The sequence below is a fragment of the Trematomus bernacchii genome, unplaced genomic scaffold, assembly GCF_902827165.1.
Source record: "Trematomus bernacchii unplaced genomic scaffold, fTreBer1.1, whole genome shotgun sequence".
NCBI classification, from domain to species: domain Eukaryota; kingdom Metazoa; phylum Chordata; class Actinopteri; order Perciformes; family Nototheniidae; genus Trematomus; species Trematomus bernacchii.
Window position 1 is genome coordinate 289,833 of NW_022987869.1, and position 121,896 is coordinate 411,728.

Genomic DNA, 121,896 nt, shown 5'->3' on the forward strand with positions numbered 1-121,896 from the left:
CACTATGTTACCAGTACCACTTGTATCTATGTGTATGCACTATCCTTACCTTAGAGGATCAGCAAGGCCAACACAGCAGTATTGCATCAATGTGAGAGTCTAGGCTAGAGATATCCAACTAACTAACTAAGTAAAGTGTTATGAGAGTGAAATGTTGCTTTACAAATTTCAACACTTGATGCTGTCACCTTGATTCCAATTTCAGATACCTGTATTTGCCTAACTGAATTGGTTTAAAGAGAGAAAACATTTTGACTAAAAGTTGACTAAAATGTAATTTTTCATCGACTAAAACTGGACTAAAAGTAGACTAAAACGTTTTGAGTTTTCATCGACTAAAACTAGACTAAAACTATGAAGGATAGAAATGACTAAAATGTGACTAAAACTAATAACCATTTTCGTCTAAAGACTAAGACTAACTCAAAAATAGCTGCCAAAATTAACACTGCTTTGAAATGATTACTGATAATCTATCATCATATTTATGTCAATAACGGAGATTTCATATTAGCTGCTACGAGAGTGTATGACAGCTTCCGGTTTTGGGCATTCTGGCTACGCATCACTCATTCACCAATGGGTAATGTTTAGATGGATTTTAGGAACTCCCCTCGATTCTATTGGCTCTAACGGTTAAAAAGAGGTGTCAATCATCAAAATCGACCGATGGGTTCCAGAGATATGGAAAATCCACCCAAATGACCCCAGAAGTGTTTTGTTTTTTTTAAATCTCTCTAAAAAGGTCATTGTTTTGCATCAATCTTGATACAGGGTACTTATTATATGTTATAGTTTTGATTCCTAAAGCTTTTAATCTACTATCCCTTCATTCAAGGGTGGTTTTCACTATAAGTAATGTTTTTTTTTTACTATGTTCAATCTATATTGATTCTGATTTTTCTACATCCAACTCACAGGTTTATCAATGCTTTGAGAAAAAAGATTATTAATTTAACCCTTTTAGAAGTGAAGATATAGTCATTTGTTCTGGGAATGTCATTTTCGAGCCTGAGACCTGAAAAACAGGCTCAGGGTTTAACAGCTTAACCTGTTTCACGCCTTCCCCCCGGTACCGGGCGGATAAACGCGTCATTTGCAGGAAACAACGTCTAAGGAATCTTAATATTGAATAAAACTATGAATGTGTTATATCCATGTAACGGGAAGAAACTCAGCTAACTGATCTTTTTAATTTTTTTTTTCAAAAAAAACCCACAATGCTAGCACTCAGCCTCTGAATTAGCCTCGATCGAAAAAACGGGACCGACAAAGGCACATAAACTCACTCAGAACTCCCTTATTACTTATCCTAGATGCACAACCAAACACTATTTTTTGGTGTCCTGGAGACACTGAATCTAACGGTGCCCACCTCAACACTCAGTGATAAACATTCGCGACGCTATCAACGAAAGCGTACATCATCACATGTGGAGCCAAGAAGCTAAACATGTAAATATGGCTTACCTTGGTCAAAAGTGGTCTTCAATGGCATTAAAACGATAAAAAAACGATGCTGCAGTTAATCCATAGGTTCATCCTATGTGTCTGTGCCTTCTTTGAAATTATTTCTGATAATCCATAAGCAATACAACTGCGTTTTAGTTTCCAAACTCCAGAAGGAGACATTCCTCCAGTTTAGTTTCGCTTTCCACACGCGAAGCGGCAACATTTTTTCTTTACAATGTGTGTCTATGTGAGTCGCCTCCTTCGATTCTATTGGCTCTAACGGTCACAAGGGTATGTCAACCAACCAGATCGAGCAAGGGGGGCCAGAGATAGGTCAAATCCACCCAAATGACCCCAGATGGCCCAGTTTTTGGCTAAATCTCTCTAAAAAGGTCAAATTTCACTTGTTTTGCATCAATCTTGATACAGGGTATCTATATTATATGTAAAATCTGAATTTTCTTTAAAATAAAAAACATTTATATTGATTCTGACACTTCTACATCCAACTCACAGGTTTATCATTACTTTGAGAAAAGATTATTAATTTAACCCTTTTAGAAGGGAAGATATGGTCATTTGTTCTGGGAATGTCATTTTCGAGCCTGAGACCTGAAAAACAGGCTCAGAGTGGAACAGGTTAAGGACCTTTGCGAATTACAGGTTGTCATCTCATTTACATAACATACCTCCTTATTGTTCACCCACAAAAATAAAGTTTGATATGGTAATATCCAGGGAATATTAATCAAACTTGTGGTGGCTTACACATGTTAAGAATATTTTTCATTTGTTTTTGCAAATAAACTCTTAATTAATGGACTTTTATTTCAGTCTGCAACTAATGACAGAAAAGTTAATGGGTGTTTCTCAATCGCGAGTACGCTTGCTTGGTAGCACATGTCTGCCGAGCATCTTGCTTCAGAAGCGAGGCAAGAATACTTCCTGCCATTCGGAAAACAAAGAGTGGAACAGGCTAGCAAGTGTGCGTCATATGAGAGGCCCCGCCTTACATCTTCCGCCACAGATTTGGGGAAATTGGTCCGTGCGCAAAGCATTGTGGGGATTTTAAGACCGCGGAGTCTACTCATGTGCAGCCTCGATATTTCTCCAAACGGAGTACGCCGGGCTCGGTAGATTTCCAAGTATGCTGGAGATTGGAACAGTACTTCGGCGGCACTCGATGACGTAGTATGCTTGAAATAGTGGCTCTGGAGCAGCTTTACTCGCGATTGAGAAACACCCAATGTGTACCAGTGGCGTAGCCAGGAATTATTGTGTGGGTGGGCCTGGAGAAATGTAGGTGGGCCAGGGGGAGACTTATTAAGCGTGGGGTCTGAGCTGAAACTTCATTAATGATTTTAATGATTTTTTAATGCACTAATTGAACATAAGCATAAACTAGCAGTGAAAACAAAAACATAGGCCCGGTGGCCTCAGAATGTGTGTAAAACTGACATCCACTTGACTAGGGATGGGTATCGTTAAGGTTTTAACGGTAGGCCTACTACTACTTTTATCGATACCACTTATCGATCCGGTGCTTTAACGGTACTTTTATCGTTTTTTTTTGAGAAAAAAAGAAGGTACAGTAAACTAACTAAACAAATTGAGAACAAAACTAACATTGCTTTTTATTTTAATTAAATACATAATATTTCACATCAAAAGAAACAACAATGTTTTAACACATCGTATTAAATAATGTGATGACAGAACTGTAAACAGAATAGCTGAAACTTTAACAAAATAAATAACTCAGTTACCTCTAATCATTAGCCCATGTTTTTATAATTGAGTTAACTCCGTGTGTTGCTGCTAGCATACATAATACCTGACGTGGAAACGTTACTCGTGGATGTGGCTAGCTACTAGAAAGACAGTCGAAAACGGTGCATTTCTCCATCTGAATGTGGTGCACTTTTGCTAAATGTTTAGACAAATTGCTCGTGTTACCGCCCTTACCGCTAAACTCTTATTGCACTTTTGGCAACGAGCATTGTCCACATCGAGACGGGTAAAGTTTAACCACACCTCGGAGCGAGTTCTCTCCGCCATCTCCTCCGTGTGTGTGTGTGTGTGTGTGTGTTGCTGCATGTAGCAGCCGCATGTGTGTAAACTGCCCCGCCCCCTCGCACACAGACGTGGGAGAGAGATCTCTCGTCTGGATTGGAAAGATCGAAAATACTAAAAATAATCATAGACGCATTTTGCAGTCTTATTGCATATTAGAAACGGAGTTGGTGACACTAAAACTGCAATATAATGTTTGTGTAGCAATAATACATATGAGATATATTTTTTACATGTCTCTCTCCAGTACCGACCGATAACGTTGGAGCTTAATGGTAATTGTCTTTAATAATTCAGCCCTGGGGCCCGTTTAATACCGGGGCTCGGTACCCATCCCTCCACATGACTGGCTCGGCGGCCACAGGTTGTTTATCCTTGACAGTCGCACAGTGAGCACACACTGAGAGTCTTTTCATATTCAGCACATGTGTACATGCTTCACTGCAGACCTCAAGAAGAAATAAGACTTTCATTCACTCACGGCAAAACTTACTTTACTTACTAATTTACTCACGTTAAAAAAAAATGCACTCCCTGTCATGAAGGTGGAATGTAACTATATCCAGAATAAGTTTGATTGAATAATCCAGGCTAGAAACATGTTTATTTCTGCTGTAAAGTTGGGGGTCTATGGAAATTGCTCCTTTCTGCATCCCTGTTGGCCACTAGAGGAACTGCAGTTTGTGGCACTTCCTTCTGGGCTTCCCGGCTCTGCGCTTATAGAGAGGCGAAGTCCCTCCCCTTCCGGGTTCCTCCATGGGACCTTATTTCGGAAAAGTTATGCATTGAAGTCAATGGAGAGAGAAAGATTATCTTTCGATCCCGTTTGAATTGTGCCACGAATTACACATATGATGTTTGTCAATTTAAAAGATAATTTTACAAGTCAAAATGTTTTAAATGTGTCACTTTTTTTGTGTGAAACCGCTCAATGAACTACATCTCCCGTCTCGCACCACACACCAAGACGGCCGTCACGTTGGCACATTTCACTTCTTTCTTTCAGAATGAGGCGAAAAGTATTAAAAGAGGTGAAAATCACTACAAGTCTGGGCATGTTGAGAGCTGTACAGACACAAAAGGGGAGTTAGTCGGTTCCGTAAGAGCCAGCATGCAGGACCGGAATTCTGGGATTTGTAGTCTTTCTAGTTGCCTATTTTTCATAGTCTTATATTTCAAACTGTGACTTTTTTGACATGGAAATTATTATTTAAGATTGACAAACATCATATGTGTAATTCGTGGCACAATTCAAACGGGATCGAAAGATAATCTTTCTCTCTCCATTGACTTCAATACAAACTTTTTCCGAAATAAGGTCCCATGAGTCCCACCGGAAGGGGAGGGACTTCGCCTCTATAGAGATGCGAAGTCCCTCCCCTTCCATACACATATGATGTTTGTCAATCTTAACCTGTTAAGCACTGAGCCTGTTTTTCAGGCATTCCCAGAACAAATGACCATATCTTCCCTTCTAAAAGGGTTAAATTAATAATCTGTATTCTCAAAGTAATGATAAACCTGTGAGTTGGATGTAGAAAAGTCAGAATCAATATTTTTTTTTTTTTTTTTTAAAGAAAATTCAGATTTTACATAGTAAAAAACTGTAAATTATAGTGTCCGTCCAAAACTACCCTTGGATGATGGGTTAGTAGACTAAAAGCTTTAGGAATCCAAAGTACAACATATAATTAGTACCCTGTATCAAGATTGATGCAAAACAAGTGAAATTTGACCTTTTTAGAGAGATTTAGCCAAAAAAAACACACTTCTGGGGTCATTTGGGTGGATTTGACCAATCTCTGCCCCCCTTGGTCGATTTTGATGAATGAAATCTCTTTATAACCGCTAGAGCCAATGGAATCGAGGGAAAGTTCTATACACACCAACACGTTAACAAATAAGGAGTGAGAGTGACGCGTGACCAAAACCGGAAGCTGCATGGTGGCTACCATTAGCAGCTAACTTTTTCTCTCCGATTTTTACATAAAAATGGAATTATGGATTATAAATATTTTTTTCAAAGGCACAGATACATTATTAACCTATGGATCAACAGTTGTAGCCGCGTCTTTTTTTGTTTTAATGCCATTGAACACGTCTTTTGATCAGATTGACAGCTACGGTGAGACGATCTCCCGTAAAAGCTCCGTAAAGGTACGTGTTGTGATGTCTGTGTTTGCTTCCCCTGTCGCAAGTTCGGATCGCTCAGTGATGATACTATACCTATATAATCTGTGGAGTCTCAGCTTTAATCGGATATATTGTATGTGCAGCTACGATAAGTATAAGGGTATCTTTATCTTGAGTTGTGTGCTAAAGTGCGTTAGCATCTTTTCGCTTAGTGCTAATTCAGAGGCTTGCTATTACCCTTGTGTTTTGTTTTGGTAAAAATGGTTCATATCTTCAGTTAGCTGAGATTCTTCCCGTTAATCTGGTGCTACACATTAATAGTTTCATAAATGTTAAGAAGCCCTGAGACACAGTCTCGAAAAAAAACGGTGGGGGGGGGGGGGTTCACTGGGGGGACCGTCGTCCTTAAGAGGTTAAAATGTATTTGGTTAATAAAGGTTTTGCCATCTGTTGTTACTGCATCAGCAATTGCCTGGATAACATTATCAAGACTAAAGAGCGGGAAAAGGAAAGGAAAATACTTTTTAAGTGTTAGTCATATCTCTCATTCAATGCTCAAGTCAATGATGAGTTAAAGATGCTCTGACCCACACTTGGGTACAAACAGTAAGGCTGGGTACGGTGCAGGATATCACTTTTAGGGCCAAAATTAACTCATTTTTGATTTAATGTGATATAATTGAGGTGGCTAGTGATACAACCACATCTAGATATATTGGTAATTATATACAGTACATTATAGAAATAGTTAAAAACTGTTCAGTGCATCTTATTTTTCCAAATATACTGCATGCATTTCTAAAATATTTCAGTCCAATTCATAAATGACATCAATATTGTACATGTACATGTACCCCTTTTAGAAGTGTAGTTATGGTCATTTGTTCTGGAAATGTCATTTTCGAGCCTGAGACCGGAAAAACAGGCTTGGGGCTTAACAGGTTAAGATATTCATTGCTATCGGGATGTTAAGAGCATTCCATGGAATATAACAAAAAGTGTATCTCGAGCCGGTTTCTCAAACTTACCTACCCCACCTTTAACAGTAAAAGTGTAATAACAACTTAAAATACATGAATATAGGTAGATACAAGCTATGTATTTGTTTTTGATGATGCCTGGAGTAGCAGTGATTTTTTTTTCATTGAATCAGAAAATGTTAAGTTATTCAAAATGTAATGTAGAGTGAAAACATACTTTTCAATTTCATCTTCAGTTGATTTAAAGGCATCTTGCATCCTGGAGGGCGTTTCCTCCACACTGTCAAGTAAAACATGATTACACAAGGATTACAAATGACCATTATGTACATTTAAAATTGCAAAGAGTTTCCATTAAAGCCTTTATGTTGCTGTAGAAGTATACAGTAGAAGGGAACACAATGAACATTACCGGGGAGTCTCTGTATTGTTGAATTTCTAAATGCATCCCAGAATTTGTACTTTTTATTCAGATTCTAATGAGATCAAAATAACCAGTCAGAACAGTGCTTAAGTTATGTTATATATACTAATTGCACACAATTTTCTCCATTGAGTACTTTAACTTGTAATGATCCTGTCCTTTATTCCAAATTGTACACATTCCAAATAGACATTTTCTGTTTATCTCTTACAGAGAAAAAATGATGTATTTATTTTCACCTGTCTCCACATGAGCTGGCATGGACTTGTAAATAATCCAGTGGGTATTCAATCAGACATACTGGACAGGCAGCCTAAATGCAAACGCAGTAATGTGGAAAGACAAGAAAACCACTTACATTAATTAAATAATTACTATTGGTTGCATGACAATTTTATCTTTATAGGCTGGTATTAAATGTTTTTGTATTTCCAAATTTGGTCTCATGGTATTACTGGTCCCTGGTGTAGATTCTGGTGGAATGGACTCGGCAACAATTGTCACTTCAGGGGAAGACTAAACAAAGGTATTTTACACTTATATATTATATATAAATTATGAGAACAATCAAAAGCTGTTCAAATTTTGAATTACCCCTCCATGAAGATCAAAGTCATCTCCTGATGATGGCTGTTCCACACAGGATTTCACATGCGCAGCCAATACTTGTAATGGCATGCAAGATCCACAGACTCTACAAGACGACTTAGGCATCTTTTGAAACTCATTTGCATCTGGAGGAAGAGGGGATGTATCCAATTAATTCTGGAGTGGAAGAATGTAGATTGTGTTCTTTCCTCCTCCGGTCACAGTTTTGAGAAAGTGGCCATTATAACCTTCAGTTTCTGGGGGGATAACTGAGAGTTTGCGTTGTCCCGATCCACCTGAAACGAGCAATAACTGAATAAATGAAGACTAAAAACATAAATAAATGATTCAGTACAACGCTTTTGTAGATCTACAATACCGAGGGCTTTATACAGCAGCCAGCCTCCTGATATAGTCTCAAGTTTCGGGTACTGACTGGTCAGGAGTCTTGAAATCTGTACAAAACACAATAAACCCATCATATGAAAGAAGTACACTTTTCATCCATATTCTATGTTTGAAAGCTTTGCATTTCATTTCATTTCATTTCAAACCTTTATTTATTCAGGTTGTATCCCATTGAGATCATTGACCACATGAAACATTAAAAACATAAACAGAACAACAAAAGGACATCATACAGTAGCATTACAGGGATTACAAATGACATACTATCCACATGCACAGGTACCAACAGCTTCCGATTCAGTAGCATCCAACCGAGCTTTAAAAACATTTAGTGGCAACAGATTGCTCAGTTTCCATTTTAATTGCAGACTATTCCAGGACAGTGGAGCTGCGCATCTAAATGCTATTTTCCCTAAGACAGTCCTAGCAGTTGGCACATTTAATAAAACCACAGCATGCGATCTCAGGCAGTAGCCACTTACAATTCGCCGTGAGATCAGGGAGCAGATGTAGGATGGAAGTTTCCCTAACATGGCTTTATATATAAAAATGTACCAGTGACTGAGCCTCCGTACAGTTAGTGAAGGCAGACCAGCCCTTGCATACAGGGTACAGTGATGAGTTAATGCTTTACAGTTTGTCACAAATCTCAGTGCAATGTGATACGCAGCATCTAACTTGACCAGGCAATTGGCAGGTGCATTCATATAAATCAGATCACCATAGTCCAGCACAGGTAAAAAGGTCACAGTGACTAGCCTTTTTCTGGCCTCGAGCGAGAAACAGGACTTGTTCCTGTAGAAGAAACCTAGTCTAACCCTCAGTTTTTTAAGCAGGTTATTGACATGACGTTTAAAAGTGAGACAATCATCAAGCCAGATACCAAGGTATTTGTAACAGGCAACCACTTCAAGTTTTATTCCTTGCGTAGTTAAAATATCTAAAACAGGCTCTGGTGTCTTTTTGGCTTTTGAAAAGAGCATTACCTTGGTTTTATCCACATTTAAAATAAGCTTTAGTTCAGAGAGCTGAGTCTGAATAATGTTAAAAGCAGTTTGCAATTCAACAACATCCTCCTTAATGGAGGGACATGCACAGTACATAACGGTATCGTCCGCATAAAAATGTAAGGTTGCTCCATCGATATTTTCACCTAAACTATTGATGTAGATGGAGAATAAAAGTGGACCTAAAACAGAACCTTGAGGAACACCATTAGTAATGTTTAACCACTCAGAAGACAGCCCATCAAAATGAACACATTGGGACCTTTCAGAGAGGTAGTTCACAAACCACCCCACTGCATGGCTGGATAAGCCAATACTGAGTAGCCTCTGCTTTAAGATGCGATGATCGACGGTATCAAATGCTTTGGAAAGGTCAATAAATAGAGCTGCACAGCTCTGCTTATTATCTAAAAAACTCGCCACATCATTCACCACTTTCATTGTGGCAGTGATGGTGCTATGTTGTTTTCTGAAGCCTGACTGATGTTTAGACAGGATGTCATTTGTACATAAAAACACCTTTACCTGTTCACTCACTAGGCGTTCAAGAACCTTAGCCAGAACTGACAATTTAGAGATGGGCCTATAATTATTTAAAACAGTTGCCTCCCCTCCTTTCAGCAAAGGCAGGACATACGCTGACTTCCACAGTTTTGGAATTGTGTTTGTGCTGAGGGAGAGGTTAAAAAGAGTAGTGAGAGGTGGAGCAATAAGGTGCATGAGGGTATACACCACATTTTAGGTAGACATGTTCAAATATTAAGGATACATTGTACATTTTCGATTCTTAAAGTTTGTTTTGTACAAAAACACACTAGTTAATGAATCCAGGTTGGCTTAATTTACCTCAAAGTGGTCAGCAGACTCGGGTAGTGTGATGGTGCGACTCCCCATCCCAGCAAGGAGGAGTGTTAATTCGCTGCTTGCTGTTGGTGTCCTGTCTGTGTTTCCTTTCAACATATAGAACTGCAGGGTTACAGTCTTCCCACTGCTAGCGACCACCCTGCAGGGAGACCGGAATCTTTTTCTTCCCCTTGCAGGCGCTTTTGAGAAGTAGCCTGGAAATGACCTGTGGATTTACATAGTTATATTCATTGGGCCCAATCTTAATTTTAAGACATGATTTATTCAAAGATACATATTGGTTGTCTTAACCATATAATGCACCGAGTAGGTGCATGCTACATGTACAGAACCTGGCCATTTAATGTTGAATTCTAGACTGTGGCGGTGCTGACTACTGTTGCTGCGCTGACTGCTGTTGCGGTGCTGACTGCTGTTGACTGCCATCTTGTAGCTGGCTGCCCAGCAGAGAAACCAGGCTTCTTGCCACCTCTTCGATGGTGCTTCTCTGTAGGTGTAGGATTGTGCATTATTAATAGGGATGCTCCGATCAGGGTTTTTGGGGCCGATCACCGCAATCAGTATCGGCCATACCGATCGCCGATCCGATCATAGGGTGGGTGGGGGCTATGGGGATCTTCCATTTAACCTGTTAAGCCCTGAGCCTGTTTTTCAGGTCTCAGGCTCGAAAATGACATTCCCAGAACAAATGACCATATCTTCCCTTCTAAAAGGGTTAAATTAATAATCTTTTTTCTCAAAGTAGGTAGACTAAAAGCTTTAGGAATCCAAAGTACAACATATAAGTACCCTGTATCAAGATTGATGCAAATCAAGTGACATTTGACCTTTTTAGAGAGATTTAGCAAAAAGAAACCACTTCTGGGGTCATTTGGGTGGATTTTCCATATCTCTGGCCAACCTTGCTCGTTGTTGGAAACAGCCGTTTTTTTTCTGAGTGCACCCAAAAACTGGGTTTCCGATTTCGTGCAGATGGTAGTCTGAAAAGTATGGATGAATCTTTTTGACAGGGAAGGGAAAATGATGCCCTGGGACCTTTTCCCCTTCCCCGTTGCACCAAACAACGGATGAGGGAATGCTCTGGTTTTTGGACAAAATTAACATGGGATCACTCCCGTCACCGGACGTACTTCGTCTCACTGGAATATTAACGGCCATAGTGAATATAAAATCGTCCCCATGTATCCGGCCAATGGCGGGAGAGTTTTGAAAGAGACAAAACACTGTTCCATACATTTAAAAACACTTAAACAATTAAACAATGTTTACCCCAGGATTCAGGCACCTTCCCTGGCTTGTAAAGTGCGGTTATGCGCCCTGGAGGTATTGCACTATTTACAAAATGTATACCCAGGATTGAGGCACCTTCCCTGGCTTGTAAAGTGCAGTTATGCGCCCTGGAGGTATTGCACTATTTACAAAATGTATACCCAGGATTGAAGCACCTTCCCTGGCTTGTAAAGTGCAGTTATGCGCCATGGAGGTATTCTGCTATTTACAAAATGTAGCACTCTGTTTATTTCACACCTCCAGGGCGGAGACCAGGAAAATCACCTCTCTTTGCCCGCTCACAGAGCCCCGAAGGACGGACTAGAGACCTCCAGCAGCAGTCCCTAACAGTGGGACTCTGGTTATTTCACACCTCCAGGAGAGACCAGGGGGAAATCACCTCTCTCTGCCCGCTCACAGAGCCCCGAAGGACGGACTAGAGACCTCCAGCAGCAGTCCCTAACAGTGGGACTCTGGTTATTTCACACCTCCAGGAGAGACCAGGGGGAAATCACCTCTCTCTGCCCGCTCACAGAGCCCCGAAGGACGGACTAGAGACCTCCAGCAGCAGTCCCTAACAGTGGGACTCTGGTTATTTCACACCTCCAGGAGAGACCAGGGGGAAATCACCTCTCTCTGCCCGCTCACAGAGCCCCGAAGGACGGACTAGAGACCTCCAGCAGCAGTCCCTAACAGTGGGACTCTGGTTATTTCACACCTCCAGGAGAGACCAGGGGGAAATCACCTCTCTCTGCCCGCTCACAGACCCCCAAAGTACGGACTAGAGACCTCCAGCATGGCCCCCTAACAGTGGGACTCTGGTTATTTCACAGCTCCAGGAGAGACCAGGGGAAAATCACCTCTCTCTGCCCGCTCACAGACCCCCAAAGTACGGACTAGAGACCTCCAGCATGGCCCCCTAACAGTGGGACTCTGGTTATTTCACAGCTCCAGGAGAGACCAGGGGAAAATCACCTCTCTTTGCCCGCTCACAGACCCCCAAACGACGGACTAATGACCTTCAGCAACCCGGAGAGCTCCATTGTGAAATATTGCTACTAATCCATAACTTTTGATAACAAGCTCTGTTCGGTTCAGGCTTTTTCTCTACCCCCCCAATTTACACATACCCCGCATCCAACGGTACCATCGCCGAATCTCTAGGACCTTGGGGAGCGGAGTTACGGCAGAGGGTCAGATTCTGAAAATACGATTTGAGAACAGGGCTCTGATCAGGGCTAAAGTAACATTATAAACTGGTGAATCTGTTTAAATGCAGGCAGCAGACTCACTGCTTTTAGCAGGGTCTCAGAGAGCCAGGGTACAGCACATCGCTGTCTTACCCATAAAACAGGCCTCTGATCAGGGCTAAAGTAACATTATAAACTGGTGAATCTGTTTAAATTCAGGCAGCAGACTCACTGCTTTTAGCAGGGTCTCAGAGAGCCAGGGTACAGCACATCGCTGTCTTACCCATAAAACAGGGCTCTGATCAGGGCTAAAGTAATGTTATAAACTGGTGAATCTGTTTAAATGCAGGCAGCAGACTCACTGCTTTTAGCAGGGTCTCAGAGAGCCAGAGAGCCAGGGTACAGCACATCGCTGTCTTACCCATAAAACAGGGCTCTGATCAGGGCTAAAGTAACATTATAAACTGGTGAATCTGTTTAAATGCAGGCAGCAGACTCACTGCTTTTAGCAGGGTGTCAGAGAGCCAGAGAGCCAGGGTACAGCACATCGCTGTCTTACCCATAAAACAGGGCTCTGATCAGGGCTAAAGTAACGTTATAAACTGGTGAATCTGTTTAAATGCAGGCAGCAGACTCACTGCTTTTAGCAGGGTCTCAGAGAGCCAGAGAGCCAGGGTACAGCACATCGCTGTCTTACCCATAAAACAGGGCTCTGATCAGGGCTAAAGTAACATTATAAACTGGTGAATCTGTTTAAATGCAGGCAGCAGACTCACTGCTTTTAGCAGGGTCTCAGAGAGCCAGAGAGCCAGGGTACAGCACATCGCTGTCTTACCCATAAAACAGGGCTCTGATCAGGGCTAAAGTAATGTTATAAACTGGTGAATCTGTTTAAATGCAGGAGACCTCCAGCAGCAGTCCCTAACAGTGGGACTCTGGTTATTTCACACCTCCAGGGCGGAGACCGGGAAATGTACCTCTCTTTGCCCGCTCACAGAGCCCCGAAGGACGGACTAGAGACCTCCAGCAGCAGTCCCTAACAGTGGGACTCAGTTTATTTCACACCTCCAGGAGAGACCAGGGGGAAATCACCTCTCTCTGCCCGCTCACAGAGCCCCGAAGGACGGACTAGAGACCTCCAGCAGCAGTCCCTAACAGTGGGACTCTGGTTATTTCACACCTCCAGGAGAGACCAGGGGGAAATCACCTCTCTCTGCCCGCTCACAGAGCCCCGAAGGACGGACTAGAGACCTCCAGCAGCAGTCCCTAACAGTGGGACTCTGGTTATTTCACAGCTCCAGGAGAGACCAGGGGAAAATCACCTCTCTTTGCCCGCTCACAGACCCCCAAACGACGGACTAATGACCTTCAGCAACCCGGAGAGCTCCATTGTGAAATATTGCTACTAATCCATAACTTTTGATAACAAGCTCTGTTCGGTTCAGGCTTTTTCTCTACCCCCCCAATTTACACGTACCCCGCATCCAACGGTACCATCGCCGAATCTCTAGGACCTTGGGGAGCGGAGTTACGGCAGAGGGTCAGATTCTGAAAATACGATTTGAGAACAGGGCATTTTCAGGGCACCTCTCTTTGCCCGCTCACAGACCCCCAAAGTACGGACTAATGACTTCCAGCATGGCCCCCTAACAGTGGGACTCTGTTTATTTCACACCTCCAGGAGAGAGTCCGGGAAAATCACCTCTCTTTGCCCGCTCACAGAGCCCCGAAGGACGGACTAGAGACCTCCAGCACCAGTCCCTAACAGTGGGACTATAATAATAATAATAATTATATACACGGTATACATATTCACAATGTTTAGCGGGGTTCTGGGGACCAAATTAGGCGTCTAATTCGTACGGTGCACCAGGGCAAACAGGTTGAGTCCACGGCCCCTGCCCCATCATCAGGAGTGTCAACCAGCCCCGGTCCCGACTTCATTGGCCTCTCCCTCCCGCTTCCGCTTCCGCTGCTGCTGCCGCTCCAATGACCCATCAGGTGAAGAAGAAGAAGCAGTACTGTTATAGCAGCCCTCTTCGGAGGTCTCCCCATCTGACAGCGGTAGACATCCTTCTGATGATGATGCAGCTGCTGCCGCATCTGATGACGCCCTGAACATGGAGCGGATTCTCAATGCCTCCTTTATTCCTGGCGCATTCACGTAGAACCGGTCCGCCGTGGTTACGTCGTGACACATAAACCTGGCGAGAATCGACCGGCTTTCTGGATCTTGGTGATGCTTGATATTGTCAGCCAGGGCAGTGCGCAGGATTGTGAAGGTGACGGCTGTTTCTAGCCCAGCATCAGCCCATGCCCTCTTCAAGTGAGCGTTCAGGTTCTTGGAGGCCCGATTCCCCCTTGTGAAAAGGAAGAATTCATTCTGAGGACCCAGCAATGCCTCTTTAATCGACATCCACCGCATGACCCAGCGAAATTCCTCTACTGTAAGCGCCAGCTGTGCTTCGCCATATGTCTTGGCCGTCTTGTGATCCTGCACATGGATGATGTAGCCCTCAGCAGTTCCCCTTATGGCTGCCTCTAAGACCTCACTGTTTTTGATGTTTGCGTACACGCCCGTACGGTGGCCATACAGGAGGCTCCAATGGAGGGTGAGATAGCCATAGAGAAGCTTCTGGGTGGTTGAGGTCGGCGTGCCGGCCATCAGGTCGAGGAGCTCCGGGATGCGCTTCTCAGCGGCCGCCATGGCGGCGAGAAGCTCCGCCTGGCTCGGCAGACGATCCAGTTTGTTCCTCTTCACCTTAAACTGGTGTAGAGTGACTGCCTTATTCAAGTGTTTCATGTTGGCTTTCACCTCTCTCATTATGTGGGTCATATCAGACTGGGTGAGCCTGCACCCCCGGGGCTTTGACTCCGACATGTACCCCATGAACTGGTTCACATTCTTCAGAAGAACTCTGATGTTGTGACTGCCCGGCCCGGCTTTACAATATACTTGCTCCAGCCACGGATCATCTTCATGTTTCTTAGGAACAGCCAGTCTGACAGGCGGTTAACACCATGGGCCATGTATACTATGAAGTTCTTTATCCGGCTGATCTTCGACAGAACATTGTCTTTCTGTTTTACTGTCGGAGCGACACCCAAACAATGATCCCAGTATGTCTGAAGGTACGCCTCCATGCTTCTAGGCAACGTGATTTCACGCATGGTATTCCCCCGTCCATACCCAGTGGACCAGTAATTTGAGGGAGAGGGCAAGTCCTTAGCCAGCTTAGACGCACGGGTCGTCCGGCATACAGGGTTCTCGCTACCGGAGGCTACTGCAAACATGACAGTTTCCACCGGGCTCTTCACAGGGGTCTCGCTACCGGAGGCTACTGCAAACATGACAGTTTCCACCGGGCTCTTCACAGGGGTCTCGCTACCGGAGGCTACTGCAAACATGACAGTTTCCACCGGGCTCTTCACAGGGGTCTCGCTACCGGAGGCTACTGCAAACATGACAGTTTCCACCGGGCTCTTCACAGGGGTCTCGCTACCGGAGGCTACTGCAAACATGACAGTCTTCACCGGGCTCTTCACAGGGGTCTCGCTACCGGAGGAAACTGGTAATATGACAGTCTTCACTGGGCTCTTCACAGGGTTCTTTACCGGTCTCTTCCCACCGGAGGCTACTGCAAGCATGACAGTCTTCACTGGGCTCTTCACAGGGTTCTTTACCGGTCTCTTCCCACCAGAGGCTACTGCAAGCATGACAGTCTTCACTGGGCTCTTCACAGGGTTCTTTACCGGTCTCTTCCCACCGGAGGCTACTGCAAGCATGACAGTCTTCACTGGGCTCTTCACAGGGTTATTTACCGGTCTCTTCCCACCGGAGGCTACTGCAAGCATGACAGTCTTCACCGGGCTCTTCACAGGGGTCTCGCTACCGGAGGTTACTGGGGACTGCATGACAGTCTTCACCGGGCTCTTCACATGGGTCCCGCTACCGGAGGTTACTGGGGACTGCATGACAGTCTTCACCGGGCTCTTCACAGGGGTATTGCTGCCTGAGGCTACTGTGTTTATGCCAGAGGTACTTGGGATTGCCAGGCCCTTAAATCGTATACATTCGTCCTCTTCCTCAAGCACAGCAGCACTCTGCTTCCTGGGTTTTAGCTCCTTTTTCAGCCTGGAGCGCAGGGTCTTCACCTCATCATTGAGGGCATCCTTCTGAGCCCTCAATGCCACATTTTCCAGCATCACCTGCCTGCAGTCCTCGTTGTCACACTCGGTATGTGGGGAGAAGGGTGGAGGGTGCCCGGGGTATTCCTCCTCATTGTCTATATCCAATGATGTAGCCATTCCAATGATGGGGTTAGTCTCACGGAGGTCATGGAGCAACTGCAGTGCCACACTATGCTTCAGCCTTGCCATGACCTGCTGTGCCTCATGTCGGGACAACTCAGGGTGGTCATGTTTTACATGACGGTCCAGTCTCTTCCCAGCGTACGAACACCCAGCGATGGGACAGGGTTTGGTCCGAACATTTATCCTTCCACTGGCTATTTTCAGGAGGATTCCCCTCTCCTCCAAGTTCCGCACTGCATGCTTGTGCTTAAGGTGTTTGTTCAATGCCAGATAGAAGAGTCTGCACACCGGGCATTCAGATGACATCCTTACTGAAACACACATAATGAATTTGATCAAAATTATGTTATAGTTCTCCGTTTATATGCGTTAGCGTGATCGGTGGTTGCGACACTGGGTCCGATGCATCAATTCATGGTGCATGGACCAAGGGAGGTATTGGGTTACCACCGGGTCAGATGGTCCCACCTCCGCACCAACGCGGGGCTGGTGATGGCAACATTGAGTCCGATGCATCAATACATGGTGCCCCGTTTATATGCGTTAGCGTGATCGGTGGTTGCGACACTGGGTCCGATGCATCAATTAATGGTGCATGGACCAAGGGAGGTATTGGGTTACCACCGGGTCAGATGGTCCCACCTCCGCACCAACGCGGGGCTGGTGATGGCAACATTGGGTCCGATGCATCAATACATGGTGCCCCGACCATGAGAGGGTTTGGGGTACCCCGGAACCAGGCACCACCCCAGCAGGAAACGGGTTGTATGGTCAAAGGAGGAAAGAGTGATAGAACCGGGGTAAAGCAAAGAAAGTGTCCGACAATAGTGACTTGTGAGGCGGCCAGAGAGTCTGTCATATCTCGGTCCTATCCTCCAGGCAACGCTGTGGCCAAAACTGGGCTAAAAACAAAAAAAACAAAAAGATATTTCATCCAGGGAAATTTGGGTGAAAATGAAAAAAAAGTACCCGGAAATAGTGCCTCATGACCCAGTAGGAGTCCCCCGCGGACTCCCCTGACATTCTGACATGGGCAAAATCAACAAACTCAACTTTTGTGAGAGCCGGCCAAAAGGGGTCAAAATGGAAAAATTGTACCCCAAAATAGTGCCTCATGACCCCGCAAGAGTCCCCCGCGGACTCCCCTGACATTCTGACATGGGCAAAATCACCAAACTCAACTTTTGTGAGAGCCGGCCAAAAGGGGTCAAAATGTAAAAATTATACCCCAAAATAGTGCCTCAAAATCGGGTAGAGTCACCTGCCAAGTGACCTACATTCCTCCAGGGCTCAAAATGACGAACTTAAACTATTTGGAGAACCAGGAAAATGTAAAATTTATGTCCCAAAATAGTGCCTCCAAATCAGGTAGAGTCACCTGCCAAGTGACCTACATTCCTCCAGGGCTCAAAATGACGAACTTAAACTATTTGGAGAACCAGGAAAATGTAAAAATTATGTCCCAAAATAGTGCCTCCAAATCGGGTAGAGTCACCTGCCAAGTGACCTATATTCCTCCATGTCGAACTTAAAGTATTCGGAGAACCAGGCTGGGGGGTCTTGAGGCACAAAATTAGGCCCACTCAGAGTGCTTGGTGAGCGGATACATTCTTCCATGATTTCCAACAGCCGTTTTTTTTCTGAGTGCACCCAAAAACTGGGTTTCCGATTTCGTGCGGACGGTAGTCTGAAAAGTATGGATGAATCTTTTTGACAGAGAAGTGGAAGGGACTTTTTTCCCCTTCTCCGTTGTACCAACCATCGGAGAAGGGGAAAAATCGGCCTGAAGCGCCAATAGTCTGGCCCCTTCTCCCGTTGGCACTCTGTCATTTTTTTGACAATTTTTCAAAACTTCATTTTTGATTATTTTAAGTTATAATTAAGCGTTTTCTTCAATTCTTTTTGCTTTCCCACGGGTGGGGGCGCCTGGCAGGCCGCCTATGAGCACCCAAATTCGGCCTGGATCATCCAGGATTTGTGGGCTAAGCTCCATAAACTGACTAAATCACCCAGAGAGGTCACCTTTCTAGCCCAAATATATATAATACAAATACATTTAAATAGTAAAAGGTGCACTTGTGCTCTGCATTACCCGGAATTTTATTTTCATAGCCCCATGAAAATGATTTAAAAATCATTTTCATGGGAAAAAGTGTTTACAAACGCCTGATTAAATTATATTGCAGGACCCCAGTGAGCTCCAGACTATGTGCATTGTGTTGTGGGAACCATATAAATGATAGAATAAATGCATTTAAATGCAAAAATAATGATTTTAAATCATTTTAGGGGGACAATTGTGGAGAGGAGCCTGAAAATGACTCTGCAGCAGGCTGCCTATGAGCACCCAAATTCGGCCTTCTTCACGGAACCACGACCCCTTCTGTGGAGGGTATTCTCGTGCCCCTGGTGAGCACACAATGACCCAGGAAAGAGTCTTCAAAACACAGGTAAAACTGTGTTAAACAGTGGGGTAACATGTTTGAAATGACAGCACACTGCTGCTTGTTGGCAGCCTGACTCACTTGACTTGTCTCACACACACCCAGGGGGGGAGAAAGAGGACACATTGACCCAGGAAAGAGTCTTCAAAACACAGGTAAAACTGTGTTAAACAGTGGGGTAACATGTTTGAAATGACAGCACACTGCTGCTTGTTGGCAGCCTGACTCACTTGACTTGTCTCACACACACCCAGGGGGGGAGAAAGAGGACACATTGACCCAGGAAAGAGTCTTCAAAACACAGGTAAAACTGTGTTAAACAGTGGGGTAACATGTTTGAAATGACAGCACACTGCTGCTTGTTGGCAGCCTGACTCACTTGACTTGTCTCACACACACCCAGGGGGGGAGAAAGAGGACACATTGACCCAGGAAAGAGTCTTCAAAACACAGGTAAAACTGTGTTAAACAGTGGGGGTAACATGTTTGAAATGACAGCACACTGCTGCTGGTTGGCAGGCTGACTCACTTGACTTGTCTCACACACACCCAGGGGGGGGAGAAAGAGGACACATTGACCCAGGAAAGAGTCTTCAAAACACAGGTAAAACTGTGTTAAACAGTGGGGTAACATGTTTGAAATGACAGCACACTGCTGCTTGTTGGCAGGTAAACATTGTTTAATTGTTTAAGTGTTTTTAAATGTATGGAACAGTGTTTTGTCTCTTTCAAAACTCTCCCGTCATTGGCCGGATACATGGGGACGATTTTATATTCACTATGACCGTTACTATTCCAGTGAGACGAAGTACGTCCGGTGACAGGAGTGATCCCATGTTAATTTTGTCCAAAAACCAGAGCATTCCCTTATCCGTTGCACCAACCATCGGAGAAGGGGAAAAATCGGCCCGAAGCGCCAAACACCTGGCCCCTTCTCCCGTGGGCACTCTGTCATTTTTTTGACAATTTTTCAAAACTTTTTTGATTAATTTAAGATATAATTAAGCGTTTTTTTTGCTTTCCACGGGTGGGGGCGCCTGGCAGGCCGCCTATGAGCACCCAAATTCGGCCTTCTTCACGGCACCACCACCCCTTCTGTGGAGGGTATTCTCGTGCCCCTGGTGACTCTACAAGGGGGGTGGTTTTTATGGTGCTTCTATGTCCGCCCATCAGCATCCATATTCGGCCTTCTTCACGGCACCACCACCCCTTCTGTGGAGGGTATTCTCGTGCCCCTGGTGACTCTACAAGGGGGGTGGTTTTTATGGTGCTTCTATGTCCGCCCATCAGCATCCATATTCGGCCTTCTTCACGGCACCACCACCCCTTCTGTGGAGGGTATTCTCGTGCCCCTGGTGACTCTACAAGGGGGGTGGTTTTTATGGTGCTTCTATGTCCGCCTATGAGCACCCAAATTCGGCCTGGATCATCCAGGATTTGTGGGCTAAGCTCCATAAACTGACTAAATCACCCAGAGAGGTCACCTTTCTAGCCCAAATATATATAATACAAATACATTTAAATAGTAAAAGGTGCACTTGTGCTCTGCATTACCCGGAATTTTATTTTCATAGCCCCATGATAGTGATTAAAAATCATTTTCATGGGAAAAAGTGTTAAAACGCTTGATTAAATTATATGCAGGACCCCAGTGAGCTCCAGACTATGTGCATTGTGTTGGGGAACCATATAAATGATAGAATAAATGCATTTAAATGCACAATTGTGGAGAGGAGCCTGAAAATGACTCTGCAGCACCCCGGATAACTACCACTTCATCTGGTTTAAATGTGGTGGTGATAGTGGCATTAACTAGTACCCAGTACTGGGAGAGAACCAGGCTACAGCACATGTCTTTTCAACCCAGGAAAGAGTGCTCAAAACGTGGGTAAAGGTGTGTTAACATGTGTGTTTCAGACCTCCAGGAGAGACCAGGGGGAAATCACCTCCCTCTGCCCGCTCACAGACCCCCAAAGTACGGACTAATTACCTCCAGCATGTTCCCCTAACAGTGGGACTCTGTGTATTTCAGACCTCCAGGAGAGACCAGGGGGAAATCACCTCCCTCTGCCCGCTCACAGACCCCCAAAGTACGGACTAATTACCTCCAGCATGTTCCCCTAACAGTGGGACTCTGTGTATTTCAGACCTCCAGGAGAGACCAGGGGGAAATCACCTCCCTCTGCCCGCTCACAGACCCCCAAAGTACGGACTAATTACCTCCAGCATGTTCCCCTAACAGTGGGACTCTGTGTATTTCAGACCTCCAGGGCGGAGACCGTGAAAATCACCTCCCTCTGCCCGCTCACAGAGCCCCCAAGGACGGACTAGAGACCTCCAGCAGCAGTCCCCAACAGTGGGACTCTGCACCTCCAGGAGAGACCAGGGGGAAATCACCTCTCTCTGCCCTCTCACAGACCCCCAAAGTACGGACTAATTACCTCCAGCATGTTCCCCTAACAGTGGGACTCTGTGTATTTCAGACCTCCAGGAGAGACCAGGGGGAAATCACCTCCCTCTGCCCGCTCACAGACCCCCAAAGTACGGACTAATTACCTCCAGCATGTTCCCCTAACAGTGGGACTCTGTGTATTTCAGACCTCCAGGGCGGAGACCGTGAAAATCACCTCCCTCTGCCCGCTCACAGAGCCCCCAAGGACGGACTAGAGACCTCCAGCAGCAGTCCCCAACAGTGGGACTCTGCACCTCCAGGAGAGACCAGGGGGAAATCACCTCTCTCTGCCCGCTCACAGACCCCCAAAGTACGGACTAATTACCTCCAGCATGTTCCCCTAACAGTGGGACTCTGTGTATTTCAGACCTCCAGGAGAGACCAGGGGGAAATCACCTCCCTCTGCCCGCTCACAGACCCCCAAAGTACGGACTAATTACCTCCAGCATGTTCCCCTAACAGTGGGACTCTGTGTATTTCAGACCTCCAGGAGAGACCAGGGGGAAATCACCTCCCTCTGCCCGCTCACAGACCCCCAAAGTACGGACTAATTACCTCCAGCATGTTCCCCTAACAGTGGGACTCTGTGTATTTCAGACCTCCAGGAGAGACCAGGGGGAAATCACCTCCCTCTGCCCGCTCACAGACCCCCAAAGTACGGACTAATTACCTCCAGCATGTTCCCCTAACAGTGGGACTCTGTGTATTTCAGACCTCCAGGGCGGAGACCGTGAAAATCACCTCCCTCTGCCCGCTCACAGAGCCCCCAAGGACGGACTAGAGACCTCCAGCAGCAGTCCCCAACAGTGGGACTCTGCACCTCCAGGAGAGACCAGGGGGAAATCACCTCTCTCTGCCCTCTCACAGACCCCCAAAGTACGGACTAATTACCTCCAGCATGTTCCCCTAACAGTGGGACTCTGTGTATTTCAGACCTCCAGGAGAGACCAGGGGGAAATCACCTCCCTCTGCCCGCTCACAGACCCCCCAAGGACGGACTAATTACCTCCAGCATGTTCCCCTAACAGTGGGACTCTGTGTATTTCAGACCTCCAGGGCGGAGACCGTGAAAATCACCTCCCTCTGCCCGCTCACAGAGCCCCCAAGGACGGACTAGAGACCTCCAGCAGCAGTCCCCAACAGTGGGACTCTGCACCTCCAGGAGAGACCAGGGGGAAATCACCTCTCTCTGCCCGCTCACAGACCCCCAAAGTACGGACTAATTACCTCCAGCATGTTCCCCTAACAGTGGGACTCTGTGTATTTCAGACCTCCAGGAGAGACCAGGGGGAAATCACCTCCCTCTGCCCGCTCACAGACCCCCAAAGTACGGACTAATTACCTCCAGCATGTTCCCCTAACAGTGGGACTCTGTGTATTTCAGACCTCCAGGAGAGACCAGGGGGAAATCACCTCCCTCTGCCCGCTCACAGACCCCCAAAGTACGGACTAATTACCTCCAGCATGTTCCCCTAACAGTGGGACTCTGTGTATTTCAGACCTCCAGGGCGGAGACCGTGAAAATCACCTCCCTCTGCCCGCTCACAGAGCCCCCAAGGACGGACTAGAGACCTCCAGCAGCAGTCCCCAACAGTGGGACTCTGCACCTCCAGGAGAGACCAGGGGGAAATCACCTCTCTCTGCCCGCTCACAGACCCCCAAAGTACGGACTAATTACCTCCAGCATGTTCCCCTAACAGTGGGACTCTGTGTATTTCAGACCTCCAGGAGAGACCAGGGGGAAATCACCTCCCTCTGCCCGCTCACAGACCCCCAAAGTACGGACTAATTACCTCCAGCATGTTCCCCTAACAGTGGGACTCTGTGTATTTCAGACCTCCAGGGCGGAGACCGTGAAAATCACCTCCCTCTGCCCGCTCACAGAGCCCCCAAGGACGGACTAGAGACCTCCAGCAGCAGTCCCCAACAGTGGGACTCTGCACCTCCAGGAGAGACCAGGGGGAAATCACCTCTCTCTGCCCGCTCACAGAGCCCCCAAGGACGGACTAGGGACCTCCAGCAGCAGTCCCCAACAGTGGGACTCTGCACCTCCAGGAGAGACCAGGGGGAAATCACCTCTCTCTGCCCGCACACAGAGCCCCGAAGGACGGACTCATGACCACCAGCATGTCCCCATAACAGTGGCACCTCCATAACCTTGCACTCACTTCACTTGTCTCACACACACCCAGGGGGGTGAAAGAGGACACATTGGAGCACACATTGACCCAGCAGTAAGTGCTTGAAACGTGGGTAAAGGTGTGTTAAACTGTGGGGTAACATGTTTCAAATGACAGCACGGTGCTGCTTGTTGGCAGGCTGACTCAGTTCACTTGTCTCACACACACCCAGGGGGGGAAAGATAACACTTGTACCCAGGAATAAGTGTTTGAAAGGCGGGGAAAAGTTGTTTGAAATAGTATAATACCTCCAGGCCGCATAACTGCACTTTACAAGCCAGAAATAATGTTTAAATGGTCGGGGAAATTATTTTTAAATGTCTGGAAGAGAGTTTTAGCCAGTCATTTTGCACGAAATCATTTAACATTGACGCTCTCCTGAAAATGCACAGAATATGTGCTTTTTCAGGAGAGCGTCAATGTTAAATGATATCTTGCAAAATGACTGACTAAAACCCCGGAATAAGTGTTTGAAAGGCGGGGAAAAGTTGTTTAAAATAGGCTGATACCTCCAGGACGCATAACATGGGTAAAAAGTGTGTTAAAAGGTCGGGGAACATGTTTCAAATGACAGCACGGTGCTGCTTGTTGGCAGGCTGACTCAGTTCACTTGTCTCACACACACCCAGGGGGGGAAAGATAACACTTGTACCCAGGAATAAGTGTTTGAAAGGCGGGGAAAAGTTGTTTGAAATAGTATAATACCTCCAGGCCGCATAACTGCACTTTACAAGCCAGAAATAATGTTTAAATGGTCGGGGAAAGTATTTTTAAATGTCTGGAAGAGAGTTTTAGCCAGTCATTTTGCACGAAATCATTTAACATTGACGCTCTCCTGAAAATGCACAGAATATGTGCTTTTTCAGGAGAGCGTCAATGTTAAATGATATCTTGCAAAATGACTGACTAAAACCCCGGAATAAGTGTTTGAAAGGCAGGGGAAAAGTTGTTTAAAATAGGCTGATACCTCCAGGACGCATAACATGGGTAAAAAGTGTGTTAAAAGGTCGGGGAACATGTTTCAAATGACAGCAGACTGGTGGTTGTTAGCAGGCTGGCTCAGTTCACTTGTCTCACACACACCCAGGGGGAAGAAAGAGGACACATTGGAGCACACATTGACCCAGCAGTAAGTGCTTGAAACGTGGGTAAAGGTGTGTTAAACTGTGGGGTAACATGTTTCAAATGACAGCACACTGCTGCTTGTTGGCAGGCTGACTCACTTCACTTGTCTCACACACACCCAGGGGGAAGAAAGAGGACACATTGGTGCACACATTGACCCAGCAGTAAGTCCTCAAAACGTGGGTAAAGTTGTGTTAAACTGTGGGGTAACATGTTTCAAATGACAGGACACTGCTGCTTGTTGGCAGGCTGACTCAGTTCACTTGTCTCACACACACCCAGGGGGGGAAAGATAACACTTGTACCCAGGAATAAGTGTTTGAAAGGCGGGGAAAAGTTGTTTGAAATAGTATAATACCTCCAGGCCGCATAACTGCACTTTACAAGCCAGAAATAATGTTTAAATGGTCGGGGAAAGTATTTTTAAATGTCTGGAAGAGAGTTTTAGCCAGTCATTTTGCACGAAATCATTTAACATTGACGCTCTCCTGAAAATGCACAGAATATGTGCTTTTTCAGGAGAGCGTCAATGTTAAATGATATCTTGCAAAATGACTGACTAAAACCCCGGAATAAGTGTTTGAAAGGCGGGGAAAAGTTGTTTAAAATAGGCTGATATCTCCAGGGCGCATCACCAAAAATGTACAAGCCAGGGAAGATGCCTGAATCCCGGATACTTTAGGTCTGTCACTTAGGGTGACCGCACCACTCCGACACTCCCGAGAGCGGACGTCCATTGTTTGTAAGGCACCTAAGAGGGAGAAGGGGAAAAGGTTCCGGGGCTTAATTTCCCCTTCTCCGTCAAATATTTCTAAAAATTCACTTTAGACTACCGTCTGCACGAAATCGGAAACCCGGTTTTTGGGGGCACTCAGAAAAAAAACGGCTGTCTGAAATCGTGGAGGAATGTATCCGCTCCATGTGCACTCTGGCTCGGATAGATTTGATGCCTTAACCCTTTGGAGTCCTGGGCTAATTTGGCCGTTTTCGCATACTTTTGATTTGTCTTACTAAACCCCATTAAGAAATGTTTGGCATGTCAGTGTTTGGTATCTTTTTTTTAAGGACAACCTCACCTATATAACCTGACAGTTATTCTTTTCATTTTGAGATACTATATGAACATTTTGGACCCAAAATCACAAAGAAATGTAAAAACGGATTTTTTAAATTATATTATTTTTTATATAGGTAACACAAACATGCACAACGAAACAATTTGAAAGCTGGAAATATATACATGGGATGTCACTATGATAATGTCAAAGTTTGATTGAGGTAGCATGAACCTATATACAAATGTTATGAACAAATAACAGGTGTATCCATAGGCATCTTTTCCTCATTTCTCAAGTTCTGTCAACAGTGACACAGTAGGCACAACAAAACATTTAAAAGCTTAAATAATATACATGGGATTTCATTCTGATAAGGCAAAAGTGTTATTATAAATATAATACAAATATATATATATATATATACACCAGGCTTGGATTTTCGTCATTTTAGGGGCAAGGCCATTTGGCCTTTGGCGTCACAAATCTTTTCAGGGCGCAAAGGCCACATGCCAGGGCACAAAGGCCATTGAGGGAAACATTTGGATTTGGAGCTTACAAATAAATAATTTCACTTTCTGATAAGAAAAACACACGAATGACATGGAAAACAAATCATGGCCTATGCCTCCTTAGTATTACCGTATATAAAATGAAATACTTTACTTTGAGTTTGGTATTTTTTCCATCTCCCATTCACAAATCCAAAATCAAATCAAAAAATCTAAAATTCTATTAATATGTAACAAATATATTCCATTTCAGAGCAGAAGAAACAGGGTCAAACTCTGCACATACATCATTCAGCAGTGCACAGTGAAGCCCAAACATTCAACTGTATGAACAAGCAATACTTTGAAATGCAAAAGTGTGTGTGTGTGTGTGTGTGTGTGTGTGTGTGTGTGTGTGTGTGTGTGTGTGTGTGTGTGTGTGTGTGTGTGTGTGTGTGTGTGTGTGTGTGTGTGTGTGTGTGTGTGTGTGTGTGAGAGAGTCTCTTTAATCAACTCCTCACAGCTCCTCATATCTGTTCAGAAACTAGACAAAAGTTAAACATGTACAAACCACAGACTGTCTGTGTCATGGCGAATACAGTCGCTGCTTTAATTCTGTCTTCAGATACAGGTTAGTTTAGCCTGATCTGATCGAATGGAGATCGCTCCATTCAGAGAACACGCATTTTAAAAGTTTTTCGCCTGCCGTCTTGTCTGCACACTTGTCAAAGCATGGTTTTTACTAACCGTTATCAGTATTTAGTTACTTCGGCATCATTTTGAAACGTGTATTACAATTAAATCATGGTAAAATAGGTTCATTTTGTCGTAGTTAGTATCTCCCATAGGATTTACATGGATATAAGCCCCACCCCCTCTCCAGCACGTCCTGTTTGAATGACAGGAGTAAACACAGCTGAAAGCCGCGGTGAAACTCCAGCGGAGCGATGAGAATATTCGCATCGCGTCCGTTGTGAACGCAGCATAATGCCGTTCAGAAACCACTGTTCTGACGCTTTTAAAGCAACTTCGAGATTGTAACAGTATCAGGGGCACACAGGCCATGGTGGCCGTAGGACATACAATTATTTTCGGGGCTTCACGGCCAGACCAAGGGGCAATGACGGCATGGCCGTCGGTGAAAATCCTACCCTGATATACAGATATATTTTATTATGTACAAAAATAATTTTTTTCTGTCTTTATCTGTGCCACGCTTCAAAGCAGTTTCTGTCAACTACGACACAGAGGGCAACATCACAGGCTCCTCCTCCTCCTCCATGTCAAAAAACAAGCTTATAGCTTGACTCACGTTCAGAGTTCTCTTCATCATAGTTGAATCTTCAAAACTCTAAATCTATCTAACTATATCTAAATTCTCAATGTTTGTCTGTTACTTTACTTCAATCGCCGTCTCGCTTCGTCTCCCGCCGTCTCTCTTCGTCTCCCGCCGCCTGTCTTCAGATATCTTCGTCTCTCTCCATTTCCCGCCGTCTCTCTTCAGTTCCCGCCGTCCCTCTTCGTCTCTTTTCGTCTCGCTTCGTATCACTCCGTTTACCTGATCACCTCACCCCCTCCCTGGTAAATACATCCTGTTGAGCAGGATCTACAGTTTCCAGTATTTTCCGTTTCGTAAAATGATCAAATACGGCGAAGATATTAAAATATGTGCTTCCATTATTCATTCTTTTGAAATATATTTGTATTAACTTTATATCATCGTATCTCCGTGTTTACTGAGTCTTTATGCATGAAACAAAGACTGGCATATAGTTTCAAGCCAGTACTTTCGACGGAAACACACGGCAATGTTGTCCGGACTGTTTTTATGCGGCACCAGCTTGAACAGGTCATGTGATCTGATCACGCCGGCGTGACGGTCGACTCCAAAGGGTTAAGAGCTCAAATAAAGCTGACTGACTAATGTGCCTCTGGACGAATGTAAGGGAAGTGTACACGGAACTCTGCAAAATCATGCACCTAACACGGACTGAAGTTGATGGCTTGAGACCCCCCACCCTGGTTCCAATAAAAGTGATTTTGCCAATTATGAGCCACAGAGTGAATGTATATGGACTATATGTACACCTGGAGGATAGGACCGAGAGATGACAGGGGTCTCTTGCGGCCTCACAAGACACTATTTTCGGATACATTTTTTCATTTTCATGCCTTTTTCATGGATGAATTTTAACTTATTCATTTTACTTTTTGTTCTATTTGACCCAGTTCTGGCCACCGCGTTGCCTGGAGGATAGGACCAAGAGATGACAGACTCTCTGGCCGCCTCACAAGTCACTATTGTCAGACACTTTCTTTGCTTTACCCCGGTTCTTCCTGAAGAATGTGAGCCATTTCATGAGGTACATGTCTGAGTCAAAGCCCCGGGGGTGCAGGCTCACCCAGTCTGATATGACCAACATAATCAGAGAGGTGAAAGCCAACATGAAAAACATGAAGAAGGCAGTCACTGTCCACCAGTGTAATGTGAAGAGGGACAAACTGGATCGTCTGCCGAGCCAGGCGGAACTTCTCGCCGCCATGGCGGCCGCTGAGAAGCGCATCCCCGAGCTCCTCGACCTGATGGCCTCCTGTATGGCCACCGTCCGGGCGTGTATGCCAACATGACCAACACTGAGATCAGAGAGGCGGATAAAAAGGGAACTGCTGAGGGCTACATCATCCACGTGCAGGATCACAAGATGGCCAAGACATTTGGCGAAGCACAGCTGGCGCTTACAGTAAAGGAGTTTGGCTGGGTCATGCAGTGGATGGAGATAAAAGAGGGATTGCTGGGTCCTCAGAACGAATTCTTCCTTTTCACAACAGGGATGGGTGCCTCCAGGAACCTGAACGCTCACTTGAAGAGGGCACAATCCTGCGCACTGCCCTGGCTGACAATGTGAGTTGAATACACACTATTGTCTGTTGTGGGGGGGGGTTGCATGTGAACATTTATCTGTAACTAATTGGGCTTGTTCTTTACAGATCAAGCATCACCAAGATCCAGAAAGCCGGTCGATTCTCGCCAGGTTTATGTGCCACGACATTACCACGGCTGACCGGTTCTACGCGAATGCGCCTGGAATAAAGGAGGCATTGTGCATCCGCTCAATGTTCAGGGCGTCAGTGGTTGCGGCACACAAGGTGGAATTACAGGAAGAAGCAGCAGAAGGAGCGGAAGCCACAGGTCTACCGCCGTCAGATGGGGATACCTCCGAAGAGGGCTCAGGGGCTGAGAGCAGCAGCATCAGCAGCAGCCGTGCACCCATCCCCTACGACCCCAGCGATACCTCTTCTTCAGAGGATGAGCAACCTGATGGGTCGTTGGAGCGGGAGCAGGAGCGGAAGCGGGAGGTAAAGAGGCCACGGTAGTCGGGACCGGTTGACGGCTCTGATTCAGAGGAGGGGACTGAAGACAGTGAGCCTGACAGTGACAGTTCTGAGGAGGGGGCAGGGGCCACGGACTCAACCTGTTTGGCCAAGTGCACGGCAAAAATGTGTCCCCTAAGTAAGTCCCCGGGCCCCCCTTAAACATTGGGAGTATGTATACCATGTATACCATTTTTGTTCAAATAAATATATTGTTATAATTAAATACTTGGTCCTTCTTGTAAAAAAAAAACACCAACACTTGCATTACATTTCAGGTGGTACCGGATTATGAGAGTGGAGACTCTGGGAAAACACTCTGTTTTCCCCCCCCTTGAAGGTTCCCAGGGGCAGATAAAGTGCCACTTTCCATCAGCACCGGGGAGGCACTCTCCTTGGTGCTGAACCCTATGAGGAGCGCTCAAGTGTTCGCGGAGGAGGTGTAAGCCAGAGGAGGGTGAAAAAAAGTTAAAGTGTTTGAACCTCCAGCCCAGAAGGGGGGTGGTGGTGCCAATAAGAAGGCCGAATTTAGATGCTGAGGGGCGGGCAGCATTAAGGTTACCAGGGGCATGAGAACATCCTCCACAGAAGGGGTGGTGGTCCCTTGAAGAAGGACGAATATGGATGCTGATTGGCGGACAGTAAAGCACCACAAAATCCACCCCCCTTTTAGGGTACCAGGGGCACGAGGTTCTAGCGGGTGTGAATATCTGGGTTTAGTCCGTGGAGGAGTGCTTAAGTGCGGGTCCCCGGGCACTCATGGTGCGCATGGTTATGGATTTGTGGTGGTGGTGGTGCCAATAAGAAGGCCGAATTTGGATGCTGAGGGGCAGCCAGTAAAGCACCACAAAATCCACCCCCCTTTTAGGCTTACCAGGGGCACGAGGTTCTGGCGGGTGTGAATATCTGGGTTTAGTCAGTGGGGAGTGCTTAAGTGCGGGTACCCGGGCACTCACGGTGTGCAAGGTTAACCCTAGGGTCACATGCTGGAGGTCAGGGTTAGGGTTAGGGACACATGCTGGAGGTCTTTAGTCCGTCCTTTAGGGGTCTTGGAGCCGCCAAAGAGAGGTGCATTTCCCGGTCTCTTTCCTGGAGGATGGAAATAACCTAAGTGCCCATGTTAGGGAGACATGCTGGAGGTCTTTAGTCCGTCCTTTGGGGGTCTTGGAGCAGCCAAAGAGAGGTGTATTTCCCGGTCTCTTTCCTGGAGGATGGAAATAACCTAAGTGCCCATGTTAGGGAGACATGCTGGAGGTCTTTAGTCCGTCCTTTGATGCACTATTCCCCGCATTTTAAACACTATTTCTTCATTGTCAAGTGATGTGATTAACATTGAACCTCTCCTGAAAATGTACAGAATCTGTACAATTCAATGTTAAAAAGACTCCAAAGGACGGGCTAAAACACTCTTCCAGACGTTTAAAAACACTTTTCCCGACCTTTTAAACATTATTTCTGCCTTGTAAAGTGCTGCGATGAGCCCTGGTAGTATCAGACTATTTTAAACAACTTTTCCCCGCCTTTCAAACCCTTTTCCTGGGTTGAAAAGTCAGGTGCTGCATCCTGCTCTCTGGGTACACTCTGTCTCTATTTACACCACTTTTCCCGACGTTTCAAACTCTTATTCCTGGGTTGAAAAGTCAGGTGCTGCATCCTGCTCTCTGGGTACACTCTGTCTCTATTTACACCACTGTTCCCCGCCTTTCAAACACTTATTCCTGGGTTGAAAAGTGCTGTGATGTGCCCTGGAAGTATCAGACTATTTAATACACCTATTCCGACATGTGAAACACTATTTCTTCCTTGTCAAGTACTGTAATGCGCCCTGGAAGTATCCGAGTATTTAAACAATGTTAACCCAGGATTCAATCACTTTTCCTGGCTTGTGAAGTGCTGTGATGCGCCCTGGAAGTATCAGACTATTTAATACACCTATTCCGACACGTGAAACACTATTTCTTCCTTGTCAAGTGCTGTAATGCGCCCTGGAAGTACCAGAGTATTTAACCTGTTTAGCCCTGAGCCTGTTTTTCAGGTCTCAGGCTCGAAAATGACATTCCCAGAACAAATGACCATATCTTCCCATCGAAAAGTGTTAAATTAATAATCTTTTTTCTCAAAGTAATGATAAACCTGTGAGTTGGATGTAGAAAAGTCAAAATCAATATAGATGTTTTTTATTTTAAAGAAAATTCAGATTGAACATAGTAAAAAACTGTAAATGATAGTGTCCGTCCAACAATTCTTTTTTACTTATAGTGAAAACTACCCTTGGATGATGGTAAGGTAGACTAAAAGCTTTAGGAATCCAAATACAACATATAATAAGTACCCTGTATCAAGATTGATGCAAAACAAGTGACATTTGACCTTTTTAGAGAGGTTTAGCAAAAAAAATCCACCTCTGAGGTGATTTGGGTATACTCAAAAAACTGATTCTTGGTCCACATAAATATGAAGCAATATTTTCAGATATAATATAACTGAAATCTGTCAAATATAAAGTGGATTTGTTCAAGCAATTGAACACAACGTGAATATGTTGAATATAAACTGAATGTAAGACAATTAGTACAGTTTATTCTATTAAATCCCATAAAGGGAAGGCAGACCCTGAAAGGAGGTAACGCGCATGCGCAAAGCATGACGTTACTGACGTTGACTAGTGTTCACACTGGACGTAGACTTGGCGTTTCAACCTACACCGTAGATCGACGGACTTTAGGTAAGTCTAATTGTTTAATATTCCGCTGCTTAACCATACGTTATTGAAGATGAAAAGTTATTTTAACGTGTTTATGCTATACATAGACGAATATAATTGTCTGCATGTGTATATTCTTCATGCAGTTAGGTACGCGCTTCACAATGCTGGCTGGCTAGCTAGCGAAACGAGGCCAGCTAGCGAAACGAGGCCTAGCTAGTTGGGTGCTGCTTGTACTAAGCATGATCCAGAGCCGGCAGCAGCACCTTTTGTGCTTTGTTGCCCTCGTGAGAGTTAGTAATTCAAGTTACATTGGAGTTCCTTTCGTGCCGTATTTTTAGCTAACACTATCTAATATCGGCATGAAGGTGTTCTTTTCCCCATAATGACCAAGTCGCTGCACATTATCCCGCTTATTACATGGCCACATTCTCAACAAAGTAACGATATGACTCCCAATATTAATTGAAATGCTTTTATGGATTTAGAAAATGATTTTATTGATTTAAAAAATAGTTGTATGTATTGATTTAAATTGACATCCATCCGCTAAGGAAAATAGTCCGTTGTTACCGTTTGAAAAACGTAGCAACGGCAGGAAGGCGGAGCTTTTTGATTACAGATTTGAAAACATCGTTGCTTGATTTAAAAGTAGCACAATTCATTAGGTCAAACCTTGGAAAGTATCTAGATATCCCTGCCCTAATGCCAAAGGAACTGCACACTGAATATGTTTTGCCGTTTGATGTCTATGTCTGGACCGCTGCGTAAAAAAGAGGTTTTCTGCCCGTTACTCCTCCGCTGTTTTCTTGTCGCTCTTGTCAATCGACAGTTCGAAAAGCATGCTTTTCGAACTGACAAGACAAGAGCTTAAAAGCAAACTGCAGTTTGCTTTTCAGCCAAACGGTATACAGAGAAATCGACCGGACTTCTTTGTGCAGATGTGAGCGTCCTTAACAACGGTCAATAAATCCTTGACAGTCTGTTCTGGATTAACAACGTGTCACGTGTTCTGAATTGACCAATCAGAATCGAGTATTCAACTAAGCCATGTAATAAGACATAATACTAATTAGTGATTAAAAACCGACATTTTCTACCAAGTAGCATCATTTTTAAATCAAGCTGCTGCTCTGCATCACAGAAATCCAGCAGAGGCCTTATTTATTTACATAATATTTCAATATCTGGCTAGTTTGCTGCATTGTTCTACAATGCCAAGGAATAGCTTATTCCTCACCTTTGGAAACTAACCTTGTGCTATTTTTGTTATAGATCTAGGAGCTAAATCAACATTGTGGATGGGCAACCTCTCTATATAGGTAAGTAATTTGAACGTGATGCAATCATTTCATTTCTTATACTTTATAGCGTTGAGAAGTTTTTGAAACTTGTCTTTTTTAATTTATTTTTAGGTGTAATATGTGAATGGGCGTGTGGCAATGTAAGGTGTGTGGAAAGTCTGTAGCAAGTAGATACGAGCTGCTTAAACATGGCAAATTAAAACATCATGGGAACAGGTTCCGGCATCCTTGCCCATACACTAATTGCCCCTGCACATTTAGATTGTGGAACAGTCTTCTGAGTCATATATACCGTAGTCATAAAACCCAAACATCCCCAAAGCCATCTGAGTTGTCTACATTTTCATGTCAGTTGTGTGCTTGTCCTGAGCTTTCAAATGAACAAGCTTATTTCAGTCATGTAAATGAACATCTACGGAGAAATGAAACTGTAACATGCATGTTTAAAGATTGTGTTTTTAAAACTAACATCTACAATACATTTCATACTCATAAATACAGGAAACATAATCCCCATATTTTAAGTGATTTCAAAGCTGAGGTTGTTACTGTAGTTGTTGGATTAATTGAATCTGACAATTCTGTTATTGATGGTGATGCAGATGTAGAATCTGATACTTGTATAGATGCACATGGTTGTTTTGATACTGAAGATCTACCCAAGGTTATTGAGCAGAAAATTGCCTCTGTTTTACTGAAATTAGAACACATTTTGTTTGTACCGGCAACAGCAATTGACGAATTACTGCAGGAATTACACTTTTTGTTAAGCTTCTCATCTGTTCCGATAACCTTTAACGGCCTATCGGACATTTTTAAAAACCACTGTGTTGAAATTGATGAGTCCATTGTCAAAGAGCTTGCTCAAGAAGTGTGTAAATCTAATCCCTTGACCAAAGCCTTTGCAAAAGACGGCCCCCTCGCTACATCTTTCAAAAGAAAAAAGTATTACAAAGAATATTTCAGTGTGGTAAATCCAGTTGAGTACATCCTTGATCCTAAGAGTAAAAGAACATATCAGTATATTCCTATATTGCGTTCTTTGCAGCATCTGTTAAGTAACAGTGACATACTAAAAAGTGTAATTCACACACACGAGACACAGAAAAGTACACAGTGTTTAGGGCAGTATAAGTCGATAAGGGATGGAAGTTACTCAAAAGAAAATGGCCTTTTTACTGGGGAGGATTTGAAATTATCATTATCACTATATGTTGATGACTTTGAGGTGTGCAACCCCATAGGTACGTCCAGAAAAACTCATAAACTTTGTGGTGTGTATTGGATTTTGAATAATTTACCACCTGGATCTCACTCAGCTCTTTCTTCCATCTACTTAGCTGTATTATGCAAGACTATTGATGTGAAAGAGTACGGATATGAACACATTTTAGCCACACACCACACACTTGTAAAAAAAAAACACGCTTTATAAAGTCAGGCAACACTAACCAGGCTTCGTGTGATTCTGTTTATTTGTACCTTACTTTGACCATCCGTTCGCTGTTATTGATCATTGTGGAGAGCAGGCAGACGTTTTGTTTATTATTATAGCAGCTATCGGATGGAATCAATACATGGGCTGCACAGGTTGTCATGTCCGACTATCACAAGTAGAATCATAATGAAAAATACGCCGGTAAAAAGTGCCTGTAGAAAACGGCTTAGCAAGTAGTCAGTTTAGCTTCGGTTGCTATGCTAACATCACCCATGTTATACCAGAGAAACTTTCATAACAGCGTTGTGATGCCAAACAGCGTCAATTCAGACTGACACCAAACAGCGTCAATTCAGACTGACACACATTCACTTAAGGGGAACTGGGGATATGTAACAGCTGCTTGTGTGACAGTCAGACAGTGAATACTTTAGAGCCGTGTGAGCTAACCCGGAGCTAACGGGAGAATACACTCCCGTTGAAGAGCAGTCAGCACTGCAGCGGTCGGTAAATGCCGCTGAAACACATTAATAAACAATGAACCACGGCACTCTGGAGAAAAGTATAAGGTTGGAGAAGTCGTTATTTAATTTAATCTGGCTTCGTATGATTAAAAGCAACGCAGTTGTTGTTGTGAGGTGAGCTCCGTTGGGGAGAAAATCAGCGACGTAAACTGTGACGTCATGACGCAGCAGCGGCAGCACCAGTCGGTCTCTGAGCGGTGTGAAAAGAGCCGGAGCTAAACCGAAGTACCGGTTCCGAACCTGAAAAGCTCTAGCACGGAGCTTGAACCGGAGTTGCGTTGGTGTGAAAGGGGTACTACAGAGTTGGCATGCTCATTCCTTATGGCTCAACTGGTGGTCTGCCTGATTTTGCTGAAATAATTCAAATATGCATTGTTGAAAACAGTGTGAGCTTTGTTGTAAGGGTATTGTGTGCATGGTATCACGAGCACTTCAGAGCGTATGAGTTGACCATATCTCCGAATAGAGAGGTTGCCGTCGTTGATGCTGAACACCTGCTCGATGCTTATCCACTCTGTGACTACACTGTCGGTGTAAGGCGAATGGTTACCCTGAAAAGGCATATCATTGTTTAAGGTTGGTCTGAATGTGACTTAAACAGCTGTGAATGAAAGCTAAATACTCTGTTGATATGTCTTTATTTAAAAGGGACAATGCACATTAACATGAACAACGTCCATCATGTAAAGGTGCCAGATTTAGCCATATGTGCCAAATTTCACCTGCAGTCTCTAGCAGGATGATTGCATTTGAGAAAACATTAGAAAGCATACAAAAACACGACATGTAAGCGTAAAACATGAGCACATGCGCATATAAAGAAGTAACAACCACTATTCCATGCCATTACAGCTATCCCTGTGTAAGCACAACACAAGCATAAAATAACAATTAATTACGTAAATGTTACAAGTTAATATTTAGTGATGGTTTAGTACTTGTCCTAACTTTGTTTCCCTGTATTTGTTTCCTAGAGTACATTGAGGGGAAAGATGTCATGTCCTGTCCACCTGCGAGTTGTTCTTGGTGTAGATGACGCGAGAAAACTTACCCTCAAGTCAGGAATGCCATCATCTGTGGATCAACTTGTCCTTGAGATAAAGACTTATTTTGGACTTGAACAAGAGTTCAGGCTCCAATACAAGGATCTCGACTTTGGAAATGAGTATTTTAATCTTGAGTCAATCAGTGACATTGAAGACAAGGCTACTGTAAAAGTGGTATTTGTTTCATGTGAAGAAACTAGCTCCAGCATAACAGAGACATCACTACCTTGCAGCACCAGCACACCAATAACTTCACCCATGACATGCAACAGCTCTGTGATCCTAGAGCTGACCTCTGTAAATGCCCTTTGTACTACATCCCCTGATGAAGACGGCTTGTCTTCTCAGCACTTATTTGACAGTGGAGACGCTGTCATTCTAGATCCAGCTCCAGAGACAAGAACCTCCTCCTGGCCACCAATCTTCTTTGTTCCCCGCTTTTCTTATTTTGCTGAATTTCAGCTCCAAAGAGCAACTGCTGATTTCAGAGCAAATGGCACTCTTCTTACCCCTTCACCTAAACTGCGAATGGATATCCTTGAAGGCATGGCTGAAGAAATATTCAAATACACAGCATATCCCAGTGATTCCCAAATCGAAGAGGCTGCTACAGTCCTGGTGCATACCCATCCATGCTTGAAGGAGAGAGGAACTCGTGCTGGCCATGAGGGATGGAAGCAGTATCTAAAAACAAAGGTTGCCAATTTCCGCACAAAACTAAACAAGATTGGACACCCTGAGGTCAGTGTAAACTCTCTCAAGAACAAGCGCAAAGGACAAGAACAAGCAGCTGCAAATATCAAAAAGCCAAGAAAGGCAGAAGTTAACTTCCTCCCACCGCTCCCTAGTGGTGAACAAGAGACAGTCTTGAGAAAGAAAGGGTAGTGCTCCTGACCGAGGTGAAAAAGAGAAACAACAACGCTGTAGTCAAAAAGAAGATGCAGAAGACCTTCGCCTACAGACGCCAAGAGGTTGTCCAGGATGCTCCTGTGGTGGCTGAACTTGTAAACAAGTGGCCTGCCTTGTTTACAGTGAGTGAAGTGAGTATTGTTAATAATGATATTTTGATATTAATATTGCTCTGCTGATGTAGAGCTTGCTCACACTGTTTTGTGCAAGTATACTTGAAGAACATGACGTTTATTTCATTGTTTGTCTCAGATAAATGCAGAATTCATGCGAATCACAACTTTGCCACTCCAAGCCAAGTTCCTGGCAGAGCTTGACAGATACTCGCCTAACCTACTGAAGGTCTTCCACAATAGAGGAGGAGATGCTGGAAGGAAGATCCGGCTTCTCATGGCGCCGACAGCTAGGGTAAGTGCATTGTGCATTACATTACATTATTTAGCCATATGAGCATCTTTTTGCCATCCAACACTGGTTTTAACAGGTTTAAAAAAATCCTTGAAAATATATAGATTTATTTTGTACAGTTCATGTAAACAGGTTAGCACTGCCACACCACCAATGAAGACCAATCTGAAGTGCAGCTCATTTTAAAAGTTCTCCTTATTTTTACCACAGCATGAAGGTTTCTTGAGATGATAATTTTAAAAATAGATGAACACAATCAAGTAATATTTGTATGTCCTATTAAAGGGAAGCTCAATGTAGAGAGAAAGGTGTCCCAAGTATTTTCAGATAGAAAATATTTCTAATGCACGCAAAATATTGATTTCACATTAATAATAAATCCCAATCATGTCAGTTTTCTTAAAACTATTTGGATGTTGTTTAAAAGTATTCAGTATGTTCAATCTACATAAATAAATTGTTTGTCGTATCTAAACTCAATTGCTATCGTATGTGGGTGGTTATAGGATCCTTTGTAAAGGCTAAATTAATTTTTCACAAATTTATTTATTTCAGCACGCAATGGTCAATTTGAATGTGATCACATAGCTATACACATTCAATGCTGTACATGCGTGGTCTGTTTAGCAAATTAAACTGAAATGTTATTTATCCAAAGGCTTGATCTTTTCAATACTCTTTAAATGGTGTGCTGTGCTTTTACTAATCTTTACATTAGAATTGACATTAATGCTTTTGTGACTCTCAAACACCCACACACAAACACAGTTCACACATACCAAGCGGTTTGTATATGATATGAATAAATGTAACAACATTCTGATATTAAAAACTACATTTGAGTTTAAAGCACATGCATTTTGATCAGACTTACATGTGTCAACCTTGTTCTCGCATGTTTTTTGCATTAACAATAAGTAATATACTTGTGTATACATTTTTTGTGCAAAGTCTTGGTAAAAATGTAATGTCCTTTTGAAATATTTAATATGCCTTGTTTTTATAGAGTGAGGACATTGAGCTCAAAAGAGACTCTGTCCTGAAAAGTCTGTGAAAGTCGTTTTCCACAGACCCACAGAGAAATCCCATTGCTTTTTTGTCGAGGGAACCCTTGCGCAGCTTACTTCAGGGTCGGCCTAAAAAAATACGTCATCACTGCGCCACTCCATATTTAAAAATGTTGCCCTTGAATTTGATTCCAACGCTTTCTGAAAGTGTCAGGAATGGAGCAGCTCAAGGTAGCTTAATGGGTTACAAACTTGATCCAGGGGACTGCAGTTGCCTCCTGTTTATTCCAGACCATTATATTTTCTTAACTGTGAAAAAATTACTCTTGCTGTGAAAACAAAGCTGACTGTTCAGTGTTTGCAATGTGGTTGTGAAAACATTGTGAAATATTTGTGGTTTAAGGTTTAGTGAACAGCACTAGGTTGAAGAAAATACCATCATAGTTTGAGCTCAAAGTAATGTTGAATGTGACAAATTGACAGATTTGATGATGAAAGGATGTGAGCAATTCCATTGTGAATTAAACCTTGGAAAACTATTGTTGTATGTATATGATTTAGTTGCACAATGACGCATATGAAAAGCATTTAAAACATCCCTTAACCTTTATGTGCAGTAAGTGAATCAACACATTAGGTTTATTTAAAACGTCCCTTAACCTTTATGTGCAATAAGTGAATCAACACATTAGGTTTATTTAAAACGTCCCTTAACCTTTATGTGCAATAAGTGAATCAATACATACATTTTATGTAAAAGTTGGCATTAATTCTATTGATCCGATCTAAAAGTTACTTAATTATTTCACACTAAGTCAACGTAATGGAAAAACATAGCATTGAATGTGAGTATTTACATTAAACATACATGATCAAATTGAATGGAAAATTCACATGTAATAAAAACACTTAAAGTCAACGCTTTTGGCTTAATTATTTTTTTGAGTGTAGAAATGGGGGTTTTACCGTTTCTCTGGAACCCATTGGTCGATTTTGGCGATTGACATCTCTTTCTGACCGTTAGAGCCAATAGAATCGAAGGGGAATCTCCCCACTCACACACATGGTAAAGAAAAAAAGGTGGGGGCTTCGCGCATGCAGTTTTGCATCAGAGTGAACCTATCTCTAGCTTTGACATCTGGAAACGGAAAAGCAGTTGTATTGCTTATGGATTATTAGAAATCATTTCAAAGGGACACAGACACATTGGATTAACCTATGGATTAACTTCAGCAGCGTTTTTATCGTTTTAATGCCATTGAAGACCACTTTTGACCAGACTACGACACAGGTAAACCATGTTAGCGTTTTTAGCTACCTAGCGCCACATGTTTTGATGTCTGTTTTTGTTTATAAAGTCGCGAGTTTGTATCATAGAGTGATAATGTATGCACCCATTGATTCGATGTGAAACGATGTCATGGATGTGCAGAAAAAATAAATAATAAGGTTTTATAAGTGAATTTCGGTGCAGTAATCTGTTAGCATTTTTCGCTCGTTGCTAATTCAGAGGCTGAGCGTTAGCATTGTGGGTTTTTAAAAAAAAAAAAAAAAAAAAAGATCAGTTAGATGAGTTTCTTCCCGTTACATGGATATAAAACATTCATAGTTTATTAAATGAACATGCCCTCAGACACTGTTTCCTGCAAGATGTTGCGGGAGGGCCCCGGTACCGGGGTCTTTCGGGCTTAACAGGTTAAACAATGTTTACCCAGTATTCAAGCACCTTTCCTGGCTTGTCAAGTGCTGTCTGATGCACCCTGGAATTATCAGAGTATTTAATACACCTATTCGGTCAGTGTATGTTTTGGTCATTGGATTTTCTTTTCACAAATGGATATTCAAAAACAAAAAATGACTGGATATTTGATTTTCATTTTAAAATTGAAAAACCAAAATTGAAATACAAGGCGTTTTTCTTTATCATGGTCAAAAAGGGATTTACTAAACTTAAAAAACGGGATGATTTTCATTTTCTACTTCTCAAAACAAAAAATAAAATCACTAGAAAACAGAAACAAAAAAACTACCGTTTTTTCATATTCTGCTACCGGAAGTTACCTTACAAAATAAGAGCGCAGACAAAACTCACGGAACTGATTTCAAAACAAAAGCACTCGTAGGCTATGCTAAAATCACACTTTGAATCACTACAGTATCCTGTTGAAGGAACTGTGATTATTATTAACAAGGAGAATTTAGCGATCACAATGAAAACAGCCAAGACTCACTTTGAGCCCAGAAAACGAACGTTATTAAGGGCTGTAAATATAATAAGCCTATGTCTAAAATGGACAACATTGTTAGGAGATTTAATCTATACAGCGATTCTGCACTGCGGTCAACTCTCGAGTTTCTTATTATTTGTTCTGCCATTAGTTATTCGTGAGATTGACACTGTTGGACTAGGCTAGTAGTGAAACTACTCCCACAAGTACTATGAAGTACTTACTGTGTACTTTTTGAGTAATGCTCTGTCAATGTCCCCTCCTGAGAACAAGAATGCATGTTTCTCTGCTATTTTCATGAGACTGATATTGTTGGACAGAGTACTTTAAGAGGATGGTAGACATGATATCAGCAATACTTCCAGTCAGTACTCCGGCAGCAGCATTTTACACCTTGGAAAGTCTTTAGAGACTGGCCTGGATAGCTGGTCCCAACTCCTTCAGCAAAGTGACACACCCTGTCACTCTTGTTGGCCTCTTATGAAGCTGCTGTCTTTTAAATAGGACTATTTCTCTGCTCCTAGTTCATTCCTCGCAGATTCTTCCATCAGTCCCAGTCATTGCATGTCAGTCAATAGAGCTTCGAAAAATGTGTGCAATTCAACAAAATGTTTTTTTGTGAGTGAAGGCCAGAGCTAAATTATAGATTGTTTCAAGGTTCAAGGTTCTTTATTGTCAATCTGACATAGCTACAGAGTAATTATGCAGTTGAAAATCTTATGTCACAGGCTTCTCCAACAATGCAACATAATAACATAACATAATAACAATAAGAGCATGAGCAATACAAAAATAATAATAGTTATAAAAATGAAATAAAGTTATGATGTGGAATAGTGCAGTATGAGTCTATATACAAGTTATTGGAATGATATATATATATTAGGTATTAGATATATATTACTGAGTAGCAGTTGAATGTTTGAAGTTGTTTCAACAGTTCAATTTTTTAACAGTCTCACTGCCCGCGGGAAGAAACTGTCTCCGAATCTTCTTGTCCTTGCCAGGATGCTGCGGTAACGTCTGCCAGACGGCAACAGAAAGAACAGTTTGTGGCTGGGGTGATGGGGGTCTTTGATAATCCGTAGTGATTTCTTCCTGAGCCGCTGGGAGTAAAGGTCCTCCATGGATGGCAGCTCCGTCCTGGTGATGTGCTGTGCAGTTTTCACCACCCTCTGTAAAGCCTTACGATCGAGGTCGGTGCAGCTGCCGTACCAGGCCGTCATGCTGCCAGTGAGGATACTCTCTATCGTGCACCTGTAGAAGTTGCAGAGTATCCTGGAATCCATTTTGAACCTCCTCAACCTGCGGAGGAAGAAGAGCCGCTGTCGAGCTTTCTTGGTGATGGTGGTGGTGTGAAGAGACCATGTCAGGTCCTCAGTGATGTGGACCCCAAGGAACCTGAAGCTTTTGACTCTCTCCACCGTAGTCCCATTGATGGCGATGGGGGCGTGTCCCTCTCCCTGCTGCTTCCTGTAGTCCACAATCAGCTCCTTTGTTTTGCTGATGTTGAGATGGAGGTTGTTCTCCTGGCACCAAGATGTCAGGTTTTCGACCTCCTCTCTGTACGCCGTCTCGTCATCGTCTGTGATCTGGCCGATGACGGTCGTGTCATCAGCAAACTTCACGATGGTGTTGGAGCTGTGTGTGGCCACGCAGTCGTGGGTGAACAGGGAGTAGAGGAGAGGGCTGAGCACGCAGCCTTGAGGGGCACCGGTGTTGAGAATCAGGGTGGAGGATGTGATATTTCCCACCCGCACTGCCTGGGGTCTGCCCGTCAGGAAGTTCAGGATCCAGTCACAGAGGGCGCTGTTGAGCCCGAGGTCTCTGAGCTTGATGGCCAGCTTGGAGGGCACAATGGTGTTGAATGCTGAACTGTAGTCAATGAACAGCATTCTCACATATGTGTTCCTGTTCTTCGGGTCCAGGTGTGAGAGGGCAGTGTGGAGGGTGAGGGCTATGGCGTCGTCTGTGGACCTGTTTGCTCTGTAGGCAAACTGCAGGGGGTCCAGAGATTCAGGGAGGGAGGAGGTGATGAATAATTTGACTAACCGCTCAAAGCACTTCATTATGATGGAGGTGAGTGCTACTGGGCGGTAGTCGTTGGGGCAGGTGATGATTGTCTTTTTGGGGACAGGAATGATGGTGGAGTGTTTAAGACATGTGGGGACTACAGACTGCAGCAGGGACCTGTTGAAGATGTCTGTGAACACCTCTGCCAGCTGAACTGCACACACCCTGAGAACACGGCCAGGGATACCATCAGGTCCAGGAGCCTTGTGTGGGTTAACCCTTTTAAAGGATTTACACACATCTGTTTGACATGTTTGATTGTGTAATTACAAGGTGAGAGAAAATAAATCCACATCCTCCTATGAAACGTATTTTATTTACTTTTCCATGTTATACTTATACTTACTTGCATTAGAACATTTGCATGTTGAACTATATGCTGCATATCTTCCCCAGCCTCAAGGAAACACAATAAAATAAATGGATTCATAATTTAAAAAATGTATAAAAATGTATACATTAATAATGTTGTGTGCAAACATTTCAAATTAAAATATAAAATGAAAAAAAGTTTACTTTTGAAATGATTTCTCACAAAAACCTTTCTAAATTATAGTAAATGATTTAAAAAGTTTTAGTCAATATACGTTTTTCTGCCTAAAATAGTTGAAATTGAACGTAAACTATATCAAACACCACATCCATGGCAATTAACCAATTTTTGCCCGCTATTTAAATTGACTTTGGTTGAAGTTAATAACAATATTGATATTATATAGATATATAGATATAGATATATAGCATATCATTGATGCAGTCTTTCTGAACACTTTTAAAATAAAATACTGCAAATGAAGAATATTTGTAATGTTCTGCACAGATAGTGCCTTAACTTGAATTTGAAAACACGTGGCAACTTTATTAATACAGCAGATGAAAAGATTTGTGGAAGGATAAATTCTTCATGGGCTTCAATGGCTCTCATGATTATTTCTCAGCCGCTAGTTCATTCCTCGCAGATTCTTCAGTCTCATCAGCCTCATCCTTCCATCAGTCCCAGTCAACGCCTCCAGCACACTTCCAGTGTCTGACTCCATATGATATTGTCCTGATGCTGTAAGGGTGATGCCCCATGATCACAAAATGACCCCTCTAGAGTCTGAGTGCCAAGGACCTCATATTATGTCTGTCATTAATGTTACATCACCCATTATAACTGTTTTCAGTCCTTTTCCTGCACCATTTTAAGGCTTCAAAACAGGCATTTTTACTGTATGTGTTTGGAGAAATGACACAATCAATGGCCCAGAATTGTACTTTATAAACTATGAATATTGTGGTGCTTGAAGAAATACAGACTGGTTAAGCCGGCCAGGTTATATATATATGCCTTTTTTGGAGCCCTTTTTTGCAATATTTATTCAAATGTCACTAGTTATTTAAACAAACCACTATCTGAGGATACAAGCAACCATAAAACTCCCTTTATCTAAAAGACAGCAGCATCATAAGAGTGCAACCAGAGTGACAGAGTGTGTCACTTTGCTGAAGGATATTTGTGACCAGCTATCCAGGCCAGACTCTAAAGACTTTCCAAGGTGTAAAATGCTGCTGCCGGAGTACTGACTGGAAGTATTGCTGATATCATGTCTACCATCCTCTTAAAATACTCTGTCCAACAATATCAGTCTCAGGAAGAAATGTTTTTTAACGCTTATTAAAAGAAAAACATGCATTCTTGTACTCAGGAGGGGACATTGACAGAGGATTACTGGAAAAGTACACATTAAGTACTTCATAGTACTTGTGGGGGTAGTTTCAGTAGTACTGAGTCCAACAGGATCAATATCACGAAGAACTAATGGCAACAAAATATAATTCCCTCATCAAACTTAGCAGAAGTGACTTGATTTTGTTATCAGCAGGGGACTTTGACAGAGGATTTCTCACAAAATACACAGTAAAATTACTTCAATGTATTGTTAGTAGTAGGCTAACTAATACAAAGTCAAACAGTATCAATTTCATTAACAACTAATGGTAAAATTGTATTTTTATCATTCATCAAAGATAGCAGATAAACATGCATTATGTACTATGGAGGGGACTCTGACAGAGGATTACTCACAAAGTACACAGTAAAAGTAGCCTACTTAATTTCATTTCTGGTAGCAGTCAATATAGTACCGAGTCCAAAAGTGTCAGTTTTATTAAGAACTTGTGGTAAAAAATATGCACTCACTCATTGAATATAGCAGGGAATAAAATGAAGAGCAGCTGATTTGAAAAAACTGTGGACCTCTGTGGACTGTCAGCGCAACTTACATGATGCCGTTTAAAACATATAATAATAAAGGGCGGTGCCGGCCGTCAGCAAACCGAGCCGGCCTTTCTCTGCATCTGATTCATGTCATAAATCTGATTTTAGAAAAGCGTTTTAGCTAATCTAAATTAAATATGTAGGACATCGTCTCAATTTACGGGATGCACCAAAAGTCGTGAAAATGCTGTGCAGTACCGCACAAAGCGGGACATCTGGTCACCCAGACGGCTGAGTTGACCGCAGTGCAGAATCGCTGTATAGTTGAAATCTCCTAACAATGTTGTCCATTTTAGACATAGGTCTATTATATTTACAGCCCTTTATAACATTCATTTTCTGGGCTCAATATGTGTCTTGGCTGTTTTCGTTGTGAAAACAAATGGACCGTAGATACACGGATTGACCGTCCTCATCTGCGCTCTTATTTTGTAAGGTAACTTCCGGTAGCAGAATATGAAAGAATTGTAGTTTTTTTGTTTCTGTTTTCTAGTGATTTTATTTTTTATTTTTATAAGTAGAAAATGAAAATCATCCCGTTTTTTAAGTTTATTAAATCCCTTTTTGACCATGATAAAGAAAAACGCCTTGTATTTCAATTTTGGTTTTTCAATTTTAAAACGAAAATCAAATATCCAATCGTTTTTTGTTTTTGAATATCCATTTGTGAAAAGAAAATCCAATGACCAAAACATACACTGACCCTATTCTGACGTTTGAAACAATTTTCCTGCCTATTTAAACCAGATTTTAGACTGTCCAATTGTAAGACATTTTTTTGTATTGAACTGTCCCAGAATTGTACAAATCATGTCCAACACACGGAGAATTGCATGTGTATAGTGAATTCCATCAATAGGACACTATTCCGCCATCTGGTGGACATTTAATGAATTACATGAACAATCCCAAAACATTTAATATTTTCTATCTCAGAGAGGAAAGCTCGCCTGACCCCAATTTATTTTCCAGGTGGAAGCCCCCAGCTTATTTTAGGTGCACTCTGGGGCAGAGATAAGGGTCAAATTAGGTCTGTCACTTTGGGTGACCGCACCACTAATGTAAAACTCCGCGGAGTGGACGTCCATTATTTGTACTGCCTCTTATACGAGTAGGGCTGTGCATCTTCACTGGTCTCACGAGTCGATTACGATTATCCTGTCAACGATTTGATTTGATATCACGATGCATCACGATTCATACCAATGCGTTACATCCTCAAATTTCAATTTTGACGGGGCAATTCTATTTTAACCGCTGCCGACAGGGGGCGAAAGAGACGAGTGAGCGATACAGGGAGAGAAACACAGAAGAAGAGACGAGAGAAGCGGAGAGGAAAGTGAGTGAAGAGAATAATTAGCGATACAGGGAGAGAAGCGGAGAGGAGAGTGAACAGGCGTGTTAGCGGCAGACAGGGAGAGACAAATAATTACACATAGCGCTCTCCAAGAAGAGGAAAGTGGACAGTGAGAACAGAGCTTTTAACCCTGAGTGGACGGACTCATTCATGTTCATCCTGCCCACTGGGAGCACAGAGCCAGTGTGTCTCATTTGTTCAGAGACCGTGGCGCTCATTAAAAGTGCCAAAACGCCACTATGAGACTAAACACAAAGTGTTTGACCAAACATTCCCTCTCAAGTCAGAACTGAGGTCACAAAAAATAAATATCGTTCCAGCGCAGGCTAACCGAGGCTAACCAATGAGCACCTGCATGTGTGTATGAGAATGGCCCTGACACCATTTCAGCCCAGATCTAAACTCCTGGCAGGACAAGCTCAAGCTCAATTCTCGCACTGAATTAAAAAAGAGTGAATGAGGGACTGCAATATAAGAGGGAAAGAAAGAGAAACTTTAAAACTGTTCAATTGTTATGATGTGTAAAGACTGATATTGTTCTATATCGGATGAAACTGTTAAGTCATGATGTGAAACGGTTAACAAAGCTATTTTATTTATTTTCTCTATTTTATTTTTAAATGCAGCCAGAGAGGAACATTACACATATCCACAGTATTTACTGTATATCTGTATAGTTCAATGTTCATTCACAATAAATATTGTTGTTTATGAATTGTACTTTCTTTATTTGATTGGCAGTCAGTTGTTGATTACATGCAGACGTTGATAAAGCTGCAGGCTACTTCAATATATATCACACTAATTCATAAAGCAAGTTAGACATTTTGAAGTTCCGGACCTTTGCATGGGGACATTTTCTCTAACTGGACCTCGTTGAATTTTAGTTGAATACCCCTGCTATACAGTATCTGTGTGTGAAGTTGTTCCATCCTCAAAAACTAAAAACTAATACTTCTACAGTCTAGCTGCAGCTTCTTTTCTTCTGTTAAAAAAGGACACTGAATGTCCTGAATGTGGCATCACACACAGGACCTGAGTCTGAACACAGCAGACAACAGGAGTATTTACAACCGCATATAAAAACAAAATAATAGTGCATGTGGGTGCACACTTACATTCTCTGTCTTACTGTTACATAAATCCCATGAATGTATGAGATTAAGTTAGCTTCATTATATCTCAATCAGTGATTAAGTGAATAATAAAGTTTCTATCGGGTCACTATCAGCCTGTCACTCATTATTGTCAGGGAGGGGGCGGGGTTTGGAGGAACGGAGAGGAGACGGTGATCGCGGAAGCTTTTTTCCTCCTGCCTTCACAAACTTTACACACGTATATATCGTCTGAAAATAGCAAGAGGACATTCATACTCTGCAATCCAAGACTTAATTAAATCCACCAAAAACCTGACATGATTGTAACGCGAGTATTTAAAAAAACATATTTATTTATTTAATTGTTTATTTGGCAGGGACAATGCACTGTAATGAACACTTAAAACATTAAAATGTGTCAAGCGTAATAGTGCCAGATTTGGCTTTCAGCTAATTTCCATAAAAACATTTAAGAAATTTACATTTTACAAACATTGTAAAAACAAAATACATGATATGCAAAAAGTGCAAAAGAGCAAGAGCAGCATACACAAGTATTTATGACATGGTAATACAATATAGCAGCTACGACATATAAAGTGCAAGAGAGGATACAAGAGCTACATAAAGTGCAAGAGGAGATTCCCCTGTGTTAAAATGCATTTAGCGGTGATTACACGTCTGTTTGTTTCTCAATCATTCTTTTAGTTGACCTTTAAAACTATTGAGAGTGGGACAATCCCGTATCTCAGTTGGGAGGCTATTCCACAAAGAGCTGCCTGTAATGGAGAGGACATTTTGTCCGAAAGTGGTCCGTCTTCACAGTCTCCTCTGGTTTCTGACCTAGTGCAGCGTCCAGTGTGTTTTTTGTGGATGAATTCCCCTAAGGGAGGGAGGGGGGCCAGTCCATGTAAACATTTATAAATAAAGCACATACTTTTAAAAGACTTAAAATTGTCAAAACTCAAGAAATGGTGTTTCTCAAGGATGGTACAGTGGTGGTATGAATTAGACTTTCTGTCAAACACCTTGATAGCTCTCTTGTACAGCTGTTCTATAGGTTTCAGGTTTGTGGCACAAGCAAACGACCAGTTTGTCAAACAGTATTCAATATGGGATAGAATCATGCAGTGGAGGTATGACTTTGCAGCATTCACAGTTAAGAAAGGTCTAATTTGTTTAAAATGTTGCAAGTTGAATTTAATAGTATTGGATACTTTCTTAATATGTTTCTTAAAAGTCAAGTTCGAGTCCATTATGACTCCAAGATACTTGAAGTGGGGCACTAGTTCTAATTCTGCTCCGTTTAAAAACACGTTGGATCCTTCGATTTTGACTGGTCGTTTACTGAACATCATGCAAACTGTTTTTTTTTGCATTTAACTGTAAGAAAATGTTGTTCAGCCAGTGTTGAACCTTGTCTAATGCATTTGAGCAGTGGCGAGCCGTGAGCTTTATACCTAGGCCCTCTGACCCCCACCCCTTCCCTCGAAAAAAAGAAAAAAAAAGAGTCATTACGTCACAGCGTATACTTCAGCGGAATATCAAAACAACGGCCCAGGGTGCAAAACGCATCAATGACAGCGACCCTCTACCACACAAAACAACACCTGTGAACCCCATTTGTGTTCTTTGACATTGAAAATGATATTGCATTGTGTTTGTTACTTTCGTTGCAGTTGAATGTCTTAAGTGTAATTTGGCATGCTTTTATTTTGAAGGCGAGTTCACGCTGTTGACAGGAAGTTGTTGTTGCTATGGAAACAAGAAAAGTTTCACAGCGGGCGGAACTTGTCATAAAGTCCGTGATAATAAAACCCACCCATTTAGAGGGAAGATATGATTGGTCAATTGTACTGTCATTTGACATTACTCTCTCGTTCAGTTCCTATAGCGGGCCCTCTGTGAATCGCAGAGAGGGCCAGGTGAGCTTCTTTCATGTAACCCACATTCAAACAGAGACTGAACAGGCAGATTCGAAGGATTTATTTATTTGGAAATGTTATTTTATTAAATCAAGTTTTTTTTCGGTAAAACTAATGAAAAATATAACAAAAATAATATTAAAAAAATATATATTTAAAAAATATATATATTTTTTTAATGTTTTTAAATATTATTTTTTGGAATATCTTAGGCCCTCACAGAGGGCCTAGAGGGCCTAGAGGGCCCTGACGGCTCGCCACTGCATTTGAGAGACAACATGAGATCATTTCAGTGTTCTTCCCGTGTACAAAGATGACCGCATCATTGGAATACATTTGTACATTCAAATCAGGACATACATTAGGCAAGTCATTAATGTACAGAGAAAACAGTAATGGTCCAAGAATGGAACCCCAACAGGGTTCACAAGGTAGGGGGATTTGGTACCGTTGACCAAAACACACTGTTTTCTGTTCGATAAGTAAGACTCAACCCACTGTATTGAATCTGCTGAAAAATTGAAATACGTCAGCTTTGTAAGGAGCACTTGGTGGTCAACAGTGTCAAAAGCCTTCCTGAGATCAAGGAAGACAGCACCTACATATGGGCTCGTGTCCAACATACATTTAACCTTTTCCACAAAGACACAGTTAGCTGTCTCAGTGGAGTGGTGAGCACGGAAACCAAACTGCATTGGGTGGAGTGGAGCAAAACCTTTATCTAAATGGTTGGTGATTAGTTTTGACACCCATTTCTCAGCTATCTTAGAGACACAGGGGAGGATGCTGATTGGTCTGTAGTTGGACATCATTGCCTTATCCCCAGATTTAAAGATCGGTGTCACTGTGGCCACCTTCCAGGATGATGGAACTTCCCTCGTGCTGATAGATTGATTTACTAGCATACTAATTGGTTTTATTAGACTGTCAATATTTGTCTTTATGAAGTTGGTGTCTAAATCATCTGCATCCCTAGCCTTAGAACCTTTTAACCCTAAGATTATATTTTTTACCTCCACCTCTGTGACTTCCTCCAGGTCAAAAACTAGATGTGTATCCACAGTCGGGCTAGGTGAGACCTCAGATGGCGGGAAGAGCTTTGTGATGTCCAGAGCACTATTTAAGAAATACTCATTGAGAGAGCTGGCCAACACTGCAGGGTCTTTTATCAGGGTGTCATTGATTTTTTATTATAGTACATTATTTTCCTGTTTGGTATGTTTACCTAATAGTTTATTTAGGATTTGCCAAACTTTCTTACCATTACCTTTCGCACCTTCAATTATATTGATGAAAAAGTTAGCTTTGGCCTGTCTTATTGTTTGTGTTACCTTGTTACCAGCATGAGTGAATTTCTGTCTATCAGTGGATAGTCCGGATTTCAAGCTCTGCTTTAATAGTTGGTCTCTAGATTTCATGAGATTCCTGCACTGTAGATTCAGCCAGGGAAGATGCTGTTCCTTCCTGTCCCTAAGGCACCCTCTCCTTGAGAAGGAAGACATTGTATCATTAATTTTAGATATAAACAGATCACTGTTTTCACCAATATCTTCAGAGGACAGAATGTCCCCCCAATCATTCATTTTCACTGCATCCATAAAACGTTGTTGCAGGTTTTTGGGGATGAAGCGAGAACCCAAGGCAGGGGTTTTAGCTGTGGCCATGAACCTTTTTTTGGTGAGTTTCCTGGCAAAAAGAACAAGATTATGGTCAGAAAGACCAGTCAGGAAGTTGTAGGTTTTAACTATTCTGTCAGCTTTGTTTGTAAACAATAAATCTATAGGCGCATTCACACCGCAGTACTTTTCCCACAAAGGTTCATCAGAACTTAGTTCATGAGAACTCTTTAGTTCTCATGAACTAAGTACAGATCGCGTTCACACCGGAATAAGTCCCTGGGGAGGATTAGGCAAATGAGCCGCTGACGTCACTTCTTCTTCTTCTGCTTTGGGTTTACTGGCAGGCCTCAAACAACTTCACGGTGTATACTGCCACCCGGAGTCCCCGGCCGGAAGTCTCCGGAGTTGGGGACTGGCTTCAGTAGAAGCTGCTGGGACTCCCAGCAGCTTCTACTGAAGCCTTCCGAGTAAATCGCCAGAACGCCGACACCTCATCTCCACCGTGTTACGTGCTGCTCTCATACTCGTTTGATTCTGAAATTGTATTTATATTTATATAAATATATATAAATATGTGTGTGTGTGTATGTCCGCATCTGTAGCCTGTTATTGTCTCATTATACCGCACTGTGAATGAATTAAAAGTAAATATATAAGTGGTCATGAACACATCTGTCCATCAGACAGAGGGCTGCTGTGCCTCCTGTCATCATTAATGGACGTCTCTTTAAAATGACCGCTCAGAGGAGAGGAGTTCTCATTTCTCTAACCGCCTGCTGCTTCCCCTCCTCTCTCCTCGGTTCCCCTCCTCGGCTCCTCCGCTCGCATCTCCTGTGGGCGGGACTAAGGCGCCGTTTACACGAGGAGAAAACTGCTTGTATCTGCATAGTTTCTCGTGCGTATAGCCCTATTATTTACACGAGGCCGATAGAAACTGACCCCACAAACGATAACGGGTCCCAAGGTGGATAGATTTGCAAACGAAACGCTCTGGGGGGTCAACCGAGTCCGTGTAATCACCTCTATACGAATATTTCCTGAAAAAAATAGCGAAAAAAAAAAAAAAATAGCACCTCTCCTGCTCACTGCTGTAGCAACTATCAAAAATAGCTGTGTTAATTAAACGCACAAGGGGTTCTTGAATGAAATAATATTATAAAAGGCAAACCAGAATAGTTAACGCCCAATATACTCCTTAAACAAAATAAACAGTCAGATTTCATGCATTGATCCATTATATTGACAAAGGAGGATCTCACCCGGTGTTTGTAGAGAATATCTCTCTGAGCGAGTCCTCTCCACGGAGACGTGCTTCTTGGTCGGTCGATGCAATATCCACAGATTCGGTTTCTTTCAGTTAACTTCCCCGTAGCATTTATCCATATGCTGAGGAAATGACTATATCCCGCTGAATACCAGCAATCGCCACACACACCTGTCAGTAGCTACTGCTAGTGCTACTGCTACTGACCATGCTACAGATATTAGTGCAAAAATCTACAGCTCCTCTACCACAACCATCAGCAACAAGTGGACATGGAGAATTACATGAACTACATGTTGCTAAATACACGGCGGGGCATGAACAGAAGGGTAGCCATGGCAACATTGCGGCGGGGGCTGCTGGGGCTGCTCTTCTTCGCTGCTTTTGGTGTATTTTGGCGTAAGTTACAGCGCCACTTACAGTCCCGGCATATGTACTACAGCGTTTCCAGCGGCCTCGTTTGAACAGACACGTTAAATGAAACAAATGCATGTGAACGGAAGACTTTTTTGAATACGCATACTGTGCATAAACGCAAACGGTCCCGTCTGAGCGGGGCCTAAGACATGAGGATAGGAGTCGAGGAGGGGAATTAGAGAAATGGGAAACCTTCCTGGTCTTAATTATATGTTGTGCTGTAATTATTTTACTATAATGTTAATCATGTTATATATTAGTTTATTATTTTCTTTATAGTTTGCTTTGTATTCTCAGCACCTTGGTCAATGTTTAAATGTGTTATACAGATAAAGTTTCACGTGACAACAGAGCTTATTATAATAAAAACAGTGAGTGTATGGTTTGGGAAGTGTTTTTATTTGAAAACCATGTTCCTGTTTATGTGTAAGCAGAGCATCTCCTACAGTCACACACAGCGTACGTGCTGAGCTTTCATCAAAACACACTTTCCTCTTGTCCAGACCTCCAGATGAGCAGCCGGACAGAGGATTGATCAGCTGACAGGATATCAGAGATCCTTTCAGAACATTCAAGTCTTTATATTGTGTCTTCAGCAGAGAAACAGGAAGTGGGCGGGGCTGGGGGTTGGTGTGGATGAATGGGTGGGTGAGCCTCCCCTCCTCACATGTTGGTGCTCATCCTGGTCTGGCTGTTGGCAGGTGTCAATTCTCCCTGGCTGCCTTCTCTGGGGGGGGACTGAGGAGGAGACACAACACCAGTTAAGTTAACATGCTCTCCGTTTAATGTCCCAGAGTTTCATCTAAAATAATCAATAAATATTACGGTGAGGATCAGCTGCCTGTCTTTCTTCATCTGTCTCTCATGAGAGTGCAATACTGAATTACAGCAGTACACTGATGTAGCTGTGTAAGGAGGAACTTGATGGGAAGATAACCCAACCCCCCGCACTCCTACGCCAGAGCTGAACATCAGGATACAACAGCATGCATTCATTTTTTAGGATAAGCCACTTCCATCCATTACATCAGTCAACAATGCAACCTACATATTGTGATACAACTGTAACTTATAAAATGAAGTTGCAAAACATCAAGCAGCCAATCATTTGCCTACATGAGTTTGCTTAAGTTAGCTAGCTATGCTAATGTTGTTAGCCAACTAACCTTAGCTACAATAATCACATTAAGCTTTTTGCATGTCATAGTGTGTTAACATTAACGTAGACGTTATGTGATGTAGAGATGTTTGTACCTTGACGTGGATCTGGTTGCGGAGCACGGCCGCTCGGAGGATCATGGCTTTGGCTCGTCTCTGGAACTCTTTGCCCATGTGGATCGACTTCTCAAAGGTGGTGCTCCTCTGGTCCACATCCCTCGCATACAGGATCTATCAGACAGTACCAGTCAGTGATGTTTCATATGGAAAATGACTAACTGGTCAACATATAATTGTACAAGTGTGTCACCTTGCTGTGGGAGTCGATGCGTGCGTTGATGAGCCCCTCCAGTATGAGCTGAGTGAGCTCGTCCTCCAGAGCGGCTACTGTGGTGTTGAAGGCCTGCGCCATCTTAGTCATGTCAGCTGACACGTAGGGGCTGAAATACTGAACAAACATAACTGTCACATGTCTGTCATTATACTATTAGATGGTACTTGTTCTTATTTTTATTTGATTTAGCTGAACAGAGCTTTTGAAGCTGTCAGTGTCTTGTTTTCTGTGTAAGCTTAAAACAAACTTTTATTGCACCCTGGTTTCATTTGCATCTAGCCTTTATTATATGTATACAGTATGTTTTATATACAATTTATTTTGGGTTTGTTAAGTACTTTTATTGGTTTGTTTCGTTTTGATCTATTCTTTGCTTGCTGTGGGTCAAAGTTGGCCAAAATCTAAGATTATTGAAAAACGTACACAGGGAAAAAGCATATATTGACAATAAAGGAGGTTTCTGAGCAGTTCCCAGATCATACACCCCCCTGCAACGTAGTTGAGTGTTTCAGCACCCTGGAGAGCTCCAGACACTGAACTAACAGTGCAGTCCAGGGGACACAATGATGTGACATTCAAATTTGGAACATTATGACATTGTGACTTTCCTTTTTGTTTGGTGTATATATTGTGAGGAAGGTCACAGTATACTCATCACTCCACACAGATCTAGTATTTATTTTTATAAATACTTTTCTTCTCAGCAAAGTGATACAAATTTATTTTTTCCTGATGTTGATGTCTCACCTGAATAAGGGCCCTGTTCCTGATCTGGCTGTACAGTGTCTTGACATGTGGGGCCAGGTACATGTCCAAAAGGAGGTTATCCTGGGGGGGGACACACACACACACACACACACCAAAGTCACTCAACCCAACACATCAACTAAAAAATCATCACAATTATTACATCATCACCGCTTCACTGTGTGACGCCTCAGCTTAGTTTCCTGCTCACCTTCATTTCGTCCAGCAGCTTGAGACAGGATGCGTACTTGGACTCATAGAACTTGAAGATGATGTCCCGGATCTGAGGTTCCAACTCTAGAAATAACTTAAAGGAGCTGAGGACGAACAAAATATTAGATTAGATTTAATTTAATAAAATGTACCAAGACATTTTCAGTTATGGTTAATAAAACACCACCTACCTGCTGGAGATGACGTTACGCTGGAGCTCCTGTCTGTCAAATGTGGCCAAAGCACACATGCCTCCGTACACAGCTACATTACTGGGGGACAGGAGCTGCAGGAACACACACACCATTTACAGTTTAGGGTTTTGATGTAGATATCGTAATAGTGATTTTAACCTACAGCCGTGGATGGTGTGAGGCAGCAGTCCAAGTAAGAAGAATCTAAATACTATTTCCCAAGTATTCTATTCATAACACGATTGACCCTAAGCTATGTTCTACCCTGCTGTGACTCAGTCAAGCTGTTGGAGCTAGCATGGAGCCCAGAGCTACTTACTGGAAGAAACAAACAAGCAACTTCAAAGAGAAGAAGACAGAAGTGTCTTTAATATGAAGTAAAAGGAAGTATCCAGAATGTCGAACTGAGTTATTAGCAAAACCAGGTTAAATAACAAGACGGGAGCTGAAGTCTACAGATCACTGTGAAATGATATTAGCAGCAACAGCGTTCCTGTAAAGCAGGGTAGATCTCCATTCACTATTCAATCATCAAAAGTTCTCCTTTTTTCTTTCTGCAAAGCTTTTGTCAAAAAAGTTCTAAATTTGGTATTAGGATCATTAACATAGCAACTATATGCCAGTTAAGAAATATCTGAGTAATGTCTGCTTACGCAGATGATGGATGAAGGAACCCTTCTGCACATGCATGTTAGTGGATCATATCCATCATTTGGACTTGAGAGATTGCTGAAGCATGACATCAGCTTCTGTTGGCCTTCGGAAGGTGTTATTGCAGAGAACACTGGATATTTTGGATCCAATGGATGAAGTTGCTTTAGTGGATCTAGTGGAGAGTTCATTGGCTTACATCACTCACCTCAGGACAGTCACAGTGGTCAAAGGAAGCCTGCAGGAAGCACTTGGCAGCTGGTTTATATTTTCGAGAGGCCAACTCTGCCAGTCCTTGAAACAATAAACAAGGTTAGATAACTACTGTAGAGCGGTGCAGGACCTCCCTGTTCCCTTGTCCTGAAGACAACAGCCTGTTGAACCTGTTTTTGTTAGATGCCGCAAGCTGAAGAGATTTTGAAGTTGTTTTACAACATAAAATACATCAGTAAATATCTCTGGTGAATGTCTGAAAATTCTACATGTCATAAAAACAGTGGTGGCAAACAAGTGACTACATGATGTAGTTACAGTATGTAGTTCCTTTACATACTAATGTTAGCATTTTATTTCTGGCGATTCATTTGCGCTTTTATTTTTAGGAAGCACGGCTCTGCTTTCTGCCACTGAGTCAGAACTAAACATGGAGAAGCAGCGTTCAGTTATTATGCTCCAAACATCTGGAACAAACTACCAGAATCATGCAGGTCTGCTGCAACTCTTACTACTTTTAAATCCAGGCTGAAGACATTTATTGGACTACTCATATATTACACTGCAACTTTTATTCATGTATTTTAGCTGTATCATTCTATACTAGCTTGTTTTATGTATATTTGATTATGTTTGCTTTTTAATGACTGTTTTTAAATGCCAATTGTGTTGTGTTTCCGCTGCACTATTTCTAAATGCTCTTAATCTATTTCATTTTTGTAAAGCACTTTGAATTGCCTTGTGTTGAAAGGTGCAGTATAAATAAACTTGCCTTTCTGAATCAAATGTGTAAGTATCATAAACATGGTTTTGCCCAAATTAGTATTTTCTGCAATATTCTGAAATCTAATGGAAACATCTCATTGATTCTATTTCAGGGAGCCCTTGTGATACTAACTCTTGGGTTGTCCTAGAAAAATATGACATCACTCGACCCCTCTATATCCTCTGAAACAACTACTTACTAAGATTGTACAATGCTGTCTTACCTGCAGCACACTTTAATTTGGTGAGGACCGCTTGATTTTGGCTATCTCGCTCTCCTCTTTGCTAAAAGAAACAGAGACAGATACAAACAGGTGACATCACAGTGAGGAACTTTGGGTAACAAAGAAGGGCTTGCTGTTTCTCAAAATGAATGTTTGTGTGAGTTTCACATTAAACACCGTCCCGGAATGTGCTGTGTGAGGGCTCACCTCTGCTATCTCTGGCGTGGATTCTGCTTTGTTGACGTAGCTCAGAACATGGGACCAGTTCTGGAGGTAGACACTAACCTGTGGGCAGCGAGGACAGGGTTTAGTCCATCTTTGTTTCTGTAGTCTAATTGTTGAAACTGCTCCAATACACCTTTCCCACCAAACCAGTTCCAGCTCCGTGTTAGGGCTCTTCTGGTTTCAAACCGGTTCTCCTTTTTGGCCCCAGTTCTGTTTCCACCGCCCAGAGTCCGACTGGAGCGACGTTATGACATCATTGTTTCTGATTTTCAGCACATACGCTCTCAACAACAACAATGGCGGACTGTCGGGCCGATGCTTATGTTGCTTTAAATTTAGAAGCCAGATTAAATTAAAGAACGACTTCTCCAATGTTATACTCTTTCCCAGAGTGCAGTGCTTCATTGTTTACCAATGTGGTTCATACCACTGGAGTGATAAGCTGTTCGTCCACCAGTGTTCAGCCGGTGAGTGACGGCAGCGGCCGCTGGAAAGCAGTAACTCCATAAGTGGATGTGTTTCGGTCTGAATGGACAATGTTTGGCATCACAACAGCGTTAATACAGTTTCTCTGGTATTGGATGTGTGATGTTAGCATAGCAACTGAAGCTCATCTGACTATCTTGACTGTTTGTTGCCATCATATTGTTGTAAAAAGGGTTTTCTACAGGCATATTTTCACGGCATATTTTTCCTTATGATATTACTGATGATATTCTGACATGGCAACCTGTGTAGCCCATGTATTGATTTGGTTCTTGACGAGAAAACAAGTGGTGCCAACTATGAACCGGTTTTCGGGGCCAAGAGCCGGCCCCGTTGTGGTGGAAACGGCAAGAACTGATTCTTAATCAGGCACTAGCTCTGAACCGGAACCGCTTTCGTGGGAAAGGGGTACTAGTGGTTTCCACCCCACACTGCTTTCTTGTTATGTGGCAGAAAGCATTAAGACTTGAACCTGAAACCCAGGTTTAGCGTGCTTAATACTCCACAAAACGGCAGTACATAGAGACAAGGGTACAGAATATATTCATATTGAACCAGTGAAGTATCGCAAGCATCAATAACTTAGAATACTGGCTATTACCATGGTTACTGCCAGATGATGTGTATGCATGTACCTTGATGACATTTAGACACATGTTAATGACATGCTTGGCACTGGTGCAGTAGTCTCTGGCTCTGGAGTAGCACTTCAGGGCATTACTGAGGTCTCCACAGTCCAGGTAATGATCCCCCAGGTCATCATGGCCTCTCCTGTGTGTGTGTGTGTGTGTGTGTGTGTGTGTGTGTGTGTGTGTGTGTGTGTGTGTGTGTGTGTGTGTGTGTGAGATAACAGAAGCCAGGTTAGATGCAGATATAGGTGGGAGATTAAGGGAAAAAGACCAAGAGGAATAAGAATAAGTGTATCTAAGCTTTTTGATATGACCATACTAGAAAAACTGGTAAGAATATTGATAGGGCTACATTATTCATTTGTCATAGTATGGACTAGTGCGATATCCAAAGCGCAGTTAGCACAATATTTGGTGAAGGCCACATATCTGAATCAAGTATTATGGAACCATATGGCAGTTGGAAAGCATTCAAAATAATTGCAATTTGTTACTCAAAAAATGTTCTGCCCTTAATATTGATGTTAAAATCATTCCTTGTGCCTTGTACCTGATGCTCTCTTTAATGGAGTTTCCCTTGTAGTTCTTCAGATCAGTGTCCAGTTTCTCCAGTTTGAGCAGAGCCTTCTTCCTGGTGGACTCAGCCCAGGCAGAGTCCAGGGGGGGAGGGACAACCCCACCCTCAGGGACTGTGTCAGGCACACCCTGCACCTCCCTACAGGGGAACAAAATATACAATAAAGTTAATTTTGGTTTAAAAGAGTGTGGGTTTGTGAAAAGTAACTACCACAATCTATGTGGTAAGAGAACACTGTTAGGCTGCTCACATGGTCTGATTTTAAATCAGGATTGCACTCATTAAAAAAAGGGCCCTCTTCAAAAACATTGGTCTGGATCAGAGGAGGATCAATGACTGAAATACCTAGTGGCCTCTGTGAGTTTGCGGTGGATCTCTTCATAGGTGTCCACATTGAAGGTCCTCTGGACGAAGGTGAGGGCCATCTTCAGGGCCTCCACTCTCAGCTGAGGGCAGTGCTCAGCGATGAACTGAAGCCTCTCGATGCGCATCAACCCACTGTAGCTGGTGGCATACTGCTCCAGGTCCTACACAGGGAGTGACAGGGGAAAGATCTTAAACAAGGTCATGATCATTAATAAATAAAAAAATGACAAAACCTCTCCAACAGTACTTAGTCACATGGAACAGCAAAACAAATAAACATTGGTTACCGCCATTGGCGCATTTCACCTAATTTGCTGATGTGCCTTTGAGAGAAAAAAGGGCTAACAATGGCCGATATATCGGTGATTCAATATTCTAAATTGATAACAAAATGTTCTCAATAAATAATGTTGAAATTGAGAAGGTTGGAAAACTTTTTTAAACAAATGTTCTTTACAGTACAGAGCCCTTTTGGTTCCAGTATTAACATTCCAGGTACCAGAATTGTAGGCTCAAGTGTGAAGGGTCCCAGACTCTAATGTCGCGTTTCCACTACACGGCCTCGCTCGGCCCCGCTCGGTATGGCTGGGCCTCGTTAGGACTGGCTCACTTTATGGCGCATTTCCATTACAGTTTAGGAACTGGGGCAGTATCTATAGTAACGCAGTGTAGGCGGAGCCGTGACGTGATCTTCAGAGGACCCCAGAAAAACAACACAGCTGTTAGCTGTTAGCACTCAGAGCTCACAGCTCCTCATATATGTTCAGAAACTAGACAACAGTTAAACAAGTACACACCACAGACTGCCTGTGTCATGGTGAATACAGTCGCTGCTTTATTTATGTCTGTATAGGCCGTTGTTGTGAGTGTGGACGGTCGGGGCATATACTGCGTTAGCTTAGCCAATCTCCATTTAGAAAACAAGCATTTTAAAAGGTTTTTCCCCTGCCGTCTGTCTGCAGACTTGACAAAGCATTAATTCATGGTTTTTACTAACCGGTATCAGTATGTTGTTACTTCGGCATCATTTTGAAACGTGTATTACAATTAAATCACGGTCAAATATGTCCATCTTGTTGTAGTTGTAGCCCCCTTGCCAGCGACGCTCTCTCTAGTTTAGCATACTCAGCCCGACTCAGCCTCGTTGCCTCTGGCCCTGGCCCCACGATTTTATGAGGCCAGAAAAACTGTGAATTAGGACCCGCCGGCCGGTACTAGGCCAAGTGGAAACGCAACCAAAGACGGGCCGCTGAAGTCACAGCTCTCTTAAACCGGGCTGCGGGCTGTAGTGGAAACGCGCCATAAGAGTATTTAAAGTGGACCTATCATGCTATATTTGAATAATATAGTGTAGGACCATACCTATATAAGGCATATTTATACTTTTTTTTTTTCAAAATACCAAACAGATCATGCATTTTAGCCATGCCTCATTTTGCTCAATTTGACATTTTTTAGCTCTGTTTTAGCAAGGGTTGATTCTGTGAGAACAGCACCACCTACAGGCCTGGCATATGTACTACAGCGTCTCCAGCGCTTTCGAACGGCAATGGCCGTGGCTGTCTCCTCCTGATTGGTGGAGTTGGCCCAATAGCCGTAGCGCCACCGTCCTGACGTCAGGACAGTGTTCAAATCTGGATCAGTTTTTATCAGATCCGTTGCAGCCCCTTTTTTAGAGATTTGGGTATGGAGGAAAATAGAGAGGGTTGTGTTTTCTGACACTTGGTGAGTTCCCTGGAACACCGGGGACACATATTCATGTATAAAAGACGTACAAAAGTGCATTTTGCATGATAGGTCCCCTTTAAATAAAAGTGTTTCAGATCAGTACCAGTGTTGGGTTCTCCACAATGTAGTTGGTGTCCGGAGCATTCTGCTGGTCATCCTGGGGATCGGCGTCTATCTGCATGGGTTCCACAGACCCCTGAGGAACACAGCAGAGGTTAGCACATATCACAATACAACACACAATCCACATTATATATAAAAATAATTCCAAATAATACTAGGATTAAATATAAAATGTTTCAAAGATTTAAAAGCTAATAGAAACTTCAAGTCAGTTTTAGATGAGTGCTCCAAATAATTAAGTACAACTATAAAACTGCTTCAAGAGCTTGTTTGGTAATAATAGCTGTCAATACATTGGAGAATGGTGGTGTGAGAAATAATTTCACAATGGATATAAAATATTTGTACTGATTTCAACAGTTTTTCACAACAGATCTCTTTAGCCTCCCTGTTCTACACAGGACGTCTGGTTGGCAACAAGCAAGGCATGTTATAATGGTTTTGATGGCTTTTTAAGACAATGTTAGTTATTAATATTAAATACAGTGGAGGAAATAAGTATTTGACATTATATAAAAGATAAAAATTGATTTGCATTTAACTGTGAAAATAAGTATTTGATCCCCTTAGGCGCTTTCACACCGGAGTACTTTTCCCAAGAACTAGGCCGATAGTTCTTGGGATTTTGGTTTCACACCAAAAAGAACTGGAACTAGAACTTAGTTCATGGAAACCTTTTCACCCCCAGATAGTCCCTACTAGAGAGGTGGTACTTTCCTGGGGAGGAAAAGGTTCCAATTTCTGATTGGCTGGGCGAATTGCAAACCACGCCCCGTAAAACTCCGAAAAGTTTTGTGAAGCCGCCATTTTATTTGCTCGCATTAGCATTATTAGCATTAGCCCAGCGCACCAACGGAGAGAGACTAACTTATGGCAACACACAAGAAAACATGGGAGCGGTGGAGTGATGAGGTGGTGTCGGCGCTTCTGGCGATTTACTCGGAAGGCTTCAGTAGAAGCTGCTGGGAGTCCCAGCAGCTTCTACTGAAGCCAGCACCCAACTCCGGGGGACTCCGGGAGGCAGTATACGCCGTGAAATTGTTTGCGGCCTGCCAGTAAACCCAAAGCAGAAGAAGTGACGTCAGCGGCTTCATTTGCGTAATCCTCCCTCAGGGACTTATTCCGGTGTGAACGCGATCTACTAGGACAGTTCCGGGACTAAAGAGTTCGGCGGGACTAAGTACTGGGAACTAAGTACTGCAAAGTACTTGGTGTGAAAGCGGCTCTTGCAACCAACACAAATTCTGGCTCCCACAGACCGGTTACATAAGTCCCTTTCCTTTAAAAAAAAGTACTCCTAATATCAACTTTGTTACCTGTATAAAAGACACCTGTCCACAGAATCAACCAATCAGATTCCAACCTATCCACTGTGGACAAGACTAAAGAGCTGTCTAAGGACCTCAGGGACAAGACTGTAGACCTGCACCAGGCTGGGATTGGCTACAAGACCATCAGAAAGCAGCTTGGTGAGAAGGAGACAACTGTTGGTGCCATTATTTGAAAATGGAAGAAAAAGAAAATGGGCATCAATGGCCCTCGGTCTGGGGCTCCACACAAGATCTCGCCCTGTGTTTCTCTGCTAAGGGGACTGGACGACTTCCCAGCATCGAGGCCGATAGCCTCCTTCCCTCAGCCAGGACACTGAAAATGGGTCATGGAGGGGTCTTCCAGCAGGACAATGACCCTGAACATACGGCCAAGACAACACAGGAGAGGCTAAAGAAGAAGCACATTGAGGTGAGGGAGGGGCCTAGCCAGTCTCCGGACCTTAATCCCATAGAACATCTGTGGAGGGAGCTGAAGCTTCCAGATGCCAAGCATCAGCCTCAAAACCTTCAGGATTTGGAGAGGATCTTCAGAGAGGAGTGGACCAACATTCTTCCTGAGATGTGCACAAACCTGGAGACCAGCTACAAGAAGTGTCTGACCTCTGTGTGTCCAACAAGGGTTTCTCCACCAAGAACTAACACATGTTCTGCAAGGGGATCAAATACTTATTTCCCAGTTAAATGCAAATCAATTTTTATCTTTTATATAATGTCAATTTCTGGATTTTCTTTTTGATATTCTTACTCTCACTGTTAGTATAAACCTACCATTAAAAGTACAGACTGTTAATTTAGTGGGTAAACTTACAATATCTGCAGGGGATCAAATACTTATTTCCTCCACTGTAAATGCTACCTCTGCAAAGCCACATTTCTTGACGGAAGTTTATGGTTTAGATTTAGATTTGACTAGTATATTATAATGTTTATATATACATAAGCAGGAAAACTAAAGAATGACACCCAGCAAACATATAGCCTACAACAAACTCTGAATAAACAACATCATTTTATGTATTTTGTGTCTAACAAGTGAATACTCATCAAATCCTACCCCTTTTTTGATATTTTCAATAAATAAAAACATTCACCATCACAACTGAACCAAATCAAACAGAAAACGCTATTACAAATAAAAACATTCATAATATAAAAAACCCTGTCTTACTTCGACAGTTCATCCATCTCATGCCCATTCAATAAATTGTATTTAAACGTTTCTTTAAACTTAATACATGTTATACATCTCATTTTCCTCCCTGCAGTCATTAACTACATTAACACGTTCACACGTGTAACATGATGAAATGTTGCAGTAGTCCTAACTAATTGATCCTTGAACACACACATTCCTTTCAGACATCAGCTTTTGGATACTGTTATGCATTGTTTTATTGTGCTTTGATGATGATCACGATCACATGGTTCAAACTGAATTGAAGTCAAGCAAATGTTATTGCCTTTAATTTTATAAAGAGTGTGTTTGTAAGCTCTTTGTACATGATTTTATTTACAATTCTTATGGGATGAATATTATATATTTGTATCTATATGTCCCCACAATATGTTGTACAGTATATAGTATCGTCTATTATACAGGGTTCCTGCAGGTTTCGCCAACTCAAATTTAAGACTTTTTAAGACCTTTTTAAGACCACTTCGAATAGAATTTAAGACCTATTTCACGGCAAGAAAGTATGAAGGAAAATGGCTATGAAAGAAGAAATACGTCCCATAATTACTTACAAATCAAATGTATTCATGTTCAACATAAGAACAATGACTGAACATAACAGCATAACAGTACAGAACTGTGTTAGCCAAAAAGTGTGTATGTGTCTCTGTGTGTGCTTGTGTGTGTTAGGGCTGTGCAATTAATCGTATTTGAATCGCCTTAATCGTGGCCTGCCACAATTACAAAAACAACATAATCGAAAAAAACTATTATTTAGCTTTGCTAGGTTATGACAGTGCACTACAACATATTTGATCTAATTAATTTTAGTCTAATTTATTTTTATTTATCATATTTATATATGTTTAGTAGCTTGTGGAAGTGCGCTCCAAAATATTTGTTGATCTTGTTTATTGGTATTTATTATTTTGATATTATTTATTTAAATATATCATTTATTTAATTTATTTTTGTATTGGTTTTTCAGTTGAATTATACGTTCAGGGTAATCAACAGTTAAAAAGATACTGTTCAAATTATTATTTGTTTTAAAGTTCAATAAATGGATGTTTTCAAAGTCAATGAATAATGTTATTTAATAATCGTGATATCAATTATTGACCACAATAATCGTGATTATGATTTTTGCCATAATCGAGCAGCCCGTGTGTGTGTGTGTGTGTGTGTGTGTGTGTGTGTGTGTGTGTGTGTGTGTGTGTGTGTGTGTGTGTGTGTGTGTGTGTGTGTGTGTGTGTGTGTGTGTGTGTGTGTGTGTGTGTGTGTGTGTGTGTGTGTGAGAGAGAGAGAGAGAGAGAGAGTAACAAGAGCTATATTCAGAGCTCTGCTGCCTTGGCTACAATCTTTCATCGTTGCTGTTGTATGATTGGTGTTTAGCTACGGTATTTAGCGTATACACACTACAGCACCTCCGCTTTTAGGGTTGACGTCGAAGACCCAAACGTCGCCCGGAGGTCCAACGGTGTTGTTGCGGGAGCTGCTGCACTAGCTAACGCTGCACTAGCTAACGCTATATTAGCCAAACAAACGCCAATTTCTTTTGCAAAAGGTGCAGCGGGCTTCAAACACGTTCCCCTCCACTGGTTTCAACCAAGCACTAAATTCGATGTTTTCCAACCAAATACGGTTGAACTTACACTTCCCCAAATGTATTTGTAAGTAGATTCGAAGAGACATGAGTTTCTGACTGCCGCTAGCTGAAGCTTGGTTGCTAGGTTACTAGCTGGGTGTTCTCCGTTAAGGGGCCGGGGGAAACAAAGTTAGTGATTACTGGTTCCATGTTGATTTATTTCAATACAAATTGTTGGGGGGAACTGAAAGGCTATTACCGTTACTTTGCAGCCCGGACAAGTCCCCCAAAACACATTTTAGACGCGATCGCAACACAGAAGTACCTTTCAAATCCCATCATTTTTAAGACCTTCTAAATCATATTTAAGACCTTTCTTATTTTTTTTGTCATATTTAAGACCTTTTTAAGGCCTTAAATTCAGATTATCAAATTTAAGACTTTTTAAGACTTTTTAAGACCCCGCGGGAACCCTGTTATAACAATTAAGATACTCTATCAATTTCTTAATCATTTATCATAAGATACTTGTTCATTTTGAGTTGGTCAAACGGTTCCAAGGGATTATTCATTTCATTTTTATCAATATTAAGTTTCTTCTCATCAAACCAACTATTTAATTTGTACGCATTTGTATGTTTTCTATGCGACACCTCAAAGGAAATTGTCACAATATCCTAGTCATGACCATGAGCACTAACTCTGTCACTATATTGTTTTACAATATGTATTCCTATGCATATATTTATATACCATACCCTGCTGTTTATATATCTGTATTTGTATTATGCAGCACATCATGCATTCCTGGGACAGGAATGGCACACAACTTATTTATCTTTCTTTCTTTATTAATGTATGTCAGCTCACATTTTAAAATGTTCTTATATAATATTTGTATATAGTTTCTTAATATTTAAGTGTGTAGAGCTGAGTGTAAGAATGTCTTCGTACAGTGCATCTGCCTGTTATGCTGTACACATGACAGTAACATATCTTGAATCTTGATAGAGCGCTAAAGCTTCATCAGCCGCCCATTGTACAGCTAGCTTAAAGCTAATGTGACAAACTGCTAACAACAGGAAGTTGGCTTGTCAATGCTAGCTTTCGTTAGCTACAGGCTACAATGATAAACACAAACTGTTCTTCAGTCTGTTATGTTTTGCTTTGCTTTGCTGACGAACCAAATCTAGGATACGTGTACATCAGTAACAGCTCAATTAACTACAGATTAGCTTTATTAGTTGTTTTGCTGGTGAAGTGAACAAAAATGCTAAATTCGTCATTATGTTATAAGCCAATGGAGGCCTTCAGTCGGCTATTAAGCCTGTAGTTCTAAACTCAATCGCAAATGTTTTACCAAAATACATACATGGTTTATCGTTTTACAGAAGTGTAAGGCTAATTCCTCAAACTAGCCCACAGTAGTAAATAATGTCAACGTTATTATTTATTCTTGTTTCTCAACTGAGCGTCATATTAGAATGCACTGGAAGTTAGCAATACATTTAAATGTTAACATTAAGGTTATTATTAAATTAATCTCTGCATATAAAGCATACACATCATCCCGCATGATGATGGTGGTATTGCGTGCTCTTAAATGATGAATTTAAACATGAACTGGAACGTAGCTTACTGTTTAGCTTTAGCTAGCTAAGGTTACACCATAGCCAATGAAGATCCATCATGTTCAGTCTCCAGTACGACTGGCTGGTTGTAAATGATTAATAAAGCGACGGTTAAGACTTACCTGAAAGTTAAAAACTTGCACGGGCAAAGGCATGCTCCGTTTTTCAGACTTCGGTGTCGTTAACGTTATGGTGGGATATATCATAAAGATGCCTTTTGCGGCGTGCAATGTAGCAGCCGAGTGGGTCTTCTTCGTCTTCGCCTTCTTCTTCTATGAGCTTTAATGGCGGTTGGCAAACAACGAATAGGTGCATTACCGCCATCTATCGGACAGGAGTGCTGAGCAGCAGACCGGAGTGAAAAATAAACTTCTTTTTTTTAAACACAAAATTCTCTCTATAATTATGGTTGCTCTTCAGTACATTTGTTAACAGACTGAATCCTTGTCTAATGGTCTCCCTAGCAGATTCCCCAAGTTAAACTGAGTTTTTGATCAGCTAAACCAGGGGTTGGCAACCTATTTGATATGAAGTGCCATTTAAAAAAAAAAAAGTGTGATCAGTGTGCCGACGGTGAACTGTCAACAGGAGGGCGGGGGGAGCCCAAGCCCCCAGGAAGTGCGCTGGACTCAGATGAAAATATTCGTGGTGGCCAAACGGCGGTACTACACTTCCGTTCGGTTGCCAGGCCCGGAAACACTTTTTCCCATTGACTTACATGGGGAAAGAGTGGTCTGTAAATCGTTGGATAATTTTTTTTAAACTAAATAAACTACCCAGTATGAACACTTGTATAGCCCTTATTAAAAACATTCGTTCCTCAAGTTGTAAAAATGTGCTAATAACGTTATTCTGAGAGTTATTTCCCTCTGCATTATGAACGCGCATCTAACCCACGGGACCGCGCCGCCCGGCACGTTCATGTTACGTGTTCAGCACTAGTACATGCGTTTATCTTTACCCATGGATGCACTAAGAACCTTATTGCACTGTATATATATATATATATGTATATATATACATATATATACAGATAAATATATATATATACATATATATATGTATATATACATATATATACATATATATATATATACATATGTATATGTATATATATGTATATGTATATATGTATATGTATATGTATATATATGTATATATACATACATATACATATATATATATATACAGTGCAATAATTATTTCATGCTAAATGAAGCTCTGTTGCTTGGATATCACTAGATCCTGTTACAGCGTAATATAAAAGTACATAACGATTGATGTGTAAATTAGCATAATTACTAGCTAGCCGATAGCTGCTAACTGCCGCCTCGTTAATATAAAATCCATCATAATAACAAACCATTACCATGCTGTCATGAATGTGCGGTGCTGTTACGTGTACACAAATGGACGTGCTTGATGTGAACGAGCATTTTGGGGGGCATGGTTAAAGTTTCTCAGGCATGCCGGGTAATCTGTGACGTTTCGCTCTCTCAAAAGTTGGGCCATTTTATCATCATGCGCGAATGAGCAACTCTCATAGGAATGAATGAGGACCCGCCTCCCACGCTGTATCTAGTTCTTATTATACATCCATGGGGGAGCCTCGCTGCTGGGAAGCAGTATGTGTCAGCGCAACTTACATGATGCGGTTAAAACAAATTTAAATAATTGGTTTAAACGGCATAATAATAATGACGGCCGTCCGTTCTGTGATTCTCCAGAACACACAGATGGCCAGTCCGCCCCTGTGTAGCATATTCTTTTCGATGAGAGATGAGCAGATCGCCACTGGGCTTTCAACTAAAGACACAGCTCCTTATGGGTAATGCAATGTGTGAAGTGCCGATGTTCCGGATGAACTGGTTTCCCGATCAACTGGGGCACAGATGTGGGGAGCGTGGCCTTCGACTGAAATACACATTTCGATCGCTTCTTCTGTCGTTTACATAAATCTTTTGGTATATTTGGCTCGGTAGGAAGACTTTGATGCACATTCAGTACCAGTGTGTGAGGTTGTGGTTACGATGGCGATATCCGGACGGGAACAGCGAGGACTACAAAAAGAAAAACGAGTTGACTGGGGATGTCTGTTCAAAACATTGCGAGCTCGAATAAATCATTTAAACCAGCTATTGTTGCCAGACTTATTACTGAATATCGTTCTTAATGTGATACCAAGTCCATCTGAGACCTGTGTGCACCTTCAGATAGCCTCCAAGTGAAGCGTACGTTGTTTACTCACAGTTTGAAAGCAGCGTGGAGAACTCTTCAGCTGTGGTAAGCTGTGATCCGCTCGAATAAATCATTAAAACCAGTGCTTGAATTGGGCCGGTACTCACCGGTACGCAGTACCGGCACTTCTGATTTTTACCCATGTGGTCTTGCCGGTACTCAGTAAGATGCCGGTACTCAGCCGCCGGCCGCCGGCGACACGTCATGACGCATGACAACAAATATGCCCAGCGTACCTAGATGCGCTGTCCGCCAGGTACGCTGGGCATATTTGTCCGAAAAGACAGCGGTTGTCGCCGGACAAGGAGCCGACTGCAAATACAGAAAATGCTGTGCCTGTGTTAGAAATTGTGTCTGACGGGGAGCCTTCTCGAGCCTCCTGCTCCAGGTTCTGCATCCCATAAACCACCGTCTGGATTCCCCTGTGTCCTCCCTGGCAGCTCCATTGATTCCCTCTCTCCTTTCCTGCTGAAAGATGAGTGTACTCAGGGACGAGGAGTCATTTAATCAACCACTAGTAGGAGTCAGGCTTTACTTTCTTTTATATCCATAAAGAAAAAGTAAATCTGTTTACAGTTCTGTTTCATATGGATGTTGAGAGGTATCCATGTATCTCTTAATTTTGCTCTCAAAGTGCACCAGATTGATGCATTTAACTTTCTAAATAAAAAAAAAAATCTTCCCGGGGGAGCATGCCCCCGGACCCCCCTAGAGGGTGTCAGGTCCACTCCCCACTTATAAAAATAGCACTTTACCACTGCACCCCCTCTAATCTCAGATGCACCCCGTGTCCAGTGGCGGCTCCAGAGTATTTTTGTTGGGTAATCTATGGTAGGGCTAACCCATACAGTGGTGGGGCTCAAGTCAGTATTTGCAATGTAATTACATACACGCTATATCGCTCCCTTGACAGTGAAACGCCACGCGTGAGGTTTAGATTATTTCCCTGTCTCAATCCAAATTGAACTGTATGAAATAAAAAGGCACATTTGTCTTGTAGTAAATAAAAAGGGCGACCTGGAGCCAATCCTGCAATTTCCCCACAGGTGAAAGAGTTGACATGCTGAAAACCCAACCCCTGCAGGGGGGTCTGGGGGATTCTTCCCCAGGAGATTTTTTGAAATACTAACATAAAATACACATTCTGGTACTCTCTTGAGAAGAAAAATAAATAAATCTATTACTACACATTTAAAAAAATGAATGCCATTTTAGTTTTTTGTTACTTTGTTCTGAAAGCTGAACCTGCTGCTCCTCACAGAGAGAAGAGGGAAGAGGCTGTGTGAATTACTTTACATTGTGGATAAGGGTGGATAGCCCCCATTGTTCTGTGTGTCAAAATGAAAGACAGCCCACACACCTATCAATCATCAAACCGTGGGGTCTTATTTCATTACGTGTTGATTTCTATCAACACGTAATGTTGTATCGATGTATAGAGATGTACTACCGCAAAAGTATTCTCCGTCGGGACTTCCTGCAACAACACCACGCCGTTATCGCGATTCTGATTGGCCAGAAGACATTATCAAAGATGTTTTATTGAGAAGACGATCACTACGTGACAAAAGTTTTCAAAACCGTTTCTAGTCTTCGGTATTTCCAGGCAAGTGGATACTGAAATCAATCTTACTAACTGCTGTCTGTGCAATTTACTTGGCGAGTTGGCGGACTTTATTTAGCTTACTTTAACATCATTTTTCATGGTGGGGCTAAGGTGGGGCTAAGCCATTTCTTGGTATGGCTATAGCCTACCCCAGCCATACCCTGGCGCCGCCACTGCCTGTGTCATTTCATTTAAAGGAGAGGTGTCATGCTTTTCCGGTTGTTACCCGTCCCCTTGTGTGTTATGAAGGTTTTTATGCATGTAAACGGTGTGCAGAGTCAAAACCCTCAAAGTACACCCTGTAGCGAGTAAAACTCTAACACAGAAAATACCTCCCCAAAACGCCTCGTTGGAGATACGTCACTGCCCATTTGAGTCTTCCATTTAGTTCCGGGTACGGCATGATGTCATGCGGTACCCGGAACGAAATGGACCAATCCCGAAGAGCTATGGCCGCACCCTCTGCCAGCCTAACATTTACTGTTGGAAGCTCTGGTTCAGTTCACAATCGATCCAGTCATGCCAATGCCAAGGACCTGTTTCCTGAAATGTGAGGAGAAATCTGAGCTGTTTGTCCTACCGACGGAAGAACCACGACGAAGTCAGTGGTTGAAATTTCTTTTTAACACTGTTCCTTCAGAGGTTCGAAGAACGTTACTGTGTGCGCGGCATTTCACAGACGAAAGCTTCCAAAACATTGCCCAGTTTGAGGCCGGATATGCACAGCATTTGAAACTGAAGGACGATGCTATTCCTAGTTTGTTTGGACCGTTTGGAGCAGGGGAAGATTCGGGTTCACAACCTGTAAGTTTGCATTGTTATTTGTGTATTTATCAAACAAGACTGTTTAAATGTATAAACTGTGTCGGACTGCTAAGCCATTGACACAGTGCTAACTGTACTAACTAAGTTGCTAGCGTTTCCATATATCAACTCTAATATCAGCAGATGGCCTTGCATACAGTACATTTATCTCATAGCAGGAGAATGTCTGCATTCACACACAAAATACTCATAGACAGTATACTCCGGGTGATTTGCCGTACGGTCAGTCGCGAAACGTAATTACATTATAGCTGGCGTAGCGTGTATGCTACCGAGCTAACCAATGGAGCTAGACAAGGGTTTGCTCGGGAATATTTTTTTGTTATGCCAGCTACAATGAATGTAGCAGACTACCCGTATAAGATTGCAATTGTAAACACGTTCTTGCTAGCCTAATATGAATCACTAGCTTTTGTTCATAGTGGTTTTATTACACTAAACAAACCCAGCTTACTGGGCTAACGACGTTGCTAGCGTTTAAATATATCAACTACAATGTCAGCAGATGGCCTTACATGTTTGTCATGGCAGGAGAATGTCTGCAGTCACACACGGAATACTCATACAGTATACTCCGGGTGATTTACCGTACATTGTGACAGTACATGTACATACTGCATGTATAGCTAACGAGGCTAGCTATACATGCTAGCGCAAAAACAATGTATTCATGCCAGTTACAATGAATGACCGAACGTAGCAGACTACCCGTATAAGATTGCAATTATAAACACGTTATTGCTAGCCTAATATGAACCACTAGCTTTTGTTCATAGTAGTTTTATTACTCTACATTATAGTTGCCGTTCCTCCGAGCTAGCGTTCATATCGTGTTAGCTACCAAAGTAAACAAAGCTAGGTTAGCATATTAGCTGGCAAGCTTACTGTGTTCATTAGATAGACTCCTACCACAACTACTACTAACGAATCTAAAACAACTAAGTTTCTCTAATATTTTGTGATTTGCATTTGATTTCGTCCAGCCAGATCTTGCCGGACAATACATGACTACCACACTGATGCATCGTCCTAAAAAGCCCCGGCTGCGAAAGGCAAGATGCTGACAACGGGGAGGAATTGATGATATACCGTGTATATATGTATATTTATGTTCATTTTGTACATTTCTAAAAATAAAGTTTAATGGAAATACTTAGTAGGCCTATCCTTTCTTCCCTGAATTATTTGCTTCTATAACATATCATTCATATATAGCAAACCATGATTTGATTTCTCATCAAACAGTAGTAGTTTATTACAGGTAAAAATAACTTACTCTTTGTTATGACCGGCTCGTAGGCCACAACGGAAAGACAAGGAGACATACACGAGTTTACAAAACCACGGCACATTTATTGTGGTAAATGCAGAGATAGGTGGTCGAGGGGAGAGGATCGCCGAGTTCGTCCTTCTGCAGCCGCTTTGGAGAGAGACAGGGGCCGCCGTGTGACTCCGGGCAGCTGGGCTTAATAGCACCTCGGCTCCGGCCAGGTGTCCGTGATCGCGCTGATTAGCCTCTTCAGCTCCACCCCATCGTAAGACCTGCAACACACCTGCACAAAGGCCCTGGGGCCGTCACACTCTTCTATAACAACAGTTGTAGGTACAGTTCGGTTAGTTAGCGTATAAAATATACGGCTGTACCGACGCCATTATAAGACTGATGTTCCGCTGAGAGCGAGCCGAAAAAAGCACTGTTAGACATGGGCGGAGCCTCTCTGGTGGTTGACTAATCAGAACAGAGTGGCCGAGCTGACCAATTGGAGCACACTAGGCTCACAGGGAGGGGGGGGGCAAGAGCTCCAACGAGTCGTTTAGTGGAGAGAGTGAATACTGCTGAATACACATACTTTACAGAGATGCTGTATGCGAAACCAATGTGAGTTTGGAAAATTGCACAGTATAAATCCATTTTAGTATACCTCAACAATGTAATTATGATCAGTGGAAATGGCCATGACATGGGCCCTTTAACATTCTTGTTTTAACATGAGCATCAGCTGCGGAACTCCCTTTCTTAATAAAACACTTCAGTTATCATTACACACTTTTCTTCTCTTGAAGATATGAAAGCCTATAGGAAATGGTTCTACCATTTGCACAAGTTGTAAGGTAATGCTGTTATTTTAGCATTTAATCCTCTCGTGCAGCGGTTTTCAAAGTGTGAGGCGCGCCTCCCCTGGGGGGCGCCAGAGAGCTTCAGGGGAGGCGCAGCGTGAGGAAAAAAAGAACGAGAAAAAGATTAATAAAGTGACACTTGCCCACTTTTGGCTGTCTGTGGAGACCGAGTTCCCCCACCTCGCCAAAAAGGCTGTAAAAGTGCTCATTCCCTTCACCTCCACCTATCTGTGTGAGTGGGGGTTTTCCGCATTGACTTTGATCAAAAGCAAGTACCGGTCAAGGCTGCAGCCAGAGGATGATCTGCGTTTATTCCTGCGAGCATCAAATGGCGCGTTTCCACTACAGCGCGGAGCACGGTTTAAGAGGGCTGTGACGTCAGCGGCCCGTTTTTGGTTGCGTTTCCACTTGGCCTAGTACCGGCCGGCGGGTCCTAATTCACAGTTTTTCTGGCCTCATAAAATCGTGGGTCTAGGGCCAGAGACAACGAGGCTGAGTCGGGCTGAGTATGCTAAACTAGAGAGAGAATCGCTGGCAAGGGGGCTACAACTACAACAAGATGGACATATTTGACCGTGATTTAATTGTAATACACGTTTCAAAATGATGCCGAAGTAACAACATACTGATACCGGTTAGTAAAAACCATGAATTAATGCTTTGACAAGTCTGCAGACAGACGGCAGGGGAAAAACCTTTTAAAATGCGTGTTTTCTAAATGGAGATTGGCTAAGCTAACGCAGTATATGCTCCGACCGTCCACACTCACAACAACGGCCTATACAGACATAAATAAAGCAGCGACTGTATTCACCATGACACAGACAGTCTGTGGTTTGTACTTGTTTAACTTTTGTCTAGTTTCTGAACATATATGAGGAGCTGTGAGCTCTGAGTGCTAACAGCTAACGGCTGTGTTGTTTTTCTGGGGTTCTCATTGAAGATGACGTCACGGCTCCGCCTACACTGCGTTACTATAGATACTACCCCAGTTCCTAAACTGTAATGGAAATGCGCCATAAAGTGAGCCAGTCCTAACGAGGCCTAGCCATACCGAGCGGGGCCGAGCGAGGCCGTGTAGTGGAAACGCGCCAAAAGACGCAGACTCATTGTTCCCACTAAAGTAGGGGTGAGTGTAATAAGGAGGCAAAGTTGACGTTCAGTGTGTTGCCGGGAGCATATAAGCATATATATATCCACGATGTTGAAAATGTTAAAAATGTTAAAAGAAAATATGTGTTGAGAACACCGTGCGAAAATATACGGGTCGTGCTGCAGCTAGATTTGCCTGTTCTCTGTAAGAAGGTGTCGGCGACTGACATGCAAGGAAGAACGGCTGTCCACAGGCTGTTCCAACTTTAACAACTTTATTAACTTCCAAGGTAGTGAATTGAACATGCAATTGTAATTGGGTGTGCGGTATATTTTCAGGCACGCACACGCATGTTCCACAACACACAAACTGAACAACACTCAATTGTCCGATCGCTACTAGTGTCCTTGCGATCTTGTTATAACAAGTGTACGTTACTGATGCAATATGGTTGAGACCAGTCAGGCTTATTCTAGAGGGGTGCAAGGAATAGTCCAAGTAGTGGGGGAGTTTTATACAATATGTTTAAAACATAAAGATACAAAGGTTTAAAAAAGTTATTGTTTAATGTTTTAAGGAGGGGACGCTACTCAGCCAATCAAATCGGTGCAGTCAGTGAGTCAGCACGATAGATTCAAACACACACACAGAGACGAGACAAGAGGAGAGAAACAGTCGGAGTAATTTCAAATGGCGAAAGGTAGACAGCGAAAACAGAGCATTTAATGACATTTAATGACATTTTCTCTTACTGGACCTCTTTGAAATGCAATTGAATACTCCTGCATTATAGCAACAACAACAATAATAATAATAATAATAATAGCAATAATAATTGGGAGGGGGGGCACGGCTGTTCTTATGTTCTCTGAGGGGAGGCTCACCTTCCCACACTTTGAAAACCCCTGCTCTAGTGTTATGTATTAGTTGGATTTTCTACTGGTTTAGTGAAAGGGTTGTTGCACTCGTCCACTTTTTTGGCAATCTGTTCATAATCTTAAAAAGTTAAACACTTTTCCAGTGGTCTGGTAACTTCCTGAACACTGCATAGCATTACTTGTTGTACGGTGCATCCCTCTTTGACCAGGGCTTTTCTAAATGTCAATGTTGTTCACTGCTCCTCAGATTGTGGCCTCTAAAAAACATATTCTGCTGCCAGACTGTGCTCTCCTGAAAGGATTGATATTTTGTGGATGTCTTTATGTGGTCAAATTCAGGATGTTTGTTTTAAAAATGTGGGAAATATTGATTATATATTGAAATATTGATATGATTATTTGAACAGGCCAGACTTGATGGCCAAGCTGTCCACACTGGATTTGGTCAGGGTGGTTCTGTAATGTCAGTCACTGGGCTCAGGTCTGCTACACTGTCTCTTTAGGGCCAGATAGCTCTACATTTTGCTTTGTGCTTTTGTGCTTCCAGTTAGTGATGTATTTGTTTCCGGTGTTTTATAACTTGGTTGATTGATATGTTGTCAGACTGGCCATGAGTAAAAACAGTGTTAGGGTCAGGAAGTGAAGCATCAGGACCAGCAGAGTGAGTCTCTTTACCTTGCTCAGTGTATAGAGTGGCGATGTCACGCCCATCCACTTCCGGTCCATGGGACCTTATTTCTGAAAAATAATGTATTGAAGTCAATGGAGAGAGAAAACTTATCTTTCGATCCCGTTTGAATTGTGCCATGAATTACACATATGATGTTTGTCAATCTTAAAAAATCATTTCCATGTCAAAAAAGTCACAGTTTGTCGTAAAACTGTTGAAATATAAGACTATGAAAAATACGCAACTAGAAAGACTACAAATCCCAGAGTCACGTAAGTGATGTCACAATTGTTTTCCTCTACTAAGAGATAGCTAAGATCAGCGCCATATAGATAGAATCTATCTATATGGCGCTGGCTAAGATAAGATAACTTTAACAAGATGCCTGTGTGCTTAGTACCAGGTTGTTATCATACGAGCAATGGGTCTTGCTCGTTCTTTCGCTTCCCGTCTGATGAAAGGATCAAGTTAGCTACCTAGCTAGTAGCTAGCACGTTAGTTAGCATTACAGCCTTGTCATTTTTATTAGCCTTAACATGAAGTAACATTAAGTAACCCAAAATGTTAAACAGTAAGAGTAGTAGTCATATTTCGTGAACCCTTTGAAGAGTACTGTCACACCGGTGTGATCATTCTATAATACACAATTTAAGCCCGGGGGAGAAATGCTAACGCTAACGCTAGCATCGGCGATCTTTTCTACTTCATGCTATCTGCACAAATTGTTGAAATTAAAAAGACCAGGCAGTTCAGAGAGAATCAAAGGAAGGCAGGCAGGCAGGCAGCTTTACATGACATTCTTCTGGACGTGTTTCATTGTGGTGATAGTGAGGGTAGTCAATCGTTTTGTTGACAAGACAGTAGTGACGGCCATCTTGGTGACGTGTGTTGTTAGGTGTTACTTCACAGTTTCTCTCTCTCTCTCTCTCTCTCTCTCTCTATCTCTCTCTCTCGCTAGCTATCTCGCTCTCTCTCTCTCTCTCTCTCTCTCTCTCTCTCTCTCTCTCTCTCTCTCTCTCTCTCTCTCTCTATCTCTCTCTCTCTCTCTCTCTCTCTCTCTCTCTCTCTCTCTCTCTCTCTGTCTAATGCTGACCAGGCACCTACTGTCCTCTGCTGCACGTCACAGCTCACAATCCTCATCATTAATGCTATTTATAGCCAATAAGCTGTCAGGGGTTCATTTTACTGACAGTGATCATTCTACAGGACCTTCTTCTAACATTATACCAGTGGTTGATGAAGTATTCAGATCTATCACTTAAGTTATAGTTTTGTTATCAGCCTGTACTATACGAAATATTAATGAAAAATACTCCTTTGTAGGTAACGATCCAGCTTGCAAAATGTTGTAAAAGTAGGCCTATAAATAATTACAGGTATCGTCAGAAAACAAATCAAGTATCAAAGATGAAAATCCTTTAAGATTATTATTATTATTATTGTTATTGTTTTTGTTATTCTCTGATTCATTCAGGCATGGATATAAGCAGCTGAAGATGGAATATTTTACTTGACTTAACATTTTAAAGCAGCAATACCCCTTTAATCAAAACATTTATTTTATACAGAAGTAAGCTATTACGAAATGTAGACTGCTTAAAGTAGACCAGCAAAACAAAAGCAGTCATTAAGCAGAAAGGAACTGTTATTGTGCTAATATCACATTATTTATTTATTGTAACTGCATGCCATTTTTTAAGGATTTATTTATTATTCGAGAAAACGTTAAATCTATAATTAATCATAAAAATACAAGAATTAGACTATAGATTACTGAATGTGTGAGCGTTGTTACATGTATAATAACAAAAATACTAGGCTCCTTAATAAAAATAACCCTTTCGATTCATCTTTGCAACTTATTAACATTGTTATTAATAGACTTGGACACTGCTCTTGAGGAGTATTTTAACAGCTAAAGTAATTAGGCTCATTGCTAGAAAGGAAACGTCTGGAATCCTCTCATTCTCTGTCTCTGCTGAGTGTGCGCTGAGGAGCCATGCACGTGATGCAGAGGCACGAGCGTCACCGAGAGTGGGTGGATTAATGTGTGGAGGTGAAGTCATTTAAGTCATGTTCCCTTCAGGTCTGTTTGGAAGTGCTTTGGACAGTTAAATGCTAGTTTTCGCACGTTTAACGTGCTGGTTTGAGAGACTGCGGTAAACCCGGAGCTCATTGACAGCTAAGACGAAAACTTTAGTTTATCTGAATGTGTATTGGAGCGTGTGACCGAGTATGTAATTGGTACGGGAATTATCCCAACAAGGGCTCGTGTAACAACATCCATCCATCAGCCCGGGGGAGATCCTCCGCAGAGGCAGCGGAGCAGCACAGCCTCTGCCTCGCTGTCCCAGCTAGCTGCGGTGTAAGGGAGCGGGCTTTACAGAGGGTCCTCGGTCCTCACAGTGTCCAGCTCGGCTGAGATAGTAGCAGTTGACCACTAGACACCAGGCTCTCTTTATTTCACATGGGCGAAGACAAAGAGGGGTTCAGCGGCCAGACTCGCCACGGAGGAAACAAAGAACCGGGAGAGACCGGAGCCGGAGAGCCTTTGGACCCGGGCAGAGAGGGGAGGTATGCGGAGCTGTTCAGCCAGCTGGACCTCAATAAAGACGGCAGAGTGGACATCAGTGAGCTGAAGACTGGACTGGCTGCTCGGGGGTTACAGCGGGGGGAGGCGGAGGAGGTGAGACATGCTGATGCTAAGACAGAACAGGTATGAGCTGTGATATGTATGAGGTGTGATTAATGCCAAAGACTGAACTAACTGAGCAGCCAATCGTGTCGATCGTCGCCTACCATGCCATGAACTATGCCGCGAGAGAAGTAACGTGACACTCTCGTCGCCACCCCTCTTGTCTGAGAAGCTACGTGACGTCTGAAGTTACTTTACTTTGGTAGTTATCACCAAATAACCCAGTAATGTTAGAGCTACGTAGTTGCTGTTCAAGCTAGACTCTATTTCAATATAGTTTTGGTATTAAAATAATGTTACACCTCTTGTATGCCCTGAACGCAAAAACAACCACAGACAAGAATATATATTTTTAATTATCAAAATGATAACAAAGTCTGAAAAAACAGGAGAAGCCTGTCTTCCCTTGGCAGTGGCGTTTTTATATGTACAAAAGTGGTGGGGCACAAAAAAATTAGATGTCTATATATAAGCTTCTGCAGTGATGTGCAGTGAGGTTCATGGCTGGTGAGGCACTGGCACTGACTCTTCAGGTTTACAAATATTATATTTTGACCTAAACCAAAATATAATATTATTTTCAAAAGCTTTTTTTGTCTGATGCTTCGATTAATTTTAAACAGACAGTTCAACAAAAGGATACCCAAAAAATGTAATTTTATCATTTAAATATTGAATTGTTCTCTCTTAGTAAGATCCCATTTTCAATAAAATTGCGGTCTTACCTTGACTTGAAGATGAAGTCCATTTGCCTATCCTTCTGGACAAACATTTCTATTACTTTTTTGTAAAAGTCCTCCTTATCTTCTTGTAGTTTCAAAAGTCTATCATAAATCTAATCCATAGATTTATGATAAAAAAATTATAAAAGTAGGGTAGACATGTGGATATTATCCGGCTAATCAAAACGTGCATTTATCTAACAGGTACGTTTCCCACAGATCTTATTTCGAGCTATTTTCTAAAATCCTCTGGAGAAATCTCATTGCTTTTTTGTGCTTACTTCCTGGTTTTAGGACGCGCCACTGCACCTCTCTCGTCTCCTCTTCACACACCACACTTTTCGCGGCACACGTACTTACAGCCAATCAGCTCTGAATGATTTGAGATGACGTATGGTGGGGATGGTAGCTCCGTGCCCCTCTGGTCATTATCTTTTTGCCACACACATTACATTACAAAATACTCTGAGCATGCGCAGTGTAGTTTTTACAGTCATCGTTCACTTCACAGCGAGAGGAAGGGGCATAATCAGGTTTTGTCCCACATGGCTCTAAACAGCTCAATAGGCACACACTGTGACTGTAGACACACTAATTAGAAGAACACAGACTAAAACAGCAATGTACAGACGAATCAGATGATTAAACATGATCTTAAAATATATTTTATATATTTTTTTATTTTTTTTTTTGCATTTTTGTAATCATTATTTGTAATACTTTCTTCTGACACTAGGTGGGGCTGTGCCCCACCTGCCCCTAATGACCAGTCGCCACTGTCCCTTGGTCTCCAGGAGAAAACGCCACTGTATATCACCAAGTTTTCATATCGTTTTGTGTGTGAAATAGATCGCTGCAGTGAACACAACTTTATGTATTTGTTTATGGTTTATTTGATATGGAGGGATGCAGTATACTTAGAAGTTCAGAGAAGAAGCAACCCCTATATATTGTTTATTTTATTTTGTTTCATTTTGGCACCATGGCAGAGGCAAATATAGAGTTAATGTGCGGAGATTATAATGTCCCGTTTACTAAAATATGTATTGTTTTATGATGTTTAGTTGACAAAATAGTCACTGTAGCAGCGACGTGCAGTCAGGGGAGGCAGGGGAGGCAGAGCCTCACCTGTCATACTCCAATGTAACGGAAAAACAATTAAAGAAAAACTAAATAATAATAATAATAAAATGTCTCCACTGATCTTGTGTAAATGTGATTTCTGTGTGATTCCAATCGCTTTTTATAGTCAAAATCAGCAAATTTGCCGAGCTCCGCTACGGGAGCGATGAGAAGTGAGGCAGGGACGAGCTCTGCCTCACGTAAGCCCACAGTAACTTCCTGGAGCACGGGCACTAATTTAGCGCGGGCACTTATTTTGTGAGCGCGCTCCAGCCAGTTACTGTGGGGTGAGGTGAGGCACAGATGAGCTCTACCTCACCTCAGAATGCGTCACCCCACAGAAACTGGCTGGAAAGCGGGCCCTAAGCGCATGCCTGTTATCATCTCACTGTAGGTCACCAATGTAATGTTTGTAGATCCCTTTATTACATTTATCCTCGCCATCCATAGTCTCTAAATAACTTATTTCACGTATATATGATATTTAGGCTCGCTGGTCTCATCGTACAACGGCCATGAGAAAGCACCAGGGGAGGCAGCCATAACCTCTGCCGCACTGAAGGGGGCGCACGTGAGCCCACAGGTTCTTGTTGCTACTGTTATTCTACGCAGAGACGGTAGACGCAAACAACAAACTAGACTTTTGAAACTAGAGGAAGATAAGGAGGACTTTTACAAAACAGTAATAGAGATTGTTGTCCAGAAGGATAGCATGGACTTCATCTTCAAGTCAAGGTAAGACCACAATTGTAATGAAAATGGGATCTTACTAAGAAAAAACAATCCAATATTTAGATTTTGGGTATCCTTTTGTTGAACGGTCTGTTTAAAATTAATCATAGCATCAGACTAAAAAAGCTTTTGAAAATAACAGAATATTTCGATTAAGGTCAAAATATAATATTTGTAAATCTGACTCTGAAAGAGTCAGTGCCTCACCAGCCATGAACCTCACCGCACGTCACTGCACTGTAGTCACTACATTTTCCTGCACTCAAGCATACATCTGAAGACAAGAGTTGTGTCCCCCTTTGGCCACAAGAGGGAGTATATATATATTGTATATATATATATATATATATATATATTTTGTATAGATGTTGCAACTATACAGAGCTTTGGCAATACTATATGTAACTGAGGTCATGCTAATAAAGCTATTGAATTGAATTGAGTATACCTTTTAGTGAGCTGTCAGGAGGAAACAAAGGTTCGCCAACACATTGTACTCTACTGCTGAGAAAGGCTGTACAAAGACGTGAAACGATGTGCTGCAATGTCTGTGTATTTTTGAAGAATGCCAAGTAAAGGAAGAAAGTAATAACTCGCAGAGTCTTAATACATTACTTTATTTCTATTATATAGAAACACTATCCAATGATTTATTATGTTTGTGTTACACACACACCATTACTGAATTCATTCTAAAACCAAGAATAACCTACATACAACAATAAGGAGCCCTGGCTCAAGGACAGACAAAACAAGGACACCACACATGATTATTTTCCAATTACAGTATATTTATTTAAAGAAAGTAACTCAATTGTGATATCAGTTAATCAGTAATGTGTGTATTGTACGGGTGTGTGATGTGTCAGCAGGGCCGGACTGGGACCATAGGTCAGGCCCGGGAATTATACACCCAGCCAGGCCACTACCAATTTTTTTTGGGGGCATTTTGCTGGATGTATCATCAATATTTACAACGTTGCTGCCCGTAGTGATAGCCCTACAGTTTAAATCTACTACCCAAATAGAAACATATGGACATAGGATATTGTTAAAAAAAGTGTGCATATGTATTTGGGAACCTATCCATGTGGACATGTTTTATTTGGGGGTGGACCTCAAATCCTATAGGGGGGTCCGGGGGCATGCTCCCCCGGGAAGATTTGTTTTTTTATTTTGGAGTTAAATGCATCAATCTGGTGCACTTTGAGTATAGGCTACTGATATCAGCTCTGCTTGCTCTCAGGAAACATGCATCTGCACTATCTCGATGCAACCCGCTTCTTTCATGCTCTTCCATTCTTTGGTGAACATGCTTCCATGCCTGCATGCCTCCTTTATCAAATGCATTGTCACCGGGAGGCTTGGCAAACATGAGACACAGCGAGCACTAGAAAATGCATTTCCTGCAGAAAATGCGTGCGAATGCTGTAAACTGTGAACATTTGTGGCTGAATTTAGCTGAAAATAGGCTGAAGGAGTTAAATATCAGATGTAAGTAGTAGTGAATGAATTTGTATTAAGATGAGAAAAGAAAGTAAAAAGGCTTGGGAAAGCAGCAGAATATTTGAACTACAAACTTTTGAACTAACTTGATGGTGAATTATCTGTCGCCATGGCAATGGCATTTGATGACACCCCATAATACGCTTAGATGTGTTGATGGCTGCATCGTTACCAAACCTGTGAAGTTTTGGGCCATTTCGAGCATTTTCACTGAAGTTATGAGAAAACCGTGTTTCATGGTGAGCATTGTGTTGCCATGGCAACGGTATTTGAAGAAATCTCAAAACTGTCCCGTAGATCAGGGGTTCCCAACCTTTATTGTGCCAAGGACCGGCAGATACATTAAAAAAAAATCGCGATCGGTTGTCAATTTTAACTGATTTTAATATTTACTCACCAGCAGGTGGCAACAGAGGCTAATTGTATTTAACAGCCTGAACAAATACCAATATGCATCCAAAACATATTAACGTTTAAAACCAGGATACAATTAAAACAAAAAATAAGGACCGCTTTACAAATATTAATATAATATATAATATAATATAGCCTAATATAGGCCTAGGTGGCAACAGTGGCTAATTGTATGTAACAGCCTGAACAAATAATAGAACAATATGCATCCAAAACATATTAACAAAGTTTAAAACCAGGATACAATTAAAACAAATTAGGACCACTGATATAACTGAAATGTCAGTGAGACCCCTGGGCTTGTTTGCTAGCCATAATAACGTCATACCGGGGCGTGATGGTTGACAATGAAATGCGCAGGGTATTCCTCACGTCCAGTCTGCTTCTAAGTCTGGTCTTAGTGGCCGTCATGGCAGAAAAACCTGCCTCGCACAGATATGACGTTGGGAACGGGAGCAGTGTCTTCAGAGCAAGCGTGCCGATCTCTTTGTATTCTCCCGACGCTTTGATCCAGAAGGATGTCAACGATGTTGAATTAAAGAGTGTTTTCAGTCCTCCGTCATTCATTAGCTCGATCAGCTGATCGTCTTGTTGCGATGGGAGCTGGTCTCGTCCATCGTCATTTAGAAATGGATCACGCATCCATCCTTTGCCATTCCTCGGGTCCTTTGCAGATGGAAAATAGCGTTCAAACGCATCAGACAGTGATAGCAGGTGGCTGTGTATCAACTCGCCAAGTCCCTTGGCTTCTTCCGAAAAACTGGATAAGTTGCTGAACATGTCAAAAACACCCCGGTTGACGCGATGTGCCCAGGTTCCCAACTTGGCTTTGAATCCGGCGACTTTGTCTGCGAGCCTGAATGTGTCAGCCATCCTCCCCTGCATTGTCAGATTTAATTGGTTCAAAGCCATAAAAATGTCACTCAAGTAGGCTAGTTTTGCGAGCCAGCTCTTGTCACTAAAGTGCGCGGCTAAAGGTGACTGCTTGTCAGAGAGGAATTTCTGTAATTGCTCTCTTAACTCGAACACTCTCGTCAGGGCTTTCCCCTTCGACAGCCACCTCATCTCTGTATGTAGAAGAAGGCGTCTGTGATCAGCATCCATGTCCTCGCACAATAATTCAAACACCCTCAAATTCAGGGCATGGGCTTTGATGTGGTTAATGACCCTTATTGCATCATTCAGGACCGTGTGCAGTTCAGGGGACATTTTCTTGCTTGCCAGCATCTCGCGGTGTATCATGCAGTGAGTTGCCTCGCATTCCGGTGCCACTTCTTTCACCCTGGCAGTGAACCCCGACAACCGGCCGGTCATCGCAGCAGCCCCATCAGTGCAGACCCCGACACAAAACGCCCAATCCAGTCTGCCTGCAATGTATTCATTCACCACTCTCAATATTTCGGAGGCGGTGGTTGAGCTTGGAAGTGAAAGACAACAGAGCAAATCTTCCTCCACCTCGTCTTGATGCACATAGCACACATAAACTAACACAACTGCCTTATTTTCCACATCAGTGGATTCGTCCACTTGAATTGCGTACCATTGAGATGCTTTTATTCTGTCCAACAATTGCCCTTCAATATCCTCGGCAATATCATCGATCCTCCTGGGAACAGTATTGTCCGAGAGTGGAACATGTCCTACCATCCCAGCTGCTTTTTCTCCAAAAAGTTCACGGCAGATGTCTTTGGCAGCGGGCAGTATCAGCTCCTCTCCTATTGTAAAGGGCTTTTTAGCTTTGGCTATTCGGTGAGCAACCAGATATGAAGCCCTTGTTGCAGCGACGCTCGTTGACGTTGTGGACTTTAACACACTTCTGCCCATCCAACTCGCGTTTTTTCCTTTAAAAAAACTCAACTGGTTTGTCAATCAGAAAAGGATGTTTGGTTGACAAGTGCCGTTGAAGTTTCGATGGCTTCATTGCTTCATTACAAAGCATTTCGGCACACACAACACACAATGGTTTTGGCGCCAACGAATCGCCCGTTGCAACAAATCGCCCGCTGCAACAAATCCATATTTGATATACGAGGAATCGTATTTGCGATTAAAGCTCGTTTTTTTCTTTTTGGTAGCTTTTTCGGGTTGTGCCTCACCATCTCTTTTATTGGAATAGCCCGCAAAGAAGCGGTTCATGGAAGTTTGCTGAGGTCCACTCATCTCTGCACCTGCGCTCACCTCTACACTCACTGACATCAGCACCCTGACACTGACAGCGCTGTCCAGTGACAGTCCGGTCGGGTGCTGGTGTCCGGAATAGTTCGCTGTGTCAAGCGATCACAGAGCTGCCGGTGCTCTCCGACTCCGGTACCGGTCCGCGGACCGGGGGTTGGGAACCCCTGCCGTAGATGTCTTCACGGCTGGACTGTTAGCACACATGTGAAGTTTGAGCACTTTTTGAACATTTTCATAGGAGTTATACATTACATTAGGAGGTTACATTACTCTCTCTCTTCTCTTGATCGCCCTCTCTCTTCTCTTGATCGCCCTCTCTCTTCTCTTGATCACCCTCTCAATCTTCTATCGCCCTCTCTCTCTTCTCTTGATCGCCCTCTCTCTCTTCTCTTGATCGCCCTCTCTCTCTTCTCTCTCTCTTCTCTTGCTCGCCCTCTCTCTCTTCTCTTGATCGCCCTCTCTCTTCTCTTGATCGCCCTCTCTCTCTCCTCTTGATCGCCCTCTCTCTCTGCTCTTGATCGCCCTCTCTCTCTTCTCTTGATCGCCCTCTCTCTCTTCTCTTGATCACCCTCTCACTCTTCTATCACCCTCTCTCTCTTCTCTTGATCGCCCTCTCTCTCTCCTCTTGATCGCCCTCTCTCTCTTCTATTGATCGCCCTCTCTCTCTCCTCTTGATCGCCTTCTCTCTTCTCTTGATCGCCCTCTCTCTCTCCTCTTGATCGCCCTCTCACTCTTCTATCACCCTCTCTCTCTTCTCTTGATCGCCCTCTCTCTCTTCTCTTGATCACCCTCTCACTCTTCTATCACCCTCTCTCTCTTCTCTTGATCACCCTCTCTCTCTCCTCTTGATCGCCCTCTCTCTTCTCTTGATCGCCCTCTCTCTCTCCTCTTGATCGCCCTCTCACTCTTCTATCACCCTCTCTCTCTTCTCTTGATCGCCCTCTCTCTCCTCTTGATCGCCCTCTCTCTCTCTCCTCTTGATCGCCCTCTCTCTCTCCTCTTGATCACCCTCTCTCTCTCCTCTTGATCGCCCTCTCTCTCTTCTCTTGATCGCCCTCTCTCTCTCCTCTTGATCGCCCTCTCTCTCTTCTATTGATCGCCCTCTCTCTCTCCTCTTGATCGCCTTCTCTCTTCTCTTGATCGCCCTCTCTCTCTCCTCTTGATCGCCCTCTCTCTTCTCTTGATCGCCCTCTCTCTCTCCTCTTGATCGCCCTCTCACTCTTCTCTTGATCACCCTCTCACTCTTCTCTTGATCACCCTCTCTCTCTTCTCTTGATCGCCCTCTCTCTCCTCTTGATCGCCCTCTCTCTCTCTCCTCTTGATCGCCCTCTCTCTCTCCTCTTGATCGCCCTCTCTCTCTCTTGATCGCCCTCTCTCTTCTCTTGATCGCCCTTAATTATTACAGCTCAAATGCATTGCAATGACTTCCATGTTAAAAAAAGACTTTAAAAAGCTGAATGTTTTAAAAAGTATAACATATTTTGAAAAAGTTGAAAGTTTCCCATCATGTGCTGAAAAGGCTGAATGGTTTGATATTTGAATGGTTCCTGCAGCTGAAATTAGGCTGAAGGAGTTAAATAAAGATATTAAATGTAAGTAGTAGTGAATGAATGTTTACAAACACCTGTGTGTGTAAACCATAGACTGTATATATAAATGGACGTAGGGTCCGTGACGTCACCCATAGGATTCTGCAGAGTTGCCGAGAAGCCCTTAGTAGGCGGAGTCGGCCACTAACGGCTCGACAGTGACGTCAGAGTTCCACTCCCACCTGCTCCAAATAAGGGCAAAGAGGCGGAGCCGAGGCGGGACCTGCTGCCACCGGGCTGGAAGTTCCAGAGCTAGCTGAAGCTACCAAGCTAAGCTAACATGCTCCCCATCTGCACACTGCCGTCGCATTTTACGTTTCTAAGGTAAGCGGACATGAGACTATTCAGCAAAACTATAAATAATAATCTAAGTTATTGAGTTTTTAGCATAATACTTCAGAATCTTAAAATCCCTTAACGTTTGTATGCAATTGTGGTAAATTCAACACTGGAATCAAGCAAATATTAATATGTTTGCATGACATTAGTTATTTATATTTTGCCATCACTTAATGATACGTTTAATACATTTAAGTTAAGCTAAGGTACATGTGATGATAGCTAGTTAGTGCTCTTACCTGTGAGGCCTCCTCCAAACAGCATTATAACCAGACTGTATCATTAAAACTACAAGTACCAGTTCTAGATCCTTGACTTCAGACAAACAATTCAAAAGACAAAATGTATTTAAAGACCAATCTTTATTTGAAGGTGCCTCTTAACCTGAGATATTAGTTATACAGTAATAGTATTGACAATCTAAAAAAACTGAGCAACTCAACAGTCAACTTTATATTTCTTATTGTCTAAAGCATTTATTATTTTCATTTTTCCCCTCTCATATTCAGTGTGGACGGATTGAGACAGCGTGGTGTCCAGAGAGCTGCAGAGACTTCAGGGAGAAACCTCCGTGTGATGGACGTCCTGTCTGTTGGTTTGGCCGGAGAGGACTGAGGGTCTTTCATCAGCTAGGAGGACCAGGCCTGATGGATGCTGGGCATAGCTGATACCAACTGCACAGGCCTAGTCTGTCACTTTATTTGACTAAATGTGTTTACTTATACATTGAATAGGTTTACACCTTCTGTCCATATGTGCTTTTTATTTAAAACATGATTAACTTTTGGTTCACATTTCAATAAATTGAATTTGTATTTGCACTCCTTTTGTCCATTATTCTTACTGAAAATGTTAGATTACACATTCACATCTGACTGAAGATTGGCCACATTTATTTGCGTTGCAAACTCTGCGGTACAAGGTACATGTTGTGAAGCTCATAAAGTGAGGCAAATAGAAATAATCAGCTGATGGAGTGTAGATGTGGGAATAGGTGCATTCGATCAGCTGACTGTGTTTTCACAATAAAAATAGTTTCTTAGTGAATGTCCTGTATTGGTCTTAACATCTCATAACATCAGCTTTTAATTTTCCTCTTGGATGTTCTTCTTGACCCTCGGAGAAAGAGGAGATGTCGTGTCTTTCAGGCATGTCCTTTCCTAACAAAAATTACAGGAAACATAAAACATATTATTGCAGAACAAGTGTGTTATTTATGAAAGAGGTGTGTTTGTGTTTAGGGGCTGTAGATATAATTATTTTGTAATTGTAATGTTTTTTTTTATTTCAACAGTGAGCTACAAAGACAATCAGATTATGAATGAACAGTATGAAATTCATCAACATTGAAATGTATTTTATTATCAAAATAATATTTAACTGTTATTAAAACAAGCTTGCTCTGTTGTCTCACTGAAAGAATAACTTTTACCACGTTTTTACAGACAATATTGAGAGATAAATAGTAGCAGTTCTCACTATGCGTTAAATATCTTTGCCTTCAATACATTAAATTAGAAAGCTGACAGTCATATTGCTTGTTAACATCTAAATGTAACTTTTTGCATGGAAAAAGCCCTCAACTTCACTGATGTGTAGGTGATCTAGTATTTAGTGTTGTTTAATGGAATGTATATCAGTGTATTAAAGTCAATACTTCATTTATTTAAACCAATATCTTTCTTGATTCTTTGTACAGTATGAAAAAAGAGTATTTGTACCTGTGCTGAAGTTCACTGCTGTGAGGAGTCCAGTGCTGTCTCTCACTCTCTGGTCCAGCCTGTCTGCATCACCTGGACACTTTAAACAAACAGATATATATGTAAAGTACCATGTGTACAAACAATATAACTTATTCTCTTCTGTTGAACATGTTGGATTGTGTATTGTCCGAGTCAGGGTCCTTTTTATTTTACTGTAACTTTGGAAGTTGTGTTACCAATGCTTACTGTTTATTTGATACCAATTTGGTAATGCAATTAATAAAAACAACAAGGTTTGGGTTCGTTCTTCAGATGACTATGACGTTAACGTGTAAGCTCAATAATGAACTCCAGCTCAACCAACCATATTGTAATATCTAAGTAATCATCTTGAAATATGACATTAATAATTGTAATATACACACATCTTATTGTGAGGTTGATTTCACATACACTACTTCGACGTTAGCTTGTCTACATACTTGAGCATAGCCAATTTAAATTAACCTTAGCGATGCATACAGTTACTACCTACATAATAAAATATCTCTCTAAGTTACAAGGATGACCTTATTTTATCAACCTCAAACAGAAGCCGTTTGTTCTACGCTTAACACTTGTCTATTTCGTTTTAACCTTTATATATACAGTCTATGGTTTTAACTTGCAGGCTACGATTAGCATCGTTAGCACAGATGTAGCTACCACTCGCTTACACGCTAACCCAAGCCTTAACATTCATTACGTAGCTGATTAAAATCATAAACACATAAATAAAGTACTCGAATTTCACTTACCGCAAAACGGCATTCATGCACCGTCTGTTTTAACCGCAGAGCGAGTCACAATAGTCCGATATATAAGCATGAAGAACAAACAAACACGGTCGGGGTCAAGTTGTGTTCCCTGGATGAACTGAGCAGGCAGAGTCCCTGTAGCTTCACGGAGACGGAGCAGCTAGCAGAGAGACAAGAAGCTAACAGCAGCAGTCACTTGACAGAGCTGTCACTCAATGTGACCACGCCCTAATTTATGCAAAAACTTTAAGACCTAATATAAATAAAAGGGTAATGTCAGAAAACAATTCACTCACAGATTCATAATCATGAAGGTGGAATCTAACTATATCAATAATAATATTTATTGCATCCAGGGCTAGAAACATGTTTTTTTCTGCTGTAAAATTGGGCATTTTAACATGGGGGTCTATGGAAATTGCTCCTTTCTGCAGTCATCGCCTATCGGCCAATATATGCACTGCAGTTTGTGGCACTTCCGTATTGGCGTCCCGGCTCTTCCCCAGAGTTTGCCGCTTGGTGTAAACCCAGAGATGAAAGGTTACCACGGTGACGACTTATGACGATTTACCAACTGCAGCACTGAGTCCCATTAAGAATGCATTGAGGATTATATCTGACAATTTTGCCACCTGTTCAAAAACTATGGCTCCTATAAAAAAATTACCAGACCGTGAGCATCAGGGAACCCCAATGAACTGATATATGTTGTTTTTTTTGGTTTTGTGTGTAAAATGTGGAGATGGGAGCAGTTTGTCTAAAGTGTACTTCTCTCTGTTCTGAAGAAAGTTCCGGAAAGATTTAACATGGGAATCAATTGGGAGCTAGGTGGACTTTTTGTCTCTTCATGCCCTCAAGAGGCATTTTGTTTAATATTTCTTCTTAATTTTTTTTTATTTTCCAACCTAGGAGAGGTTTTCCTACGTTTTTTCATGAAAAAATATGTCTGAGGAGTGTAGGGTTTGGGAATTATGGCAAGTTTAAAAAAAAATGTGGGGAGCACTGCTGCACTCTGTTTTGAGATCAAAGCACTCTAGACTTAACGAGCTGCTCCATCCACACTAATGTTAAAATCTGAAAAAGGCCTCTCTACCAAGCTCCAAACTAAGTTAAATATCTCAAAAAGTGAATAGCTGAAGGTCTTGTGATCATTTGAAAGTTGGAATGAAGTGTCTAGCTGAAAGTATGTGGAAGGAGTAGCATTTGGCGCAAAGTGTAGGAAAAGAGGATTTGAAGGCATCTCCCATTGACTTCCATGTTAAAAAAAGTTTAAAAAGCTGAATATTTCAAGAAGTATAACATATTTTTAAAAATGTGAAGGTTTCCCATCGATTCCTGAACAGGCTGAATAGTTTAATATTTTAATGGTTTCTGTAGCTGAAAATAAGCTGAAGTTATGGAGAGCCAAAGTATTGGCTGAAATAAGTGGAAAGAATAAAGATTTTAAGAACTATAGTGGAATGCTGTAAACAGCATTCGCACTAATAAAGATTTGAAGTACTATAGAGTGGCGAAGTCCCTCCCCTTCCGGTGGACCTCCATGGGACCTTATTTCGGAAAAATTATGTATTGAAGTCAATGGAGAGAGAAAGATTATCTTTCGATCCCGTTTGAATTGTGCCACGAATTACACATAGGATGTTTGTCAATTTAAAAGATAATTTTGCAAGTCAAAAAAAAAAAATGTGTCGTAAAACTGTGAAGTAACACATTTGTTTGTGTGAAACGCTCAATGAACTACATCTCTGGTCTCACAGAACAACACACGTCACCAAGATGGCCGTCACTACTGTCTTGTCAACAAAACGATTGACTACCCTCACTATCACCACAATGAAACACGTCCTGAAGAAAGTCATGCAAAGCTGCCTGCCTGCCTTCCTTTGATTCTCTCTGAACTGCCTGGTCTTTTTAATGTTTAATGTCAACCATTTGTGCAGATAGCATGAAGTAGAGAAGATCGCTAGCGTTAGCATTTCTCCCCCGGGCTTAAATTGTGTATTATAGAATGATCACACCGGTGTGACAGTACTCTTCAAAGGGTTCACGAAATATGACTACTACTCTTACTGTTTAACATTTTGGGTTACTTAATGTTACTTCATGTTAAGGCTAATACAAATGACAAGGCTGTAATGCTAACTAACGTGCTTGATCCAGACACTCCTGGTCCTTTCATCAGACGGGAAGCGAAAGAATGAGCAAGACCCATTGCTGGTATGATAACAACCTGGTACTAAGCACACAGGCATCTTGTTAAAGTTATCTTATCTTAGCCAGCGCCATATAGATAGATTCTATCTATATGGCGTTGATCTTAGCTATCTCTTAGTGGAGGAAAACAATTGTGACATCACTTACGCGACTCTGGGATTTGTAGTCTTTCTAGTTGCGTATTTTTCATAGTCTTATATTTCAACAGTTTTACGACAAACTGTGACTTTTTTGACATGGAAATTATTTTTTAAGATTGACAAACATCATATGTGTAATTCATGGCACAATTCAAACGGGATCGAAAGATACGTTTTCTCTCTCCATTGACTTCAATACATTATTTTTCCAAAATAAGGTCCCATGGGGCGGAAGTAGATGGGCGTGACTTCGCCACTCTATAGTGGAATGCTGTGGCACAGCATTCGCACTAACTAGAAAATGCATTTCCTGCAGAAAATGCGTGTGAATGCTGTAAACTGTGAACATTTGTGGCTGAATTTAGCTGAAAATGCAGAAAAAGCTGAATATGTTATTAGCTGAATTGTAGCTGCTTTTAGCTACAAAAATGCAGAAAAAGCTTAATATTTAAAAGAAAAGGTTCAAAAAAAGGTATAAACAACAACATGTATAGCCTTGATGTCCTGAAATAGCTGAATAATGTAATAGTTGAATGGTTTCTGCAGCTGAAAATAGGCTGAAGGAGTTAAATATCAGATGTAAGTAGTAGTGAATTAATTTGTATTAACCTGTTACTGCCGCAACATCTTGCAGGAAACAGTGTCTGAGGGCATGTTCATTTAACACTAGAACCGCCAATCGGGTCAATTTGAACCAGAGCTGTTTTTTATTGTGTGTAACTTTTTTTCAATAAAATATTAAAGTCTTCCAGTCCGTGACTTTTCCTGAAAGTGTGTTATGTAGCACCCTATGTTGTTAAAAATTGTCAATATGAAGTCAGATTGAAGAAATCGCCCAAAAAATTGCCTTTTATACCTATTTCCGCCCAGCGGGTCATATTGACCCCACCCCTTTTCATATAAACATGAGGTGTTGCTATAGCAACGCCTTTTGTCTACTGCGGTTCCTTATAGATTGAGAGATAGATTGAGAGAGAGAGAGAGAGAGAGATAGAGACAGTCTGTAGTGAAGGAGTGCGCTCCCGCTCACGGGAGACTGCTCGCGCTGCGCTCCGCAGCAAACAGCTGTGGGGCGAGTTGAAAGTACGTTATGCTGGCCGCGGTGTCTAAATAATGCTTCCGGGCCAGCGGGCCATTTATAATGTCGAGCCCTGAGAGTCCACAGATTATATTGGTATACGTTTCATCCCTGTGCGATCAAAACTCACTGTTCAATAAAAGAACATTTTACCTTGGAAATCAATGCGTTCTAATAGCGGGTCAATTTGACCCAGGTGGCGGTTTTAGGTATAAGAAATCTCTGGCGGTTCTAGTGTTAATAAAACTATGAATGTTTTATATCCATGTAACGGGAAGAAACTCATCTAACTGATCATTTTTATTTATTTTTCAAAAGAAAATCCACAATGCTAACACTGAGCCTCTGAATTAGCAACGAGCGAAAAATGCTAACACCTTACTGCAACGAAAATCGCTCACAAAACCTTATTATTTATCTTTTCACCACATCCAACACATCGATTCACATCGTGAGGTGACACAGAATCTATTGACACCGACATTACCACTGAATTATACGTATTTGCGACATTATAAGCAAAAACGGACATCAAAACAGGTGACCCTAGGTAGCTAAAAATGCTAACATTTTTACCTTGGCTCTGTAGTCTCTCCAAAGTGGTCTTCAATGGCATTAAAACGATAAAAACGCTGCTGAAGTTAATCCATAGGTTAATCTAATGTGTCTGTGTCCCTTTGAAATGATTTCTGATAATCCATAAGCATTAAAACTGCTTTTCCGTTTCCAGATGTCAAAGCTAGAGACAGGTTCACTCTGATTGAAAATTACATGCGCGAAGCCCACACCTTTTCTCTTCACAACGTGTGTGTGGGGGACTCCCCCTTCAATTCTATTGGCTCTAACGGTCAGAAAGAGGTGTCAACCATCAAAATCGAGCAAGGGGGGCCAGAGATATGGAAAATCCACCCAAATGATCCCAGAAGTGGTTTCTTTTTGCTAAATCTCTCTAAAAAGGTCAAATGTCACTTGTTTTGCATCAATCTTGATACAGGGTACTTATTATATGTTGTACTTTGGATTCCTAAAGCTTTTAGTCTACTAACCCATCATCCAAGGGTGGTTTTCACTATAAGTAAAAAATAATTTTTGGACGGACACTATAATTTACAGTTTTTTACTATGTAAAATCTGAATTTTCTTTAAAATAAAAAACATCTATATTGATTCTGACTTTTCTACATCCAACTCACAGGTTTATCATTACTTTGAGAAAAAAGATTATTAATTTAACCCTTGGTCATTTGTTCTGGGAATGTCATTTTTGAGCCTGAGACCTGAAAAACAGGCTCAGGGCTTAACAGGTTAAAACATATCTAAATAAATATGTGTGTCCCGGGCCAAGGAGCGTATTGAGCAGGAAAAAAGAAGAGATGGAATGATGGAGCAACTGCGCTGTCACATGTGTGGGCTGGACCTGTATAGTTTAATTTACAGGAAAGGAGTGAGCAGAGGGTAGAGTTGTACTAAAGAGACGCGTTACCATGGAAACCAAACAATTGTGTAGCTGTATTGAAGTCTGAGTGGAAACAGTAACATTTCGAGCGTTATGTTAGAATGAAACAGCCAGGTCGTGACTCACAAAAAAAAAGTGTTACTTCACTAACTGTAAGCTTGTCACTCAGGCTGGTGCCCCACGGGAATGCATACGGCAAAACGCATAGGATTAACGCAAACGCAATCGCCAAAAAGCTTCCGTCCACACGCAATATACACCGGATAGTGTCTGTTCACACGAGACAGCTCCGTTTAGATCCAACCACTGGAAAAGCTGCAGTACATATGCCGAGCCTGTACGTGGCGCTGTAACTTCCTCCACAAAAAGCAGCGAGTATAAGATCCCCCCCGGATGTGTAAGGCACAAACAAACAAGGTAGAAGATGGCTGATATTTGTGCAAGAAAGGAGGTCTTTTCGTGGACTGATGATGAGGTAGAACTTCTACTTAGGGTCACATTAGACTACACAACTTCCAAAATACAGAAGAATGTTGACTGGGAGTCCTGCAAATTGAAGTATAGCGATATAGACGACTTATTTCAGGCGCAGTATCCGAGGACCGACACAGGGAAGGATTTCCCTCACGTCGTGGGCGCCATTACAAAGGCCCAGCTTGCCGCCAAGCTAAAACAAATCCGCATAAAGTACAGGCATGCGGTGGACACTAAGCGTCGGAGTGGCCAAGGACGTGTTGTGCAAATGTTTTTTGAGCTGTGTGAAGAGGTTTGGGGTGGCTCGCCTGCTACGTGCTCCCTTAGCTCGGGCATCGAGACGGGGGACCTGGAAGAGTCGTCTTCCGGACCAAGCTCACCCCCGAGTTTGGAGCGTTCCAAAGATTCGCCACCGCCAGAGTCGAGCGAATCCAGCGGAAGTCTGCCAGCTGCTGCAGTTGTACAGCATCGCAGGAATCTGCTCCAGGTATGTTCATGATTTCAAGCCTAACGGACTTGCTACATACTACGATACAGTACCTTCCACAGAAAAACTGAACATGTTTAAGCTTTGTAAAAGCAGAAGGTATTGAGAGCTGTTGTATTTGTAAAAGTAGAAGATATTGAGGGCTGTTGTATTTGTAAAAGTAGAAGGTATTGAAAGCTATTGCACAACATGCCTTTGGTCTTATGTTATCTGGTGGCTATGGTCCTATTGTGTAATAATACAAAAATGCTCTGGTTTATTCAAGGTGCAGCTGAACGGCCACAGAAGTGACCGCATGAAAAGAAAACTGCCAGTTGACCATGCCGTGCAGGAAGACCTCAAACTAAAAAGGAGGATGGTGGAGCTCATGGAGCAAAATCATCAAACATCCACCCGCAACGCAGAAAGCTTTCAGCTGATGAATGATAATATTCGGGAGGGCTTTTCCCTGATGAGGGAATTCATGCATGCGCAACCCCACAGTAGCAGCGGTGGACAATTCCCGGAACAGTCACTGTACCTGTATAGAAGGCCACAGCCTGCCTACACACCAAACCCCTCTGCACCACACCTGCACACGATGACCCCTGACCCCCCACGGCAACCATCTCAGTTTTCATGCAGGCAGTCACTCTTTCAAGAGGACTGTTGAAGCACAGAGCTTCAGTTTGTGTTGCACTTTATAAGTATAAAGAAAGTCTGGAAGTGGGTGCAGCCAATTTAACTTTTTATTCCAGTGAATATGTTTATCCCTATTTTTGTTGCCAGTCAAGGTGTTCTATTCCTTGTTGCACTGTGAACATGTGGACTGAAAGCATTTCACTTTTTATTCCAGTGAATATATGTATCATTATAGCTCTTGCAAATGTTCTTAATAAAAAACCTTGCAAAATAACAGTCTTGTCTTTCATGTCAATGTACTCCGCAAGCACTCTTCACTGTATTTCCCTCATTACAGTCAGTGAGATATCTATTACTGGCCAAGTTGACTGATAAAGTAGTGAGCTTCAGTTTTTTGCGTTGTAAGCCAGTTGTTTAACCCATAAGAACCCAGACCCGCTTCTACTTTTGGGAACATTGAGAACATAATTAAGACATATATAGACCATATTTCTGATAAATAACCCCCCCTAGTGTCAAATATCTGAAATGTCACATGTCACATTGGGCTTCAATGGTAAAATAACTCTTGCTTTTTTGGTTTAAATTGGTTTGAACATTGTTTGAACTGAAGAATAAAGGATATATTAACTAAATATAATTGAATCAGCTAAATTAACTGAGCAGATCATAATCATATTTCTAATCGTGCATATATGTCACTCCGGGTTTCCTGTGAAAGTCAGGATGGAACATCAGTGTAACTTTCCAGAACATTAAAGTTCATGTGACACCGTGCCACGTTGGGTCCTTATGGGAAAGTATAAATATATATGATACTGCGTTTGCACATTTGTTGCACTTTATGTTCAAAGAAAGTCTGGAAGTGGTTGCAGCCAATTTTATTTTTCATTTCACACTTTGAACATTGGAGAATCACATATTTTGTAGTTTAATGTTACATACATTAAGAAGTATTAAGTAAAAAAAAAAAAAAGCCTGTCACTGAAGGAGCTGCACAGTGAATGTAACAAAGAATGTTTGTCAGATCTTAACACAGTAACCTTCCAAAAAAAAAATACAGTCTGTCTTTTATGTAGTCCTAAGGGTCAATGTAAGCCGTAAGCACTCTCCTCACTCTCTTTCCCTCCCCCTCATTACAGTCAGTGAGATACCTATTGCTCTGTGTGGGAGGCTGTAAATCCCTTTCACCTTGAATTGTTCCCAACACAGATTGATCATCCACAGCCTCCTTACTGGCCTCACAAACATTGTGGAGGACAAAGCAGGAGTAAATGACATGGGGCAGGTCAACCAAGTTTATGTCCATAGGCCTTCTAAGTGCAGCAAATCTGGCCTTGAGGCGACCAAAAGCACACTCAATGACCATACGTGCCCTACACAAAGATAGCCCAAAGTACTGTTCCTGAACTGTGGAGCCACCGGTTGCATATTCCTTCATCAGGTACGGCAGCAGCGGGTAGGCAGGATCACCAAGAAGATAAATTGGTATGGCCTCCTCCTCGTCCACAATCTGTTTTCTCAGAGCAGGGATCTTTCCAGTTTTCAAGTACATGTTTAGCTTTGAATTAGCAAAGACCCGTGCATCATGCACACTCCCAGGCCACTTTACCACAACATCCATGAATCGGTACTTGTAATCACAGACGGCCTGTACATTAAGGGAATGTTTGCCTTTCCTGTTGATGTAGTCAGTGGGGTTGGTAGATGGCTGCTTGATTTCGATGGGGGTTCTGTCCACTGCTCCTAAACATTGTGGCATGTGATGAGCATGATCGAAGCCCTCAACCAGATCCGCGGTCTCGGGCTCAGTAAAAGGCAGCTTGATGTATTTTGGACCCAGGTGGATTGAGATCGCTCTGCATGTCTGCCTAATAATGACGGACAAAGCCTGGCGCGAAACACCGAAGGCGTTAGCAGTCTTCCGCATCCTTCCCCCATCGCTCAGGTAATACAGTATTAACGCAACCCTTTTCAGTGGATCAATTGGTGCCCTCATGTTTGTTGTTTGCCTTTCGATATATGGGCACAGTTCTTCGGTCAGGGCGACGACAGAGGCTCTGGACATACGGAAGTTCTCCCTCCATTCCTCATCCACGACAACGCCATTGACAAAATTGTCCCACCAACTGCTGCTTCTGCCCGGTCTTACCCAAAACCTTCTCCTGGTTGCCCTTCTGGTTATTCCCCGCGGTAGTCTTAGCAACATGTAGGTCATGTTCTCCATGTCCTGTTGTTGCTGATGGATGAGCTCCTGTAGATGTTGCACAAAGAACTGTAACATGGTCAGTAGCGTCTGGAGCACAATAGCAACGCTGCGATCCGCCATTGTTGTTGTTGTTAACGAAACACATCAGCAATGACGCGGGGTACGCGGAGAGGTGGGGAGAGGCGGGGCTATTGCGTCGTCATTATCAGAAAATGACCGTATAGAGGCGATCACACGGAGCCGTATGACCCCCCAGAACGCTCCATTCCCAGATCTATCCACCTTTGGACCCGTTGTCGTTTGCGGGGTCCGTTTCTATCGTTTCGTTACGGCCTCGTGTGGCAAAAAGGGCTATACGCAAGAGAAATATGCGGATACAACCCGTTTTCGTTCCCGTGGGGCTTGGGCCTCAGAGTAACCTACAGTTAACTTAACTAAAAAAAAGGACAGTAAAAGAAGAGCTCTGTGGGGACTCGAGTCACATGACTTGACTCGAGTCAGACTCGAGTCGTATATTTTTTGACTTGAGACTTGCTTGACTAACATTGATAAAAGACTTGACTTGACTTTGACTTGGTATTCACGACTTGAGACTTGACTTAAGCTTGAGACAGATTACTTGAAAGGACTTGACTGTTTAAAATTTAATATTTGCGTTTGTTTTTGTAGTGAGATATTACGTTTAGTTTTTTCGAAACGCGATTGGGTGATTATAGCGTCGTGCGCGCAAACCTGGCAACCCACTAGACGGCAGGAGTGTAACATGGCAGCGGCTAGCGTTACTCCACAAATAGTGAAGTTTGGATTCAAGGATTATGTTGTCGATGACGCTAATAAGAAGAGAACAGCGGTATGCAGGGTCTGCAGCATAAAGATCAGTGACACGACCACCACAACATCCAACTTCATTCGTCACTACAAAAAAGCCCACAGAGAAAGGTGCGTGAATGTGTTGTGTTAGCTAGAAAGCTAACGTTAAGTTTAAGCTACGTTAGACTTGGTTTCAAATCGATTAAGCATTACAAAGAGAAGACAAAACGGTAAATGAACACTAGAACCGCCAAGGGATTCATTTTGACTAACACTGATACTGACGGGCAGTCAGGAGAGGGAGAGAGAGAGAGGAAAAGAGATGCCTCGTTTATTTCCCCTGTGTTATCAGAAGTTACTGTAAACTGTTGAATAATGTAGTTCATCTACTTTTAGTAGTTTGTTTAAATGTTTTAATTATGTTGTTTTTGTTTGTAGAAGTGCATCATTCCTTGATTTATTGTAAAATGAATCTGAACTTTTTGATCTGTTATGATGATAAACTGAAGCAATTTCTAAATTAACCCAATTAACTGAGTTTTAAATCGTCCTACTTAGTTTATAAGGAAATGATGAAGAGGAACAAATTAAATGATTTGAAAATGATATCTATGTAGGTGCTGACGCTGTTGGCGGTTCTAGTGTTAACAGAAATGTAAATTAAATATGTGTAATGGCAAATGCCATATATGATTTTCTTACCTGGAATTCTGCCTTTTTGAACAGATTGATTGAGTCCTAGCTATATTGTCTGCAGTTCTAGGGTTAATATGAATCTAATATGATTGTCATCGGTCTAAATTAGATTTCAAATGATTAACTGTGTATGTGATGAAGATCATAGTGTGGGTTGAATCCATTTTCATAACCACTGTCTTTTAACTGATTTAAATGCGGAAACTGGGCTTATTCATCAGAATTTTGTATGACTTGACTTGACTTGACTTGACCTGAGCAATGACTTGACTTGACTTGCTTGACTCTCACCACAGTGACTTGGGACTTGCTTGATACTTGTAGGTCAAGACTTGAGACTTGCTCATGACTTGCACATGTACAGTAGGACTTACTCCCACCTCTGCCGATCGTCGATTTCCAATGATTTAATGTAATTGTTTGCCTGTCTGGCCATTGTAATCGGGCTCTTGGAAGATCCAAAAATCCACGGTTTTCTTAAATATCGGATCGGATTGGCAAAAACTTCAGAATTTGTATTGACCGCCATTCAAATGACAGCTTTGTTTCCCCCCAAAAGTGGGCGGTAAGATGTGTTTACTTCTGGAACCTCATAGGGAGCACAGCCCTCTGACCCCCTCACTCTCTGTACCCCCCTGACCCCTGTCACTTCAGTGCTGTCTACATTACCAACACACCCTCACCTGTACACCCCCACCATCTCCACCTGCTCCATCATATATGGAGCACCTGTCTGTAGCTAGCTATTGAATGACATCACTCCCCCCCCCCCCAACAGATAGTCCTGGAGAGCGACAACAACCGCGATGGTTTACTGGACTTCCACGAGTTCTCCCAGTACCTGTGGGCTCACGAGAGGAGGCTGTGGCTCCTCTTCAACAGCCTGGACCGCAACAAGGATGGTGTGGGCAAGCTACACACACACACACACACACACACACACACACACACACACACACACACACACACACACACACACACACACACACACACACACACACACACACACACACACACACACACACACACACACACACACACACACACACACACACACACACACACACACACACACACACACAGGCATGATGTAAGGCACACTTGTCAAGCTCAAGGCCCATTGGCCAATCTGGCCCCTTGCTTGTTTGGGTTTGGCCCTTATATCAGTATAGGCTCTTAATACATTTGTATATATTGCATTAAAGATGTCTGCTAGCTAGAAACAGGTGTCTGTGTTACTAAAAGGCATACCAACACTGATGCATCATGTTTAGGTCTGTGAAATCCCATGTAAGATTTAACTGCAGAGCTTATTTTGTACTTTTTAGAGTTTTTTGTTGATATGATTGCATGCCAAGAAAACCACCATTGACTTTTTATAATGAGACCTGTGAAACCTGTTGGTTTTAGTCGGCTGTATGTTAGCCAACTTGTAAAAATGTAATCGAAATCCAAGTTATTTGTTATATCTCTCACAGGCTCCGCCCTCTACTGGACTCTATGGGTATTACCTTATCATGCAAGCATTCACCTACTGAGACTTCTATAGACGTAGCCGGCCCCGGGGCGGGCCTACCTGAATGCGCGCGCATCTCACTTCCGTATTAAAGGAGGCCTCGCCTCCTGACCATCATCCTTTACTCTTCAGCGAGCGGAAGTGACACTGAAAACTATCTGAGACGTATGAGAGAAAGTAGAAAGCGAATTAGTGAAAAATGGAGCCACTCCTGGAACATCGAACCTGCCCATCGTGCCTTGGCCTGGCCTGATTGCAGGAGCGGATCCGCACCGCCAGTGCTTCCAGTGCCTGGGGCCGGACCATGCCGAGCAGGGAATGGGCCAGACACCGGCCTGCGTTTCCTCTCGCTCGATTCTGCTGATGAGCCGTCGGCATTGTGCGGAGCACTTGTGGAGGAAGCTCGGCCCGCAGGTGCACGTGGAGGTTGAAGATCCGGACCTCGAGGTGGTGGACATGGACGATCTGGAGGACGTGCCATTTGAATTTGCCCTTCCGAGGGACCGAGTGGTCGACTTCGCAGAGGGGGAAGATGACGAGGACATCTCCTTGTCCGACACCCCCGGTTCCGATGGCCAGGAGGGTCCAGCACTCAGGTCTGCGCGGCTGGACTTCCCAGCGGTGATGACCCAGGCTGCGGAGTGTGTAGGCTTACCGCTCCCCCACCGCTGCCACCGAGGCCTATAAGCCGCCTTAGGCAGGGGTTTTTACGGTCCGGTGTTTCCGGCACAGCCGGCCTTCGTCTCGCCCCCGTTGCAAGATATCTGGCAGTGTGTGGAGGCGACATGGCGGCGTCCATTGAGGGCGAAGGCCTCAGTAGCATCCATGTCGGGCATTATCAGGGTGCAGGGCCGATCAGACACAGTGTGTCCCCCCTCGATGAGAGCCTGGCGGCCCATCTGTTGCCGCGGACATCTGGTTGGGCGGAGGGGAAGAAACCTCTGCCCCCGCTGCCGCGGGACCCAGATGCCTTGGAGTATTTGGATAAAATGTTCACGCTCGGTGCACAGATGGCGGCTGCGGCCAATAATCTAGGCGTGTTGGGCGTCTCTTTGATTACTCCTCAAACAGACGCCCCCGCTCTCCCGTCTCAGGACGGGAGCGATTATCCGGACTGCTGCATAGGTCAGATGAACAATCTGATCCATGGAATGGCCGCCGCAGCCACGGGGACGGGCTGCCGACCTCGGCAGACTCAGCAGCAGCAGAGAACCGCCGGGTGGGGCGCTCCACCATCACGGAGCTGACTGGCGGGGGGAGGAAGCGTCTCAACGGGTCTCTCCACCCGGGACGCCAGGGTGAATCCCACCTCCTCCCTGTATAATGCTCAGATCCCTGTCATGTCTAATAAAAAGAAGGTTGATCTGTATCTAAGTCTGAGTGTCGTTTGTTTTCACAATCCTGCACTCACACACATTGTTGACTGTACATATTCCCCACTCACTACCCCGGTTGTTGCTCCTGTAACGGAGATAGCTAGTGGGCATGCGCAGATGAGAGAGATAAACTGCAGGAAGTGCTATCAAAGCAGGGGCATTTTGGCCGGCGTATTAGGGAACACACTACACCTAGAATAAATACTCCAATTAATGCAGTTTACCGTAGTGGTAAGGGCTGCATTATGGCGGAGTCCACACTCACACAAGAGCGCGTGGCGGTGCGTTCAGGGACCTCAGTAAAATACACTACGCCTATAAAGACTCCGATTAATGCTGTTTAACGTAGTGGTGAGAACAGCATTATGGTGGAGCGTGCGCTCACACAAGAGCGCACGGCGGTGCGTTCGGGGACCTCAGTAAATAATCGTCCCTTTCTGTGTCGACCCTCCATGGGCAAATCTTCCCTTCACGGGGGGTTTTGCTGCGGAACGGGTCGCCAGAGAGTATCACAGCTTCATAGCTGCGGCCCCACAGCTGAGGGCTTGTCCATTAACGCAATGTTATGGGGAATGGAGCCTCAGCTGTGTGGATGGACAGGACACTGAAACGGGGTTATTCACTGCAGTTTTGCAGCATCCCACCTCCATTCAGAGGCATGCGAGAGGTAAATCTGTCCTCCCAGGAGGAGATGGGTTTCCTCTCAGCAGAGATTCAGGCTCTGGTGCAGAAACAGGCAGTGCCTGTTGTGCATCCTCAGCACAGAGAAAAGGGTCTTTATTCCATGTACTTCCTGGTTCTCAAGAAGACAGGGGAATTCAGACCTATTCTAGATTTGCGCAGCCTGAATCGCCACATTTTCCGCAGGAAATTTTGCATGTTAACCATAAAACAGTTAATGGGGCTGGTGCAACCGGGCGATTGGTTCACCACCATCGACCTGAAAGACGCATACTTTCATGTGGAGATTATGCCAGAGCACAGAAAGTATCTGCGTTTTGCCTTCCAGGGGGTAGCCTACGAGTACAACAGACTACCGTTCGGCTACTCCCTATCCCCACGCACGTTCAGCAAATGTGTGGCCACTGCGCTTCAACCGCTGCGCGCCTACGGCATGAGAGTTTTCTTTTACCTAGACGACCTCATAGTCATGGCTGGGTCCAGGGAATGCTTTGCACAGCACAATTGATCACACAACCAAGTTAGGCTTTGCAATCAATTGGAAAAAGAGCACCCCCATACCTCACCAACAGGCGTTGTATTTGGGTGTGGTGCTCGATGCAGACGCGCTGCGCGCCACCCTGTCAGAGAGCAGAAGTGCGTCCCTTCTCCGGGCGGTGCACAGGCTGCGACAGGGGGCAACAGTGACAGCTTTAACTGTCATGCAGACTTTGGGTCTCATGGCGGCTGCTCACATTGTGGTCCCGCTCGGGTTACTGCATATGCGCCGCCTGCAGAGGTGGTTTTCCAGTCTGCGTTTGGATCCCAAGAGGCACAAGCGGCAGCTGGTGACCATCCCCCCCTCAGTGGAAGGCAACCTCCGGTTCTGGGGGTCCCCCGGTCACCTCCGGAGAGGGTCTCCACTGGAACGGGTAACCTCCTACATCACAGTGTTCACGGACGCATCCAGAACAGGATGGGGAGGGACCTGCCTGAAGAGGGCTATAGGTGGGCGCTGGAGACAGAGACACGACACAGCAACCTCCTAGAGCTACGGGCGGTAGTGTTAGTCCTCCAGCATTTCATGCCCCTAATTCAAGGGAGACATGTAATGGTCAGGAGTGACAACAGCACCACAGTGGCTTATATCAACAGGCAGGGCGGAGTCCGCTCCGCCGCCTTGTTGGCCACAGCGGAGAGGCTGTGGTTATGGGCTTCAGAGGTGGTGTTATCTCTGAAAGCCCTCCATGTCCCGGGACTGGAGAACAGGGGGGCCGACCTCAGGTCGAGGGGCGGCCCCCTGCCAGGCGAATGGACGCTTCACCCGGAGGTGGTGAAGCAGATCTGGGCCCAGTTCGGGAGAGCGGAAGTGGATCTGTTCGCCAGCCGGCGCAACAGCCACTGTGCCCTGTGGTTTTCCATGGCCCTGAGCGACGACCCGCCCTTGGGGGTGGACGCGTTTGCACACGAGCCATGGCCAAGGAAGCTGCTATACGCCTTTCCACCGCTGCGTCTCATTCTCCCTCTCCTGGGGAGAGTGAGGCGGGAACGTCTGGCAGTCATGCTAGTAGCACCGGATCGCGTCGGGGCTCCGTGGTAGATATGGTAGAGATGACACAGATGAAGGTGGGCCAGCCCTGGGCGATCCCCCAGTTCTGGGGGGCGATGTCTCAAGAGGCAGGTGCAATCGGGGCGTTACCCACTCTGGGCCGTCCTCTCCAGGCTTGGCTCCTGAGAGGGACAGGCTGAGACAGGGTGGATTGTCTGACAGCGTTATTCAGTCTATCCAGGCAGTTAGAGCAGGATCCACCACAGCCTGTTACAGGCCGAAGTGGCTGGGATTCCAGCGATGGTGTGAGGAGCGGAGAATAGAGCCCCTATCTTGTGAGTTGGGCTCTATTTTATCCTTTTTACAGTTACTGGTGGACAGAGGGCTTGCTCATTCCACAGTGAAAGTGTATGCAGCAGCCACCTCGTCCTGCCATGAGGGATTTGACGGCAGGTCAGCCTTTTCTCATCCACTGATGTTGCGGTTGTTACAGGGGGTCAGGAGGCTGCGCCCAGTAGTGCGCGCCTCCGCCCCGCAGTGGGACCTGCCGCTGGTGCTCGAGGCTCTGGTCACAGAACCATTTGAGCCTCTGGAGCTCTCCTCCCTGAAAGCACTGTCGTGGAAGACAGCGTTGCTACTTGCCTTAACGTCAGCCAAAAGAGTGTCAGAGTTAACCGCTCTATCGGTGCACCCGAGCTGTTTACTGATTCAGGGTGACCGGAGCGGGGCGACACTCAGACCGAACCCCTCCTTTGTGCCCAAGAGCCTAAGGAGTGCGTTCAGGTCGAGGGCTATTCAGTTGGGGGGTTTTAGTCTTCCACCCCATGGTGGGGCCAGGGAAGCTAAATGACACCCCCTCTGCCCGGTGCGTGCGCTAGCATGTTATGTAGAGCTCACAGCTGCCCTTAGACGCACTGAACAGCTGTTTGTGTGCTTCGGGGGCGGGGTGACTGGAAAAGCTCTGTCCAAGAAACGCCTGCCAGGCTGGCTCTGTGGAGGCATTGCACACGCCTACGAACAGGCAGGGAGAGCCTGCCCTGCGGGGGTCCGTGCGCACTCCACACGAGCTGTGGCTGCGTCAACAGCTTTATTCAACGGTGTGAGTGTGGAGGATATATGTACGGCGGCGTCTTGGTCAACGCCAGGCCCCTTCATTAAGTTTTATCTCTTGGATATGTCTGGCTCTTTCTCAACGTCTGTGCTTGCTGGGGCAACACAGGACTGGTGAGGAGGGAGGGGGGCTGTGGGTCAGTGGGCATCTGACCCCCTCCCCGGGCGTAAATGCGCTTACGTTTCTCCGGACCCCTGGAAGGTCGCGGGGTGATGTAATGCGCTCTGGGCCCTTACAGGGCTGGAGGGCTCCCCTCGCCTGCCTGGGGGCAGGAGGGGGAGAGCCCTCCACACTATAGTCTGTACACACTCTGCACGGGTCAGTGTCTGAGTGGGGGGACATAGGGGGCAATTGCGCTCTCCCCGTGCTCATTAGGGACTCAGGAGAGAGGGTGCATAGTGAACCCATACAGGGCTGCGGACTTTCTCTGTCTGCCTATAGGCGGACGGGGGGAGCCCTCAGCACTGTTTTTCGGGCACACTTTTTGCGAGGTAAGCGCGGCAGAGTGTGCTCGGTCAGCCGCAGCACAGACTTCTCTGTGGAGATGTGGAGACTAGATGGCGGCGCGAGCAGTCGCAGCGGCCCCTCGCGGTCTAGAAAAAACAGTGTTTTCGTCTTGTTCGTCAGATCTGTCGAGTTTGTCACTATGTTCGTCGTCTCCGTTGGACTTATACCGTAAAGGACAACAATACAGCTGTGAGTTTCTTCTTGGAAGAAGATCAACTTTCTTCAATTTGGAAGCTAAACTCGTAGAGGAACTCAGCCGCCTGGAGCTCCTCTGCTACCCGTCTCGCGTCAAGCCCCACCCGGAAAGGAGACGCTGCCGACGATGTGAGAGGAAGCAAAAGAGGGGGAAACGTGGAGGTATCCAGGCTAGGCTAGAGGCTAGCCCACACAAGCCGGCAATTCCATCACTACTTCTGGCAAATGTCCACTCACTGGATAGACAACATACGCCTGCTACGATCAACCCAGCGAAAGGTGAGAGACTGCTGTGTTTACGTGTTCACGGAAACATGGCTCCACAACAACATCCCTGACTCCGCTATTCAGCTAGACAAGCTAACAAGCTACCGAGCAGACAGGAACAAAGATAACGGGGGAAAGAAGACTCGCGGCTGCGGTGTGTGTGTGTACATCAGTGACGCTTGGTGCCGAGACACTGTTGTTGTTAGCAAACACTGCTCGCCACTGGTGGAATTTATGGTTCTAAAATGCCGTCCTTTTTACCTGCCGAGGGAGTTTACAGCGATTCTTGTGGCGGCTGTTTACCTCCCGCCTAACCCCAGTAGCGAGGGTAAAGAGGAGGCACTCGGTGAACTGTACAGAACCATCAGTGAGCAACAGACAGCACACCCAGACGGCCTACTCATCGTAGCTGGAGACTTCAACCACGCTAACTTAAAAACTGTGCTGCCTAAAATATATCAGCATGTTGTTTTTCCAACCAGGGGGAAAAACACATTAGACCTGGTCTACACCAACATCAAGGGACAACCCAGTCTCACGGCATTTCGTGTTATTAGTCACGAAATTAATTTAATCTATTGATTCGTGTTCACCAACACGATTTTCACCTTTTTTTCGTGTCACACAGAACGATTTTAAATGCAATGTATTTCTATTGGTAGTATGTTTCGTGCCTGCAACACGTCTTTTTGTCCGGTCGGGTCTTGGAAGACCAGAAGCTGTGTGGTTCATAAAAACATGTTCTTACTCAATATCTTACCCTAAGCCTAACCCTATCCCTTTTATTTTAAATTGTATAATGTCTGAGTTTTTTTGCCGTCAGTGAGGAAAAGAAATGTCTCAGAGCCTCAGAATACTGACATCTGTATTTTATGTCATCTTTTTTTCCTTCTAATTTGTTATTATTTGGTGCAGGCACGAAACATACTACCAATATAAATACATTGCTTCTAAAATCGTTCTGTGTCAGAATACTTAAATCTGTATTTTTTTAAATGTCTTTTTCCTTCTAATTTGTTATTATTTACATTGCTTTTAAAATCGTTCTGTGTGACACGAAAAAAATGGCGAAATCGTGTTGGTGAACACGAATCAATAGATTAATTTCGTGACTATAACACGAAATGCCGTGAGACTGTGTTGCAAGGGAGCATACAAGGCATCCCCCCTCCCCCACATCGGCCTCTCTGACCACCTCACTGTTCTGCTGGAACCTGCCTACAGACCAAGGGTAAAAGCCACCAAACCGGTTTCAAAACAGGTTCGGGTGTGGTCAGAGGACAGCACAGCTGCACTCAGAGACTGCTTTGACACTACAGACTGGGACATGTTCAAGCAGGCAGCCACATACAACCATCACACCGACATACAAGAATACACAGAGACAGTCACGGGCTACATCACCAAGTGCATTGACGATGTGACACAAAACAGAGCCATCACCATCCGGGCTAACCAGAAGCCATGGCTGACAGGGGAGGTCCACACGCTGCTGAAGGCCCGCAACATCGCCTTCAGAGCTGGAGATCCAGCTGGGCTGAAAGCAGCCAGGGCTGACCTGTCCCGTGGCATCAGGAAAGCAAAACAAGAATACACCCGAGAAATTACAGGACACTTCAAGGATAGCGGGGACTCACGGAGCCTGTGGCAGGGCATAAGGACCCTAACGGACTACAAACTACCGCCACAGACCTGTGACAGTCATACCTCCCTGCTCAACAACCTCAACGGCTTCTTTGCACGTTTTGAAGCACAGAACAACACACCTGCGCAGAAAACAACCCCCCCCACCGACGACCAGGCTTTGCGTCTTTCACCAGCCAGTGTGAGGAGCACACTGCTGAGGATTAACCCCCGCAAGGCTGCAGGACCTGACAACATTCCTGGTCGTGTGCTGAAGGACTGCGCGGAAGAGCTCACAGATGTCCTTACAGACATTTTTAACATCTCCCTGAGCCAGGCTGTTGTTCCCTCGTGCTTCAAGGAAACCACCATCATTCCAGTGCCAAAGAAGTCATCTCCATCCGGCTTCAACGACTACCGCCCCGTCGCACTAACCTCTACCATCATGAAGTGCTTCGAAAGGCTGGTCATGAAGCACATCAAATCCACCCTCCCCCCATCGCTGGACCCGTTTCAGTTTGCCTACCGAGCTAAACGGTCCACAGAGGATGCAATCTCCTCCGCTCTCCACCCAGCCCTCACACACTTGGACACTAACACTAAGGCTAAGGACCCTTATGTCAGAATGCTATTCATAGACTTCAGCTCAGCATTCAACACCATCATCCCCCAGCAGCTTGTACAACAACTTACAGACCTGGGCCTCAGCCCCTCTCTCTGCAACTGGTTGCTGGACTTCCTCACAGAGAGACCACAAGCTGTACGGGTCAACAATAACACCTCAGACACCCTCATACTGAGCACGGGGGCCCCCCAAGGATGTGTGCTCAGCCCCCTTCTCTTCACTCTGCTGACCCACGACTGCAAACCCACCTTCAGCACCAACCACATCGTGAAGTTTGCAGACGACACTACTGTGGTGGGTCTCATCAGTAACAACGATGAGACTAACTACAGGAAGGAAGTGAACCAGCTGTCCCTGTGGTGCAAAAACAACAACCTCTTCCTCAACCTGGAGAAAACAAAGGAGATAGTTGTTGACTTCAGGAGAACCCACCGCCGACCCCCACTCCCCCTGACCATCAACGGCGCTGCTGTGACGCAGGTGACCAGCACCAAATTCCTTGGTGTGACCATCACTGAGGACCTCACCTGGAAAACCAACACCACCGCTCTAGCGAGAAAAGCCCAGCAGCGCCTGTACTTCATCCGAAAGCTCAAGCGAGTCGGAGCATCACCCCCCATCATGCTCTCCTTCTACCGAGGCGCCACCGAGAGCATCCTCAGCAGCTGCATCACGCTGTGGTTCGGAAGCTGCACCGCCACCGACCGCAAGAGCCTGCAGCGCATTGTGAACTCTGCCCAGAGGATCATCGGTGCCTCACTCCCCTCACTACAGGACATATACAACACCCGCCTCACCCGCAAAGCACTCAGCATTGTGGGTGACTCCACCCACCCCTCCAACAGCCTCTTCAGCCTCCTGCCTTCAGGAAGAAGGTTCCTCAGCCTCAGCTCGCGCACCTCCAGGCTGGGCAACAGCTTCCTCCACCAGGCGGTCAGGCTGCTGAACTCTCTCCCCTCCCTCCATCTCTTCCGCCCTCTGACATCTCTCCCCTGAACTCTCCACGCTGCCTCCGACCTTTCTCCCCTGCCCCAAATGGTCCTGGACTCTAAACCCCTAACTCACTTTTCTGCCCATCTCCGCTGCTACTGCACTGAAACTGTACTTTTGAACACTTAAATTATATTATTAACATTTTAAACTGTATACCCCGGTTATCTAGGCCCTTTGTTTTGTTTAATGTATACCATGTTTATCTAGGCCTTTTTTGTTTTATGTATATATGTCACACTGTAGGCCTGCGGGAAACGATATTTCGATATTTCTGGATGTACAACATGTAGAATTATTGACAAAAAAGCTGACTTTGACTTTTGACTTTGACTTTTGAGGTGAGTGAGGCGCAGCGGCTGCTAAAGCCGGTCAGGGACAGTGAGGTGGAACGGTGTGCTGGACGACAGTGCGTGCATACATCGGGGCTCCGCCCACTGTACCCATGGATTCAGTAGAGAGCCTGTGAGAGATATAACGCCGGGTTACGTATTGTAACCCTTGTTATATTAACACAGGCGGAGCCCTCTACTCGGGGGCACTGTCTGTCCTATACCGCTCGCTGAAGAGTGGTGTAGGATGATGGTCAGGAGGCGAGGCCTCCTTTAATACGGAAGTGAGATGTGCGCGCATTCAGGCCGGCTACGTCTTTAGAAATCTCAGTAGGTGAATGCTTGCATGATAAGGTAGTACCCATAGTGTCCAGTAGAGGGCGGAGCCTGTGTTAATATAACAAGGGTTACAATACGTAACCCGGCGTTTTTGTTTAGCTAAATGCTATGATGGCGAAGCAACTTTTCTTGTTGACTATTTTAGTTTTTTTGTTGCACAAAATGTTATTTATTTTCAATATAAAGAAATGTATATAAATATACTATATATAATTGGCCTTTTTATGTGATTATGATATCTCAGTGTGGCCTTTAGTGGAATTGAGTTTGACACGCCTGATCTAACTTCTGGTGAATTTTGGAGAAATCTACAGACGTTCTGTTCTAAGGTCGAATCGATGTGGGGGAGATCCAGCACTCACTGCACAGGCTGGGTGTGGAGGTCAGCATGGAGCAGGCCTCCAGGATCCTGCAGAGGTACACAGTTAGAAAGTACCAGAAACAAGTTCATATTAGAGCCATCTTAAACCGCTCAAAAATCACCCATAACTCTTATCTTTAATAATGATGTTTGATGTGTTCTCTACATATACTCTATATGTAAAGGTCCTCTAAAGAAAATGTCACATTATTTCTGTGTGTGGTTTGTAAAAACCTGGTAAAACACAAAGGTGCTCAATATCTGAGATCGTTGACATGTTTTTTTCCTGATTAGACACTGCATTCAACTGTGTGTGTGTACAGGCTGTGCAGGGTTGACATCTGTTTGACCCAAAAATAAAAACACATGTCAGGGTTCAAACTGACAAGTCAGGTTTATATTGCAAATGAAATGATAGCAGTGGGAATGAGGAACATAAGAGTATCTAGTACCTTGTCATCTGAGGGGTTGCATGTTTCTGTTTGAGAAGCAGAATAATGATTTTGTGAGTGTTCTGCTGATGGCCCTGTATGAGTTCTAATTCTCCGGTCTTACTCTGTCTCTCCCACACAGTATGGACAGGGACGGCACCATGACTATTAACTGGAATGAATGGCGAGATCACTTCCTGTTCAACCCTTTCCACAACATGGAGGAGATTGTCCACTACTGGAAACACTCCCATGTGAGTGACCAGCTTTCAGTAATTATGCACTTCATAATCATGTCAGTATTAACATCTTTACATGTAGTGTGCTCTGTAGTGATGCAGCATGTATGGAAGGTGGCAGTGCAGAAGTTGAAACTCTATAATGTAATGTTTTATTTTAGGGAACGTTTTACAATAAGCATGGCTCAAAGGGATAGTTTGGATGTTTTGAAGTGGGGTTGTATGAGATACTTATCTACAGTCAGAATATGACCTATAGTGTGTCACAGTTGCTATCCTATATTTAGAATATTGTCACCTCAACACCAGAGAGTGGAGCCAAAGCCACCATCCTCTATTGGGAGAAAACAGTCATTTTACAATCCACTTTATTTATATAGCACATATTAAAAACAGAGGGTTTCACAGCAGACATAACATTATAATAAAATATAATATTACAATAATAGATAAAAGGCACACATAAGAATAGATAAAAAAGCATACATAAGAATAGATAAAAGGCACATAAGGGCTATGGACAGACAAATAAAAGCATAACATTCGATAAAACAGCTCAAACTGACTCAAAAGCGAGGGAAAAGAGGTGGGTCTTCAGACGGGACTTAAAAGTTTGAAGGGTGGGCGACAATTTGACATGGGGGGGGCAGGTCGTTCCAGATCCTGGGGGCTACCGCTTTTACCTTGCAGAACACTGGGAATGCTTCTCTTTTTCCTCGGTCAGTACGTTAGTTAGTTATTATGTGACGTGGGGGACTTCTTATTTCACCAAATTAACCCAAAAACCTAAAAAAAGTAACAGATTGAGGCAGCTGCCAGTTTAGCTTTGTGTTCCATAAGGTAAAATAAAAACTGTTTGCATTGCTAGAGGCTTTAAAGACAGAATATATGGATATAGTGTCTTCAGTGCCCCGTCTAAAAAAGGGTCGTCGTATGGCAAGGTAAAGCAGTTAATACAGTCTAAATATAGCATACCCTTCAATTAAAATAAGATAAACCCAGAATATCCCTTTGAGGATACCCCCTCCTGGAAATAAATACAGATGGGCCCTTTATTAATTATAGATGTATGACATCGGGGAACATCTGACAGTACCGGATGAGTTCTCGGAGAAGGAGCGGCGGTCCGGTCTGGTGTGGAGGCAGCTGGTTGCCGGGGCGATGGCGGGGGCGGTGTCCCGGACAGGAACCGCTCCTCTGGACCGCCTGAAGGTCTACCTGCAGGTAAAGACCAGGGTTTAGGAACTGTTGCGCATTGTGTGAGCAATGTATTTGATCAGAAATAGGAAAATCCTTTAACTGACAAGAAGTATAAAATAAACAATTGTTTGTATTCTACATCTCTTGCATGGTTTAGTTTATTCTATGAGATTTGAATGATAGATTCCAAGTTTAGCACCTTTTAGTTAATTGATACTTCAGAGACGAGACCTGAAGCTGCATTTCATCACAGTGAGAATATATATGTATTATTTATTTAGGAGGAAACAGTTGGACACCAATATTTTGTATTCCTGTGGAAACTGACACAGCGAGCAAGATGTCAGATACTAAATATTAGTGAAAGCAATGTTGTTGAAACTTCCACCTAGCTCACTCTATCCAACAACACTGGGGGGTTGGATGTACACACCGTTAAGGTTAAGGTTATTTAAGGTAAGTTTATTTATATAGTACATTTTCAGACACAGAGGCAATTCAAAGTGCTATACATCAACATGAACTCACTGATAAAGAAGATTGACCTGGCAGTATGTGTGTGTTCAGGTGCACGGCTCTACGTCTCGAGGGGTTAACCTGTGGTCCGGCCTGAGGGGGATGGTCCGAGAGGGGGGGGTCTCCTCACTGTGGAGGGGAAACGGCATCAATGTCCTCAAGATCGCCCCGGAATCTGCCATTAAGTTCATGGCCTATGAACAGGTCAGTGCTTCCAAATAGTCAATACAAATGCTACCAATCTATATTAAAACAAAACAAAAGTATACATTCTTAACACTTACACTGTAAATACACTGCCCGTCCAAATAAAAGTTTCAAACTCTAATATTTAATGGACCACTTTTAGCTTTGAGTACGGCACATAGTCGGCGTGGCATTGATCGATAAGCTTCTGCTATGTCACAACATGTATTTCTGTCCAGAGTTGCATTCATTTTCCGCCAAGATCTTGTACTGATGATGGGGGAGTCGCACCGCTCCCTGAACCCCTCATTCACAATGTGAGCCCCATGAATCCTGTCATGCCATCTTGGCATATGCCCGTGCCATCAGGGAAGAAAAACTCCATTGATGTTAGACCTGGTCATTCAGTATATTCAGTCAGCTGACCTCTCTTTGAGAACATAGCTGAACCTAGACCTGGCCAACTGCAGCAACCCCAGACCATAACACTGCCCCCACAGGCTTGTATGGTAGGCACTAGGCATGATGGGTACATCACTTCATCCGCCTCTCTTCTTACCCTGATGCGCCCATCACTCTGGAACAGGGTAAAACTGGATTCATTGATTTGGTTTAAATAATGCTAAAACATTTGACAGTTCTTAACTCCTTTTACTAGTTCCAATCTCCTTAGTTGTTTTCTTTGCTTGATGCAGGCCAATCATTTGACCCTTCTGAAAATGACTAACAACCTTTCCACAGGATATGTCTTCCAACAGGGTTGTTTAATAAGTGAGAAGCTAAGCACAGCTAGGATTAAATAACTTGTTGCCAGCTAAAACACACAGTATGAATCACTGCAGTAATTATCCAATGGAAGGCTCTTACTGATTTGCTTAGTTAAATCAAGTTGATGACTTGTTTTGGACGGGCAGTGTACACTTTTGTAAGTTGCTTGGAATGTCAAATAGAAATGGCTATTTAGGGTAATTCCTAATGGCCTTAGATGGAGCGACCCTAACATCTTCCATGGCTGATTCCTTCCTGTTCCTTCTCTACTCTAGATCAAGTGGATGATTCGAGGAAGGAAAGAGGGGGGGGGTTTGAGGGTTCATGAGAGGTTCATTGCTGGTTCTCTGGCAGGAGCCACCGCCCAGACCATCATCTACCCGCTGGAGGTCAGTTTGAAATGTGTAATTGGAAGATTCATAAAATGAGGTTGGATGGCCAATTTGAAATCTCTCGCTGCTTTCTGAAGTTTAAAACTGTTTGATTTCACTTTCGAGTAAGGATGTCTGGAGCTGCTTTAAGTTTAGCATTCTGACCATCGGCTCCCTACTCATTCTCTCAATGAGCGGATGGAAAATGGGAAATCTTAATTTTTTCTTTGTATATGAAAGAACAGAAAAATGTAGATATATCTCCTTGTCCGATTGAAGATTACTCTCTTGCACCTATCATTCCTCACCCTCTCTCTTTAACGTGTCTCTCCCGCTCTGTTGTTAGGTTCTGAAGACGCGTCTGACTTTGAGGAAGACGGGACAGTACTCGGGGATGGCTGACTGTGCCAGACAGATCCTGACAAAGGAGGGGGTCCGGGCGTTCTACAGGGGCTACCTGCCAAACACACTGGGCATCATCCCCTACGCTGGCATCGACCTGGCAGTGTATGAGGTGTGTGTGCCTGCAGTTTGATTTCCTTTTACATGTTATTCAGCCACTCTTCCAAAATAAGTACATTTTGGTGGAAACTACACAAGAGTACCATAGGGTCTTGAACTCATTATAAATACAATTCTGGTTTTGTTCAAAGTATATCAATGCCCCCAGAATTAACTCTTTATTTTATACTTTTATTGTCAACAAATCCTATGAAAGACCACAACCAACAATATATGAGTCTACTCTCAATACTTCTAGTCTTCCCAACCTGTCTATGGCACTCAGTTCTAATTCATTTGTCGTAATTCTTTCAAATCCATAACTATAGAGTTGAATGAATAAAGGCTCAGTTCTTTCATTAGTGCAATCTGGAGGGCTAGTGAGTATTTCTTCCAGCAGGACAGTGTGGGATTGAGTTGAAATAAACTCCAGTGTGTTTTGGTCTTCTAGTTTTTGGCCAACAATGGAGCTTTATGACCCCAGTTTATTTAGTATAGTTTTAGTTATATATAACTATGCAATTAAGCATCAATATCTTATTAATACTAATATACAACTGTATTTATCGTAATTGACATGTTATTATTTCAGTTGAATGTGCACATTTTTATTTTGTACTTCTTATTTTAATTTAAATATTTTGATTACATTTTAATTTAATAAATGTTTTGTTTATTTCCTTCTGAAATGAAGCAACTATGAGGAAACTTAATTCCTCCCCTGGATAAATTAAAGTATTCTGACCCATTCTTCCAAGAACATTGAAGTGTAAAAGAGCCTGATTATATTATTTTCTTGCACACTGTATCTCTTTTCATGACAATACAGCAACCAAGAACGTCCAGAGCCAGTTGAAGGCCATTCAGTTGTCAGATCATATTAAAATATCACCAGCCTTATGCTTTAAATATATGTTTACAGTGAAACTCTCCCGTCCTTCCTGAAATGTTAGACGGATAAATAATCTTTGCAGTAGGATTCCAGTAATCACAGCTTTGCAGTACAAATGTCATAAAACTGAGGAACTCAGCTAAAATCATACCCAAGTGTCCAGCCCCTTATAAAATACAATTTCATACAATTTGAAGTAGATGAATTGTAATTAATACCTCTCTCTTCCCTTTCATTATTTGTATTTCCTCTTATATCCTACTTTCCTCGTCTCTTCTCCTCTATTTGTCAAACTCTTTCCATGCTCTCAGACTCTGAAGAACGCCTGGCTGCAGAGGAACGCTGCAGACTCAGCAGATCCAGGAGTGTTGGTTCTGCTGGGCTGTGGAACCATCTCCAGCACCTGCGGCCAGCTGGCCTCCTACCCCCTGGCTCTGATCCGCACACGCATGCAGGCCCAGGGTGAGACAGGCTGTAATCAGACATCCACACACACTGAGAATGAACAATGTTCCAGCAATAACCCCCATTGTCCCTCTTCTTTCAGCCGCACATGAGGGCAAACCCAAGCTGACCATGGTGGGCCAGTTTAAACACATCATATCCCATGAAGGAGTACCAGGACTGTATCGAGGACTCACCCCCAACTTCCTCAAAGTCATTCCAGCTGTCAGCATCTCCTACGTGGTGTACGAGCACATGAAGAAAGTTCTCGGGGTGGCTTACTAGACGGAGAAAAAAATAATAGACATTTTAATAAATTGTTGGTCCAAAGACACTAAGTAATACGGTACAGGAGCTAGTTTTACTGATATCGGGTCCCTTATATGTTATATATTATTATTATTAATGTTAACGATGCCATGATCTTAGGGCAGGAATACCGTGAACATAGTTAACGTGACAGAGGAATAAATACACACATACACCATCAGCTTTGCTTCAACCGGAAGTGACACGTTTTATTGCGCATGTCCCTTTTATCACGGGAATACAGGAAGTGATTAGTATAAGAGTATTAAATAAACAAATTCATATATTACAATTCATAATTCAACACCCCCACTTACTCTTATACTGCACAATTTCTCAACATGAATTCAAATGTAAACACCTTATACACCTGCACAATAACACAGTGTTTGAAACTTCTGGGGTTATTTACATTCCAAACAAATACTTTACAAATGTCTCACTTTTGACCTTTGTTGCAGGCTTAGTGAAAATATCAGCAACCATATCCGCTGTAGGGCAATAGTCAATGGTTATCATGTTATCACTCAGTACAGTTGGAACAAAATGATACTTGATATCCACATGTTTACATCGTTGACGACATACTGGGTTCTTGGATAGAGCGCACCCTGGTTATCTTCAAAGATGTTCACAGGAGTATATTGACCCTCATTATCCATGCTCTCTATTAGCTGCACAAGATACAAACTCTCTTGTGCGGTGGCAGCCAGTGCCATGTACTCTGCCTCACATGTCGACAAAGCTACTGTTTGCTGTTTCTTTGATCTCCAAGAAATAACAGGCCCATTGCTAGTTAGACTAAAACAGTACCCTGTTATACTCCGTCTGTCATTTTGGTCTGTTGCCCAATCTGCATCACAGTATGCAACAAGTTTCAGTTTTTCATCTTGTTGTTTAAAACATAGCTCCTGATTAATTGTGCCCTTTAAGTACCTCAATACATGTTTAGCAGTTAACCAGTGTTGTTCTTTTGGCTCTGAAAAATACTGTGACAGTTTACTGACTATCCAACTTAGATCAGGCCGTGTAGATGTCATTAAATATATTAAGCTGCCTACCACTTCACGATATTGTGTTGCATCAACAGCTTCACCATCATCATCAAAGTTGTGTTTCTGTTCACATGGGGTGGACCTTGGCTTACAGTCATTCATACCAAACTTTTCCACTATTTTTGTAATTAATTTCTTTTGACCCATCTTTATTTCTCCTTTTTCCTGAGTAAAGTCAATGCCTAGGAAATGTTTAAGTTTCCCAAGATCCTTCATTTTGAATTTTGTGCTCAACATTTCTTTCACAGTATTAATTGTGTGAATATCATTAGCTGCGATAACTACTGTAAGTCATCCACCCAAATAATCAGAATGATCCTCTCATTTTCTATTCCTTTACTGTAGACACAGTGATCAGCTGGGTTTTGTGCAAAACCGTTCTCACAGAGATGATCATGCAACATTTTATTCCAATTAAGGTACTTGGACTAAGCCAGTAGCCGGCGATGCTAAGTCTCTTAAAGTAATTCTAAAAGTATTTTATTACTAAAACAGTTAATCTCTGTAAAGTTAGAGACAGTAAAGAGGGCTCCTAAGATTGTACACACAAATCACACACAGCAGGACAGGCTCCCCCAGCAGCTTCTTTAATACTCTGAAGAAGAAACTCTTGTATTTCCTCTTTGGAGAACTTGCCATGGTGAGATAAATACTTCCTGAGTTTGGCTTCAGGTGTTCTGCTCAACAGGAGTGAAGCCTGGACTGTAACGCCGTAGAAACCAGAAATTACATTTATATCCATAAAGTGCTTATACAAAGTCATGGAAAAACATACTGAGTGGACTTTTGACACTGTTGTTTGGTCTAACCCTCAGCCTCTCAGCGCACAATGTGGCAACACAAGGAATGTGAAACTGTACCTGCAGTCTTTTGAGGTTGAAGAGAGCATATAGGAATGACTGTCCAAAGGCTCACAGGCTCAGGTGTAGGGTGTTTTACCCGAGTAAGTTAGTAGACTCTAGTTTTATGCTGGTAGTACAGTGTTTCCAGGTTACAAGACTGAAGACTGGCTAATAATGACAATAATGTTCTTTATGGGCTGTCTCTCTCTCAGCCGTCTGAGCTACTGACATCATGAACCTCATAGTTAAGGTAAGGTTACGTTTCTGTTCACCCCTGAGCTCCATCATCCTCCAGACAGGCTAATAGAGTGGTGCAGGAATGAGTCTTTAAACACGGAAATGAGAAAGCATTTTCCTACTTCCAGTTCCCTCATCTCGAATTCAACGGTTTTTTCTTTTGACTTGTTTTTGGTTAGAAGCCTGAAATAAGGTCTGTGGTTAGCACAAGAAGAGATTTTTGTTCTACGACATAAAATACGCCAGTAAATACCCCATGTGTCATGAAAACAGCTGCTGCTAACAAGTGAACATGGGACTGCTGATTGTCATCATGCTGAACATTAGCCGCCACTATACTAGCTTAGCGGTTATGATGTGAAGTCATGTGACCATGCTGTGTTTTTTTTTATAGCCTTAAGTTAGCTTTTTAATTGTGGCGATTGCATTTCAACAGTTTCACTGTTAGGCTTTAACATTATCCTGCTGAACAGAACGTGAAAGTATGATAAACATGCTTTTGTCAACAATCTTTTTTTCTGAAATATTCCAAAATCCCATTGGCTTTGTTAGATAGACAAGGAAAACCGGGGTTGCTATATGGTTCTTATTTCCAGGTTTAGGACTCATTCCTGCACTACTCTATTTTTTTTATTTTTTTTTTATTATTGTTTATTTGAACCGGGACAGTGCACATTAATGAACATTTTAAACAAAATAATGTTTTTAAATGTAAATGAGTCGGATTTTAGCTTTGAGCTAGTTTCCATCCGTAGTCCCGTCACATACAATGGGGGACAAGAGTTACATTCTGCCTACACTAGTGGGCTAGGTTGTAATTAATAACATCATACATTAAAGGTCCCCTATTATACTCTTTTTCATCAAGATATTATAGGTCTCAGATATATAAAAAAGCATGTCTCTGAAGTGTTTGGCTCGAATTACCACACAGATCTCCCATTGCAGCATCCCATAATCCCCTCTGTTTTAGCCCTGTTTCCAAAGTGCTGATTCTCTGTCTGTTACTTTAGATGAAAATAAGGAGCCCCTCCCCACGCCCCTCTGAGAGATATTTGGTTAAAAATAACACAAAGGTGCTCTAGGAGGAGATTCAGGTGATAAGGTGGGGGGGGGTTACCTTGGTTGGTTATTGGCTAATGGTTACACAAGCCAAAACATCGTTATGACATCATAAAGTGGCCAAAATCTGATCAGCTCACTTTCAGACAGGTTTTTATATAAATGGATCAGGGACAAAAAGTGAGCTAATCTTTTTTCCTGAAACTTTCAGAATCTCTTTTATGTAT

At 43.1% G+C, this 121,896-nt stretch overlaps 2 protein-coding genes across 4 annotated transcripts; one reads left to right on the top strand and one right to left on the bottom strand.

The window, feature by feature from the left end:
* Window positions 1-53,779: 53,779 nt before the first annotated feature.
* Window positions 53,780-68,078, bottom strand: gps1 (G protein pathway suppressor 1). Of its 2 annotated transcripts, none has more exons than XM_034113676.1 (14): window positions 67,881-68,078; window positions 62,015-62,107; window positions 60,163-60,344; window positions 59,791-59,955; window positions 59,247-59,382; window positions 58,108-58,185; window positions 57,901-57,961; window positions 56,907-56,992; window positions 56,045-56,139; window positions 55,852-55,957; window positions 55,641-55,721; window positions 54,870-55,007; window positions 54,656-54,790; window positions 53,780-54,139 (listed from the first exon to the last, which is right to left on the bottom strand). In XM_034113676.1, the coding sequence occupies exons 1-14, from the start codon at window positions 67,962-67,964 to the stop codon at window positions 54,065-54,067; spliced, it is 1,515 nt and encodes a 504-aa protein (XP_033969567.1). In that variant the 5' UTR covers window positions 67,965-68,078; the 3' UTR covers window positions 53,780-54,064. The 2 variants fall into 2 exon arrangements, with proteins under 2 accessions (XP_033969567.1, XP_033969566.1); XM_034113675.1 differs by having other exon boundaries at window positions 56,898-56,992.
* An 11,178-nt stretch (window positions 68,079-79,256) lies between these two features.
* slc25a23b (solute carrier family 25 member 23b) lies at window positions 79,257-119,528 on the top strand. Of its 2 annotated transcripts, XM_034113555.1 has the most exons (10): window positions 79,257-79,872; window positions 101,944-102,067; window positions 112,585-112,672; window positions 113,190-113,301; window positions 114,352-114,510; window positions 115,054-115,206; window positions 116,232-116,345; window positions 116,674-116,841; window positions 118,032-118,182; window positions 118,268-119,528. In XM_034113555.1, the coding sequence occupies exons 1-10, from the start codon at window positions 79,654-79,656 to the stop codon at window positions 118,447-118,449; spliced, it is 1,470 nt and encodes a 489-aa protein (XP_033969446.1). In that variant the 5' UTR covers window positions 79,257-79,653; the 3' UTR covers window positions 118,450-119,528. The 2 variants fall into 2 exon arrangements, with proteins under 2 accessions (XP_033969446.1, XP_033969447.1); XM_034113556.1 differs by lacking the exon at window positions 115,054-115,206.
* Window positions 119,529-121,896: the final 2,368 nt, after the last annotated feature.

What these genes read in the sequence shown, in the direction of transcription:
- gps1 (XM_034113675.1), bottom strand. Translation starts at nt 67,964, where the DNA reads ATGATATATCCCACCATAACGTTAACGACACCGAAGTCTGAAAAACGG. An exon ending in CCACGCCAGAGATAGCAGAG is followed by an intron (nt 57,962 to 58,107) that starts GTGAGCCCTCAC and finishes TGTTTCTTTTAG; the next exon opens with CAAAGAGGAGAGCGAGATAG. An exon ending in GGAACAGGGCCCTTATTCAG is followed by an intron (nt 55,008 to 55,640) that starts GTGAGACATCAA and finishes ATGTTTGTTCAG; the next exon opens with TATTTCAGCCCCTACGTGTC.
- slc25a23b (XM_034113555.1), top strand. Translation starts at nt 79,654, where the DNA reads ATGGGCGAAGACAAAGAGGGGTTCAGCGGCCAGACTCGCCACGGAGGA. An exon ending in GCCTCCAGGATCCTGCAGAG is followed by an intron (nt 112,673 to 113,189) that starts GTACACAGTTAG and finishes TCTCCCACACAG; the next exon opens with TATGGACAGGGACGGCACCA. An exon ending in GCCTGAAGGTCTACCTGCAG is followed by an intron (nt 114,511 to 115,053) that starts GTAAAGACCAGG and finishes GTGTGTGTTCAG; the next exon opens with GTGCACGGCTCTACGTCTCG.